The 144,179-nt window shown below is 41.2% G+C and overlaps 2 protein-coding genes across 3 annotated transcripts; both read right to left on the bottom strand.

Annotated features, from left to right (window-relative positions):
* Positions 1–33,923: 33,923 nt before the first annotated feature.
* Positions 33,924–92,229, bottom strand: TGFB2 (transforming growth factor beta 2). 2 transcript variants are annotated; one of them, XR_010997551.1, is made up of 7 exons: positions 91,651–92,229; positions 54,764–54,927; positions 40,003–40,135; positions 39,774–39,884; positions 37,878–37,940; positions 37,143–37,296; positions 33,924–35,343 (listed from the first exon to the last, which is right to left on the bottom strand). XR_010997551.1 is itself a non-coding variant. In XM_068185628.1 (7 exons), the coding sequence occupies exons 1-7, from the start codon at positions 91,991–91,993 to the stop codon at positions 35,185–35,187; spliced, it is 1,239 nt and encodes a 412-aa protein (XP_068041729.1). In that variant the 5' UTR covers positions 91,994–92,228; the 3' UTR covers positions 33,924–35,184. The 2 variants fall into 2 exon arrangements, 1 of the variants encoding a protein (XP_068041729.1); XM_068185628.1 differs by having other exon boundaries at positions 37,878–38,052; positions 91,651–92,228.
* A 13,197-nt stretch (positions 92,230–105,426) lies between these two features.
* RRP15 (ribosomal RNA processing 15 homolog) lies at positions 105,427–126,841 on the bottom strand. Its single transcript, XM_068186645.1, is given in 6 exon segments — positions 105,427–106,029; positions 119,964–120,165; positions 120,996–121,093; positions 122,904–123,178; positions 126,446–126,518; positions 126,521–126,841. Coding segments are annotated over 6 exon segments (1,122 nt in total). The 3' UTR covers positions 105,427–105,876.
* Positions 126,842–144,179: the final 17,338 nt, after the last annotated feature.

The following is a 144,179-nucleotide window of genomic DNA, read 5'->3' on the forward strand; positions in this document are numbered from 1 at the left end:
AAAAGAAAACTCTTTTGCCACTCATCCTTAAGACTTTTACATCATCCTGAGAAAAGCTGATTTGGAAAATCTCTTAGTGGTGGTAACTTTATTAGCCTGGTAGTACAAACCCATTCGAAAGCATTCAGCTAACAATGACCCAAACATGTTATTTGTCACGGCTACAACTCACTCAAATAGCTGGGCAATAAAGAGGGAAGGCAGGGAGAGTCAGGATTAGGGATGAAACGTTTTCTTGAAAGGGCTGCCTACCTCCACTGCCTCCTGGCACATTATAATAGGGAGCTGTGACCGAAGTGCTGAGTGCTGCAGCAGTGATATATTTACGTTTCACCATATAATATTAGATACATATGGTGCCCTTCACTTTGAGACTTCACCCAAATATTTCCCAAACCTTGGGCCAGGTTTTTTTTCCTCAGAGAAGATACTTCACACTAGTTTTACTGTAATTCCATGGAATAATCTCCAATTGTTCCAGGAGTAAGAGAAGAGGATTAGATCTCAGCCTGCTCCTCAAATAACTTTTCTTGATGGATTAGGGAGATACTCAAGGCTGCTTTAATGAATTATCTCAGGTACCAGAAGCAATCTAGCCAGAACAGCATGCAGTATAATACAGGCTAATATATACCTGCAAGAAGCAAATGTTATTCACTTTTCTTTAGTATTTTGTATCTAACACTGTGGAACATTTTGCAAGTCAAATTAAATGTAGCAGTCTAAGACTATAATAAACATTTTGCTCCCTTATAACCTTGAAAATGTGGTCCAGCTTTCAGCAGCTTATCTCAAGGCAGCACTGTGCAAAGCATAAAGGTAATAAAATATTCGGTTTCAGGGGGTTAAAAATTCCCTTCAAGTTCATGCCCCTATTGGTAAACAATTTTAACAAAATAAACTGAAGTGAAACTTTGAAGAATAAAAAAAAAATAATTCTGGGTTGGTTTTACTGAGTTTTGATTACTTATTTATTTGAAATTTATGTATCTGATCACTCACTGGAACACTGAATTTCAAGCTACATAAAGTATTTCCAGTGGACCGAAAAATGCACTTCTTTGTCTTATTTTTGTGTGTGATTCACACATCATCAAAATACATCATCAGTAGCACTGAGCTGCTATCGCAGAGCCGCCCAGCTCAGTACAAAGCCTCTCTCACCTCCAGCATCTCTTTGAAGCCAAAGAAAGACACAGAGGGATTTTTCGGGAGCATGGGAGGGAAATGCCTGGGACAGTAGAGGGGAGAGGTTTTGGAAGAGGAAGGTGGGGAAAAGCAGGACAGGGAGGGTGTTTCACCAGGTGGAAATGAGGAATACCCTGCTGCTTTTACTAATTCCTTAAGTCAAGTGCTGCCTACTGAACATAACAAATAAATTACAATAGACACTGCTCTATTCAATGCCCCACAAGAGTCACTGGGTCAATTCAGAAGAGAAATGAAAAAAGCCTTCTGAACCTGCAGCAAAGAAGCTAAACTCAGGAAATCTTCCCGAAATCTGTCCTTTATGGCACAACTGTAGAAATATACATTTTCTCCCTTGAGGCATTAAATTGTCCTCTGAATAGTACTGTTCACAGAAGGAAATAATCTGTTAAATGACTTGTAACAAAGCAGTATTTGGCTTATGCAGTATTCTCAAAGATATGTAGACTTTTTATTGCAGTTAGAATATTAATATATGAAATTGTAATAATGATTTATTAATTAACTCAGACTGTCATCACAATTTTCTATAGCTAGTTTAAATGGCAATCACACTGCAGTCTGTTTTGTCTCATGCTCTCCCTTTCAGTAAAATCAAGCAGAGACACTTTGTTGGCCATCTGAGATACTTTTATCTTTGCCTTCAAGGGCCCTGGGGGAATGGAAGCAGGGAAAGAATATGGAAAGAGGATTTGTACCTCATGACTTTGAGACTTTCCTTCAAGCCCTGCATTTTTCCCTTCCCTTTGCCTGTTTAATAAGACATCAAGAGAGAAAGCATGCAAGAGGGGTGGAAGAGGAGACAGAGAGAGAGAGAGGAGGGACCATTGATTTAAACATTTTCCAGTATATAAAGACACAAAACAAAATAATTATCTTTTAAGATTTTCTGAGACAGGATTAGAGATGGGTTTTTCAAACTAAAAAATGAAGAAAGTGACTCATGTTTTCATGCATTTACAGCAACAATCTCCAATCACTAATTAAAATAAAACCATGTAAGAAAGAAGTTTCAGTACACAGGTAAGCAGTGTCCCTAAACCAATACAACTGTATAGCAAAAAGTATTTGCAGAAACAGATGCTAAGTCAATTAATTCAATATCCTTTATAATACATATCATGTTTGCGAAGGCAGAAAACAAGGAGAGAGCTTATCATGTCACAGTTCATACCTAAAACATATTCTTAAAATTTTCAAAGTGTTCCTTGGAGACCTAATAGTGGTTCTTGCTCCTTAAAAGTTGCTGCAGATATATAGAGGCAATGAATGCTGGATTATCAAATAGGATCTACTGATCTATCGTGAAACAACTTTATAGTCTTCACTTGAGTCCAAGTGCTCCTTTAATTTAAGTTTTACAAGGTTTAGCAGAGAACTGAAGAATGAAGCAGGTAGATGAGAGTAGACAAGTGGGATGAGCAGGGAAAACACACATACACTCATCAGTTGCATCCAAAGGTTCCTGCCTGCAAAGAAAGCAATAGCTGGAGCTTGTTTTCAGTGCTTCATCTGACCAAGGAGCAGAAAAGTCAAATATTTGTTTTGGAAGAAGGTACCCAGTGTGTTTTTCCCCAAAACATTCGAAACTCAGCTTACTCAGGATTAAAATGAGAAACATCACAAAGCAAATGAGCTAACTGAAGGCATTCTTCAATACATCTATAGTTGTTTTGCATTAATGAAATATCCTGAAGTGTCAGGGGCTGAATGGCACTGCAGCATTCCATCTTTCCCCTTTAGGGGTTATGGTGCTCAAGATTACCTCTTTTCTATTACATGGTCTAACAAACAAAATCATAGATGGTTAAAGCATCCCACGGATTTGTACTTTGTCCATAACCTCTTCCCACATTGTAACAATTTGTTACTCAAGTGTAAATCTGATACTCTTGGCTTGAAAACAAAGTGTTAGGCAAACTACAAACATGAGCTCATTACTTTGGGCAAGGTGAAAAGGGTCCCTGATGTGATATACTCATTGTTGGCCCCCTGATATAAGTCAAAACTCTTGAGAGGAAACCAGTGTTTAACATGGTTTCTGTTTTCCTTTTTGTTGGCCTTTTTTCTATCTCTGACTCTTTCACACTTTGTTATGTGCCACTCTTTTTTAGTTTTTGGGGTTTTGTTTCTTGGGGTTTTTTTTTGGTTTTTTTTTGTTGGTTTTTTTGGTTTTTTTTTTTTTTTTGGTGAGTGTGTGTTATGATTCAGACTTCTAGCATGTATTATCAAGCAGCCATGTCTTGTTGGGAGTCTGTGGGACATTTGAGTGAGGAGGGGTTTTATTTCACCATTTCCTATACTCTACTTTTGCCTTCCCCTAGACTGAGTAGCCTTCTCTAGGAGCAAACATTTACAGATACAATTAAAACACCCAAAAAACAACAAGCAGGTAGAAGTAGGAAGAAGATGGACAGTACTGAACATCCTGGATCTGTATTGAGGCAGGCTGAGAGTGCAGGGCACTCTTAGCCCTTGTGGCTGTCAAGCGCAGCCCTGGATGTGATGGGAAGACAACCCACAGTCCTTTTGTTTTTCAGGCTTTCCCTTTGGCATGCACAAAGTCTTATATCTTCATCATGCTTGCAGTCTGTGCAGCTCCTGCTGTCTGCATGGCTCTGATCAGTTAGCACAGAGCTCACTGCCCCTGGCAGGACAGGAGGAGTTGCTGTCTCTGTCCTTTGCTGTTGCACTGCACCTTTTAAGTCAGAAATAGTGGTAACAAACTTTTTCCTAAAAAAGGATGGAAAACCTTACCAAAGCTGAAATTCTTACCTGCTGCAAGTAAAATAACATTTCCCGAAAACAAAAACATTGGTGAAACCTCTTCAAATTCTCCTCAGGTCATCTACTAGCACTCGAGGGTTTTTTTTACATATCAGACAATGCAAGGCACAGTATACTTTGAGGCACTGGAACAAGTTGCCCAGAGAAGTTGTGGATTCTCCATCCCTGGCAGGGTTCAAAGCCAGTCTGGATTAGGCATTGAGAAACTTGGTCTAGTGGAAGGTGTTGCTGTCTATGGCAGGGGGTTGGAACCAGATGATCTTGAAGGTCTCTTTCAGTCCAAAGCATTCTATGATTCATTCTCTGATTTTACATTCCACCTCCAACAATGAACAGCACAAGCTTTCTTAAATCCTCTTAAAGATAAACAAAAAGGTGCAAATTCATGTATCTGGATAAAGCTTGTGGATTCTGATCAAAATGCTATAGCAAAGAAGCCTTTATTCATGCTTTCAAGTGGCTCTCAGTTCTGGGTTTTTGTTGTTGGTATTTTTGTTGTTGTTTGTTTGATTTGTTGGGTTTTTTTAAAGCAAGCAAGCAAACAAATGAAACCTTGACAAAAGAAACTTTGATATGAATTTTGAGTTTGAATTTATTTCTTTTTTGTTTTAATTTTAACTCATCCATTTTGTTATTCCCTCTGTTACACCTTTTTGCAACCACGTCTACAAACTAAGACACCTGAGGATATTTTTTTTTCTCCTCATAATATAACTGGGAAAATAAAGTCTAAAGTCATTATTGGAATCCTGTTAAGCAGGACTACTGCCCCTGCAGATTTGTTACACACAGGTTCTTTCTTATTGGGTCCCAGGCTTATCAGATAGCAAGGACAGCCACAGCTGGCCAGCCTTAGGTAAGCCAGTTAGCAAGACATCTTTTTGACTGACCTCCAAGTTCTTCAAGCCCAGAATGAAGTCATCATTCTGGCAAACTGGGAGAGAGAGGACCCCAGTGTCAAAATCACTCAACTCTTACTGTGATTGGAAAAGTTTGAGATGAACTGAGAGTCAGCAAAGCCTCAGATGTCTTCCGTGGAGACCTCTCAGTGAGGAAGCTTGCTGAGACAGAACTACTGCACAAGACATGGCTTTTCCTAACCACTTAACTGAGAGTCAGTGAACTTGGATCAGATGCTGGCAGTGGACACCCTTGCACATTAATCATTTTCCAGCACCTTGAAGCATAAAAGCATGTCACTAATAGCACACATGCCCGATACTTAGGATATTAAAAATAGGAAACACCTGTGGTAACTCTGTGGGGCTTGGCTCCTGGATGTGAACTGCTGCAATAAAGAGCATTTGCAAGAGTATAGGGGTTCCCTTTAAAGCCTGTGGGTTCCAGAGATCTGCCACCTCTCCTCTGACTATCTGCTGCTTAAAGATCTAGAGTCCTGGGGAGGATGGAAGGGTAAGATAAAAGAGGTCGGAGGACAGGAATTTGAACTGTACAGCTCCCTCCTAAAGGACTATTTTTAAAAAATGGTCTTAGCTCTGGTAAATGAGTGTCTGAGATACAGTGCAGACTATGATGGAGTATTTAAAATCCAAGAACAGCTTCTAGAAGTGTGTGGAGACTCTGTGGCTTTGAAAGAAGGAAATGGCCAAAGAGTTCAGGCCAAAAAGAGATTTGGACAGAGGTCATTTCTGTCAGTCTCAGGTTCCAGACTGGGAATAGTTTGGACTCCTTCTAAGAACTGGGGAAACAAAGAGAGAAACAGAATTTAAATGAAGACCTAGACACAGGAAAAATACTGCAAATTATAGAAAGGAATCATCAAAGAAAGGGTCTTTTTTTTTTTTTTTTGGTGAGACCCTTATGAAAGCACATTGTTTTTCATCTGCTGTATCTGCATAGGAGCTGAGGGATGTCGCAGTGCAGCACCACACCACAAGATGGCAAGAATCAGAAGCTGACCTCAAACCAGAATTCTGAGAGAGCAATGCAATTACATTAGAACTTGAGAATCCAAACTACCAAAAATGTGATGTTCATGAAACTTGTGGTTGCTACAGAAGATGAGTGTTTCAGGTTTTTCTTTGTGGCTCTTCACACCATATCTCCCCCTTATGACACTTCATACACAGAAGTGACAAATACCCCCTGCAGTACAATGCATCCTTCTAAGCATCTCTTTTTTGTTTGAAGAAACATGAGGGAAATTGGCTTTTTGCCACTACTTATCATCTTCTTTCTTTTTACATACAATTTTCCTCTTTTTTTTTTTTTCTTGTCATACCTTTTCTAGTACTCACTTGAACTATACATTTAATAAATTCTCATCTTTTTAAACAACCTTCTCAAGTCCCTGGGCTTATTTACTTGCTCTGTCCCAACATTTTACTTTTTCCCTCCAACACCAACTGAAGGACTGGTCCTTTGGTCTTTAGGGGGATGCTGAGTCCAAGCTAAGAGCAATCACTTGTCAGATTGATATCTGAGCTATGAAAGTTCCAAGGGACATTATAAACAGCCAGAGCACCATCCACGGTTTCAGTTCAGGTCTTTGGGACAAATGTGTGCACTGCAGACACAGCAAGCCCACACAGCTTTGAGATTCTTGGTCCTGCCTCAACAGAGCGGTTGCATTGGAGCATCTCTTGCAGCTTCCTTCCAGTGGAACAGTCGGTCCTCTGATGATGAGTAGCTGTCCTGGCAGAGCCCAGACACCACAGAGGAGAGCCCAAACACCACAGAGGAGCTGCTCTCTGCCCCACAGGTTGGATTGGAGCTGAAATGGATTGAAAGGCCAATGTTAGAGAGTTTGCACAGTTGTATGCTTCTACAATAAACAAAGACAGGAGATACTCTGCAGCCATCAGGTTTTATCAGCTCCGCATTTACATGTGAAATACCGTTCTTAATGAGGTTGGACTATACAACCTCCCGAGGTGTTTTCCAGCCTCATTTATTCTATAAGTCTATGCAAATTACATTAAAATTGCATTAACAAAAACAAGGATTCCCTAGAAAGCTTTCATGCCATTCAAACTACTTGATTTCTTCTTAATAACCTCCCTGGAGAATTTCTGAAAATGCTGAGAGCGAAACTTTCCCAATCTCTGCTTCCACAGGTGACAAATTCTGGCAAAACCACCTAGGAGCAGGAACAGTCTCCTGCCCTCCCTGAGCCTGACTTTGCAAGCCTGAGCTGACGCAGAGCAGTGCGAGGCTCCTGAGAGGCGTTCCCCGCTCCCGTGGGATGCAGCGGTCCAAGGAACGCTGCCCGCGCTGCGCGTCGGGGCTGCGCGCGGGGTGTCAGGGCTGAGGTCCCCGGCCCAAAGCAAATACAACTGGTGCACTTCAAACACCTCGCCCCCTTTGTCAGCATCGAGCGACTGCAGCCTTTATTGGTGTGCCAGCCTTTTCAGGTCGCCTGAAAGTTTCAAACAGCTTCATGGCCATGGGAGTGCTAATTAAAACATTCGGCAGTTTTACTGTCTGAGCAGTGTAAATATGATGTAAAAAGAAAATTAAAGAGCATTTACACAGATGCATACTTGTTCATTGTAGCCATAAAATCTAGCTGCAGGGACCTGGCAAGAGCAGGAGTCTCATACTCTTCAAAACAAGTTATTCAGCAAAAATTAGACACTAAGCTTTAGCTTGGAAGAGTTATTCTTTGTTAGCTTCATTTTTTATTCATTCCTCCAAAGCCACACTTCCCCACGTTTTTCTTGGTTTATAATACTGGTCACTCAATTTACTGCTGAAATGGGTTAAGGGATGATTTGAAACAAAATATTTGTTTCACACTCTTGAGGTCACAGTCCACACACAAAACTTTTTTCCATTCTACTCATGCAGCAGCCACTTTTAGACAGTGAATCCCAGTCACAGAGAATAAAATCCCCTGAAACATCAGCCACAAGTTATGCCTAGGATAGGGAAGGCATTCTGGGGAATCTTATTTTCCAGCGTTGGTTGATGTTTCAGTCTGGGATTTCAAGAACCCCGACTACAGTTGTTTACACTGCAAAGAAAAGAGCTTTTTGATCAGGGGAAGCTGAGTCACTACTCCCTGTTAGTTTTATCATTTTGCAGAGAGCGAGAGCTGATGCCTGATCTTTCTCTGACCTTTTATTCAAACTTTCTTTTCTGTATTCCCAGGCTGTTATATTCTGTTTAATCACGTCTCTTTGATTTTCAGAAGAATCAGATACTTTTTTGTTTGGTGTTACATGATGTCATACACAAAAGCAGCATTAATCCCATGAGGTTACCCTCCGGTCAGAATGGTTCACTGAGAGGATGAGACTCAGTCCTAGAGCTTTTTTCTGGGTCCTGAGCTATTTCAGGACTGGGGAGAGGGAAGGAGGGGGGGAATTGGTTTTTGTTTTGTTTTGTTTTGTTTTCCCACAGACATCATAAGACAAACAGACCATGGGTCAGGTAATGTAAGCAACAGACTGCAAAACCATTGCCAAAAATTGTAACCACCCAATCATCTCTGAAGGAGAAAAATTCATTTATGTGACACATGTTAATAGTATTGAATTCAAAACACTTGCTTTGACATCCAGATGTTGTAAAGTGCCATATCCTGATTAACAAAAATATTTTCTGGTCTTTCAGATCTTCTTTCCTTATTTTGATCACAAATCAAGTTCTGGAGAAAATTTTTCCCACTACTGTCCACTGATCACGTCACTGAAGTATTTCAAAATTTTAGCTCACTTCCTATAAGGAAAAAATGGGAAGCATAACCACAAATATTTATGTTAGTGTCAGTGCTTATTATTGGAAGCTTAGTCCAGTCTGCTGCAGTGCCAGTGCAAGATCATACCATCAGATACGGCAGCCAGCTCTGCCAGGAATTCAGAACAACATCAGCACACACAATCTTTATAACCTGGAAAAGACAGAGTATCCTGAATGGGAAGCTGTGGGCAACATACAGAAATGTCCCCACTTGCAATTCTTCTGGTGTGAAAGCTTTGGAAAGGCATGGCAGTATTAGCAACAGGCATGAGCTGGATTTGGAGCACCTTGCTCATGGAAAAAATGAGAGCCCCAGATTTTAATGTTAATTCCTCTGCAGCAGGTACTACCACCAGTGTTGGTCTGCAGCATCCAGGTATCTGCTGTCTGATATTGTACCAGGACCCGGAATTTTCCTTTAAGATGGTGGGGAAGGAGAGGGGGATTTTGGGAGAAGGGATTTAGGCCACCATACTGTAAAGCCCGTTTAGCTTCCACTACTTTCTAAGGGTAGAAGGGGTAGGTGGTGAAATTACCAAGCTTATAAAATTTTATTAACTGATAAGATTGGGGATCTCTTTTTGAAGGGAAGGAGTCTACAGTGATCATGATGCCAGTGCAGAGTTCCCTTTCCATAGCAGGCAACCTGTGTTTCCCTAGCTGAGTTCTGTGTGCTCTTCCGTGGTTGTTCTTCCTTGTGAGCCTTGCATTATGCACAGCAGTGATGAGAAATAAAAGGCTGCTAGATTACTAAGTTCTTCTAATAGACAGTAGATAGTAATAATTATATATTAACGGGGAATGCCGTTGTCTAAGAGAAATAGGTTAGGGATAGAAGGCTCAGTAATGTTTCCACTAGCCTGTCCATTTTTTCTCTTTTCCTTTAAATATGTCAGCCAAGATCCCAATGTTATTTCTGTGACAAAAGATCCTCATTACTGTTTTACTGCTGTCATTGTAGTTCTACTGCTAACTGTATTTAATAAATAAGGCCTTACAACAATAATGAGCCTTACAACAATAATGGTCTATTTACTGTCTCGGGCTGCCTTATGACAAAGGCACTCAGTACACAGGAAAGCCTCCCATTTCTCCTTCCCAGGTGGGTAATCTCTATTCAGCTGGGAAAGTAAAGACCCTTCTGTCATCAAAAGTTTTTGAATCTAACAACAAAGGGAGCTAACTACCTCAAAATTATTGAAATATAAGGGCAATAACAACAACAAAGATAGACAGCATCTCAGCCTAATCAAAAAATCCAAGCCTGAGGTGTGGTCAAGAGGAAAATTCAAGCTCTCCCCAGTCCCAGAGATGAGAGCTGTAACCACAACTATATTCAAATTCCTTATTTGTTATATTATGGTACATTTTCACCTATCAATGAAGCAGCTTCATTTTCTGGAATTTTAAGGTTTATGACACATTTCAGTTTCTTCCTTTATGGGAAAGACACATTGCAAATATTGGGCAACGTCTCGCAAAGTCTTGTCCTAACCTAACACGACTGAGCAGTGTGGGAGGAGGAAGTAATGACTTCCCCCTGACCTGAGTAGCTGACATGAAGTCTGCCAAGAATCACAGCCTCTTTGCTCCAGGGAACACAGGAGCAAGTCTTCAGAGAGGAGGCAGGGAAGGGGGGGGGACAAAGAGGGGGCTCAGAAGTATGTCTCTGCCCCCTCCTGTGCTCTATGTGGCAGAAGAGAGTGGCTGCAACACTTAAAAAGAAGTAATAAATTCCTCCCCACCTTTCCCCCCCTGCCAGTAGTTTGCTTGCAAAGGGTTGGGCAATGCAGCCTTCTCGGGTTGGTACCATTTTGCAGTGCCCACAATGTGGGGTAGCATATAAAATGCAGAGTCTAGCCTATTTGGAAAAGAAAATGGGTTTCCTGTGTGGACAGAAATACAGAGCTGTAAGGATGGAATTTCACAACAGAACAAAAATAAAGCACAGTACTGTTCCAGAATTTCTCGATTCTTATTCTAAACAGCAATAAACCCACCTCCCAAACCCCAGTCCGAACAAAATATTAGCATTCTCTCCACTCTGGTTACAGCTCACATCCTTCTTAATACCTCTTGCTCTGCCATGAACTATTTGTATAAGAAAGGCTTATGTTTGAACTGGAATTGGCACAAATAATTACCCATTGGATATTCCTTTTCTGCAGAAATCTGATCTCTTTCAGTGCTTCACAAATCACAGAATCCACTGAGGACAGAAGCCTGTGTTTTCTTCTTCTCCAAAGAGAATAAAAAATCGGCAGTAACCCTGACAGCTTCCTGTAGTGTGGCTCTCACAGCTTATTCCAGATGAGCCGAACATTAAACTTGCCATAAAAATGTTATGATGGGAGGATGTATCTCCCACAGTACTCAGAAATTATGTAGTGAGTTTTACCATCATCACCCCCAGGCTGTAACCCTTCCCCAGCTCTTCTGAAAAGTGAAAACAGTAGGAACAAACTTTAAAAAAACAGACCATAACAACGACAAATAATAGAAATAATTATCACAGGCAGCAAAAACGACCTAAGCAGAACCCAGATATGGGTACCGCTTCTGTGTGTTTGGTGAACGACTCGGCCTCACCCACCGGGGCACGGGGCAGGGGCGGATTGCGGGATTCACCCGCAGCTCTGTGCTTGCCGGCAGGACGGGGCGGCGGCAGGGAGGCTGGCCCCGTGCTTCCCGCAGGAGGGAGGCTGTGTTTGAAATGTGCTTTACCCCTGACTGCCCCGCACGCTGGCGGTGCGATCGCAGTGAGTCAGCTGGCCCGGGCTCCTTTCCGCGCCAGGGGAGGTGCGCTCCGCTCCCCCTGCCCGCTCCGCTCCCTTTGCCCGCTCCGCTCCCTTTGCCCGCTCCGCTCCCCCTGCCCGCTCCGCTCCCTTTGCCCGCTCCGCTCCCTTTTTGCCCGCTCCGCTCCCTTTTTGCCCGCTCCGCTCCCTTTGCCCGCTCCGCTCCCCCTGCCCCGCTCCGCTCCCTTTTTGCCCGCTCCGCTCCCTTTTTGCCCGCTCCGCTCCCTTTGCCCGCTCCGCTCCCCCTGCCCCGCTCCGCTCCGCTCGCCCCGCAGCAGCGCGGACCGGCGGAAAAAACAGCGTTCAGAGCCTCTATTGATCGCTGGGAACATTCAGCTGCTGACATCTGTCAGGCTGCCTCTAATTTCACCAGCGATCGCCAGCAGAGGATCTGCCCCCTGCGGTTTTCTTCTCACTGAGCAGCTGCTGCTCCTTTATAGTCTATTTGGTTATGTCATCATTAGCTTTTTAAATACGGGTAAGGAACCTTAAAAATGCTTTATGCTCTCAAGAGATCTGGAATTTCTCAAAAAAAAAAAAAAAAAAGTTCTGATGTTTCTCAAGCCTCCCTCCCTTTCCCCTTCTGAAAAGGCTCAAAAATGTGGAATGTTGTGGGAAATTACTCAGAATGTAATAAAAAATGTGCATGTAAAAAAAAAAAAATCTAACTCACAGCTTCCTTGGCTGGAGTGATGTCCCAGGGCTGGATCCAGCTCAGCAATGCTCTTTGGCCTTTCCCTAGTTTTCTCTTTCCAGGACCACATCCCTCATTTAGTTTCTGCTTCCAGGACCCTCTCTCTCACCCACACACACCACATAAATATACAGACACATACAGCTCTGACATACATTTCTTTCTGTGGCATAGGATACCCCCAAAGCTTCTTTTTCCTTTTACAAAGTTCAAGCAGTCCCTGTGCAGAGCACCTCCCTTCTCTGCTCTGTAGTCTCCAGCTAGATACAAACAGTCCAAAACAGGGTTTATTTACTGGGTCTGCTTTTTTAGCCATTTGGACACTGCAACACTCATTTTTCCTCCAAGCATATCTTACAAAAAGTAACAAAAACACTTCTGGAAAGTACCTGCTGTTCAGGTTGTTTTGCATTTTACAATGTTATTTTATTACTGCTCATTTTACATACACATGCTTATAGCTCACCACAATTTTTCTGACAAAAAACAATTGAAAATAAATTTACAGAAGGTCTTGCTGAGGATTTAAAAACATTAAAATATATAAAAGGGAGTTACTTCAAAGGTTTTCAAAATAAAACCAGCCCTGAATTTTATTGTTTTGGTAACAATTTTAGCTTTCCTATCCAGAAGTCACTTCAAAAATTATGGTGTTCAGAGCTATACATACATGAGTCATTCGTCATTCCTTCCATCTCTTTTATACCCCTAAATATTTCTGCTGTTACCATTCACCAAACTTCATGATGTTTACACCTTTCCATAAAAATAGCAGAATATTTTTATAATTAATAGATCTATCAAAGGCGATAATTACTATTCATATAAATATTACAGACTTAAGCTTGCTTGGGCTGTATTGAGTGACTCACATGTGATTCAGCAGTGTAGAGATGGGCCTTCCAAAGCCAGTTAAAAGCATGAATTGAGCAGTGCTCAATTGAGTTTCATGATGACACTCAATGCTGACCATGTAATAGGAAGTTGATTAGAGTTCTTGCATGCTTAAATATAGGCTTTGGTACCTTGCTTGATCATGCCATAAATGAGTATAGCTTAGATACATAAATAGTTTAGAAAACATTATGTGCTTAAAATAACATTTTAACCTTTAAATGTTCTCGTCCATTTTCAAATTTTCCATCTCAGATGGTATTGCCATTGGAGGACACAGAGTTGAGAATGTTCTATCCCTGGGGCTGCCCAGCTGGGTCACTTCAGCTCCTGCAGTAACTTACCTCAAACCAGCCAATGTGCCTGTCCCACCATGGCACGTGGCCAGGGCTCGCTCTTGGGGAGGGAGATTTTCACACTGCTTAATTTCCACTCAGCTGTGCTCTGGGAGATTTCAGGGCTGGTAAGGAGGGATCTCTGCAAAGGTGCTTTGACCCACCATATGCTTCTGTTTTGCCATGGCTGCTGCAAAGGCCATCTTGCCATCCCATGTGGCCTGAAGCCTGGGAAAGGGAGCTCCTCAGCTGAACACAGCAGGAGAGGCAGGAGGTCTCCCAGCCTTATTAGGAGACTCTCCAAGTCTTATTTTTGATCATTTATCCAAATTTTGAAGGTACTTCTTTAGGTAACACATACTTCTGGATGCCCCCATAAGGCCTCACAAGTCTTCCATGCTGACAGGAATCCTGAAAAAGTATGGCAGTTTCTCTGTACTGAATTGTTTTCCCAGGTCAATATCCTGGCACTATCCTGTTTCCCAGGACAAGTGTTGTTCAGATAAACATCTCCCCAGTAATGCTACAGAAACAGTGACAAAGAGAAAAAACTGCAGTATGTCTCTGCTGTCCTATCTCTATTTGACATTGATATATTTGCAGAAGTATGGTGTTAGACACAAGCCCAAAGGGCTGTAGGTGTGTTACCAGATTGGAATGAATTATCTGAAGGTAAAAGGGAGCCAGCACCTGCATGGCATTGTTTTGGCAGAAACCCTCTCCTTGGCACAAGAGAGTTCTGTATAGCCCAGAGCCAAGGAAGCTTGGGGATGAGGTGGTCCAGGGTGTCACATTGTCTGTTCTGACTAAAGAATTTGAAAGAGAGGGATGCAAATGGCTCTTTCCAGTTCTCAGTTTTCGAACCACCCCTCATAAAACTTAATCAGAGTAATTGCTGCAGCAGTGAGAGGTCACCAAGGTGATTAGAAACCCTCTAGTTTTGTATCTGCTGTCAAAAAATTCCTCCAGGAGAGGGGATCTTCCCAGGACCAGAGCCATATGGGCTGTAGTGAGGGTAGAAAAAGCAAGTGAGAAATACAAGATCAGGTGTCCCAATATCAGAGGAGCAATTTCAGATCTACCCGTACATCTGAGAACAACACTTCATCCACTGGCTTCCTGATTAAAAATACCTCCATCATCTCCTAGAAAGCTGAAGTTTCCTTAAAAGTTCCAGCCGGAAGTCCTTTGCTCAGTCTTGCTCCCAGAGCATTTGTGAAGTGGGTTTTAGGCATGTAGCTCCTACTGGCTCCTAGGGACCCCTGGAAGCCAAACTCGTTGAGGCATTTCTTCTCTAAGACACAGAAGAGTTTCTTATACAGAGTAGGAGTGGGTCAAACTCTGACATCTCTGCTCCCTGTTGCAATAGTCCCTTCCAGAGTGCTGATGAGCACTCTGACATCTGGAGTATCAAACCACCAGTGCCACCTCTAGGAAGGTGTTTTTTCTGACAAATCTTTCTGAAGCTCCTTGCAGGCTGAGAATGTGCACTAGGGCCTCATCTGCACCAAAAGCAGCTGGCTGGATATGCATATTAAAAATATAGGCTATTTCTGTCCCAAAGCAATTACGATCTGAGTTGCTTACAAAACCTGTTTGTACTGATAAGCTTTTGTGTTTGTGCAGCAAAATAATTCTCCAGGAAATTGTGTCAGGTTTGACCACAGCTGACGATTTTAATTTCATTTAAATAATATTTGCAGATCAGAAAACATGAAATTAGGCAAGAGGTACCAACAGTCTGCTACAGAGAGTTCACAGAGCAGTGGCCCAAAACTATCTTGGTTTGTTGGCAAAATCTAGTATGGTTTTGCACTAATTTGGTAGTGCAAATCTAAATATGATGTTGATGGGCATTTTTCATCTGCCACAGCTTGTCATTACCATGATACACAGAAATCAAAACAACAACTCTGTATTAACGTCCAAAAATCTCAGTGCTTTCTACAAATACCAGGTACATCTCAGCTACATAAAATCCTCAAAGTCTCCCAGAGATGAGCCAGGAATGGAAGACAGCTGTACTTGCCCTTTTCAACATCCAAGTTTGGGTTTTGGAGTTCATATGAAGGAATGACAGGAAGCAATCAAAGAAAAAAGTAATTCTATAACTGATTGTACTGGAATGTCTTGGAAAAAGAAACTTGTGAATTCACTGAAAAGTTATTTTAGCACCAGTGCAAAAATTACATCCAAATTATTTTGCTTCAGCATTAATGACACTGGAGGGATAGGCAATATTAATTGCTGTTTGTGCTGTCACCTAAGAAATTAGTGATTGCACCTGCCTTTCATAAATGGCAGCACCCTGCCTGCTATGAGATTGCCTCTAAAACAAACACAGACAAAATTTACTGAGGCTGCTTGCATGTCAGAGAGAGCTGCTGCACATGGAACAGGGAATTGAACAGCGCAGGGTGGCTAATACTGCAGCATTTGAACTTTATACTGGATGGCAGACAATCTAATGGGTAATTAAGCAAAGGGCTGTTCTACTACTCAGCTTTAACGAGAACTGTATTTCCAAAGTATGGAAAAGTATTTAGATGTGATTTGCTGAAAGAATTACAAGGAATCTCAGTGCACACATAAGGACTAGGCTGAGATGGAAGAATAGCTGACCATTCCGTCTGAGTAAACTATTACATAACAGCTAAGCTATAATAAAACCCCGATTCCAAATCAAATAAGTCTCCCAGACTGCTTAAAATGAGTCACCAACAGCTTTATAAACATACAAAATACTTGACAAGGAAGTCTCTGATAATTTTTTAGTAATTATGTCTGTGAATTGTTCTCCGTTGACATCACTATTAGAAATGGTTTCCCATAAGCTTGCACTGCCTGTTAACATCTGCTCATTAATCACTGAGGCTTTGAATATTTCTTTCATTACAAGTTTATTAAAGAGTTCACACCGTTTGTTCAAAGAGATGTCTAATTAACACAAAAACAATAGCTGAAGACAATACAGTTTTGTTTTGGATGGATTTTTATGCCTTCAAAACACTCTGAACAAGACATGATTTCACAAGATGATCACAGATGAAGAAATACCTGTGCATCTTAGAAATATGCAGGGAATAGAAAATCATTTTACAATGGCCAAAAGAATACTTTCAAACCTTGTCTGTCATCTGAAGAAAACACTGAAATGTGATTTGGAAGCAAATGCAGAGCAAAGCAATATTTCTTAAGACAGTGCTGCAGGGCTGATAGAATGAACAGATAAATTTGGCCTAAATATGACCATGAAAAAGGAAGGATGTAATCAGGGCCCAAGGAAAGAAGATCATCCCCAGGAATATGATTTTTGATGAGAAAGTCTGACAGTTACAACACAGTGTTTTGGAGGCAGGAAGGTCCTAAGTTCAATAACAGCTAAAATATCACCACAAGCAGTTCTCTTGACCTCTGTGGTACCTCAGTCAGCTAAGCTGTAAGGCTGGCTTCCATGGAAATCCAGATGTTGCCTCTGAATTAAACTGTCCTGAGTAAATAAGATACCAGAAGAACTGCATATCTGAAAAATGCCTTAGCCAGAGGTTACTAAAGGATATTACTAATGACAGACAAATTAGGAACATCAGAGAATGCCATATTTGTAGATACTTCAGCCAGGATGTTTTCTATGTAACACTTTGAGAAAAATAAATAATGAGTTTTTTACATTAAAAAAAAAAAGTCACAGATTCTACTATTTAATGAAAGCTAAAATTCTTTCAGGAGGGGCAAACCTATAGTAGCAGCTCTTAGTCATTTTACTAGGTTATTAAAGTACAAATGAAATTCCATGCAGTCTATCCTGTGAAACACAAACCTAGGGGCACTGATGAGCAATGCTCATGGAAAAAAAAATTCAGATGGCCAGTAAACCCTTGTTCTGCCCTAGGTAGAGCACGAATAGATACCAAGCTGAAAATAGATCCCTAAATAAATGAAAGAAACACAAGCTGCAGGACAGCTATGAAAGCTTCCAGCAGGAAATGTTCCTAGTTGTAAGCTCTTTGTCCTGATATAGACACACTGGTTTGTGGCTCTGGTAATGGAATGGGGACAGGGGCTGCCTGCTGGTTTGCTTCCTCTGAAGAACAGTTTTAGGGGAAAGAGTGGCAGTAGAGGAGAAGAGGTGATGATGGCTGGATGCAAGGAATAACTGCTATGACAGTCACATTTTTCCACAGCTGAGCCCTCTCTTATGTCATAGCATGGCCATACATGGGACCTGCATCCTGGACCAAACCACAGAAGGAAGAAATGCAGACGATGGTGATTATAAGACCAAAGATAATGGGCTGATCACTGGGTCTTATGAATATTTTTTTCAAGTCCTCCTTCTTGTGCAATTTTTATTCTTGTTTTTATTTTCTTTTTGTATCTCTTTTCTTCAAAAAGCAGAGTACCAAGAGCTTTACCTAGGATGGGTTGCTATACTGGAATGGGATGGAGTTTGGTCTTTACACTTTTCTTTGACACAAGCAGCTTTGGTTTGAATATAGTGTCTAGAAATGAACAGGGATTTTGCCATTTTTTATTATGTGCAAAATGCTAGGAATGTTTAAAAGTAACAGTAACCAAAGTAACAGGGAATAGGAAATAGGAGAGACATTTATCCCCTTAGAAACAGCTTTATTCCCCTTGCTTTTCTACAGGAGCATAGACATTTTCTGTCTGCTTTGGCACCAGAAACAACTTTTTCAAACACCAGGAATTTTTCTGTCTTTTACAAGGGCTGCATATACTGCATGTGAGAGCAAGAAAATGGACTTCAATTTTAAAACACTTTTATCATTGCTACCAGCAGGACAAATACAACAATGTATCAAATACAACATTCTTCTGAACAAGACAGGTTGCAGAAAAAATACATGATTTCACAGCACTCCAAACTAATTTTTAAAATTTTGTTTTGCAACCAGTTCCTGCTTGGTCAATCCACTCATAAGGGCATCTGAAAAATGTGGAGTAGGTTAAGATGAATGTATGTGTCACTTGTACTCCCTTGGTTGGGAGATAAGTACAGTTCAGCATGAGAAAAGAAGCATTTTTATTGCAACAGTGATCCAGTAAAATCAGTCACAAAGGACCTGATCTAAAGTCCATTAACATCCAGTTTTTCCACTGATTTAATAGGCTTTTAGTCAGACCTACTGCCTCTTCTACAGTATCCATCTCCTCTGATCTTAGAGAAGATTAGTACAAAGCAAATGATACGCATGCTGCCATGAAGGTCATGTGCACTGATCAGCCATAGCATATGCCATAGGCAGGATTTCATGTACCTCAAGCTGACATCAGGAGCAATTTAGAGTTAGAGGAGAGTATTGAATAACAGCCTTTTAAATACAGTAATTATAAGGTCTTTGAAACAAATACTGGCGTTGTGATTTGGGGAGCCTGAGGAATTTAATCAGCCATTCTTGATCTAATTGCCAGTGTGATTTTCACTCTATCAGATGTGAGTTGTAATTGGTTTTGAAAAGTTTGACATATGATAGGCTTCTGGGCTCTCCTTACTTAAATGCTTTATTTATTTTATCAAACAACTTTCTAAGCAGAACGTGTACCCTGGTCTGAAACTCTCACCCTCTTTCCTAGGACACAGTGAAGTAGATGCTGAAATGCCTGGAAGAATAGCCCTGGAAAGATATCAGAGCTAGTAAGGTCTGAGGTTTTGATACTTACAAAGAGCCAGAAACCACTTTCTGCAAGCATCCAGTATTTTAATTTTAATGGAAAGAAAAATGAATCTTTGTCTTAAATCCCACAGTAGAAGGACAACTTCAGGAAAATGAAAGGAAATGCTTCTTCCCAGAGTGGAATTCATTGCTGCAGGAAACGCTGGAGTCAAATACTATGTCTGGATTTCTACAGGACTGCAGTGGCACTACTAATAGCAACTGTAATTTCAATTTATGAGCTCAATCCTGCACCGGTAGAGTCCTTGCAGGACCTGGGCTTAGATCTGCAGATTTGCTGAAGCAGGAACCTGTGTTCAGAATTATCTGTGCGGACAACAAAAAAGGATAAGAAAGGCTGAGCTGCCACAGGTGTTGTGGGAGGCTCCAGAAAAAAAACATTGAAATATCAATGGGTTTTGTTACCTGTCTCAGGTAAAAATACTCCTTTTTAATCTGAGGAATTTGCAAGCATAATTTCGATTCAGGGGTGATGCATCTCACAGTTGTCTCTTTCTGATAAATTCAGCATGCTGAAGGGACTTTAGAAAGAGCAGCAAGCTGGTCACATTATTTAGGGCTGCTTAGGGGGCTGAGCTTCTTCCTCTATGGCAGAAAAAGGGCAAGTGCTTTCTGTCAACAGAGTGCAGAGAGGGGAACGTAAGGAGGCTGTAAAGAAATGTGATGCAACACGACCTGGGCCTGATCCAGAGCCCAGCAGAGCTAATGGAAAGACTCATAACGAGTCCTGGATCCTGCTCCAGAGGGATTGTAACTGTGCTCTGCAGAGAGCCCAGGACCCACCTTCACTGGCTCACAGCAGGCCCTTGTCCTCATGCCAGGCAGAGGCGAATCCTGTCGAAATGTTGTTTGTTATTGTTATTGTCATTGTTGTTGTTATTATTGAAAGAAGTATTTTCACAGCAGTGAAGGTCAGCTACGAATGATGACTCACTTGAGCCGCAGATCTACACAAATAGCATGTGCTAAGATTACCATCTGGTATAACAATCTACATCACAAGACACCACATTTCCTGTTACCCAGGGTAAGTAAATTTCAAGCATGAGGGAAAATTTTAGCAAGTTTCCCCAAGTACCTTTGCAGAAAGAATAATGTGGCTTACACAGAGGGGGGAAGAGAAAGGGAAATTATGAGGTAAATGCTATTCCCCTCCCTCCTGCCCCCTCATCTCCCAAGAAGAAAAACATATTAAGTTTGCAGTTCTCATTTCTATCATATTTAAAAAGTCAAATCTATGTAATGGATACCTGTCTGGAGGGAGTCCAGCGGGATGCTGACAGCCAGGCTTTCTGGACACTGTGTGAAATGGAGGGTGTTCGTTTCACTCTCTCTCTCCATCTCTTTTTTACTATTTATTTAATGTCAGGACAGTGCTGTGTGTGCAGCCGCCTTGAAGGGCGTTGGATCTCAGCGGTGCTGATGATGCTCTCCCCCGCACCCACTGGGTCTGAGCCTGTGGTGGGAGCACAACGGGCTCGTGCCAACCTGAGACACCCCAAAAATCGAGGAAGGGTCCACTCCTTCCCCCTGGTGCAGTGTGACTGCCAGGGGTGAGCCACCCATCGGCCCCTCTCCTTGGAGATGCTAGCTGGGCAGCTCTCCAAGTGAGGCACAGATGAAAATACCAGGATGAATCAAGCTGGTGTGTTTCCATGGATGACAGTGGCCTGGCTGTGGCAGCAGCTGAGAGTCTTGTCCCAGCCAGAATGGCACTGCTGGCAAGGGGGAAAGAAGCTTTCTGTGGCAGTGCTAAGCCTACACGTGCCAGGTGCTAAGGGCCACATTCATAGCCTGGCAAAATTTCCTGGTGCCACTGAGCATGACTATTCCTCCTCTCTCTATCCAATTTGCCTTTCTCATCACCCCGGTGTGAGAAGGGGCTACTGGAAGATCAGCCCAGGGCTAAAGCCATATCCCAGGGTGGTACTTCAGCCCCACAGCCTTTGCAGGGTGCCAAACACCACATCTCCTATCTGACGTCTCTCCCTCCAGCTGTGGCATTGCATCCCTCTCCTCGAAGGTCCTGGTCACCTCCCAGGAGGTGGCTGCTGGCCAACCTGACAAGGGAGAGGGATGGCTTCTCCCCCAAAGAGGCTCACAAAACCAGTGGCCCTTGGATTTGGCAGGAGATGAAAGAAAGACCTGAGCCGGGAGGAGAAACAGATAAGTCTTTTCCAGACAAAACAGAGGTGAATAAAACAAATAAATAAATATATAAATCTGGGCAACCCACTGGATGCCAGAGGCACTACACATGAGTGAGGTGGCTGGGAATCCCCTTTGGGATGCTGGCAAGGGTTTCTTTGGCTTCAGGGAGTTCATGATGTTTTTTGGCGTGACTCAGTGCTGTTCAAAATCAGCTGCAGAAACAGGCCCCAGCAAGGATGAGGGAGATTTCATCTCCTGCATCTCCTGCTCACATTTCAGTCAAAATCCAGGCACTTGGGAGGAGGTGTCTTTATTTCTGACTGTTTGTTTGCACGCTAAGGGCTTCAGCCTGTGGTCTGGTGGAAATACCAGGAGACAGGCAGACAACAGAGCAAGAAACACAGAGATAAAGTGACCATAAGTGCCCTTTTGTCCCAGTCATGGGCACCCTTCTTGCCCTTCCTTGCTCTTCCCTGCCCTTCCCTGCCCTACTCAACACATCCTTTCTAAATTTGCCATCCAAAACTCTCCTTTCTGTGACTCACAGTTGTTTTAAGCCATCTCTGGGGTAGTGCTGATGCCTAGCCACCAGCACATCTCCAGCAGGAGAAGTTGGAGCTGCCCTGTCAAAGCCTGAGACAATAGTAATTTGGGGAGAAAATCCTTTTAAGTGGTAGAACTTGTCTTGGTTTTCTCCACAGCTTTAGCTATCTATGCCTCAGTGAAAGGGCAAAGATCAGGTCTTCCTCTTGCTCTGTGGAGGTCTAGACTTCCTGTCAATGCTGGCAAAACAACTGCTGTTGTCTGAAATAAAAAAGCAGTAAGTAAGACAAAGATCACAAATTGAAACCTGCAGAGCCTGCTTGCTCACAATTTTAATCACCAGCATAACTCTGACAAAACTGGGATGAATGTATATGATGTAAACTGGCAGACTTTTGCATATCACCTTCTGAATCTCCAAGAAAACTGCTGCCCTGTGGTGCCAAAAGGAGGGATCTTCCATTCTGCATTGGCCATGTAGTGCAAACAACCTGAAAATGCAGGGACTGTACCTCAGACCTTGCAGGACACTAGCCAGCAAACCTGAGAAGACTCAATTGTTATAGCTGGATTAGAGCATTAGAGCAGGCCATGTTTTTCTCCCTGTGATCTAAGAACCTTTAGGAGAAACTTCAGAGAGCAAAATACTCTCATGAGCTGGTAATATACATAAAGCACAGTAGTGTTCCCTGTGACATGCAGCATCCATTGAATATATGGATATATGAATATATCTGGTGCCCCATACCTACACCCACCCAAAGTCGGGCCAACACCACTTTTGCTTCTCTTTCTGTTTTGTTGAGGCATGTGCTGACTTAAATCAGACCTCCCCTGAAATCACTGGACTGAACTAATGCAGCAAATGGAGACCCAGCTGAGTGTGCATCAGGACAGCCTGAGATGTGACACAATTGTGTGTAACTTCACATCCTAGTGAAAAAAAGAGGTCTACAACCCAAATTAGATTTATAACATCTCTTTAAAGGATGATGCACTGGACATCACAGATGGGGAAAAAATGTAAATTAGGACAACTGTGGGGATGTTACATTTGCTGTGAGGCTGAAAACTGGGAGTGGGGGCTGCCTTTTTAAAGGTATTTTCTTAGTTTGTAAAATCTTTGCTTAAACTCATCTCTGAAACCTCAGCACCAAGAGTACAGATTTCATTAGTAACACTGCAAGAATAAAAATGCGACTTCAACACTTCTGAGTTATTCTTAACATATGAGCCATTTTCTGGAGAATCCAAACCTTTGATCAACTTTATGAGAAATACCTGTGACAGAAAGAAAACATTAAATGAGCCAGAGATGTCAGTTATAAGCTTTCAAACAATTTTATACCCTATATAATGCATATAAACTAATACAGTTTAAAGTGTATTTTATCATTCTATAAATGTTCTAAACTATCCCTTTTAATATTTCAACTTTTTTTGGCATTTATTTGTTTCAAAGCATGAAAGATAAACCCTTCTCAAATGTTCACAGTCTTTCATGGTATAAGGCAAAACAAATTAGGAACAAACCAGCAGAACAGCACAGAGACTGTAAATTTCAAACAAATGAAACACTTCTGCATTTTTTATTTTAATCAAAATTTGTTCAGATGGATAAGTGGCTGATGTTGATTTTGTGTTTTTTATTATTTGCTTCTTTTTTTAATATTCTCCTTTACTGACCCTTATGCTTCAGGACCTGACCCTGAATCACCAATATTAAGGAGGAACATATCTCTGACTTTAGAAAAAACATGTTCCTTTGCCAGCATCTTTCAGAGAAGATTTTAGTCATCTTTACTGATTGTTGGTGTCTGGTTTTAGGTGTCTTACAGTGCCTTGGTTTTTAAAGAATACTGAATTCCAGTCTCCTGAACTGCACAACCATTATGTGTCTTGAAGACAGACTTTCCAAATATCTTTTTGCTTTGGTAAATCTTGATCCTTAGAAGACCTTGAGTTTTGCAAAACTGTTCCATCAGAATGCTAAGAATCTCTGATTATCAGTATAATAAGGAGTGGTAAAATAATGCTACTTTAGCCATTTAAAGCTCATGTAGACCAAATTCTACTTTTTTTCCATTATCAGTACACTTTTGACTGAGAAAGAACAGGATGTTTCCCTTAAGCAACTAGGCAAATGTCCTGGACAGACAAAATGTTACAACTTCCAATTAAACTTAGGTACTCAAGCAGCAGACAGGCTAAATCCAGCTGCTTTAAAAGGATTTTCATTCCTTTGCAGTCTCTGGGCCTATCTGTAATACCTTATGCTTCCATTTTGTGAGGTTTCTTGCAAAACATATCATCCTCTGTAAGAAATCTTCAATTCCCACGGAGAATTACATTTCAAAATGATGCTCCATGCTAGTAAGCAATATTTTTCCTGGGCTTCCACATATGGCAATATTTATCTTCAAAGTTTTCCTCTTTGGCTTGTAGGCTGGTTTGCAAACCAGATGGTCTTGTGTGGCCTAATTGTAAGATGATTTGTTGTGTGATTCAGTAGCATTGTTTATTTGTACAGTGGTTTGATGGAATTTGTAAACTGCATAATATTGTTTTACTGTGTTTTCTTTTATGACAGAGCCACATCTTGCTCTGGCATTTGTGGCGGCGATTATAATTAAATGTAGTTCTCAAGATACTTTGATCTCTGTTTGCTTGCTGCATTAAACTAGTAACATAAAAACACAATATTTCTCATCTAAGCAGTTAAATAATGCTGGATTTGAAGGCTGAGTGAATGCACTAAATTTTATGTTAATTGAACGCTGGAAATCCAATGGCTATTCAGCAGTGTCAACTTCATGATTTACTTGGAGCTAATCATAGAATCACAAAATGGTTTGGTTTAGCAGGAACCTTCAAGATTTTGGAGTTCCAACCTCCCTGCCATGGGCAGGGATGCCACTCATGAGATCAGGTTGCCCTGGGCCCATCCAGCCTGGCCATGAACACCTCTAGGGACATCCCCATCTTAACCAGCCCTTTTCATTATGGGTTCTGCAGAGAAGTCTCTGTTTTTTTGAGACAAGAAGAATTTATCTGCACTTGATCATTGCATATGGTTAGTTGTATTCATGTAAATATTCCTTAGCTAGAAATATATTTAGGTTTCCAAGCCTATAAACAGATCTAAAGAGCTTTCTGGCCTTCCTGTTCTGTTTCCATCATGAAAGGTACCGTCTGTTTAGTTTCTGGAAGCAGACTTGAAGAGGGATGACTGTGACTGGGAACCCAAAAAACACTTTGGAGTATGGGCTCCAAGATTAGGAGTTTGGGATGTTTCTTACACTTTTAGGAACTCAGCTTCAAGCAAACACATTTTACTCAAAGTCACGTGTGTCTCCTAGCTATCAATGGCAAACTGATGGACAAACTTCAATGTCATACACTTTTTCAAGAGACGTCAACATAAGATTCAAGCAAATCAACACCATGAACTCATGGCATTGATACAAGAAAATCATGATACAGGCTGCAGAGTAAAGAGATAAAAGAAACAGATTTGTCCTTTAGCCTCTGGAAGCAGTTCCCTTAAAGCAAATTGAAAATTTTTGGTATGGATTAAGAATTATTTTAGTACAAAGATGCTCAGCATGTAATTTCTAGTCAGTAATTTACAACAGATTTGGAATAAATCAAAAGAAGCACAGTGTTCTAAACAAATCTAATTATTCCAGCAGGAAGTATGGGTGTAATGATGATTCACATAAGAAGTGTCTGATTAACCTTTATTTTTCATGTGGACATTTGCTACTTTCATCCCTTTATACAAACACATTCTGTGGCAGATTACCCTTGAAAAGATTTCAAAGGAATAAATAAAGATTCAGAGACAGACACAAACCACCAAACAACCCAAGTGCATGAGGAAGCTGAAACTAGACTGTGATGAAGCTACTCCCACGCAGTGCCTGGCCAGCCGAGGGATGTGTCATCATCTCTTGTAGTGCCTTGAGAGAGACACTGCTCTTGCACTTTCCTAAGCAGGTCTCTGGTAAAAAACCTTCTCCTTCTGCCTGTTTGTCTCCGGAGATGCAGGGTACAATTCTTGTTCTTTGTGGTCACTCTTTTGCTGAATGAGATTCCTTCACACTTACATTTCCTCTTAGGTCAGACAGTGGTTGGACACCAAGACGTGTCTGAACACAGTTTGTCTTCTGCATCTACCTTATTTCTAAGGGCCATTACAGCTTTATTCTCTTGTCAAGTAGCCACTGCTCAGCAGTGAATAAAGGCCTGACTGCCAGAGAGAAGTGCAGCTAAAAGCAGTTTCAAGAGGCATCTGTCATCCCTTTCCATTAGCTGGTGGAGAGTATTGGCACTGAGGTGTTTGCCCTCTTAATACAAATAGGAAGGGGCAGGGCTCTTCCCAGAAAGACTTCTCACTAGGCCACTTACACAGGTGGACCAGTTCATGCTTCAATATTTTTTTTTTCTGGGAAGAATATTGTCAAGGCTGAAAAGAGTTTAGATGATTAGCTATTTCTTTTTCCTCTTTATTTTTTTTTCCACAACAAGAACCTGAAATCCTGATGTTTTCATTCTTAAATTCCAAAGAAAAAAGATGACAATTGTTTCACTTGTGAGATGTTGTTGCTGTATGCCAGAGGCATGGGGGAAAAGCCTTTCCTCTGAAAAGAGCATATTCTCCATTGAAAAGCTACAAAGAACAAAGCTTCACTCCATGGTCTGCTTTGGTAATTCCATAGACTCAAGTAGATGTTGCTGTGTTAATTCAACACAGCTCATGGTTTCATGTTTTTTCTTTACAGCAAGGAACACTGGAAATCTGCTTTCATGTTTGAAATGAAGGCTGATATACTCATCTGACTGTGACCCCAATAAACTAGAGTACAAATGACTGAATTCTGCTCTCAAGCTGAGCTGTGCATGATTGAAAAGTGTAAGGCAAATACACTTACCTGTTACTCTCAGAAGTCAAAGATATTTCAGCAAAGCCTGATAAAACTGTGTAGACAAGTTTATCTCTGGGCTGGATTCCAATATCAAAAGGTCAAACTGAAAACTATTTGAGAGCACTATAAGCAACAAAAAAGGATAGTTTTCCCCAGGCAATAGTTATATATTACACCCATGCAATAAATACAGCACAAGAATTGATTCTAGCATTAGAGAATGTTATTTTCAATGCTGCTGGATGAGAGAAAAATGGAAGCAACACCTTGCAAAATATACTGATCTAAATGATAATAAGATCAATTTCCTTCTCCAGAATACTGCCACGTTCATCATATTTCTAGATTTCAAGTATAAGCTCAAATGTGCAATAGAAATGCCTTCTTGCAGGCTACTGTGGCAGTGTTCAAACACTTCACAAACACATATGCTTTGTGTGAAGGCTCCAGTAAAATAGCAAACTGAGCCTGACTATTCTTAGACAAATGACTTTAAAGCCTGGTTTGTCCCCTGTTGAAATAGTTGTGCTGTAGTAAAGTTGAAGTAAGAGAGCTGGGAATCAGACCAGTCAGTTCAACCCTGTTGCCTCTAAAAGTAATTTCCTGCATCCAGGAACGCAAGTTACAAACCCAAACTGTTATTGTGGAGTAACCCAGAAAAGAATCAGTCTCTGAAATTTCCTTTTTTCCTCCCTGGGGCCATAGAGCAAGACTGCTAAGAATACATCCAGTGAAGCTGTCCAGAAAGTGCAAAGTTACTTAGCAAATAGAGGGAGTGGCTTATGAATACAGAAAAAAATAAATAAACATTGCAGCCCAATGTAAATTTTAAAGAGGTCTTTAAATTTATATACACAATTTTAATCTATGCATCCACAGAAATGGATCAAATATGACTTGATTCTTTCCTTTTTCACTATGTATATTCTTGCTTGCAAGCATGTCCTGGGTTTAAACCCAGCTGGAGATGAGGCACCACAAAACTGCTCACTCAACACCCCTCACCCCCATGGAATGGGGAGAAGAATCCAAGTGACACCTGTATGTTGAGATAGGAACAGTTTAATGATAGAAAATAAAGTAAAATACAATAATAATGGCAAGTAATAATACTGGCAATAAAAGCGAAAAAACAAGTAATGCACAATACAATTGTTCACCATCTGCTGACCAATGCCAGAGCCCCTTCCTGACCCCAGACTGGCTCTTCAAGGTAACTCCCACCAGTTTACATACTGGGAGTGATGTTCTGTGGTGTGAAATATCCCTTTGGTTAGTTCAGGTCACCTGTCCCAGCTGTGATCCCTCCTAGTTTCTTTTGCTTACCTCCTCACTGGCAGAGCATGAGACAAGGCAAAAAAATTGTCCTTGCCCTAGGATAAACACGACTTAGCAAAAAGCCTGGAGCATCAGTGAGTTATCAACACCATTTGCATTCATAACCCAAAACACAGCACTTTAACAGCTACTGAGAAGAAATTTGCTGGAGCTAAAAACCAGGACAATGGGATTTTCCTCTCTGCAAGCCATGACACATATTGTTGCATATACATATTTATCTGAGGATAAATTTCCCCTGGCATGGGTGAGAGTAATGGATTCCTCCTACATTGCTCACAGTGCTTACAGTGGGAGAGGAGGTCTGATGAGTGAGAGAGTTGTTTGAATGAGTCTATGAGTATCTTGTGGAGATCAAAACAGAATATTTTTGCATTTACATGGATTGCCCACTATTGAGAGTGAATTTGAGGTCCTGCTTTGTGCACAGCCTGCAGATCATCTGGTGTGCTACAGCACTGCTTTAAGGGGTCAGGAACTAGAGAAACCTGGGGGTTTAATGCTTGAGATCTCCTCCTCAGTCCTTGGGATACTTGCTGAGATTTTGACTATTTGATAGACACCATCTGTTATCTCAAAGCAGTGGAAGAACTTTTAACACTAAAATAAGAGATAGAGGCCAGGAGAACAGCAAGGGGTGCTTAGCTACAGGAAAAGTTAATTAAGGTTTTGTTAACATCTCATTTAAATTGTCTCCTGACTGCTAATGATCTCAAAATGTATCAGTGACTTTCAGTTATTCCTAGGGAAATTCCTACCTCCCTAAAGATACCCCTTTTCTTAAAGCATGAGGAATGGCCCGTTGTTCTATGGAAGCAGTCCAAAGCAAAAAGTACAACAAAAACTAGTCCAGTTTTCCTGTGGTGTTATGCAGGGCCTATACTTAAGCTGACAAAAACCTTCTGTTGTGTTCATCTTTCCTGCTCCTCTTTCTGTGACCCAAGCTTGTGTACATCAGTTGGCTGTATCCGACACTCAGGATCTGCAGTGATTTACCTTTGGTGTTATACATCATAGCTGGGTATCTTCTGGCTTTTTTTTTTTTTTTGTGTGTGTGTATGTGTGTCTTATGGTAATAGAGGGTTTGATAGAAGAAGCAGAGGAAATAATATATTTCAGACTATCTCCAAATGCAGCTTTACCTTCCAACTGTTCAAAAAATGATCCAGACCACCTCTTTGAGAACAGGTTACACACTGCAGAGGAATGCATAACTTGCCCATGAACTGCTGCATATTTTGTCTTGTATTTACATTTTTCCAAAGGGGAAAAAAAAAAGACATTTTTTTCTGGATAAAGATATTTTCTGCTTTTGATGGATGAAATTAGTCTGCATATCCTTGGAGACTGCCAACAAGTTTACACTAGGAACTGGAATGAAGCCATCAATTCATTTCATGTGGGTTTCATCAGATGGCAAAAACCCATCTAATAGTCCCACAATGCTGGTCTTTAAACCACTGAAGAATGACGTGACCTGTAACACTCCCAGCTCTCTGGGAAACACCTTGATGCATAGGGACATCTTGACTGTTCCAACTGTCATTCCTATGAGTGGCAATTATATTTACGTGCCTTTGATCTTGGGAGAAAAAATAGAAGACTGAACTGTGAGACTTGCATCTGGCACGCTCAGATCAGCTCAAGTGCAAGAACTTCAGGCATATTGAGCTCAAAGCTTCACACACCCCAGCAACAACTTTGGTGATTAAGGCTTGGTTTCAAACCAGTTGCAGAGATTGGACCTAATGGAATTTCATAAAAGTGATTCAGGTTTGAACCCTCCTTCAGAGTCCCAGCCAATCAATTTTTGATCAAATGTGTACTCATATGTTAATGTTTTGGTTGCCTCCATCTCTAATTATCTGGATCAAACAGTATGTGAGAGCTCATGGCATACTTCATTGAACAGGAAGAAACTCTGGTCCCCTTTGCCATTTTTATCTTGTTCCTTTTCTTGTAGCAAATATTTTTGGAATAAGTTTGTGAATCATTAAATCAGGGCCTGCTTCTAGTATGTGCAAACAGTGCTGAGACCCAAAGATCAGTAATCACTGACCCTTCCTCCTGCCATCATCCTGGCTTGGCACTAAAACACCCCATTTATAGGAAATACTTGTTTCTTGGACCACCATATGGTTGAAGAAAGGTTTATACCCCAGGGGTTCTGTATTAGATTCCAGCAGGTTACTTCATTAAATGAGCATATCAAATTTGATTGGAAGTTCTCATCAGCTTTCTGTTCCATTTAATTTTATTTTTATACAGATGAAGAAATTACTGTTACACCCATACCCACTGACAAGCCAACTACATTACTTCACATCTACTTTATAACCACATATAATTACATAACCTCTTGGTTTGTTTTCTTCCAGAACTCATGGCTCCTCACAGAATCTGTTCTGTCTGAACTAAGAGGCAGATTTTGGCCTAAAAACAGTTTTCAAGACATTTACATGGCTTGGGTTTTTTCCTATATTGAATATTCCACATTTATTAACCACAATTTGATTCAAGTACAGTAAGGGTTTCACTGATACAATCTGGAGAGGCTGGGTTAACAAAATGAAGACAAGCTCGGCATCAAAATACTCTGCATAAATCTCATTATCATGACAGATCTTCCATCTTTTCAGCCCCATGCTATAAAATCTCTTTTAGCACACAGCGTTCCCTCCACTCTGTTCCTCTTTAGTTACAGGCACTATGACCACTTTCTCACCTACCATTTCCAATCAGCATTCCTTCTCAAACCTTCCTGTTCTTCACTGACTTCATGAATAGAGCAGACAGGGCTGCAAGGTATTTTCACCTCAAGGCAATGTGAGGGCTTCTTTGGGTAAGAATGAGGCTGGCAGATTACATTCATGTCAAAGCAAATAGCTGGGTAGCTAAAAATAGACAGAATAAAATTGGCATCTGGAAAAATTTGAAGGGCTACAGTTTTATGCCTGTATAAACTCATTGAAATCAATTAAGGCTGGAGCGTAACCATGGTGGAATTGCCCCTACGATTGTTTTTAATGCTCATCCCAAGTTACATTCTTAAACATATTGACAGACCACAGAGTCCATTTGTTATAATTTATCACAATAACCCTAAACAAACTGGCATAAACATGCTCTTTCATTCAAGCCAAGAAATGCTATGCACTCCTTAGATGCCAGAGAAGGCACCAGGAAGAGCAGCCCCTGGTCTTCTCATCAGTCCCAGGTCTGGAAGATTTTTTGTATATAATTCCATCAACTTTAAAAGCAATGATTCAATCCTGAAGTCCTTCCTCCCATCAGTTTTATTTATTTGACTAGAGCCTGATAAAGAAAAGCTGCAATTCCAGGCTCCTTATTTGCTTAGATAATGCAATTGCATATTGCAGAGTGCATGGCAATAGACAACAAACTAGAGAATCCAATTTTATGTCAAAAACACTTCCATGTGCCACATGGCTGCTCCTGATAAACTGGTGTAACGGAGGCAGCAGTCTACAGACCAAGACATCCACTACAGTGGCTGAGGGGAGAGCAACCCCCAGAACAGGTATGATCCACCCTCACCCTAGATGGATGTTCTTCACCTCAGCCTGCAGTGGACCACATCAAGGTCACACATGCCAAAATCCCACACCAAATTTAAACTTTGCAGGGATTTAACATTCCAGAGCTGAGGAATTGCCTGTGCCAGAAGAATACTGCCATACGAAAGCAACACCATCATATAATTGAAATAATTTATTTACCACTAGAGCACCACAAAAACAGACATACAATGTGTTAAAATACAGAGTAATCAATCACCAAAGTACAACACAGCTGTCCTTTAAGTTCCTTTTTTTTTTTTTGCCTTTAAACCATGCCAACCAGTTGTATTGATGCTAAACACATCAGAAGTGCTGTCCTACCCCACCCAGCTAAGTGCTATGATTCCCCCTCAGCCCCAGTCAGCCCCTTGGGTCTGATCTTTCCAGATGTTGAACATTTCCCACCAGTTCTCAGGGACTTTGCTCAGGCAGTGGCAATCACCTCGCCAAAATAAGGCCACTGTAGCAGAAAGTCCTTGAGCTGTTTCAGACCCATCTGAAGCTCATTTGAGGGGTATTTACATCAGACCTGAGAGATGCTAAGGACTCACATTACCCCACTCTGCAGAAGGGAATTTCACCCATGAGTTCTGCATATTGTAGAGTCAGGCCTAACACCCTTGGTAATTAAAGGGAAACACATGCCAAATGAACAACAAAAAAAAAAAACAAAAAAACAAAACAAAAAAAAAAAACCCTGTAGGAGCTTTAAAATAGAGAATTTCAAATATTATCAGTGCATTTTGAGGAACACTAGAAATTATTTTGGGGGCAATGACTTACAGAAATAGTGTTCTATGCTTAGAGAAAAACTCCAAATCCAAGTTCAAATTTTCAGCTGCATCCAGCACACAGTGAGTATAGTTGGACAACTATGCTATCTCCCATCCTACTTTTTCAAGACTGGTTCAAAAGCTGCATTCCTGTATCAGAGAACTGCAAAAATATTTTTAAGTTTTGTAAAATGTGCTCACCCTTGTCTTCTCTCCTGTCCAACAAAAATACAGTTCTCATACTGAACCTGATAAAACTAATTTTACTGTTGTTATACAGCAAAATCCAGAGTATGTATTACCCTGAGGAGTTTCACTGAGTTCAGTGCATCTTCTCACTGGAGTTAAGTCTGGCTCAAGCAAGTGTTAGCAGGACAGATTCTTCACCTGTTCACCTCAGCTCACTAAATCAGAAGTCTAACATACCTTCTCCTCCTGAGCCAGTGGGTGGGATTATGTCATCTCTGGGGCTATGTTCCCATCTAGGCAATGAGCACAGGCTCCACAGAAGTCCTGAGGAGCTGCCTCTGCAAGCCACCATGGCACCTCAGTTTTGCACCAGTATTCTGCTGAAACCAAAGAAACTGCACTTCCTGAAACTGGAACTGACAACACCAAGCTCAGAAATGTCCTCCCAACACTGCTCAGGACAATGGCAGAAAATGTCCCTCTCATCCAAGTAGAATGCTTGCACTGCAGGTTTCCAGCTTTGCTCTGCAGAAGCATTCATCACATGAAATGAAATGATTGTGCCTTTTTCAGAATTGTTTTTGTTCTTATTTAGGTTTTTTTTTTTTTTAATGAAGTATGTGATGTGGTTTTTTTTTTTCTTTTTATTCCCTCTACAATATGAAAACAACAAAACCCTAGGAACCCCCATGTTCCTTTCTCAGTTTTTCAAAAGAGGCTTTAGTGTGAACTCAGTTGAGAAAAAAATTGGTAAATTTGCAAAAATCAAGGGTCTGGTCCTGCCAATCCTTACATATACCCCAATAGCCTAAAGGGCCCTGCTGTGCCACTGCAGAAGTCAAAGGCAAACCTCTGTTACCCGCAGTAGGAGCAGGAGCAGCCCCACAGAGGAACTGCTGGACCGAGTTCCCATGTGCCAGGCAGATGCATCCGAGTGCGCTCCGCTCCTGCTGCGCGTGGGTCATCGCCACGACAGTCGCTCCCTACAGCCTCCTGCACAGTGGTGGATGTCATTCTCTGCAAGGGTTTGCCTCACCTCAGCCAGGCTGGGACATCTCTTCTCTCCACACCTCGCTCCCTGCCCATCTGTTTGAATGTCTACTACAGCCTAAAGAAAATGGGAAAATGGGAAGGCCCAGAAATCCAAACCGCATTGCGATGCAAGCGTTATGAACAGGGACAGCTGGAGGAGGAGGGGAGGAGCGGGGGGGAAGATTGCTTTAATCCATCCTTTTTTATAAAACAGAAAAACAAATGGAGTCAGGTAGCTTATGTCATAATGATGAACAATATACAAAGCACATGTATAGCAATTATTATAAAACATGTATTTGTAGTGCAAGTCAAAATATAGGGACTCTACTCATACTGGCCAGCTAGAGGGAAACACATGATTCTGAGTGATCAAAAAGAGCCCCAAATTCAAATTCAAAGTCATGAGAGCTGACAGTATTACAGAGTACAAAAATATGGTGAAAATTTACACATTACACATAAAGTACGTAATTTTTTAATAGTTTACAAATAGAGATCTACAGATATGTTTCCAATTAAGCTGGCTTTTACTACCCACCTATTGTAATACTCTAGGTATGGTTACATATACCAAAAGAACAAAAAAAATTCCCATAGCATAGCTATACAGCAACATATTAAGGTCTGAAGATTAGACCAGTACATGTTAAATATTTCACTGGTTTACTAAACTGACATTTTAAATCATTTACAGTAAAAAAAAAAAAATCTTATAGACTTGTCTTTGAGACTGAAACAGAGTGTCCTTTATTAGTAAATTATTCAGTATTTAAAACAAGGGTTTGAGACCTTACAAGAAGCCTCTTTAGGCAGCTGGCATGAAAAATAAGGTATTTTAAAGGCAGTGTTTGTCAGTAATGTAATATCTGATTTCTATTTTAATTGAACTAAACTAACCATTAGTTTTCTGATTCTTTTGAGCTCGTGTTCCTTTAGGCTTTATATGTATTTCTGGCAGCTTATTTGGTCTCCACTTCGTCCACATTGGCTGGTTTTCATTTTTCCAATGGTGATACAGAAATGTTCATTTGATAGTTTTTACACACAAATAAATAATGCACTGTTAACTCTATAACTAAGGGGAATGGGTAGAATGCCTATTGCATAACAATACAGAGAGATCAAGTAAGGCACGGGACAGATACAGCAACTCCACTTCATGGGATTTTCCTGTTTTTTTCCTTTCACATAGTAACACTAACAAATTTCTTCCAGTGTTTATTTTTTAAAAGGTTTCTCTTTTTCTTTAACTTTGCTTCTTGTCTATCTCACACTATGTGTAGGTGAAATGTAGGAAAAAGCCTTCAATGTTTTGCTTCAGATGCCAGTTTAAAAAAAAACAACAAAACAAACTTTCAAACAGTTCAGACTAGTACCGCTTTTTTTTTCTTCTTTTTTTTTTCTTTTAACACTGATGAACTCAGGTTTTTATTTTTCTTTCTTCCCTTCTCACTCTCTCTTTCATTTTTTTTTCCCTTGATTATCTTTATTTTTTATAAACACACGTCATGCTGTTTCAGGGATATCCTTTAGCTGCACTTGCAAGACTTTACAATCATGTTGGAAAGCTGTTCGATTTTGGGTGTTTTTCCAATGTAGTAGAGGATGGTGAGGGGTTCCAAATCCTGGGACACACAGCATGGAGAGGCTGAAGCTTCTGGATTTATGGTGTTATACAAGCTGAGTACCTAGAAGGAGAAACCAAAAAAGAGAGATTAAGGCAGCTACCTCTAATGAGCAAAGTGTTTTCTGTGTCACTTCCTCCCACAGCACCTGAGAGAATGCCCACTGAAAATGGTTTGAAGATACCTGGATTTTAGGGAGTTTTTATGCTTTTCCACTTCAATCTAGTGATCACAATATGCTTGAATTTCCTAACGTTTTGTCCATACAGTCTTAAGCCTCAAAGCAGGTACGTACCTGGAGTCTGCCTCTAGAGTGCTGCCCTTTGAATCAACAGGCACACCCTATTTATGAGTACAGAGGGAATGGAAAGGTTTTTATCTGTTTCTTCAGGCTGCTATTTGGTATTTACAGATTTTGGATTTACAAGTGACCAAAGAGAAGAGAGACCTCTTCAGAGTACAGGCACTTCTCTTCTTTTACCCTCTGGCTATGCTAATTAAGTCCATTAATGCCACCCTGCAAGAACCAGGACTCAAGGTGCAGTTACTCCTGCTGAGAGCCAGATGCATGGAGTTATCACCTACATCACCCTGGATTCCTATGCATGGCTCTCTGCAAGGGAAGTATGTAGGGTTAGCCACTGATGATGCACAGGTGCTCCTGAGGATGCCATTAATGCCTTAGCCAAACACCAAGTGACCTTTTCCTAGAACTTCCACACAACATTTGCAGCTTAGAGAGACAGAAGATCTGTTCAGGACAGCAACACTAACTACTTTATTAGGCAACTTCTGGCTCCTTAGGCAATTATCCAAACCACGTATTTGTGACCATGACAGTTACTCTGCCTCTTTCCTTTAAAAACAAGTCCAGTTCCAAAATGTGTACACCATTACTCCACACCAGCACGGAAACATACCTTATTTATACCTCTGCCTGCTGACATTGCTAACAGTACAATTCACAGACAGTGACAGCTACAAAGGGGTCTGTAAGCTCAGGAAGAACATGGTATCATGGTTTTACCAACCAAAAAGAACTCAAGTTGTGCCTTGGACACAGAGAGTTCTCCCTGCTGGCTGACACTGATCTGTCATTTTAAGGGAGGCTTGAAAAAGGGGAGACATCATTCTTAGTATGGACCCGAGGGTGAAATTCTTACTTTATGACAACTATGATGCAAATGTCTGCCTCTTGCATTTACTGTCTAGACATCCTTAGTGACAGCTGAGAGGAAATTAGCACTTCACAGCAGAATACTACTCATCCTAAGGCAGTTGGCTAAAATACCACATCCAATCCCTAAAAATAAAAAGTCCCATCTCAGACAACTATCATTCGGTTCTTCAATATTCCATACACAAGGTCCCTTCTTCCCATATAAATTTTCAAAGTGTAAGAAAGAATATGTCTTTTGAAATAAAAGGAGGACAGCTATCAGTATGGCAAGTCATAAAAGTAGGTGATGACCAGGTGCTACAACTCAGCCCTTCTGTTACTCTGAAAGTGCCTCCCTCAGTGTCTTTGCTGACTAAACTCATTGTGCCATCTTCCACTCACATCTATATTGAAAGGCCTTTTCCAAGCCACCTCCAAAGGCTGCATACTCACAAGAAGTATTAAATCCAACAATGTGTTCATATCAATGAACACATAAAAGAAAATAAATCTCTGGGCCAGTACATTTCTCCTGCTTCAACACTAGCTTGAGGCCATGGGTAAATCCCTCTATAGGGCCACATTTAATCATCCCTAGTTACTAAGACTAACTCTGGACAATGGTGCTGATGTCATTCCCAGAAACATAACTCAACCTGCAGTTATAAAGCAAAAGCTGAAAATTAGCATATTCATTACTTACTCTGCTGTGCTGAGTATCTGAGCTCCATAAATATGGGCAGGCTCCAGCACAGAAATTAGCATGGTATCCTTTAGGTTCATGAATCCATTTCCAGCCAAGATCCCTCTTGAAGTCAATATAAAGTGGACGCAGACAGCAATTATCCTGCACATTCCTGGGAAATAAAATACAAACACATTGGTCTGAGATGTGACACAAAGACAACACTGGGAATAAAAATAATCCAGTTGCTTGCTCCCTGAATGATCCTTTACAGGCAGGCAGGTCTGAGTCACAAAAATTCTCAACTAAATCAGATCAATAGTAGCTTATGCTGTAACTGAAATTACAGCTATTGCAGGATGCTTGGACATGGCAGGACTTGCTCATACAGACAAAGCTAATGGCTTCCCTGGAGGACTACTCAAGTGTTTTTCTCCAGGTCCTACAGAGGAGACTCTGAGTAGGTGAACAAAATGAAGGTGATAATTTAACTCTAACTATGAGACTAATACATCTGGGAATCATCCCAGATAGAACTGAGCTTCTGCTGTCTAAGGTCACAACAATCTGCCCCTGTCTCTGTGGGATTGGAGACCGCTGGGCAGAGACTTGCTGCACACAGAGCCCAGGTCTGAGAATGAGGGTCTGCATTCTGTATAAATGCCAACTATAAAGAAACATGATAAACAACTGCATGACACCTCCCAGGCTGGTAGGACTGTGTAAGAATACTGGATGTGCAGGCATAGTTACCTAAAACAATAGGCAGCATCTAGAGCACGCTTCTTCCGCCGACTGGGCTGTTGCGACTCAAGTCTGTAGGAGGGTAACAACATTAGCAGAAGATGTGGGGTCTTCCCACTGTATTTTTTCCTATTGGACTTTAAAGCTTTCACATCACCACTGGAATATGTGTAGTCATCAATACCTTCAAAAAATACATTTTGGTGATAAACATTGTGTTGCTTTTTCTTTACAAATTAAATAAACCATCTCTTAAAAAAAATCTCTCAGAAACTGGGCCATGATGGTGTCAGCTGGGCATTTTTACTGGGGAAGTGGGGGCAAATTTCAACCCAAGATGCCTAAGATACAGTTCTCATGTTAGCTATTGTATCAACCCTCCCACATTGACATCTGTTTAATGGCATTTCAGTACATTTACCAGAAACGCTTAAATGAGTAACAGAGAAGGTAATTTCAGTCACTGCATCTTGCGTATCTTAGCTTCAAACGCCCCAAGCAGTGATTCTCTTGTTACTTCAGTCAGAGCAGTACTCCCAGCTTTTAACAGTTATGTACCTTTTAAAACCTTTTAACACACTTAAAGATGCTCTAGATACTCCACCTTCATTTCCCACTCTTACTTCTATCCCATTCATTTCCTCCATCACATTCGCTCCTTTCTGATACTTGTAAATGTCCTGTCTTTCACTGCCACTTTATTTAAATCTGCTAATTTTCCCCAGAAAATCAGTTACTCTTCCTTTTATATGGGCATGGAAAAGACACTGATTAAAGTATTTCTTCTTCAAATGGCAATCTATGGCCTCACATTCTGTATTCTCTTTTAACATTACTGCCTTACTAGCTTCTAATCTGTGGCAATAGCACAGACAAGAGATTCAAGGTATTGGCCTTTCATAGGAGTCACATTATGCCTTTTGTTAAGATCCTTTAGAAAATTAACCTCCCCAACCAGATACTACCATCTAAACAGAACAAAACACACTATTCTTTTCTTAATATATGGAATTCTAGTGACCAAACACCATACTAACTATTTTTTAAATGCACACAATGGCTTTAATCATATGTACAGTACATGTATTTACTTACAGGAAAAAATTCCAATGCAGTGAAACAACGGTTAGAAAGCCTTAATGCTTGACAAGGAATATAGCCAAATACTTGGATCACAAGTGAACCAAATCATGATACAGTTCAATAAATGAGAACTTCAGGAATAGAATTTAGGTTAAAATTGGTTCTAATATAACTATAGATTCATGTGTGATGGTGGATGGTAATTGTAGTATAGTCAATTAAATATAATTTTTCTTTGTGAAACTGAAAGCTTAATGGCTTAGAAACACAAGAGAGCTTATACAACCTCGATATATTTACTTCATATCACCTTGCCTGCTGTCCATAAAAAGCACATATATTCTCACTACACATCTTTTTATTTTTTAATGCCCACTCATTCCAATCAATTCAACTAAGTCTGACTTATTGCACTAGTAGGATGGAGAGCAAAACATTTACTTTGAAAATATTCAGCTATTTTCTCATTACTATCTAATAGTGGATGGCAAACTATGCAAGAGTCTTCACTAAATCCAAAATTCTATGTATATCCTGTGAGCATGCTGCAAACTGTAACACAGACTCTTGAGGACACCAAAGCTGCATGCATGGAATGAGACAACTTTTTCATGCCTTATGATTTTAGAATTATTCAGGTGATATAGTTTTACCCTTGCAACTTTAGTACCATTTCCTACCAGCTGAGAATGACAATTCTCAAATTAGCAAGTTTTCAATCAGCTGAATGCCATTTAGGAGACAGAAATAGCTTTTTGTTTCTGCCCTCAATTAGTACATACCACAGCATTTTAAAAAGTTGGAGTTTTTTTCTTTAATTACCTGCAAATCTTGCTTCAAGCTCCTCACTTTTATTTGGGATGATGTAATTATTGGAAGGCACAAAGGTACAGCATGGACAATGTAAGCTTATCTTAAATCCAAGATTCCTGTCTGCAAAACATAAAAGTGAGTGGAGTTGGTTTTTACACGTGGAATGACTCTGAAATACTCCTAAGTTAATGGAGAAGTAGCTGGGGCAGGAGTGAAGGCAAAGAGCACTTTTTGTCACCTCTGTGATGGAGCCATTCATGTACAGCCTCAGTGACATCAAAAGACAACCATTCTCCTTCAGCTCTTGTTTTAACTACTTTGCTGTCGATATAGCGCTGTCCTGGTGATGATAATTCTTTAGATTTTAAAACCTGTAAGAAACAGCAAATAAGATTGCCTACAGGTTAATATTTACCTGGTTGTTTTTAAAATGGATCACTAACATTGGAAAATAGCATATTACAGTTGAAACCTCTATGCAGCAGATGAACATTCATGCACATTTTCAGAAAGAATCTTCTTAGGATGTGTAAGGAGAACAATATAAAAACACCCTAATGAAATCAGCTTAGGCTCCCAAGCAAAACACACCATCACATATTCCTTTGTGAGAGAAATTACACAGAAAGAACTGCCCTGAAAACTTATCCTGTAATACAAGTGCTGGTGAAGAGATCACAGTAATCATCAAAAGAAGCTATTTTACCTTCTTCAGTAATACTTACACCGGCTAGAGCATAAGATGCCAAAGTCCAGGCTGTACAATGTAGTCTGTGCACTGAAGATATTACATTGTTCTCCTATAACTAACCTATGGTACTGCCTTATTCATGCTTTTAGCCTTCCCTCTGATTTCAGGTACTAATCATACATTAAAGAGATGGCCATGCACAGATTTGTTCCAACAGGTGAGGCTGCTTCCAACCAAACTTTGATATAGGCTGTATTTGCATTTTTGTCAAATGTTTCAGCAAAGCTTCTACTGACCAAGCAACAAAAAATACCTGAACAAAAGAAACCCAGGCCCTGCATGACCAGATTTTCAAGTGTCTAAAGTCCTCCTCATTCCAGGCAAACAATTCAGTGAGTGCCTTCCCATATACAAGCATGGCCTGCTATTATTTATCCTAACTGTAGGACAAAAACAATTGGACTTCTGGCTGTTAACAGGTCTCCAGATTTCTGATTGTTACTCTGTTGATAGGTTTGTGACACAGGGAGCTGGAATGCCATGCAACATTAAGTCAACTCCAATCAAGATACCACATGATAACATCACTTTGTAACTTTTGGCATGCCAGCCATGCAACTTCATATTTTGTTTCAGGTTTTTCCTTTCTGTAAGCACCCAAGTCCATTTCCAAAGGAGTAACTGACAACATCTCATTGTTTCTTCCTATTTTCTCAGCCCAGAACAACCTGACATCTAGCAAGCACTGCTGTAATAAAATAATGGTGAAACCGCATAATATATGTAAAGAAAAATATTTCAAAAGAGGTGTGAAACTATGTCATCATGATAAAATCAGGCTTTTCATAATTAAACAGGCTTGAAAAGCCCCAATTCTGTCCAGCAAGTGGATTCAGCATGTAGAGTCTCCCTGTTTATTGCAAAGCAGTGCTGGATCTCTCATAGGCCAACACTGTGGCTCCTACAATAACATTTGTCTTATGAAAAGAACAGCAACATGACAAGCTCTTTGTCTTCTTTCTGATCAACACATTTAGCAAAAAGCCATGAGAAGATGTTGGTTCAAGTCCAGAAGATTACTAAGGGCCCTTGGTAGGCGACGCCGAGTTCCCCAGTAGAAACTAAGGGCACTCCAACAGTGAACATTGGGACTCCTTTTTATGAGGTAACCTTCAAACAAAGTGTCTGAACAACTGTTTACATAGAGTCTGGCAGCAGCAAGGGGACTACCACTGCTAAGAAGTGCCAGAGGGATGAGAGAATCAGTAATCAATGCTGGGAAAGTCCCAGAGAAGTACAAATATAACTTTGCCTTCCCTTTGGTCTTTATCAGGTCAAGTGTTTCTGAGGATGTAATGCAGCTGTCATTCTGCAAGGATGCGTTTGGGTTGGGGGGTGGGGGGTGTGAGGCAAATGGGACACAAGAACTTGGCTCATTTCTCTTCCTTTCTGCACAGTCATATCTTTCCAAAGACTCCAGAAACTGCATACCTCAGTTTTGGCAGTGATGTAAGAACTAAAAGTAAGCAATGTGCCAAAAGCAATCTCCTGATGTTAACTATAATTGGTCTTAGACATATTCTGAAGACACAGCTGTGCCTTGGCATCAAAAATAAATTTATTTATTCTAGTCTTTTTCCCAATTGCTACCAAAAGACAGAGTCAAGGCCTGTTAGTGTGTACCTGGAATAAAAGACATTTGTAAAAGTACAAGAAATCATCACTGCATGTATCCAATGGTCCAAGGAAAATCCATCCCCATTGTTGAGCCGAATGACAAGAAAATGCTTCTGAGCTGTATGCCACTGTGGGACAGGATGGATACCATGGATTAAAAGAGCTGGATATTATCCATCCTATGGTACCTACAATGTCTGAGAGTAAAGTTTCTCTCCATGTTGTTTACACAGCATGTTCAGGAAGAAAATTATAAAGAATGAGGTAAATAGTCACAAACTAAGTATGACATAATTTCCACAACTGACACCATGGGTTAAACAGGCACTGGCAGTTCTTAAGCAAAAAGCTGTTAAGTGAGAAGAGTGTTACACTAAGTGAAATTAACTTCAATCTCCTCTTGGGTTAAGTATCTTTATAGTGTTAGGGTGATGTATGATGTTAACAACCTGAGTACTTGTAAGCAAGAATGATCTTCTAGCCCCACCATTTCAATTTTCCCTTCTTCTTCTCCTACATTGTTCCAAGTGTGGAAAGCTAATGGAAGATAAAATCCTAGACTGGATCCTCAGAGTCCATTTCCTCCCACAAATTAATCTGATTAAGTTTCTTTTCCTACACTGCTTTTTATTTCCATCCACACTGAAGCAATTGCACTCTATATGGGGGTAAACAACAGGGCCTTTTTGTAGGAATGTCTCAGAAATTTTTACAGCTACAATATATTCTTCAAATGAGTCTTCCAGAAATCACTACATGAAATAAGCATTTAGGTTCTCTCTGCCATTTCCCCACTTTGGTTTACTTCTTTTTACTTTGCCCTACATTTCTGGTTTTAACCTTCCCCATCAGCAACACACCTTTTTCTTCCAATACACCCTCAAGCCTATATCCTCAATGAAAAACTTATCTTTCACCATTTCCAGTCCTTTATTCCTACTAGATCAACTAATTTAGTTTCAAAAAAGAATAAAAGCCTTTTCTGTGCCTTGCAGCTTTTGTGCTTGAAAGCTTGTCTACTTCTTCCAACCACACTGATTGGTCTTAGAAGAGATATTACCTTCACCTATAAACATTGCCTTGCCTTACCTATAAACACCACTTCACCTTCATGCTTAGCCCATCACAACCACATCAAACACTGATATCAGAACTGCTGCTGCACAGCTTGTACCTGCAGGAGCTAAACGAAAGCCTTTGTGCAAACGTTTTCAGTGCACTAAAAGTATTAAAAGAAGGCAAGGGAAAAAAAGAAAATTCACAGAAGAGAAAATCAACTGAGTTAAACTTCCCCTTTAATCCTTTCTTACTTCCTTCTGGCACCTTACCCAACCGCTCCCTCTTGAAGAGGTAGGAAGAGTTTGCTCTGACTACAAGCCATGATGTGGAAGGCAAAGGTTTTCCGGTGGGGGAATCCTGTGTATCACTCACTGCGTGCAGACACAGATCCCATCATTTGCATGAGCAGGAGACAGAGTTTCCACACAGGCAGCCCCACCTCCCCCGCTGAGGAGGGACACATCCCAACACCCACAGGTATAAGCACAGTGATGCACAATGGCTGCACACGTACAGCTGTGAGCATGCACACCTGCACACACTTCGGAGACAGCTCAAAGCCAACAAATGCGGGTTCTGGACATGAGGATGTCTGTCCAGGGATATCTGCTCTCTTGGTCTTGCTTCCACTGCCTGTTATAACAAATGATTACACGGGAACATACACATACAGTCACATGCTGTGGGGATGAGCTGAATTGGAAGAAGTGTTACCAAAAGGTGATCCACCAGACTTCTAGACCAGTATACAGACTCATTTTCATTCAGTAGCAATGACCTAAATTCTAAGAACAATTTCAGGTTTTTTCTGCCGCGTTTTTGTATGTGATTCCTCCCTTTCACAGGAAAACCACAACTAAAACACTTCTTAATCTTCTCTTGACCAGTGTCTTGCACACTGCCTTCAACCTACCTTCTATGCCCACTGCTAACCTACCTCTCATACACCTTTTTTTCAATTCTGAGGCTTCTTGAAAACACCTGGTGAAAAAATAATCTTACAAATACTTATGAGGAGTTTCTAGATATGACATATGGACAGCTACTGCCAGCAGATCAAGGTGAAACAAACACATGAATAAATGAATAATGCAGTTAATTGCAGGAAATGGCTCACGAAGAAGCCAGATGCAAACAAAGCATTGCTCCTTTTTGTACAGCTCCGTATGTTTAGGAAGCCCAGATGGGGATCTTGGTGATGACAGCACTCACATGCCACCCTCATAAGGCCTGCCAGGTTTCTGGTATTTTACAAATCCTGTTGAAATCTACTCTTCGTTCTGCTCAGTGTTCTGGGGGAGAACCTCTGCTTGGCTGGCAGGGACTTGGCTCTGCTCCTCTTCATCCATTAGAGGAGGCTGACCCATGATGTTATCTTGAAAGCATATCCTAAATCACTGTGACCAGGGCACTCAGCAGTGAAAAATTTTAGTTTTGTCACAAACTGGTTTCAGAAGAATGAGGAGTTTCCAGAAAACACTGCTTTGTAAATGACTTCTGTCACTTGCTATCCCTATTTTTCAGACTAACTGGAAAGCATTAATGGTTCCTTTTTTTTAAAAATTTAAGTATCAAGTAGCTAAAATCTTCATTCAAATACTGGAGGATGAAACTGTTTATTTATAGGCACACATATTTATACCCTCAAGAAACTATCACACAGTTCTGAGTATAAAAGGATAAGGATTATCTTAGTCTGTATTTTATAAACTGTAAAGTACACTGAGAACATGACATAATTCATGATAACAAACAAAGCAGAATGCTTGCAAAATTAGCAGAAACATGACTTCTTTAAAGAACGGGGCATATCAAAAGTTGACATGAGCAGAGCAGCAGCACTCGGCGTCAGTGCAATTAAACTGGTTCAAAAACAAACTCAGAAAAACTACTATGCCCACGACTGTTAAAACAAACATTATTTTGCTCAAAGTTTCCTTCGCCTACTCCCCCACTCATATATTTAGGCAGCTAAAGCAGGGGATAACTGAATCAACACATTAGTGTATGTATTCTAGACAATAACCACTGACAGCAGACGCCAGAACAGCCCGTCTTCGTGACTCATTACAGAGCTAAAAGGAAAAAATTTGACACAAAGATACACTGGTTCTTTCAAATAACTAGAGCCCCAGAACAGCAACTTGTTTAGCTCATTTCAGATTTGGTATTCTGCCCAATAACTCCTTCTAGTCTTCTACCGTCACCACAATCAGATGCAGAAGAATGGGAAAATTACAGTTAAGTATAATTTACAGTGGAGTAGTTTTGGCTAATAAATTCTCCACCTCCTCAGCAAGCAAACAAACAAAAAAACAAATGTGGTTCAGCACTGATGATACACAGGCTGATGCATCAATGACATACATCTGCTGCAGCCAAGAAAACTAAGAGCATTTTATAGCTGGGTTTGGGAATTATGGTCACCAACTCTTTGGAATTATTTTTGGTGACTTACAGTTTCTTGAAACAAGTTGATGAACTTTCCAAACATAGTATTAAGATCATATGGCCACTTAAAAATATCTATCCTATTTCCTGCATTGCCTTGGAACTTGAAATGGTCACTGCTATCAGCCAGTGTGGGTTCTGCATTCACTGAACAGCAGTAAATATGGCATTATCTTGTGAAAACCTGCTATTAATCTGTCTTTCCTCTCCATTCATTCTGGACTGTCTGATCTCCTCCCTCCAGATCCTGCTGCCCCCCTGATAACTTCCTTCCTTCCCTTCCCTTCCCTGTCATTTCAGACTCCTGTGATGTTCTTGTGTACTACAACATCTTGGCAGGCTCACTACTCTTTCTCTTACTTACCAGTCATTCTCCATGATTTCCATTGGTACTTCACGGCCCTTTAAAAAATAATAGAAATAACCTGACATGTGCTTGTAAGTTTAAAGCAACTAAGCCCAAACAATGAGATCCAGTGGTAAATGAGGTGCTTATGCTGGTTAACATGAGAGCAAAGATAAGTTCAACTATGCACACCATGGCTGAAAACCACCATTTAGGATGACCTTTCCTGAACCAGAAGAAACTGCAGGAGACTCCAGCCTAACTCTTCATACTGGAATGACCAGATTTCCAGGGTCTGCATACACAGCTGCTGGGAGTTTCCAAATTCTTATGTACTATTCACCCTACTGAAAGATTCACTCACTGCCTGGTTCCAGATTTCAAAGGTCTCCTCGGACAGCTCTCAGGGACTTCAGCCAGCTCTTTCTGGAACTTACAGTTAACAAATGGCCATGCTAATTATCAATCCTTTCTCATTCACTGTTTTAATCTGAGGCCTTTGATCCTATTTTGGACACAAGGAAAAGCAAATCCTTGATTCTGCTGCAAACCTCTCCAGTTTATTACTCATTATATGTGAAAACATATGGCGTAAAGTGCAAAGCTTCCATATAGTACCTTTTGCCAGATAATTGGGAATCTACTGGCTATCAAAATCTTAGCTGCTTCTAAGTGCAAGAGACCAGCTTTTTAAAAAAATCTCAGTGCGAGTTTTTAAGCTCTTCTTGTAGCCACTCCTGCAAAGGAGTAATTCAGACTCTGCCTTCAGTGCAATGGAATTAAAAGGGCTTTACAGTCCCCCTGCTTATCAATGAAGTCTTTCCATTACTTGCAATGGTCTCCGAATCAGGCTCAAACTGAGGGCAGAATCTTTAGAGACTACTATATGAGATGAAGAGTTCCTGCCAAAATACAAAGAAAGGTATGGAGTACTTGCCAAAGTTTGTAAAAAACCCATAGGTCTCTGATCCATCTGCTCAGAACTTGCCAGACACGTTCTTCATGCAAACTTGCAAATAAAAAGAACATATTGCACACATAACCCAACCGCTTTTATATCTGGATGGGCTACAGCTGCAGAAGGATTCTCTTACAGTGCTGGCTGATGCTCACTTAAAGGTAAAAGAAGGTGAAGTGTGAGGCAGGCAAAGAGATGAGCACTTAAGCAGGTCAGAAAGGAAGTCAAGTGTGTCATGGAATCACTGTGACTGACTTGTTGCATCACCCTGCAGTGAGGGGATGAGCTCTGGGAAGAGAATGGATCCCGGGAAGGGATTTCCTCTCCATTTGTTCCCCAAGCAGGGCCTTCTTCCTGATACTGAAAATACATGTGCAGTGCAAGATGGGGACAGAGCCCTGAGGCCGTCCAGACTGATTTATGTTTCAGCAGGCAGGAAGACTCTGCATTGTTTAAGCAATAAACAAGAACGGAGGGTCTGGGGTCCTTCTCCTGCAAGATTCTGAAATATTGAGGGCAATTTCCTGCCATTTGGGAGATTGTAAGATAGCTCCAAAGAAAGATTTTACATAAAATGAAGCAAAACAAAAAAATCCCGTAAACTTATCTAGCCTTTAGCTTTAACTTGCCAAAGGCACATTATGTTTTATTAAAGTATCAACAAAGAGGAGCCAAAGTCAACAGAAACAGAGTGGGCTCTCCTGTCTTCTAGCCAAACCTCCCAGATCCTGCAGGGTACTCCTGTGTTCATCTCCCCTTTAAGCACAGGTCTCCTAAGCCCTTTTCTCTTCCTTGGTCCTGTCCCTGACAGTCATATCTCATCTTCATGTGCATTTTACTACGTTTTGGCATGCAGCTTTCTTGGCTAAATGAGTATTTGGACACAGTAGTTTCTCCAATATGTTGTCTTCTTCCACAAGTCCCTCCTCTTTCTTCCTTTCCTCTTGCCTGTCTTGTTCCCTGCATCTCACAGCTCTCTTTGTAATTTTCTCCTCCCACCGCCTACAGGTTTCCACCCAAACCACTCCCATCCTCCTCCATTTTCTCCCATCACCTATTCTTCTTCAAGTAGGCTTCTCTCCAACAAAACTTCACATTGTTTCCTACACCTCCCCTGAACAGGAACACCACCTTTCCCCCTCCAACAGACTCTCTAGCACATGGCCAACCTGATGTTCCTTAGCCCAGTGACTACCACGCCAAGCTGCTTGGTTCAAACTTCCTCTTGTCCTAGCATCATGTAGGCTTGGCTACCCCAACAAATGCTAGCCCAAAGAGCAGGGACCCAAACCTAGCTGTTGTTTTCAGACCCATGGCCTGCATTCCCACGCCTCCAATAACGTACAGGCACCACAAATGGCAAAACAGCCATCTGTGGCCCGCATTTCTACACATGGCAGTGTCCAGCTGAGAAATACACCCTGGCCCTTGCCAGGAGCTGATGGAAATATTATATATTCCTTCAAGTTGTCTTCAGTAACTGCTCTATTCCTGGCAAGAGGCAGGTGCATCCGAGATGTGCTCCCAAATTACAGTGAAGATGACGCAGCCATAAATACTTCCCCCTCACACTCACAGAGTATTTGCCAAAGGTACTCTAGATATGGTCTTCAATGTACTGACAACTTTTTGTAGGGCATACAGTATTTGGAACCAGAAAAAGGGGATTCTGGAATAAGGAGAAAACATCAATTCAATTGAAATAGACTGCAAATGAACTTCCTCTGGTCCTGAGCTGTGGCTGGGGGAAAGCAAAGGAGTTTGGTAAAGTAGAATGTTATTACATCCACATCTTATACTGAGTTTGGCACTTCAGAGAACACTGTTTTTATGCCATTCAACATAACCTCATAACCCTTCAGAATGCAAGAGTCTGGTTTCAGGATAGCAATAAATAAATTGTGAGATCCAAATGCACTACTTTAGATGCGGGTCACAGCGATGGCAGTCAATTATAACCAAGTGCCCCAGGTGATATCTGTAATACAGACATCCTGCACCAGCTCAGAGCCACAAATCCTGCTTCGTGGTATTTTCTTCCGTGGCATTAGAGACAGCCCTTTCTGGCAAGAAAAGAGAGCAAGGCCCCTCTGCTCCTGATTACACGGAGATCAGCCTTAAGGATCTCTGTTGCAGTCAGTGTAAATTGCCTGAGATTTGCACCGAGGAGATTTGGCCCAAATCTATAGTAGCTCACTCTAAACGTATTCCCCAACTGAAAAACAAGACAAAACACTGTGTGAATTGAAAGTATTTGAACAACCAACTGTGGTTTAAATTTAAATCTGACTCATAATGGAGTAGTATGTTCCACAGCATCTTCCTCCTCATACCTCCAAGCAGGAAGAGAGACCCTGGAGGAAGTGGGGGTTACTACCAGCTAGAGGACAGACAGTTCTTGCTAGACCCTGAGCAAGCTCCATGGGAGCTCTGAACATGGACTGAGCCCTCCCCAAAATGGAAAGACGAAAGGTCTGCTCCTGTTTGCTTCAAATTCTTCACTGCAATCTGATGTGTCCCCCCCAGCTTTAACCTGGCACTGTTCATTTGCCCCAACCCTTGTTCTGATCCATCCTGTAGGTACATCCCTCCCATCACAGCCTCTCAGATAACCCCACCCACAGCAGCCTCAGATAACGATGACAATAAAACACAGCCCTTCTGCTGCACTTTTTGTGATGCTTTATGATGTGTTAACAAAACATGGCACTGCTTCCACAGGAAGTAATTATTACTTGTTATAGTTTGACTGCCTGTACATAATAAAAATACCTTAAACCCAATATGACAGCACTCTCTGAAAGATGTCTTTTCACCCTGTAAGGGTTTCCACTTGTTCTGATTTGCAGTGGTACCTATTTGTTTTTTGGAATGCTTATTCATAAAAGACAAGGCTTTTTTTGAAGGGTGCAGGGACTTTATTCATAAATACAGAAGCACCTTAATAAAAGAAAGATGTGATGAAGTCTTCAAAGCAGGCAAGAAAACTGATGAACAAAGACATTCCCATAACAACTGAGATTTATCTGATCAAATTCCAATAAAGCCTGCATTTGGCATAAATCTTTAAAAACATAGCAAAGGCCACTGGAGGATGCTAAAACTTGTTTATTTAATATTATTCCTCCTCCCTTCCCCAAAAGCACTTTATCCTCTTAATATTTTCTGAAGTCTTGGTGCATGCTGGGAAGTGCATTGAGCGAGCAAGGCACAGCGAGAGGACAGGAGAAGCGCACCTTGTCTAAGGTCACGCCGCTTCCTTCCTTCACTTCAGCTTCCCACTCTCCAACGTGCTGATGATCAGCAGTATAACCAGATTATGCCTCTCTTTTGGGCAGAAGAAACCACAGAAAAGGTGGTGCCTTTAAAGAATTTAATTCTCTGCAGCTTCACTTAACCAGAGCCAAGAAGAGACAGAAGCTTTCATACCAGCCTTATAAAAGTATCTTAATTTCTACTTCTGTTAGTTTTATTGTTTTCCATCTTAAGACTACTTAGTATGTGCACTGTACTTCCCATCTGTGCATGAACACACAGATGGTACTGACTAATCCTTAAATATCAAGAGAAGTTTTCTGCATGAAAACAGACATTTTCTGCACATAGGGATTACTACTTGCCCATTGGCTCTGTGGATGCATGCAGGGCACCTCCATGAGAATTAATCTCTAGGATTCACTGCCTGGAGAAATCCAGATGGCAGAAAACCTGGCAAGCAGATTCATAATCACTCACTCCCAGCATAAATATGATGGGCACTCTCGGCTCCAGCTCAGGCTCTGAGGTGGGAACAGGGTCCTGCTGCTTCTGCAGCGCCAAGGGCCAGGAACAAGGGGCCACAGCCCTGGTTCACCATGCCAAGCAGCCCCAGACTGCCTTCCTGGAGTCAGTGCAAACAAGGGCTGTAGGAAAACACAAAGTCCCCTTCTGATGTGGTTTGGAAAAGGGAGCCAAGTACAGCCTGAGGAAAGCTTAGCTGAAAAGGTGCCGTTTTGCATTTCTTCTTTCATTTTAAGGGGTAGATCTGTAAGGTCAGAGGACCACACAAAGAAAGAATCAGGCGGAGAAACAAAATATTTATATTCTGCTTGCTTCTTTTTTCAATTTACCCTTCACATCTGTCTCTAGCTGTTCCTAAAATAGTTCTTCAGAATAACGTCCCTTCTGCATCAGTGGTATATATGCTACTACTAAACTGCCACTGGACTAAATCAGAAAGCTCTTGGAGGGCAATTAGAAGATGTGCACATGTTCAGGGACTATCTCAGTGAACCACAAGAGAGCTCTGATTCTCCCCAGAAGGCTTCTGCCTTCTGCCCCTCTTCTCCTGAGAAAGACAAGGGGACAAAGGAATAACCATTCCATGGAACTGCAGGTATGAGAGGAATTTCAAAAACCCTCATCAAGAAGAACTCCACAACAAAGCAAAACACTAGGCAACCTGAAACTTGGTCGGAGGAGAAAAAAAAAAAAACCCTAATAATTAAATGTTGCTTATGCAAGATGAAAAACCACACTGTTCCTTCTGGGCACAACAGCCCTGGCAAGCTCAGCATGTATGTCACAAGACAGGAAGCAAAGCTCATGCACAGAGAAGGAGCGGCAGCTGCTCATGCCAACTCCACCGGCAATCTCCTCTGCAAGGCTCACTCTCCATACATGGCTCTTCATGCTGGAGTCAGATATCTGACTAAGTCTTCAGCCCTTACAGAAGACAGTTGCCTCTCCCACTTTCACTGAAATGAGGATCTTCATGACTCTCCCCTTTTACCTCCCATGCTTGTACCATGTTCACCACTAGACAACTCTGTCTGCATTCTCAATACATTAATACACAACCCCAAAGCTCCTCCAGCATCACTGGAGCACCAATGCCTCCTATCCATACCTCTTCACCTTCATCTATCCCCTGGACCCCCTGTCTCACAGCCAGGGCTCATGGGGGTTGGGGCGGGGGGAGAGGGTTACCTTTGGGAGGGAGGAGACACACTGCAACATTCATCTGCATAGATTTTCTTCTTTCTAATCTCTAGAATGCATATAGTAAGTTTTAGAATGCTTTCTATAGCACTGTTCTACAATACACCACAGAATCATAGAATATCTCAAGTTGGAAGGGACCCAAAAGCATCTTGGGTGCCTTGTCTCCAATTTCTCCCTGCTTTTGCTTTTCCTGCTAAACACTGCATCCTAACCTCATGTGCTGTGATGGAGATCAGTTGCAGCAACTGCAGCATCATCCAACTGCAACAACATTTAGGGACTCTCATGCTCCTGGCAGAAGAGCTCCTTCCAAGGAGCCCATGCAGGTTAGACAGAATGGGCTGTTATACCCCCATACAAGGTTTTAGGAAGAGCTGCATACAAGATTGCAAGCAACAAACATGACCAAAGGGAAATGATCCAGAGACAGCTTGCCTCTCTACAAGCAAAGGAACAAAGTAACATGCCTAAAATATGCCTGGCACAAACACACAGGGCATGCTGCCTTTGGCTTGCCTGTTACTTGGTGGAGAAAAGATCTAATCCTACAACAACCTGCACTCATTACTCACCTAACACTTCACTTAGTTTGCTCCACCCAGTCTAAAAAAGAAACTGCCTTAGTCACCGGCCATATATTTATCCAGGGACCCAAGTACCTGCCCCGGATGCAGGTGTCAGTCATTTCCATGGGCACAAGCTTGCTGGAGTCAGGCTCTTTCAAGTAAGCCCCAGCTGTTTCTCATCACAAGGCAAAATCCCAGCCAAGCAAATGCCCTTTCTTCCATACTTCTGCTGAACTCTTTGTGTCCCATGTTCCTCAAACACAGAAAGGCAATGAACTGAGCTCAGGCAACCACAGCTGTATTCTTTTCAGGTGGCTGACTAACAGCTCTCAAAAACAGAACAACAGAAAGCCCAGAGATGCTATCAATGCCTTTTAGGGTGTCTGAGCAGTGAGGTCAAGCCAGAATATACAATTGTTTCAGCGGGCTGCTGTGGCAGCATCACTGGGACTCATAGTGTATTTCTCTGGGATGGCCGTTCTATACAGGCAACACCAGTGATTCTCAATAGAGGTTCTTAGCTTTCCCTTTTAACAAATAACACATTATCTGCTCAACTTTTCTGCCATCCTGTTCTTGGAAAGGATGGCAGTCAGGTCACAGCTGCCAGTGACCACCTGTGGACCTGAACCACAGTCAAATGAGAATTAAGCTTTTCCTACATTTTAACAACATCTAAACAGAGCAATACACTTTTCCTGCTGTTGGCCTCCATGACTGGCTTGTACTGTCACTTCAGTGAGCCCATGAACCCAAGAACCCAAAGTGTCCCCTCTCTCTGCTTCAAGTTTGGCTTCCACTTGACCAGACCAGGCAGGAAATGGTGAACATTCAAAGTGAGGGAGAAGACTCAAATTTGCACCCACTGCATCCGAGCTGGACTCCAAAGTGCTGCAAGCCCAGGACAGTGCCCAAGCCCAGCTAATGCAGGCAACAAGAACAGAGTTAAAGAGGGTCTCCACACACTTTTACAAGGTGGTATTCTATCCATCAGGGTTTTCAGCAGAATGTGTCACAGGTTGCCAGAACAACCGCAAGTTTTACTCAGTATAAAACTTCTGGGAGCTGGGCCCCTTTTAGTTGCTGTGTTTCTCAGTGAAGAGAATTATTCGTTAGATGAAATATGCTCTAGATAACACAGACTCTGTGTTAAATGAGGTTAAAGGCTCCAAAGTCCTTAAAGATTAAATGACATAAATCTTGTCAACATTCAGGAGTGAGTCATGGGGCATTTTCTTACTCCACAATCCCTGAATTGTCCCCTCCCTTGCCTCAACCCCCGGACTACTATACAGAAGCCAGGTTTGAAACTCCTTAGCTTTGCAATTCAGTTTTAATTCTATTTCTACAAGGAAGTCTTAAAAAGCTTCTCCTGAACATGGGGCAGATAGAGAAATTTGACCTCTCTGTAAACTACTGTTCAGGTCAGGTGTTGGGAGACAGAGATCCTGGGAATAACCTTTTTGATGTCTTGTTTCCTCACTTTCTTTTATATGCTGTGAAACACAGAATCACAGAGTCACTAAGGCTGGAAAAGACCTCCAAGATCATGGAGTCCAGCCTTTGACCAAACACCACCATGTCAACTGGACCATGGCACTAAGTGCCATATCAAGTCATTTCCCTGATGTCCAACCCAAACCTCCCGTGCTGCAGTTCAAGACCATTTCCTCTTGTTCTGTTGCTGGTTGCACAGGAGAAGCCAATCCCAACCTGGCTACACCTTCCTTTCAGGGAGTTGTAGAGTGATAAGGTCACCCCCGAGCCTCCTTTTCTCCAGGCCAAACACCCACAGATCCCTCAGCCACTCCTCATAAGACTCCCTCTCTAAACCCTTGCCCAGCTTTGCTGCCCTTCTCTGGACAAGCTCCAGCACCTCAAAATGTCTTTCTTGCAGTGAGGGGCCCAAAACTGGACACAGTATTTGAGTTGCAACCTCACCAGGGCTGAATAGACAGGGAAAATCACTGTCCTGGTCCTGCTGGCCACACTATTGCTGATACAAACCAGGATGTCATTGGCCCTCTGGGCCACCTGGGCACACTGCTGGCTCAAAACTCTGGAGTCCTGAGGCTTAACTGCTAGAAAAAGTTAGCACATTTCAGATTTGCATGATTTCGAGTGAAGTCCTTTCTAGGGAAGGCACTGAAGTAAGAGGCTGCTTTGCAGAGAGAGGAGCCCACTGCTCGTCCCCACAGTTGGTTCTGCCTGCTGGATGGGTTTGCAGCAGCAAGGCGGGGAGCTGAGGGGTGGGAGGTGCCTCCATACCTGGTACAGCTCTATCCGCTGCTCCGAGACGCGGGCCTTGGTGTTCTGCAGGCGGAAGACCCTGAACTCAGCCTTCACCAAGTTGGAGGCATTCTTCTCCATTGCCGAGACGTCAAACCTGACGATTCGGAAGTAAAGGCTGTAATAGCTCGGCGGGATGGCGTCTGCAAGAAAGCAGTAGGATTTTATTACTTTTCTTGGTAATAACATATACTGTTCCTTCAAATGTTTTAATACAAGACAGCCTCAGACAGGGGAATACCTGAAGTGTGGTTCAGTTTCCAGTGGTCAATTTAGTACTATTAACAATTTATTAAAAATTAAAAAAATCTACCCCACATGTTTTTTATAAGACTGCCATATTAATATAGATTAAAAACTACTTTCAACTCTATTTCAGGTCATGCATTTAAACCTCCCCTCTTTCAACCTACTGGTGGAAAATCCTGAATACTTAAGAACTGAGAAAACAACATAGCAGTTGGTACATGGTAAATGCCTTCAGGCTCACAAAGAGTTCACAGGGATCTGCTAAGACAACAAATAACAGCAGGTCATCTGCTCTATATGTTTTCTGAAACCCACTTCCCCTCAGAATATGGAGCATGAATTAGCCAGCTTCAGATTTTATTCTATACCTAGTTATTAAAGGGTATTTTTGGAACAAAAAAGTCATTCTGATTATAGTGATGAGGGCTGGAAGAGAAGAGGAAGGAAAAACAAGGCGAAAAGGCAAGCAGGCAGCAAACACTATGAACAGTATTACACGAATTTTGACCCCTTGGAAGCAGTAAAAGCCATAAACGTAACACCCCTTACTATAATTTTGGTAAAAATAGGAAAAAAGCCCAGAAAATGGGCTCAAGTCTTCAACAGCAGTGTCAGACATCTCAGTTTAGGTTTTAAAACAGTGTTTCTACTTCCCAGTGGTAAACCCTGACTAAGGGTAAGCAGCAAGGCAGTTTTGCACAAATCAGGTTCAGTCATCATCTGAGGCCCTTCCACACTGTCCAGAGCAGCAGCACTAGGAGAAGTTTGCCTGCAGCACTCCTGCCTGACAGCCAAACTTGTTGGAGAGGAGACACGGGAAGATAGTGGAAGGCAACAAGCTCACACTCTCCAGAGAGGAGATGAAATTACTTTAAGGCCTGATAAAAATATCAGTTCAAATGAATGGAACAGTCTTGTCTTTTCTTACAATGTGAAAACTGAAGTGGATAAATTAAGAAAAAAAAAAAGGAAAATTGTATTTGGGGCTGGGGAGACATTTTCAGCTGAGGAAGAACAGGTGTTCTCACAGTTACACATTTAATAACCCACCTGTTGTAGCTCTTTGAGTAAGTTCTAACTGACTACTTAATAAATGTAGCTATGAGAAAATCTTTGATGATAAGAAATAATCTCAGCCTCAACTGTAGATGCATTATAAGTGAGAAATGACAAGTTCCCAAAGCACTTCAAAAAATAATCTGAAAGAGTACTTCCCAAAGCAAACCCTCTGTATGATCAAACAGGTACAACTATGAAAAGGAAACCCCAGACTTCCTTATGATTCCATTTAATTAAAAAAAAAAAAGTTCCTCAGATTTTCACATCTGCACAATAACCCCCCAGGCATCATAGTCACTATTCTTGGCTACCATGCTTATTGACAGGAAACTGCAATCTCACAGTCAGAACTCAAAGGCAAACTGATGCAAATTACTCCTACACCAAAGCTACTCCTCTCTCCCATCAGCAACACATCAGTACCAGAGTCTCTCAAAATACCAAAGGAAGGGCTTCTGAGAAACACTTAACTGTATGCCACTATGACCTTGATATATTTTGCAAATTCTTGTAAAAGCTACTTGGTTCAGAGATTACATCCTCCTTTAAGACAGAAATAGTATCTTCAGTTTATTTTTCCTGCTGTAGGAAACTCCAAGACTACTACTTGCTCTTCAGCCAAACCTAATCCTACTAGGAATATAATTTGGCATAATAATATGTATATATAAGATTGATGCTTCCAGGATGAGTTGTAAGTTGTTCTTCCCTGTCATTTGTTTGAGGCATCAACCTACCATTTTGTTAACTGTGGACAAGCCAAACTAGCAGCCATTCACTTGCCCTGGCACAGACAAACCCTGTCCATCTTGACTTTATTTTAGATTGAAAAGTCCTATTTAGCTGTCAGCTTGGTTTATATTTAGCTTCTTATTCCTAGAACTTTCTTGTGCTATATTTGTAGGCCTTCTTTCCAGTTTCTTTGTTTTAGATACTGTATATTACAAATCTCTGAATATGTATCTGAGTGGATATTCCGGAGCCATTCCTGCATTTATATTTTTTTCTCTCTTTCATATCTAAGAAAGACAGAGAATAAATACTCTTTCAGTGTGCCTGTTTTTGTGTTGGCATATGTGCATTTGTGTACACTGCAAACAAGTATTTACCTTCCACTGGAAGGCAGGCATGGGACATCCTCTATGAGTGAGCAGGAATTCTTCTCTTACAGAAGTTTCATCTCTCTTGTAAGATAGTTTTACATCTTTATATGTAAAACTTCATGTGAGAAATTTGATTTCTTTACTCTATCATTCATAACAGTATCCACAGTAAGTCAAGTGAGGAAAAAGCATTATTCATGGACAGATGAAAAAAAGAAGGAATGGCTGACTGCACAGTTGGGTTTTATGTGAAAATTAATCAACATGAAGACGGAGAAATGAGACTTGCAACTCTCTTTAAAGGAACGGCAAGAACCCCATGGAGTCTACAGGCTTTTTGATTAGCTTTTAAGTGATCTCAGATGTTGCAATTTATCTCTCTTTGTGATTCCACCTAAACCTGACAGTTTTATCAATTCAGATGCAGTTGGATACCTCTGCATTCCCCTCTGGTTTTGGCCCCAGGACTCCAGCAGACATCAGGATGACTCTGACCAAGCTAGTCTGCAATCTCAGTTACCCTGCTGCAGACTAGACTCCTGAAGTATTCTTTGAACTATTATCATTAATGAGTGGAATTAAATCAATATGTTTCCTGTAGCTAGGAAATAATAGATTTCTTTTGTTTTGGTGGGAGAGAGAATAGTAAACACAATGAAAGGTTCTATTTTTATAATTTTAAAATTACTCATTAAATCAACCCTCAAAAAACCCTGAAGACTTCCAGCTGTAATAATCACAATCATCACAGTTGAGATGAGTTACACAACACAGCTGGAGAAGGTGAAGGCAGCATCCATCCACCTCCTCCCTTTAGGCTGCTAAACACCAAGCATCACAAATTTACTCTTTTTCTTTTTGTCTTTTTTTTTTTTTTTCTGTCTTGAACAAGCTGAAACTTCATCAGCTGCTTTACATGGGACAGTGCGAACTGCCAGGTTAAAATGTACTCTGGTATGTGAGTGATTAAGTGCATAAGGACACTGTGGTTTCTGTGCTTCTTACAGACTTTGTTCAATGTCCAGCATCCTCCAGGCTTCTGTGCCAGCAGCCTGGACAGAAAGCAGCCCTGCTCTGACAAAGCACAAAAGCACCAATGGGAGGGGTGCAGGAGACCCATGCCAACCTACTCTGCAGTATTGCTCCAGGCTGGAACACTGTCAGCGGGAGAGACTGGACACACTCTCTGACCAGCCATCCAAAACAGCACACAGGCCCCCAGGAGCACCTGGGAGTAGAGCAAGGTGCAGTCAAGCACCCTGAAACTGAAAGCTGGGATAGGAAGTTTGTTCCATGCTAAAGATATTCCCCAAATCAGGAGTAACCTGCATAAAAGGATGACACTTCTGCTTTGCGCAGTTGTATTTGATGAACTGAGCCCTGCATTTCCACAGCTTTCCTCACAAGTACTGCATGTACTGACATTTTAGGAGAAACAAAACACTCTGTTTGACACAGCTCTTCTGAGAGTTGAGCTTTTGTTCTGGCGAGGAAAAAGACCTAAATTCAATTGTATCCAAATGAGGCTTTTTTTCCCCTCCGAATTTTCATTTCTGCTATTGAAACAAAAAGAAATCAATTACATGCACAGCCCAAGTTAGGAAATGTAAACAACTTTTCTTTTCTTGTTGGAAGAGGCCAGACAGGCCGCCTTCACACATACACCCACACTGGAAAGGCTGAGAGCTTCAATCTAATCCTTCCATCAAGGGCTTGTAATAAATGCTCCAAAGATTTATTTTTATTCCCTTTTGTGTTTATTAAACTTTGGAGGATTTCTTTTCCTTTTTCTTTTCTTTCTGGTGCTTTGCCCATTCTTTATTATGGCAGATACAAAACATGGAGTGCCCTTTTCTTCTCGCTCTCTTTTTTTTCTCCTCCTCATCTTTCTAACTGCAGTACATGAATGACCATGTAGTAGGCTTTGAAGCAGCACATGCAAATATTTATAAGAGTAGTTTGATTGTTATTAAATGCAGTTGTTATGCTTTCCACGCTCTGGCAAGCTGCCCTAACCTCTCTAACTATTAGGACCATTTAGGCTGTTTGGATTTCAGCTCACTGATAGCAAATTTGATGGTTTTTTTCCTAACAAAGAGTATAATGTGACATCGTTTCCCCTTCTGTGTGAGTTTCTCTCCCTGCTCAGCTTTGGGGTCCCTGCCAGGAGCTGGGTCAGGCTGCCTCCAAAGACACGCAGACACGGTAAGTGAAGCAGCATGCACTGGAAGGATGAACATCTCGTCAGCTGTGACAGCACATCTTTCCAGCAGGATCCCCTCCTTCCTGTCAGGCACACTTCAGTCACAAATCCTCTCCTCTTTTCCAGGGAAAAATCTCTCCAAGAAATTAGGAGCTTGTTTAATACATCTGGGCTCCCAAAGCCCATAATAATCACTCTGCTCACCCCTCCTGACCCTGATGTGACTGCAAAATCCTGCTGGAAACTGCCTCTCTGCAATCAAAGGGGACCAAGTAATGGAAGCCACAGGTCATATCCAGGAATTGGGACTGGCCCTCAAGGGTAAATCAGTCATACATCACCTTTCCCTTAGCTCTGGACCTCTGTCCCACTATGACATTAAGCTATGAGCGCATCCATTAGCTGATCAGTGCTCTTGGATGGAACACTCGTGCTATTCTTCCTCAGGCATCACTTCCAGGCTCTTGCAGCAAGGCTTCAAAGTCAGACAGTACAGAAGTAGTGTAAGAGACTTACTCCAATATTCTAGTTTTTATCTACAAAGTTGCCTCTGAGGTATTACCTTTCTCTGTCATCAACCACTTGCTACTGAGGAGGGACTGTGCACTGAAAGTCAGAAAAAACCCACTGGGAACAGAGTAGGTTCAGAAAGAATAATTACCTAATTACCAGATTTTGTGACATATTTTTCAGAGTTGAACCACTTGCTATTCCTCTTCTGAAACACATTTAAGATCTGTGACAATATATGAAAAGTAAACAACCCCAGGACATACCAGAATGAAAAATAGGCACAATGAGGCAAAGAGGGAATTTTAGGAGTATACATTTATGAAATTATGTGTTCCTTACTTAAAATCTGACAAGAGGCTTCTGGTCCTACTGCTACTTCCTCGTTGCTTCACAAAACCTGAATCAAAAGATGACTAGCCAAAACAATTGCCTCAACAGCAAACAGATCTGGTAGTCAGGTTTCCAGTTACCCAAATAATTCATTCCCTCAAGGTACTCCTATTGCTCTGGAGTTTAATGGATCTCTGACAACACTTTTTAATTGTCTTTTGTACTTCCAAATTCTGTAATGGTGAAAAACATCCTGCAGCTGTCCTTGGGTCAAAATGCAACTGGCATAGTAAGGATTCTGAGACATTGTAATTATCCCCTGAAGAATCACAGTATTAAGTTTAAGTTTAGGTGTAAAGTTCTCACAAAGACAAGAAGCAAAATAAACTCAAGTAATTGTTAGTGGTGTAGCAAAGCTGCTGCACAGAATTCTTGTACAAAATAAGTTTAAGTCCTGGCTTTGTGAGTCACCATAAAGATGCAAAGAAAAGGGTATCTTATTACAGTCTCCCTTAATTTCTGTCACTTCATCCCTATTAGCACACTGGAGCTGGATGTGAGTCTTACAGTGGGCAACAAACCTTGCCTAGAAAAGCTACCATTGCTTTTTTATTGTTTTAAGACTGTAGCAATTCAACACATTTTAATTTTTTTTTGTAGTTTTTCTCCCTGGGCTGGGTCAAATTGTGTTGCAAGTTTAACCTCAAGTGTGTTTAAACGCTGCAGCTGAAACTAACTGCTTTGGATGTTAATTTGGTATGCAGACCATTGTAAGAAGAGCTGTAATTTTGCTGTATCACTGAATTGTCTGATTTAAGTGAATCTTATCAGCCAAAAAACCTTCACCGAGACCCTTTTTTCCACTGGACCTTCTCTCTCTGCCACCCTTTCACAATTATTTTCAAGCTACTAGTCTTCTACACTCAGTCCTAAACAGTATTTAGCATGAAAAAATCCGTAGTACTCACACCAGCCAGAAAGAAGGAAGAGAAAATATCTATCCTGAACAATCAATGATGGTTTCTTCTCCCCTCCCTCTCTTATGGGTTCCATAAGGAAATAAAAACCAGGCCAACATCACGCATGTTTTTTTACTTCCTATAAGGTGCAACACCAAGAGTCTGGGCTACAGCAGATGCACCAATTGGAAACCTTTTGGAAAACGTTCCCAGCTATTCCATCACCCAAAAGGCAAAGGAGAGTAAAATTTAATACCAAAGAGAATGCAGGAGCATTCTGCTGTATCTGAGATGAAAAGCATCAGACAAATCTCTAGAATCCTGTGAATGACGGGGAGGCACTGCTCACACACTCCTGCTGCAAGGGGAGATTTCAGCAAAAAAACCTGTCCCCCATCACTGCTCATTGCAGGGAAGATTAGAAAATCTGAATATATTCCAGCAACGGGAGAAAAATACTTAAAAAAAATATACATAGTCCTTCCAGACAAGCTACACAATTTACTTTGGAGGAAATCAGTTGTTTGTGTGGGATGTCTAGAGCAAAAAGGTGACACCTGTGGAACACACAGGAAGACACCTGGACAGAACTAAGGACTACAGAAAGCATGTATGAGTTTGCATCTACAGATGTATGGTAAGGTAAACCAGCACAGAAATTACAAGAACTTGTAACTACTTTAGCACCACAGAGTAGTCCGGAGGCAACTACAAGACACAATCCTGGTCCTTTACAAGTCTCCTGTTCTGAGAATGTGTTTTGTTGAGTGAATTCCTCTAGAAAAATTCACTTTACTCCTGCCACTGTGAAGAAAGCAAAGGCTGCCCAGAAGACCACTTTTGCTATAAAGCAAAATTCTCTGAGTATTAACTTCTAGAAGAATCTGAACAAACACTGACCCTCTCAAATCAACTGCCTGGATCCAAACTTCTGAAGCTGGAAGAGAATCAAAAGCTTGTTAAAATCACTGAAACCACTGGCTAAGATGAAAGGGGACACTGTCTGGTCCCTTTCAGGAACACAAAACCAGAACTCCAACCCAGGCATGTTTGGTGTGACCACTCCCAAATATCCTATTTCTTAAAAAGGACCATGAAATCCCTCCTAGGAGACAGAAGCTCTGGACACAAAGTAGCACACACAGTACTGCCCCAGGCCTGGTATTTCTTTACCCTATTTGCAAAAGCTGGAGTAGATGGGAATGGATAAACCAGCACCTGACATGAGCACCTGCACAGTGCTCAACAGACACTTTCTGCCCCTGCCTTTATGGCTGCTTGAATGGGAATTTCCTGAAGAGATATTCCACCATGTGAACTCACCAGACCCTGCTCTCTCTGCCTTCCTTCAAAGCTTTCCAGGCTGTTGGCTTGTTTTCCCTTGTCCATGCTGAAACACAGGGCCTGGGTAATGCGAACAACACTGAAACATCACATGAGCGTTGTTCTCAGGTCTAAATTTTGAGCTATTTGAACAATGTTTAATTGGGGTAACTTAATTACTTGGGATTATTTTGGAGAGCAGCAAGTGCTGAGTTTTCCATTCCAGACTGTCTTTCACATATATAAACCTCCAGGCATTTTAGGAAGTCTGAAAGGTGTGACCTCAATTCTCCTCTTCTCAAAGTCCCCTTTACACATCACCTGTCAGGCAAAGCAGCCAGAGTGGGAACTGAAACACAAACCCTATTGCTATCTTTGTTTCTCAACAAAGAAGTCTTAATCTTGCAGCAGGTTAAAACATACGGGGTAAGGGTACAGCACAACCACTTGCTCTCTCACACATAAACCCCCTCTAATCTCACTGCTGTGTTTCCAACGCTGCAATTTCAATCGTGAGAGAGAAAAACACATCTTCAGATGTGTCCCTCATTCCTGCACTGGGTGCCAGCACAGCAAGCACATGACCATTCCCAGGAGAAGCTGATCCTTTACTGCAGGGAAGGTGCATGACAAGCTAACAGGAAAGCTGTTGTGTCTGTTAACAGGCATTAGAACAAGTTACAAAGATGCCAAAGCCTCTCCAAAACCTGAGTAAAGTTTTGGTCCCAGTGAAGTCACCGACCAAACATTCCCAACACTTTCAAAAGGGCCAGGAATTTACCCCTGCAACTGCAAGCACAGAGAAGATTTTCAGCACGAGGAAACTGTCTCCAGCCTCTCTGTGAATTTATCTGCCAACAAAAGGCCCTTCAGCTTTCAGCAGTTATTTTGTGAACATTCGGGGAAGAAGAACTCCTTTCAAATCCCCATCAGGATCCTTTGAATGAAATCCCAGGTTATCATGTATCACCACTGAAATCAAATATGTAAATAGATGTGTGTTGTGTTTGGAAACGTCTCAGGTATGTACTTCGCTATTCTACTTACACTGGAATGTAAGAAAAATACTCCTAGTGTCTTTCATCTCTTTCCATGAAAGGCTGCTCCTCTTTCAGCTAGGAATCATAAGGAAGAATTGCAAGTACAATTGTCTATCTCATCTTAAAAAAAAAATAATAAAAAAAGGTGGGGCAAAAAGAAAAAGCTCACCAGGGAACACAAACCTTTCTCACAGGCAGAGTAAGACTTGACTTGCTGGCACAATTCAGCTGAGGTTTTATGGCTGCAATGACCTCAGTAAGTGAAAACAGAGCAAACCAACCTTCTGCCATTCACAGGACTGACCAAGAGTCTTCCCTGTAACAAAGACCTTTTTTATCTTCCATTTCCCAAACTGCTCCCTGCTTGCATGCTACTGAAGGGGTACCTTCTGTAACAAGAGACCTCTCTGCTGGCAGGCTGAAGAGGCAGCCACGATCACAAGCCCAGCTGCACTGCTGTGTATCCCACTGCTTTATGCAGACATTGGGATGCTCACTGCAGTGCCTGAAACCCCCTGGCAGCCATCGGTGCTCCAACCTCCCCCCCAAACCCGAGTCACCTTGAATAATTTTTATCTAAGAAAAACATTTTACCTTCTCAACAGCAGATTAGGTGTAAGGTTAGATTTATGTGTGTGTGAGAAAGTCTATATATGTTTATTATTTTTTTAAATCCTTCCTCTTCCTGACACCTTTCTGATGAATTTCACTTGCACTCAGAGCTCAGCCAGCAGGATTCAAACTGACTTCATCATGTTACTACAGTGCCATTTTACTAAAAAAATGCTTTTTTCAGACATACTTTTATTGAAACCCTCAAATTCATACAAAAATTACTTCTGTTATAAATCTATCTTCCCTGTCAGTCTACGAGAGGAGCTTGGCATGCCTGCACGCAGTTCGGCACACTCTGCATCTCTCCCTCCTTCAGCTCCAGGGTTTCCACAGGCACGAGGCCAATGGCAGCAGCATCCTGCTGCCCTGGGGGACCTGCCATCCATGGTAAGGTAAGAAAGCTGCACTCTCGCAGCAGTGCCTGAGGCAAAGAAGTCAACCAGGCCACAGGGTCAGGATGCTCGCAAGAGCCATGGGACATTGGTCCTACAGGGCCGGCCCAGTCAGATGCTCCCAGAGCTGGGGACCAGGGTGGTCTTCTGGGGACACCTAAAAGCAGCTCCAGTGAGAAGAATTGTGTTTAATCCTGATCCTTGGACAGAAGCACAGGCAAATCCTGTCAGTACTAGGAACCAGGGTTTACAAGGCTAACCTCTGTAAGGAGATGGACTCAGTACTTCATGGAGAGCTGTGGTCACCCATCATCTGTCTCTGTCTGTAAAATCAGGCTGCTGCACTCTGACAGCAAACACGCTCTTCACAGGCTCTGACCTGTGCCTTTAGTGCTGGATGACTTGAGCTGCCTTTTAAGCCCGTGAATGCCATCTCCATTTTAATCTTCTGTGTAGAAGAGTTTCTAATCAGAAGCTTTGTTACGAAACCCACAGGGATGGCAGGAAATCTCTTGGATATGTCCTAAGGATTATATTGTGCCAGGGCAATGCAATTATACAAAAATCTACTTTACAAAAAATGTACTGCTGCAGAACAAAGCTGCACTGGAGAGAAAAAAACAGAACTGGAAAACATTCTGAATTATTTAAAGAACTAATAAAACTTTCCCCAAATCCAATTTTCTCCAACAGTGTCACAACAACCACAAAGCCGTCATACATGACAAACTCAGTAGTGTTGAAATCAAGGAAATGGCAGCAAAAAGACACTCTCAGGCTATTTCACAATTCAGTTTAAGCTGCTGTGTTTATGTGCCTCTCTACCTTAGCACAGAATAATCCAAGTATCACTTCTCTTGATCTCAAACCCAACGTTTTATTTCTCCTATTATACATCTGTAGGGTGATTTGATCAGCTGGAATTCAACATATGTGATATAAGTGGTAAAACCAGTTTGAATATTTAGCACAGGAACAGGGCAAGAAGCCCACCACTCTGCTTCAGATAAAGAGCACAGGCACAGGCTTCCCTCTAAATAGAATCTTCTCAGTCACCCTGTGAGCTTTTTATGCAGCCATGTGCTTAAAGGATTTCCTGCCTCTGAGCCCATAGCAGTGAGGGAGCACAGGTTGAACCCAGTCCCTGTGATGCTCCTCAGACTGAGGAGAGCCTACAGGACCAAATCCTCCATGTAGCTCACACTTGGAATGTGATTTTTGTTACAGCTTTCCCAGCCTACCCAGCCTGTGTTTTGGAAAAGCCTCTCCCGAGCAGGAGCAGGAGTAGGTAATAGCTTTCCTGCCTATGCTGTTGGTGGCCTTGCAGTTCACATTCCTGGTGAGAGAGGCGAAAATGAGCATCAAACTTCTGCAGAGACTGCTCATTCCACTCTTCTCAGGCTGGCCTGTGGACAGTCACCTCCTACTAACACTCTCCAGGACTCCCCAGCCTGGATTACATTCCAGGCTAGATAGAGTCATCCAGTCTCCCCAGATTTTTTTTGGTTTTAACATGGGAAGAGAGTACAGTTTCAACTGACAGAAGTTGGTCAAGGCAGGTCCCTTGCACAGAGATTAAATTAAACAGTGCATCCCACAGAACCCAGCAGGGCAGCAGTCTTTGCTCAGTCACAGATGACTACTGTGTACACCATAAATCAAGTTGTCCTAAGCTACTTTTCCTTTTAAGATGGACCTAGAAAGAGCAGTGTCCTTTTGTCAAAGGTCTGGAGCTCCAAGTCCTGTTACCTAAGGATGCAGGCTGCACGTAAGGCAATGTACCTTTGAAACTGTGAACTCTCCTTTTCCTCCTCCTATCTGCATATTTGTGCAGCCCCACAACCACGGTTTTTAGGTGCACATCTGTCGTTCATCACCATTGGTGGTAGCTCTTTTACTTTTGCTGCCTCATCTCTCTTGGAGCTCTCCCACCACTTCATTCCTTTAAACCACTCAGGCATTTTCCCTCTTCAATTAGTCCCTTAAAACTTTCCTTCCTCTTTAAGCTTATGATTATTCTTTCATTAGTGCATTTTGTGGTGCTCTCTAAGGAGAACAAAACAAAATAAACCTCTTTTCCCCCAAAATTACACTGTCATGTTCTGAACAACTTGTAAGAAACAAAGCCAAGGCACAGACTGATGATGAAGGTAACACCATCAGGTTTCACCCTCTTCTGGAAAAGAGAGTACATTTGAATATACAGTCATAAACCATAGGAAATTAAATAGGTCTCTGCAAATGAAAGTTGCCTGTGAAAATAGTTTCCAGGTTTATGGTTTTAATTACTACATAAATGAATGGAAAACAGGATTAAAGAATTTGCACAATTGTTACACATCATATTTGGAATCACAGCCTTTTTTTTTAAGCTACAATACCATGAAGGCACATAATCCAATAAAGTCCAACTGAACTAGATCCAATTTCTCCTTGATACTTAGTTTGGTAGACAAAAGTCTGCAGTAATTCTCCAGCAGCAATATCAGGGTGAAACATGCAACATCAGGGTGATTTTGCAAAGCTTCCTCACTTACACTCAGGCTTTGGATTTTATGATTTGCACCCATTAAAAATGTCTATGACTTCCAGTTTTTCAGCTTTGCTCATTTACTAACTCTGGATTTTATGATTTGCACCCATTAAAAATGTCTATGACTTCCAGTTTTTCAGCTTTGCTCATTTACTAACTCTGTTTCTAAACAAGATTTCAAGCACCAATTGAACCATGAACCATGATCCCCTCTACAGAGGTCCTCTGCGTTGATAAAGCCATCTGGGAATCAATAAAAGCATGCAGAGGAGCAGAAGTGTTGGAACCACTCTTGTGCCCTTTCAAGAATCCATTCATGTTTGCAAACACAAAAGCTTGGTGCTTTTCATTCACAGCTAAAGTAAGCCTTTGGTTTTTTTCCTTCCTTCTTTTTCTTGTTTTACTGCAGTGCATGTTGATTTTAGCATGAACAAACTGCCTATGAGTAATTGCTCTTTACATGTCTTCATGTAAGTCAATTATCCAGGGAGAATTTAGCATGCTGTACCAGTTCAGTCAAGCTTTTCTTCTGCAAGCCTAAAATCCCCCTAACTCCATTCTCCTTCACAGGCTTGCTCTTCATCTCCAGCTGAAATGAAATTCAGTAAATATTGCACTTGCAAGGTAACAGGTATGGAATGTGAAGCATCTAGAGCTCAGCAGAGTCTCTTCTTGGTGTCTCATATGTACCTTGTTGCCTAGTGCCAAACAGTATTTGACTGGCTTTATTCAATTCAAATAAAGATACTGAATCCCACAACTGTACAAACCTCTTAAAAACCAAAACCATAGTTAATGCCCTCTAAGAAATGCCTTCTAAGAAAGGGCATTAATAGAAGATAAGAGTGCTACATGCCTTTTTGGAGCCCCTGAAAAGAGCAGCATCTCAAAGAGACCTTTCCATCTGGAATATACATTTACATTTTTTGCTATCATCCTCCACAAATTACAGACAAGAGAAAGAAGAAAATGGCTGGTTTGTCATGCTTTATCCTACAGGATCCTTGCCTGTCACATTATGAACTGCATAACAGCAAGGACCAACATGGGCAAACTTCTGTCATTCCATAACTGAATTTACAAAATAGCACTGAGAGCCAGCTGATATTGAAGAATAAGAACAGTCACAAAGCAACAACTAAGTCCAAATCCTCTTTATAATCAAGTCGTATTGATTGGCACCAAGTTGTATAGCTTGGCAAGGATAAACTCCAAACATTTCTCACCTTCTAACCTAGGGCTGTGTCCATACAGGCTCAGTCTTGACTAATGCTAACTTCCAAGTGCTCTGTTCAGAACTGCAAGACCCCCTAAGGCTGGAAGAGCTCTTCTGAATTTAACATTTGCTTCTGCTAATTAACTGTATGGATTTGATGCTTTGTGTCAGCACAAGTTAGAAAGAGACAGCATTCCCAGCTTCTCTCCCATGGGAATGCAATGGCTGGCCAACCCAACAGGTACAAGCTCTGAATGGTGTAACTTAACTAATTTACATACAGGCTACAGGTCTGCTTGACCTTGAGGAAGAAAGTTATGCCTTGATAACCTAATCCTCAGAAGCCTTAGACCAAAATGCCTCTCAAAATTTGAAGTAGAAACAAAGTACCTCTGAATCTGAAAAGACACCAATATTCATCACAGACGTTTATACCATAATTTCCGACTAATAGCAAGGTGTGGGAAGACCATAGCTTCTAAGACCCTCTTGTTCCAGCTTGATCTTTTTTTTAATCCAATGCTGGAAATGTTCCAGATACTTATGACTAAAAATATTTTATTCCAACAGTCTACTGTTTAAGCAAACCCACCTCCTTCCAGTCTGATTTAAACTCTGGCCTCCAGTCTCTACTGGTCCAAGTACAGGAAGAGTGAGTAAACAATGGCCTTTCTGAGCCAGTGAGAGCCCCCCCTTATCACTCCTGAACGGTGATACAACTTTTAAAAAAATCTAAAAAAAAAATTTTAAATTTATTGCCAGAAAAGGAAGAAAAAAAAGGAAACAAAAAAGAAGGAAAAAAAAACCCAGATTTTTTTTTTCTGAATAATTTCAAGTTAACACAGTAAGATGTCCTAGACAGTTTTCTGAGTCTTAAAACCATCCCATTTCAAATGCTGGTTTATGTAAATCTGGAAAGTTGCCTTGTCTGGAGTAAAATCACATACAGATTGAAAAAGGATTAAGTTTTTTTTTTTTGTTACAATATATGCAGTTTTTATATTTTAACCTTCTAGTGTCTGAGATGGAAGAAAATTGGGAGAGTTGGGAATAAGGAGAATAGGCAAGGGTATGGTTCACTGCAAGGGCTGCTGCAGGTATGGACTCTCTCTTTGCATTGCACAAGGTACACGGGGCATTACAGACATGAAAATGTCATTTTATAGCGTGGCCCCTCCTTGTGACACAAGGAAATGGCAGAAGTTCATATCATAATGGGCACTCAGCTCTCGTTTGTGCTATTCATAGCTGAGTGCTCAGGTTTACAAGGCTAGACTGGCTTTCCTGTGTCCAAATAAAACAGGCAGATTGATCCAGTTGGATTTTCCAAAGGGCAAGATAAACATCTTTCCCTGAAATACTACAAATATCAATCACTCCACGTGCTGCCACCTGCCTGAGATCCATCTGCAGAGAACTGGCTTTTTGGACAGACATCACCACGAAGGAGTTCCTGATTCCTTTGTCCTTGGTGAGTTTTCTCTCACCCTGGAGGAGACACGATGATAACAGAGCTGTGGTGCGGGACAGCTGGGCACCAGAGGTACCAGATTAACAGGGGTAGGGACACACACCTCCAGCAGGTCCATGGTACCACCAAGACAACGGAACTACACCGCAGCTCAACAACAGATTGCTTATTGACTCCTATTTTAATGACAGGTTTTGCTCAATTAATTTCAACTCCATCCCTCCACCTGAAGTTTCACCTATTTTCTTTTAAATTTTGACAGTAATACCCCCGAAAATTTGCTTTACATTGGCAAGCAACTTTAGTTTCTGCTTTTTTGGGCACACATAAATGTTTGAGACAAAATTTTCTGGAGAAAGTGGCGTGCATACAAACAGACACACTTATATGCACATGAAGAAACAAAAAATATAAAAGACTATGTTTCAGACTAACAAAATGACATCCAACTAAATATTAGAAAAAGATGTTCTGACCATTTATGATTCAGAAGAATCCAAAACTAACGCAGACTCCAGACAGAGATCACATTCAGTGAAAGAGCTCCACAAATTGCATCATACAACACCATGACTGTGATAATGAATATGGATAGCAACTGCAGGGTCAGTGTCTGCATTTCTTAAGGATCAAAACAGACTAGGAATGTCTCAGCAGGTCTTGGAATAAGCTAAAGAGTGATTTGAAAACACTTTAGTCCAAAGGAGCATGAAAACCATGCAAGTTTTAAATTTTCTGCTCTACATGCATTATTAGTCATACTTCCTACTGGTGGGGCTCTGCAGGTATTCAGCTGACTTTTGCCTGCAGAAGCAGATCTCCAGAAATAAGTCTTTACTGCTCCAGACACATGACACTGACACAAATTACACATAATACTTAAGTTTAAGTATCATATTCAGAGGGAACAAGCACTGGAAAGTAGCTGTGAAACAGGGAACTGTCTGAGGAGTTTGTTGTTGAGTTGGGTGTTTTGTCTGAAGTACTGGTTGCATACCCTAGAGGCAGAGTTCTCCTCAACACTGATACAAAAGAACAGGTGACAGTGAAATATCACACCTATCTATACAAACATAGAATGCTTCAGGACTATTCTAACTTTCCTCAACTCAAGGCTGACCCTCCATCAAAAGGAAAAGCTCCACATTTCAGAGGTGAAACTTAAGAAGGAATTTGTCTTCAAAATGCTCATGAATTACATCAATAATGAGGTGACACCTTTGTCCTGGCTCTGTACTCTTGATACACAGGTACTACCAGCACCTGAAGATCACAAATAAAAATGAGAAGTGTGGCCCACCAGCTAACCACCCAATAGTCACGTCAAGCAACAAAGAACAATTTTTTGCCATTTTCAAATTTACACAACAATAGGTTATTTTACATAAACAAAAATATTACCAGAATGAACAAAATAATCATAAATATTAAAATCACTGCAAAAAAAAAAATTAAAAAATGATTCGACTGCAAGGACACGGCAAGACAAGGGTTGGTGGTGTACTGCAGATAAACAAGCTCTCAGTGCATCACTGCAGCAAAAGTAATGTGCTTTCAGATTGCAAGGAAAAGTGAGGTCTTTTACTACAGAAATTAACTGGGATCACACACATGTACAAAGTATTTCCTTTCAGCGCCACACATCTCTTTTCAATAGGATAGAGTCAAAATGGAGAGAAGTCAGAGCTAAGCAAGGAGATCCAATGACTCCAGCATGTAATGAAAGAAAACAAAGACTCAATAGTTCATTTTGGAACTAAGTTGTGAAAGTGCTAATCTAAGGATTAGGTGAATAGCACCTATGTATGATAAACCACATCTCCAGTTAATCTGTGGCATCACTTGCCTAAAGCACTGCAAATACATACTGCCTCCTTCTTCCTTGCCAGCTACCCCAAGGGTGGAGGGAAGAGCACCTGGATACAGCAAGGGAGCCACTGAGACTCGAAGCAAAAAAGAAGAGAGGAAATGAAAAAAAAGGATAAACTCATGTGCAAAGTAACATAATCCATGGCATCAAATACAGGCCACTGGAAAAAATAATGCTTGAAAATCTCTCCTAATCGAAGAGATGAAATACCACTGTCCTGGAGACCAGGGCAGGGTACTGTGCTAGCATGAAACTTGAGTAGTCCCTACCCAAAGAACAAAGGTCCAAAGAATGTAGAAAATTATTTTTCTCGTAAATATCAATTGTATGCTCTGGGATAGCAAACCGTGCCAACATTGTACACTGAGTCAGAAAGATGATACAGCCTTATTTTGATTTCTTGAAAAGAGTATGGAAAAGTTACTTCTTATTCAGTTATTTCAAAAGAGAGGCCAGAGAGAAAATGCTTAGAAGTTGTTTTCTCCATTCTTATCATAGCTTCCATTTTTTTGAAAGGCCAACAAATCCTAATTCCATCTGAAAAAAGGAATCAAAATAATAATAATGTGAGATGAGGAGAGTCACAGCTGAGCTCTATTCTTCTTAGCTGATAGCCTCCTGTAGGCACTTGAGTAAAAAGACACTACAAAATACTACTGTACGAACTATAGATACTACTCATCATTCCTCAGGTTGGTTTGGAAAACAAAAATAGGTATCATCACGACTGTTCAAATCTGACAATGACTTTAACATACAACAAGCAACACAGCTGACTGTTTACAATCTATTTCAACAGGATTCCCAAACTTTGTTTTGCTTCTCCAAGTACATGGCAGGCAACAAAGCAATTAAAAGATCAGCTGATGAACCAGGACCACAGCACAGTGCAAAAAAACCCCAGACACAGACCATGATCAGAGGCAGAGATCCATGCACAGTCTCTCTGACACACACATTCAATCCCTCTTTTTCCTACCTTTCTTATACAATCAATGCAGCTCTAGTGCACAGCCTTGCGTGCAAGGGACTCCAGACACCTGCATATTTTTCTACAGTTCCCTAACCTTCTTCCACACTACTCTTACAATTAGGAAAAGATAATTTTAAATACAGTGTCAAGCACCAGAAGATTGGAATGGAGAAATCTATGCTATCTATTAAAAAAAAAAAACCAAAACAAAACAAAACAAATAAAATAAAATAAAATAGGAGGTGAGGGGAATAAGGGGCAGTGAGAAATTAAAGACAAAACGAGAGTGGAAAAATATTCAAACAAACAATTTATTAACACCTGGAAGAAAATAAGGAGTTGAATAACTGCTCACATGGCTTTGTCAGAAGCAATTAGTCTCCAAACAACCTGAAGTGCCTTCAGGACTGGATAACAAACTTTACAACTAGAGAAGAAACCACAGATGACATTTATCTTGACTTCAGTAAGTTTGGACACTGACAAGCCTGTTAGCAAGTGAGGGAAATAGGGTCTAAACAAAAACAGACAGTAGGTAGGCTGCAGGACTGGTAAACTGCCCTGGGCCAGCATTTATCAGTGGTTCCTAGTTAAAACAGAACCTCTACCCACCTCCGTGCTGCAGAGGAATGAGATTGCTACCGAGCCATCAAACACGGATTAATGAGTTGGGCTGCTCAGCCAAAAAGAGACTACTGAGGGTGTTACATAAAAACAGCCCCCAGCTACCTAAACAGCTGCCAAAGAAAGCAGGTGGATGATCCATTTTCCATGTTCATGAGGGATAAATCCTGAGTAGCTCTGAGCTGCAGGAGGGAAGATGAATTCTTGAAAACCTTTAAACAACAAGGGCATGCACAGAACGCTCCCACTGCATCCAGAGTGAGAGGCAGGCTTCTAAACCCCTTCCTGTGGGAAAGATTTTTACAGGATACCAATTACACACATAGAGAACAGCTAACTTTAAAATTTAACAATGTTTCTTCAAAGCATTCTGTTTCCTGGGTAATGCACTTGGAAGCCTGCTGCAACTGTCCTGGAACTAACCAATAAATCAAGACAGATCCTTAAGTTAAAGAGATAAGCCTTGTGTTAGAGGAATTTATACCAGGATACTTGACATGTATAATAATGCAAGTATAATGAGTAAATTCCCTCTGGTATTAAAACCAAGTTTGTGCTTAAAGCAACACAGCAAATAATTATAACTGATATTCTATTGCCTGATTGTGAATTCCCCAAACTAGGACGCTATGTTGCATGACATTTTCCTCCACTGGTGATTCATTATCTTGAGATTCCTTGTTATATTACTTGAAAAGCTGTATTCAGTGTGAAGAGTGATGGTGAATTTTTGTAAAATTACTATGATATGCTTTTTTTCCTCCTTAGTCTCTGGCATTATTTCATGCTAAACTTTGAACTTGCTCCTTTCATTGATGAGCACTTCAAGTTTAAAGTGAAACAGTCCAATAGCTGAAGCCAAAAGTTTGACCTCCATTATAACTGCTGTAATCTTCTGGGAAAATATCCTCTTGACTCTAATTTCTCTTTTCAGACTCACCATGCTGCTGATGAGAAATAATAGTTATTGGGGCTGTAAGGCCAAGATTAATGTCTGGCCCTGAAAAAAAAAAAAACAACTCCAAACCAAAACAAAAAAATGACCAGTAGCAGTGAATGAACACACAAAGTTTCTCCATTTCTCATGTGCAATCACTTCCTAGATAAGCAATCTGGATGAGATGAACACTCTCACATGAAAAAATATTTAAGATCACATGAAAATCTCTAGTTTCAAGTATGCATGCCTTTTGCAGTGTAACTGATAATACCACAGAGCATCAATATCTGACTTGTCAGCTTAAATGGGAAGGTCTGTAGGGCTGGGAAAAGCACTGTGAGATCAGCAGTGCCTCACGCACAAGGGCCCTGATCTCTCACTGGGACTTCAGCAACTACTGTAATACAAGTATTACAGCATTCTCCACTTTGCCTCAATTGGATAGTGTTGTTAGATGGATGCAGCATGTTTCTATCAAGAAATACTTGGCTGCGCTTCTAGAGGAGTGAAATGATCCCTGTAAATATATGGACAAATTGTGGTTGGCCCTTGGCTCCACACATCAGAAAACCTCTCTGTCAGCAGCTGCAATATGGGGTGAAAGTTGGCTGATGCGCTAGAAGGACCAGAATGGAAGCAAAGAAAAGGATCTCTGTTACAGGAGCTGTGGAGAGCCCTGACTCACTAAACATGGGCAGTTACAGCCTCCCCAGCTGGACCGTTCCTACCCATAGATGTTTTACTTAGCACCTCTCAATAACACCAAAGGGAAAAAAAAAAGTAATATCCATAGTGAACTTCTTTCTCTATTTTTCACTTTTTCCGGCAGAGAAGAACAAGACTGCTTTCATGTAGATTTTTTTCCTTTGGTGGCATCAATAAAAGTTTAAAGATCCTTGTCAAAAGCAATGAAAAGGTTACAAACAACATAGAGTATCTGCCAATGCCCCTAAACCAAGAGTGCTCATGCCCACCTGCTTAGCTGTCAATACCCAAAAACACAAAAACTGCTTCATAATGCTAAAAGTAAGATGGATATTTTTGTATTTGTAACAAAATCTCTAAGGCAGAAGGGATCCCAAGCTCTCATGGGGTTTCCAAATTCCAGTCAGGGACACAAATTTTTACCAGAATGATTTTGGTGGAGCAAACGCCATTTGCACAGCACACGAGATGTATTTGCTCTTGGTGGCATTGGCTGCTTTTTGTCAAGTCAGCCATCAGCAGTTTCTGTGTCCAGCTGCAGGATCATGAATTGCAACAATCCAAAGTAGAAGTTTCTAAAGCTCACCTCACCATAACTAAACTTTCAAAAAAGCAGATAAAATAAAGCCTCAAACAAATTGTTTCTTCCACCTTTGAAAACACATGGGAACATCAGCAAAGTTTCCCCGTGATGCTGAGGTTTCGTACAGCTTAAAGATTTTGCATCACTTTTGGTGCAAGTGCAGAATCAGCCCCTCAGGTGAGGAGCTTTGTCACCACTGGTAGGTCAGTTGTGACTTCAAGCCAAGCCACGAACCTGCCATTGTTTGCTTACTTCACTTAAGGTTCATGGTAAAAGATAAACCAGTACAGATATAGAGGAATGTATCACTTAAAAAGGTGGCATGAGAATCCATGGCATCTCCAGCTATCACTGAAGTGCCCTAGGAAGAAGGCAAGCAAACAGTTACACATTTAGGCGAGTCAGACTTGGAGGCAAATAAAAGAAAGGCTTCTCCATGGGAGTAATTTTCACACTGGGACCTCTTCTGAAACATGTCTGTGATGAAACCATAAAAGGGGATAGATACTTCCAAACTTTTTCCCAGAGGCTTAAAAGAAAAGCCTTCTTGCTTGTGTATTTCTGATAAAGGCCCCAGCAATGAAGACCAAGGAATTAAGTTTAATTAGATTTTACCAGGAAACCTGCAACATTTCACTTCAGAGAATACTCCAAGAAGTTAAGCATTTGCAGTGTTGCTGACAGCAACTTGTCTGCAGGAGTCCAAAGCCAGAATGCAATGCATTCCTGCCTAATATTTCACCTCAGCAACAGGGCTGAGATACTCTGCAACACTCAGGGCCTCCAAAAGCAATCCCACAAATCCAAGTACACTAAGGAATTTGGAAGAAAAAAAAAAAAAAAAAAGGGGGGGGGGAAATCAGAAGATTCCTGCACATCCAAACCTAAATATGCTAAATAAAATAATAAAATGGAATAGGATAAACCATAGACTTATTTTTAACAGAAGAAATACATGTGAATGACTATACAAAACAGGCACTCACACCAGGTGAATAGCGACACATGGGAGCACCCATCTTTCCGTATCAGTATTTTTAATCTATTGCTGTTTATAAGAGCAAGCTACATTTTCTTCCTTTATAGCTTTTTTCCTATACAAGTGGGCTTCACTAGTAGTTAGCTATTCTAACTGGAAGATCTAACAGTGGTCAAGAAATTTCAGGACTGCCTTGCAGAGAGTAGAGGAGATGAAAGGAAGTCCCAGGGCACAGACTCCACTCCTCTGGCCCCACCTCTGCCAGGAAGCGCTCCTGTTCCCCTGGCAAGAAGCACAGCTGGCTGCCTTCTCCTGCTCGGCCAAGGGTCCAGAAAACAGCCTTTCCAAACTATTCCCTGGCTGGAGGAGGAAATGAAAGCAAGTTATATTCAAGAAAAGCAGATTGGATTGTCCAACCCTTTCACTCTGTGGAGGAAAAAAAAATTACTTACAAGAAGTAAAATAAGGAAAAGCAAAAGAAAACTACTTTTTTTTTTTTTTCATTGCAGAGAAGTCAAGATTCACAGACTAAAAGCACAGGCAACACATATTTAAATTATTAAGATAAAGACAGCAGACAACAGATGAATGCTAGAGACAGAGGGAAATGAAAGTATTAAACCACATTAAAATTGTTCAGTCTTTCCTGCTTTGTAACAGTAATTACAATTAAAATGATTTACACCATGGTGCAGTGCAAATCAAGAACAGAAAAGCACAGAGATTTTAAGCCTCTCTCAGGAAATCTCTGCAGCCACTAGCAGTGCCACTGGCTGCTTGCAAGCAGGGAACACACACCTGTCTGCCCATGCAAAGGTGCTCAGTTTTCAGCTCCTTCCTCTGCTTCTTCACTGCAGCTGACCCAGGAAGCTCCCAGGCCACTTCTGAAGATTCCTAAAATTTACTCCATAGGAAATGTGTCTGCTCACTGAGCCCAGAAACAGCTATAGAGATGGACATGGAAGGATTAGAATTTGCAGCACAGACAGGACAGAACAGTACAACAAAACCTGGAGAAACTCATCTGCAGAGCTTCATGTTCAGGTAGCCACAAATCCTGCTACCATGGAATCATGGCTAACTTAGAGAGGATTAATACAGAGTAACTGGTCACTCTCTTTGACACAGTAACTTGTAAAAAAAGTAAACAACCCAGATCGCTCCATGAAGATACATGCTAGAGTTAGCTCCAATTTAGTGCTAATGAGCATATCAACTCCTATTATTTAAGTACAGATAACCCAAATGCCAAGGTCCTTTTACTAAGTTGCAATTACTAGGATGACTTCGGATCCATTATGCCCCCTACACTATTTTTAGTACAAGAGAAATTTCTTTATAGGTTAAAGGCTTAGACCTCTGGGTGGGGAAGGAAGAACACATCCACTAACTACTTTGCACATGGAGTCACCAACTGAGTCAGTGACTTGGAGGTCTCCCATGTCTTGTGCTATTGAACACAGAAAATAAACCCAAAAATATTATTTGCCTTCCAAAATTATGGTTTCTGGCAAGAGAACTAACCTCACAGCTGGAGTGTCTGGCCCCTTGCTTCTCAGAGGGAAGAGCTGCCAATGGTACGAGCCCCAGATAACCCATCACCACCCACTCTGCAGTTTGGAGCAGTGGGTGGCACCTCTCCTCATGCTTTCACCAGCATGAAGGCCACCAAACTCTGCCAGTCTTTACACCTGGTTTCTGAGGAAATATGGTGTCTTTCTGATGAGTTGGTCTCTACAGAACCCTGATTTTAGGTTGCTGGCACTTCAACAACTAAACAACTTCAAAGAGCCAGACATAAGTAGTAATTTATTTTTAAGATGGAAGTGAGGTGCTTGACAGGCAAGATTCAAAGCTCAGGTAGAAGATACTAACTCATGTTCTGCACAAAATCAGGAAGTCCCAAAGAACTGAACATATGGGTTTAGTATTATGAAGGAGACAGTCATGCAAAGATGATACAATAATGAACTGAATCAACTGGACAGAAGTGTTTACAGAGAAAACAGGATAGGATATTGGACTGACACTTAGCTTGCTGGACAAGCTGAAATGATACACAATCAACAAAGACCACTCAGGTTAGAAAACTGTCAGTGAACCATATTGAAACCATAAGAATCCCACCCTAAGAAGATAAAATTTAAAAATACAACTATATATTAACAAAAAACCCTAAAACTAATAGCTGCTGACAACTACTATAACACCAGAAAACAAGAACTGCAGATAACAGATGAGAAAAAACAAATGGGAAGACCAGTTCCATGGCTGAGAAACTTAGATATGAGATTTACTTTAGCTTAGCAGTGATTTTCCTTAAAGCTTAAGAGTGATATTCCTCCATTTCATAAAAACTGTTGAAATAGTAGTACAGAAATATGAAATATACTTCTGTAGATATAAAAGCTAGGAAAGTATAAGTTGAACAGATTTTTTTAAATTCCAGCAGCAACTCAGAAGGTCTTAAAACAACACTGTAAAACAAGTAAGCCTGCATAACTTGCATAAGGATGTTTTAAAGAGCTGTCCAGGGAAGAATGGAAATTATTAAAACTAGCTTTCAATAAATCCTAAACACCGAAAAATGGCTTAAAGATTTGAGGCAGAAAATAAAAGCTCATACACAATCCTAAACAGGCAATCCGTAATATCGCACTTACACAGTCAGCCTTGTACTGATCCCTGAAAAAATATGTGAAGTGTGGGAATGAGAACGAGCTCAGAGGGAACTAAGGGAGTATAATCCACAGCAGCTCCAGGAAAAGAGATCCCACTGGTCTGTACCTTAGTGAGTGACACAGGTAGGTAAGACAACTGTTTTAATATAATGTACTTGGGTAGCTGCAAGACATTTAAGCTGGTGCTACATAATGGCTTCATTAGGATACAGGAACAACAGGACACAAACAGGGCCAAGCAGTAAATTAATCAAAGCTTTGCATTTTTATGAGACTTAAAATACAGTGGTAGACAGCAAACCATTATTGAGAGGAAAGCATCTACAAAGGTCTCATTTTACTGTACTCTACTACCTAATATTTTTATCCATCATCTGGAAGCACACCAAACCATTACTGATCAACTGCAGATTCAATAATGATATGGGTGTGTTAAATAATGAAGAAGATGCACCAAAAAGAGAATGACTTGAATCCTGAATTATCAACATGTACATGTTTTTCAGTGCGTTAATATAACTGTAGGACAGAGAAACTGGACCATACTTACAAAGTAGGAGACTCCATCTGATAGTCAGTACCTCTGAAAAGAACTTGGGAGAGACCCTGGTGGATAATTACCCAAGCATGAATTTTAACTTCTTCTTATAAAGCTCCTGGCAAAGTTACTGCCAAAGTTAGCTGCATGAACTGTGTAGTATTGAATTAAACAAGTTTGCAACATGCATGTAACTTGATAATGGCACTGCCGCTCCTGAAATACTGTGTCCAATACTGTTGTCCACAGTCTCGGCAGAACATGAATAAAGCTGAGGAGTTTCGGAGGGGAACCATGAGAATAACTGAAAAGGCTAAGAAGTATCTCATGGATTACTGCACACTTAACTTTAAAGAGATGTGGCTTGATCACAGTCTACAGATCTGGAAGACACCTGAAATTGGATAAAGCAGCTCATGCCAAGCTCCTGGCTGCTTATTGCAGTGTCTTCCAACAGCCACATCTGCTTACTCTTAGCCAGATCTGTTCCCCTCTCCAAAACTTCCATTTCCTGTGGGTACCTAGAGAAAGCCCACAGATCTGACAATGGGTCTTCAAAATAGCAAGTGAAGGTTTAAACCAGATTCAAATGCTAGAACTTGAAGCTCTTAAACCATGAAGATACCCATTTTTAGCCCATGTAAGTAATCACTGGAATAATTTACCAAGTGTGCTGTGAACTCCCTTTCAAAAAGGAATTAATTCAAAACTCAATGGCCTGGAATATGCAGATAGAGAGATCAGAAGACCACAATGAGGGCCTCCAGCTTTTTTAACCTGTCCATTCTATCATAACTCAAAGCTTCATAGAGCAGTATCAGTCTCATCCTTTCTAAAGTATGATATCAGCTGTTGATTAGCAATAAGTGTGAACAGACCTGGAAATATTACATCCTGAGAAGAATATCTCATCCTTGCTGAGATGAGCATCCCCTTCAGTTGTCGGGCAACATACAGGTTCAATTAGAAAGCTGCCTACAGGTCTGGCTGTCCTTAAGTTAAGGCACTTCTTATCCTGTGACATTAAAATATTGCCTTATATTAAACAAGAACCAAACCATTTGGTTTCATATCCTGAATCAAATGAAATCTCATCCCACCAGGACACAGGAAGTACCACATAGATGGTATACAAACCAAGCTTTTTCCCTTGCTTTTTTGAAAAAAAGGAAACACACAAACCCCCAGCAACCCGTGCTGGATGTTGAGTCCTTTCAGGCTTTGAGAAGTATACAGTAGTAGTACAAATATGATATAAAACAGCCATCAGGACATTTCTTACCAGCAAAGCAGATTAAAGACTGAGATGCCTCAGTCTTCATCTGAACAAAAGGCTGGGATTCTCAAAGGCCAAAGAAACCACTCCTTTAGGTGCTGCTTACAGCCCTGGACTCAATGACTGTTCTTCTTGCCTAAACAATTGCTGCACAGAATCCAGTTTCAACATCACAGGAAAGAATCTGGAGTGACTTTACTGACTCAAATGAAATGATCCAGCTCTTCATCCATGCAAAAAAATGTATCTCAGAAGTTAAATCGTTATATTGTGAGCTTAGAGACACATCAAGTGAGAGAGGCTTTATGTAAAACCACATGTACCTTCATGCTATAAGCACAGCTCCTGTTCCCAAACTTCTTGGCTTTCCAACTTGTAAACTCAGAATGTATCATGTAGCAAACTGACTATCAGAAATGGTCTTCCTGGCTCCCGCTCTATGCAGAACTGACTTTAAAGATTTTATTGATAACACAAAAACACCTTGTTGGCTTAGTCCTGACCTTTGTTTACAGTCCACTGCACAGAGATTTGCCACATTCTTAGTCAAAGTCTTTAGATTCTTCCCTGCTCTGGGCGCTGAGGTCTGATTTTGCACATGTTTCTAAGAAGCCTCTGGATGTGGAGTGATGAACTTCTAGACAAAAACTTGCTGTAGGGAGGATGATAAAGATATATTATGGCATGTTTATTTGCCAAGACCTTTGCAGTCAGATGGTCATTTATTTTAGACCGGGGAAGATGTGGAATACCTAAGAAGTACAGGACTTTAACTCATTCTTCCTTCTCTGCATTCTGCAGTTCTTGCCATATTGCCACCATATGCTGATCCCAGATGACATCTGCCAACAAATGTAGTCCATCAATAAAGCTAACTAAGGTGTTTATTTTCCAAAATGGTCTTTGTTTTTCAGGGCCTTTCGCAGAAGAATGTCTTGAGTAGAAACTCAATAAAGGGGAAAGCACCACACTACAGTAATACACCCCAATATATACTGGAGATGTGGCCACTCCCTGAAACAAAGGAATGACACTTAATACCCAACCAAAGACTTCTGCAACCAGTGGAAAGACTTCCAGCAGGCTTTGGACCAGGGCCCTTAACCTGGGGAACATACTCTCAAAAGGCAGAGAAATGGAAAGATTTGACTGTATCACATGTATAGCTGGCCCAGTGGTGGCAAGTGTGTATGAGGCAGATTCCTTTCCAGACTCCACCTCAACAAATACACTTCCAGCCAGAGAAAATTAGGTTTCCCAATAGAGTGTGGTAAATAATGGGACTGCAGCTTGGAGGAGGCAAGTTCCTTCAGACACATATTGTTGTAACTCAGACTATGGCCACCTTCATAAATATCTCTTTTTCTAGATTCTTTTGGGGCTCTTTTCTTCCCTGATTAGCAAGTGGAATGTGAAACTTCCAAATACATGGCTCCTAGCATCAGGAAAAAATGCAAGCTGGAATGGGGGAATCCAGATTCAAAGAGGGAGAGAAAGGTCAGGCCCCCAACAATCTGTTCCGAGTCCATCCAAACTGGGCCAAAGCTGCTCACTTAGCTCCCTTGCTTTGCATACTGTATATCCTGGCAGAGAGCCTCTCAGTTCCTATCACACCACCAGATCAGAACAGCAGATTGATTTTCAAGAAAGCTGGAACTTGTTCCCCCCTCACAGACCTAGAGATGTATGTCTGCTGCAATAGCCTGCCATTGTGGGCTGGATAAACACGCAACGAGCACAACAAGCGAAACCTACAGACATCTTTCAGCAAACCTCAGTGTTGAAATGTGGCTACTTCACTTCCAAAGCGTGCATCAAGAAAAATCTGAGCATAAAGCAGTGATTGGCACAAGACATACAAGCCCTTGCTCTGCCAGGGAGGCCCAGAGCCAACTGCAACAGCTAAGAAAATGGGGTTGGATCTCTTGGAGATTGGGTGAGAATGAGAACATCAATGATCTGCAGAGATCCAACACATCTCCAGACTGTTTACAATGTCCTATCATGCTGGAGAATACAATATATCATTTATGCTTCCCTGAAGGCATATATCCCTTATATCCCCTGCAGGCATTTGAAGGCAGAAATGAACTGCCAGTGGACCTGAACCTTGGCATCCATAAATCTTGCTTACTAGGCATTCTCCAGTCAGCTGGATCAATTCCTGCACCAAAGCCCCAAAGCACAAAGGCCAGGAACTATGATGCAAAGGGCAGAGCTGCCCCTCCACAGTCAGGGAGAGCAGAGATGTCTCTCAGCTTTGCTAGTCTGGGCCACCCGTGAGACCAAGCAGAGATGGAACAAGGAGCAGCAGCCCGCCCCAGGCTCTGGTGAACACCAGGCTCTGATCGGCACTTGTGCCATTGTTTCAACCCACTGCTGCATCAGAAGAGGCTAAATTTGCAGCATTGTTTTTACATGCTCTTTGGAAGATGTAAAGTTTTGCAGGTGTTCTTCCAAGTGTACATCTGGGCAGTCCAAGAGATCTTTATGACTGTTTGCCCAAAGCCCAAAAGAAGCAATTTTATACATACTGGACTATGCCCACTCAAATAAGCAAGGACTGCTCTGTCAATTTGGGGAACTGGAGATCAGCTTCAAACACAACTGTGGGCTCAGGATTAATAAGTATTATCTGGCAGAAGCCTTCATCAAATAAGTGATTGCGAGGTGCTCTCTGACCACTTCAAAAGAGTCAGTGCTTCTTACACTTATTAGTTTTTCAGCCTTGTGATTACAAAGTTCACCTACAGGGTTGGGGGATTTTGTGGATTGGTTTTTTTTCCACTCCAAGGAATGAAAACCAACATGTTCTGATTCCTATCTTTCAATCATCACTGTGGTAAAGATATATTACCGTCACTATTTCAGCTGAGCTAGCTGCTGAATTGCAAATGCTGTAAGTAAACAAAAACAAGTAAGAAAAGGAACTTCAACAGGCTTAGCTTGCCTTTTAAAATTCAAAGCAGGGGTTTAAAAGAGATGAAGCCAGGGAAAACATTGGATACTAACACCAGCCAAACAGGGAAAAATAACGAAGTTGTAAGCCTGAAAAACTGAAATGGAAAGAATGACAGATTTACTGCTGCATTTGATGCACATAACCACCGATAGACTCTCCCCAGGAAGTGTTGAAATTACCATCACTGAAATGAATCCAGAAGCTAAAAATTAAATTATCTTTCCCAGAACATTCCAATTTGGGCTTTGGCAACAACAGATGTTTTAATACTCTAAAATATATGCACGCACGTGTGTGCACGCATGCACACATGCAACGCACCCTCGAGTACAGTATCCTCTTTCACGCGAGACCTCCCTCTTAGCTTTCACAAAGTCAGACTGAACTCACGGTCATTCTGCAAAGTCTGCTTCAAAGTCTCTGCTCAAATGCACAACTGTCAGATTAAGCAATCCATAAGGAGTCTTACAGCAGCTCCAAGTTATGAATGAATGGTTATTTGTGAACTTGCCTGTCAAGACAGATGCGGTATTTGTCAGTGCAGTGTGGGTTAGATACGATGGGAAGGAGCCAAACAAGCAAAGTGAAAGGTCAGTATCACAACATTTTCCTTCCCTGCCCCTCCTCAATTTGCCTAAAACTATGCCACAGCTTTTGCTGAAGTCCAATACAGTAGTCTATTTTCATGCAACTTACCATGCTTATTTGAAAAGCAACATTCAAGCAAGAAAAGCAAAATAAAACTGTGTGCAGTGGGAGAGAAGAACAGGATGAGTTTGGTGCAAGAAAGCTACAGCAGAGGAACAAATCCAAGACTGGCAGAAAACAGCATATCTTTAGAAATGTGGTGACACTTGAATCAAGACCACCCTGTGGAAGCTGAAATACAATGCACTGTTTGCCTTGTATTAAAATGTAGTATTACAAGGATTACAGGTTAATTCATGTTGGAAGTTCAACCTCCAGCTCAAAGCAGGGTCGGCTATGAGGTCAACTTATGTTTTATAATTTATACAGTTATTTTTAATAACCTGAAGTCAGCAGCACACTATACTCGGCATTATATAACAAAAAAAGAGACTCCCTCCCTAAGGGGGATTCAGAGGGGAAAAGCTCAGCTCTCCAATGAAGAGCCTGAATATGTCAATGAGCATCCCACTTGAAATGAGAAGCATTCCTCAGTCACTGTACAAATTAAAACCAGAACAAGGGAGAGATGCACTGAAGATCCTCTCCACACTCTCCACCACAAATCTGCTGCAGGGGTGCCCGTGAGGTCCAGCATCTCCTGGAAACCAAACATGGATGCAGAGAGCCCAAACAACACCACAAGATGTATTTCAGCAGAGCCTGTCTCTTCACAGTGAGTGAGCAGTCTCTCTGCACAGCTGCCTTAACTCATCCAACAAAGCCTCCAACACAAGGAGCCAGAAGCTTTCCCAGTGGCATGAACTGCCATGTTCCCTTTGGAAAACCTGGTTGTTTTAAAGAATGCTCTTTTATGCAAAGAAGCAACTTCTTTACTGTGGACCAACTTGCATAGCACCAAAACCATATAAAAACCTATAAAGACCAGACAGGTCTAACAAAGCCAGGTCTAGCACTTCATTTCTGCAAAGCCAGTCCTGTACCATTTGAGCTAAGAGAACCACAGCAGTGAACGGCCTCATGAGTAATTCATAAATCCAAACACCACTGGTCACACTGGAAGGAGATAAAACACGACCCTTGACACTAAAGGCTTTTTCCCCCAACATTTTATTGTCTTGTTACCAACAAATCTTTCAGTTTCTCCTCTATACCTTGCAGTTGTATGTTTTGTACAGACGGGTGCCCAGCTGCAATCACTTAACACGGCACAGACAGCAAGGACAAGCACGGGGGAGATATTTTAAGAAAAAACTTTGCTCCTTCAAATTGACTACTACAGGAAGCCAACTAAGAGTGATGCTGGAGCTAGGCACTGAATATCCACAGCACAGACTGAAGGGGAAGCAAGCAACAGCCTGTGGCGTAAGGCAGAGCGCGAGTTTTCCCTAAACAAACGACCAAGCCAATCCTTTTATCTAAACAAACCAGCAGAAACATCCGTAACACATTATTACATTAAATAATACCTGGGGAGTGTATCATCCTCAAGCTAAAAACTGCCTGCTTGAAAACCTGCTGCATGTGGTTTCACAACAGGAACAAAAATGTTTGTGTGTCTTCACTCATGACTTGTTTTGTCACCATACCCTGGGGTTCCTCTCTTTATCTGTAATACAGAAGCAGTCTAGCACATCAGTGCAAAGGCAAAGGAAGCAGCTGCCCAACAGAGTCAGCCTTCTTCAGGATCACTGAAGAGTTTCTTCTTTCCCCTCTAAAACATACTGTAAAGCATTTCCTTCTCACAGGGCTCCCATGCCCCAGTGACAGATTTCAACACAGTGAGAGGGATTTGAACTGTCTGGCTTTGTTCATCCCTGCAAATGCACCATAAATTGGGCCCCAGCTCAGGAAGCTAATTAGGCATACGCAGAGCCTTAATGCTAATGAGCCTGTTCATGTGTGTGAAGCTCCGTGCATGTTTCAGGGCTGTGCTGAAGAAGCTTACGGAGAATGACAGCCAGTTCTCTCATTCATCCTTTTCCTCAGCGCTGATGCAGACAGGAATCTCAAGCTGACAGCAAAATGCTGGAAGTAGTAACTTCAAAGTAACACAGCCATCCTGATGGCCACTACAGTTCTCATGCAGAATACCAAAGAGGAGCAAGGCTAAAACCAGTATCTAATGAAGATGATGCTCTGCTTTCCTCACTCAATCACCTACTCACACTAGTCCTGCAAGTACAGCCAGCAAGAGCAGCACAAGCTCTGGCACTCCCTGCACATCTCTGGCCACGAGTAGAAGACAAGGGCACATTTCCAGAAAGGTCTCTGGGACTATAAAACATTCACACTGTCAATGGCTGGAGGGTGGGGAGCAGCTGGGGCACTGCTGCATATTCACCAAAAGGGCTTTTAAGCATGGGAACAGGCTGCCCGGGAAGTGGTTGAGTCACCATCCCTGAAGGTATTTAAAAGTATAGATGTGGCACATAGGGACAAGGCTTAGTGGTGAACTTCACAGTGATAGGTTAACACTTGTACTTAGATGACATTAAAAGTCTTTTACAGCCAAAATGATTCCACCATTCTGTCAAACCTTCCCACTCACCAAACTACAGCGAAAAGTGCCTCTTTCAAACAGACACAAGAGAGAAATTCCAGGAGGGTTATGGAAAGGACTTGGGAATATAGCCCTGTCTTGCAGTTCATCTGACCATGCAGTATTAAAGAGGAGGGTCATGGGTATTTAGCTTTTCTGTAGGCTTCATCCTCTGGAAGGAAATCAAGGACCATGTATCACTCCAGACTGGCTCTTGGACCTTCCCCCCTGCTTCCCAGCTTGGCACCCTGCTAACAGTAGAAGTGGCTGGTGATTCAGAAGCCAGGCAGGAAGCACATGTGGTGCTGCCCTTCATTAGTGCACCAGAGCATGTTATTTTATTATCCCTCTCAGTATGTAGAGGACTACTGTCTAGAAAATTACCCTGTGCCTTTCTAAAGCCATTTGAAATTTCCAGGGGTATTCCACCTATGAAGACTGCATTAAGTGTCATTCCTTAAGGAATAAGAAATTGTTCCCCCCATATCCCTCCTCGGGAAAGCTTTCACATTGCTTCAGGTGCTGTCTGTAATGCAGAGTATGCCTGGCAAACACCTCCTCCTCCAAGAGGTGCTCCAGAGCACAACATAGATGAAGCATAGCTAGAAAGTTTTAAAATAAGTTGTTCCTTCTGAGTCTATTTCCATATAATTAATAACACGGGAAAACCTGTCAGATTGGACTCTGTGTTGTGCTAAATGCAAACACAGGCGAGCTGTTAACATTCTGGTAATGATGCAGTCAGTGCTGGGAGCCGTCTGCCAGATCAGTTCTGGTACCCTGAAGACAAGTAACCCACATATGTGTAATTGCTGGTAAATTGAGTCCTTGTTGATAAAGTAGAAGCATGTCATTGTGTCCTGCCAGCTTATAACGTTGTCTTTCATGAGGCAAATATTCAGCAGAAGGATGGCCTATGTAAAGCAATATTCATGGGGCAGAGCTCCTGAGAAGACTAATCTTAACCACCAGTGCAGGATGGAACCCATGGAGGCTCCTTCACACTAAGGTAACTGAAAACTCATGAAAAACCAGGCCCAAACCCAGAAGAACTGTGTTTTCTTAGGCTAATGAGTACATATAAATCTATCTTCAAGAATGCAGAAAACTTAAAAATTTACCTGCATTGGCCTTAAGCTATCACTGCAAACCAGTTCACTGCTTGTGGTAAAAACTGCTTTCAATGAAGATGACAGAATAGGCCTTTACCTCCAAATAAAGGTGTTGCCTGTTTTTCTCAAGTATGACTGCTGTTCATTAGCATTACAATTCACAATCCTTAATTGTTTTGGCATTAAATTTCTGTTTACTCTGACTGCAATGGCAATCATCACCTAACTTAAGTATCAGGCCCTAGATATTCAACAAACAACTGGTAAGTAACAAGCTTCTAATGTGATCCAGCATTCACAGTAACCAGTTTTAAGCATTTACCCGGATAACTTTGCCTAGGCACAAAATTCCCAAGAACTCTCTGATGCTGTGCTCAGAGAACACCATATCCAACCTTCCTCTTCAAACTGCTCTGAAAAACCTGAAATTCTGACTGCCACCTGGACTTAGGAGAGATGCAGACTCATACACATGCATACTGTCCTGAGCACAAGGCATGCTTGACAAACAAAAGCTGTTTTTTTCCAAACAATTTTGTAGTATTTTTTCTTTTGCATCTGTTTCTTTTGGGTCAGGCAGTCCCTGACTCACTTAATTTCTACCTATATCTCGATATGTCCTTACCCTCAAGTGGACTCTCAAGCCAGATGCCCCCTTAATTCCTCAGTGCAAACTATCAGTAAACCTTAGCACAACTTTAGCTTGAGCCTTAAATTAACAGCATGTGAAAAGATTAATATGAATAATTTCAAAACTAATCAGATCCCTTCTTTAAATGTTGACACAGTATTATTTATATCCCATAAATACCTTCTTGACTAAAATTCAGCCCAGGAGATTGGCATCTTGCCAGTTCTATTCATATTTACTGTATTTATACAGTACAGTTGGCCAAGTATAATATTTAAGACAAAATATGCCTTAGGGTATATACAATATCTCTTATAGTTTTCCTTTTAAATCTCCTCATTGCTAAAAATATTTAGTCTGAACTTTACAAAATGCCCCACGAAGACCTATCAGCAATCTGTAGTGATATATTGCTGACTATGAGTATAATTAGAGCATATTTGTAATACTTGGGTTGTAGTCAGTTTCTGAACGTTAACAACTTGTGGTAAAAACTGAACCACTGATCTTTCCCATGCCTGCCTTCCAGCAGCTTTTGACCTCCAGTGCATTCACACTGATCTCCTTCTCCCTCCTGCCTCTCTCCAACACAGCAGACACTGCAGAGTTAAAAAAAATCCACTCTGAAATGCCTAGGAGAAAGTGCCTGTGGCTGCCAGAGCTGTGCTTTCAATTTCTTCCTTTAAAATATGGTGGAGTGATTTCTTCCTTACTGTCTTTTTTGGAAAGGTTCGCTCCATCCAGTATAACTAGAGAGCAGTGGAAAAACAGTTAACCTACTTACTCTGATGTTAGCGACAGCCCTCGCACAGTAGTGCTGGATGTGCTGTGAGCTGGCCCTCGGATCCCAAACGTCTGATGCACTCTGTTGGTAGATACCTGAAATCTCCTTCGCTCCTCCAAAGCCTCTATCGATACTTCAGACCAAATCTGGCCCCTGACAACATTTTAAAAATAGATCCTCTTCTGTCAATACCATCCAAGTCACACACCACAGATATTTTAACTTTCTGGGAAGTATGCAGCTGCATTTTGGACTATTGGTTCTTTGCAGTTTGCTGAAGGAAGGAGAGAGGACAGATGTGCCCAGGACAGATGCACTTTTCAATTCTCAGAGACTCTCTGCTCCAGGGCCAACTCCCCAAGCCAAGGCACTGCCATAGGTCTTCCTAACCTTTGCCCATAGGTGCTCCTCTGCCCTGGGTATGATCTAACAGGTCTCAAAAGAAAATGCTGACTTCTACCAAAACCACCAGCAAAATAACACAGTACATCAACGTGGAAGACAAGCATGACTTCTGTGTTCTTGCTACGGCTATGAATTATACTGAAACGCTCTGCTCATACCCATTTGGCTCCAAATACGTGGGGTTTTTTTTAAAAAAGAAAGTATTTCTTCCCCAAGGGTAATAAGGGTGGAGTGTATTTATCATGGCTATTAAGGATGGTGCCATAATTACAATAATAAAATGGCTCTGACTGCCAGGATGTCCTGTACCTGATGTTGTCATTTAAGACTAAAGGAAGAAATGGAGGCAGCTGCACGGAGCATGGGGTTCAGATACCTTGGCTGGTATCCTAGGACTATCCCATGCAAGACAGAGCAAGCCCCAAAGCTACAACTTGCTAAACTAAAAATAAATAGAGGGAAAATGCAATTAGAAACTCTAGGATAAAGTTACCAAGATGGCTGAATTATCTATTTAAGCAAGAGCTATGTACTTTTGAGAAACAGACAGCAAGTATATAGGGCATCAAGTGGTGGGGGAGGGAAGCAAGCTAAATGAAATGACTAGGGACTAGGGTTTGGTTATGCGAACGGTGAAGTTATTTTCTGCTTCTGGTATTTCACTTTCCTTGGTATGATGATGATCTAGATTCTTTTAAGGCAGTGCGGTGCTTTTTTTTTTTTTAATGCACTTAAGCTTCACTACCAAAACAAAAAGGCACGTCGTTATGATTATTAATCACTCTAAGTGGATTTGGTAAGCACAGAGCATTTATACCCTCTTTTTTTTTTTTTCTTTTTTTGTGCAAAACGTGGCATGGATCACCAGAAGGTCGTTAAAAACAGCAGAAGGCAGACGGCTGAGACAGGTTCCAAGAACCAAGGCTACCGAGAAGGGAAAAGTTTTTCTGTACCTGAAATGAAAAGTGCCCACGAACCGAAAGGGGAGGCTAGTTAAAGTGGGAAGAGGAGGGAGGACGTCTCTGTCCTCTCTGAGCACCAATGCGAAAAGCAGTCTGCGGGACAATGTTCTAAAGGGACACGGACAAGACGAGCTGGCAACTTTTTTTTTTTTTTTTTTTTTTTTTAAGACCTCCTTTTCTTTTCAGTTATGGAGAGATGGAAACCTGCCCTTTCCAGACACTCCAAGGGAAACAAGAGCAGTGGAAAGATATTGGCTCTTTCTGGAGGCTGTACACGGGGCTGCCGGGGAGCTACACCCGGTGCTGGGGAGGGAGTGGGATCCCGGGAGAGGGGATCTCTGCTCAGGTACGTGGTGGTGGCAGCAGAGGCACCCTGAGGAATCCCTGGGTCACTTCAGAGGGCTCTGGAAACCTCGCGAGTCTGGGGCAACAGGTGATCGCCCACAACATACCCACCCAGTCATATGGAGACCCCGTCACCTAAATTAAACCCTAGAAGCCTCCACCTAAGCGATGCTGAGGATGACAAGCGAGCCGAGCAAAGAAGGAAGAGTACGATGCTTGGGGGTGCTATTTAAAGGTGCTGAGCACCGCTAAGCCTCGGGGACGAAATTACGCACACATGCACAAACACAGAGGACTTACTTTCGGGGTAAAAAGGCTGCATGTCTATTTTGTAAACTTCTTTGGCATAATACTCCTCGTCGCTCCTCTCCCTCTCACAAGTGGCGGCTCTGTGGTTGGCTTTTTCCTGCAGCAGGTCCCTGGTGCTGTTGTAGATGGAGATGACCTCCGGGGGCACCTCCTCGGGCTCGGGGTACTCGTCCGGGGGGCTGGTGAGCTTCAGTTTGCTCAAGATCTGCCCCCGGATTGCCTCGATCCTCTTGCGCATAAACTGATCCATGTCGAGGGTGCTGCAGGTAGACAGACTGAGAGCCACGGTGGCCAGATCCACGGTGAGGAGCACGCTCAGGAGATAGCAGTGCATTTTAAGTGTTTAAATACAGCGCCCCCCCACACACAAAAAATAAAAAAAAAAAAAAAAAGTGACTTTAACAACGAACGACAACAAGAAAAAAAAAATCAAAAAAATAAAAAGGGGATCTGTACAAACAAAGGGGAGATCTGCAGAAAAAATGCTCTTAAAAACCAGGCTGCGAGGGCGGCTCGCAATCGGAAAACGCACGGGAGGCGCTAGTGAAAAAAACACCCGTAATAATAATAAGGGAAAAAAAAAAAGAAAAAAAAAGAAAAAAAAGAAAAAAAAAGAAAAAAAGAAAAAGCAAGTTGCTACAACTAGATACAATTCGGGGCTGGAGTGAGCCGGACAGCAAAAAAGGAGGAGGAAAAAAGCCCCCAAACAGATACAATAAACCTGCAAATCAAGTAAACGGCAGAGAGGCTGCTCTCAGAGCGCTGTAAAAGAAAAATCTGAAAGGGGGGGGGGGAGAAACGGGGAAGGAAAAAAACAACAAAAAAAAAAAGGAGGGCGAGAAGGCGCAGTGATGGGTATCACAGGGCGCTGCCGCAGCCGGCAGAGAGAGGGTGCCGGCGCGGCGCTGAGCCCCGCCGTGCGCCCGCGGCGCCCGACGGCTCCCGGCGGGCAGCGGCAACGGCACCGCCCCGCGGCCGGCGGCGCTCAGCCCCCGCGGCGGCGCGGGCGGGCACCGAGAGCCGCGCACGTGTGCGCCCGGCGGCGCCGAGCCTCGGCCCCCGCGCCCGGCCCGGACGCAGCGCAGCGGCAGCGGCAGGCGGCGGTTCCGGCCCCGCGGCGGCGCCCGGCGCCCGCGGCGAGCGGCGATCCCCCGTCCCGCAGGCTGCTGCGTGCGCCCCGCGCCGCATGCACCGACCCACCCCCGCCCGGGCCGCTGCGCGCCGCACAGCTCTTCACAGCTCCCTCCTCTTCCTCCTCCTTCCGAAACGCCAACCCTGCGCCGCAGTCAGCGAGGCAGCGCCGCCGCGCCCCGGCAGCCTCCCGCGGGTCGCAGGCGCGGAGCCGGCCGCCCGGGGCTGGCCGCAGCGCAGCGCCGCTCTCCCCGCCCGCCGGCCTCCCCCGCGGGGCTGGGGCTGGCCCCGTCCCCGGCGGCTCTAGCGCTCCGCCCGGCGCCCCCCGCCTGCCGCCCCCGGCCCCTCAGCTCTCCCTGCGCGGAGGGGACGGGTGCCAGCAGATAACATCACAGCCGCGCAGGGAGAGGGAGATTTATACGATCTCCCCGCCCCACGTGCTCGGCTCGCTGCGAAGTGACGTGGAGGGGCTGCGGGAGCGGAGGGCTCCGCGCCGCCGCCCGGCTATTTATTCCCCTCGCGCCACCGGCGAGGGACTCGCCGCAGCACGGCCGCTGCCGAGGTGCCTCAGCCCGGAGCAAGGAGAGGCGAGGCAGCCCGGAGCCGAGAAGAAAAAGCAAGTCCTGCCGGGCTTTTATTTTACTCTTTTTTAAATAAAGGCTTTAGCGCTTCTTGCACCTATTATTAAAGTAATTGGGCCAAATAGCACTCTGGCGTTAGAGGAAGAATAACACGCCTCTTGGACACCGCTCAGACGCGTTCCTGTTCAAGGTTGCGGGGCAGCTCTGCCCGCTGCTCTGCCACAGAACGCTTCTCGGCACTGCCCCTCAGTTTCACTTCCAAGTGTGTTTTGGGCAATTCTCGCTGTCCTCCGGATACCTTGGTACTCGGTACTACCAGCCAAGGAGGGAGAGACGACAGATGAGGAGGATTTGCTCCTTTGCCGAGGTCTCCTCTCCTGTCAGAAGCGTGCAAATACATCCTCATCTGCACTTGACAGAAACTCTCAAGCCCCAAATGCTCTCGCTATGCCTGTAATTCAATTTTTCCGCTGCCTCTTTTGGCCAACAAACATCACAGCCTCCATCCATACCCTACTCTGCCCCAGGGAAATCACTCCACAGTCTACTAGGCATCCCTCAACTGAACGCCATAAAGCTTTTCCTTTACAGTTCATTTATCACCCCTGTACATTAAAAAGTTGATCAAGTAGCGTTTTTCTTTGCTCTCACCCATTTTAGCTCTACATTTCCTTCTGAATTAGGTTATCACAGGTTTTACTTGCCAGAAATTTCCAATAACATCATCCTAAGTGGGGCAAGGCTGTTTTTGAAGAACCTCTCTTTTCAGAGATGAAGAAAGATGTACAAGAGGTAGTCAAAGGGCCATAGGTGTTCCCAAGAACAGCTCAGCCATTGCCAGTGGTATTACAGGTAAACACACACAGGAGAAAGGAGGTAGCATGACTGGGACCTGGAAGCACACTGAGAATCATGTAAGACACAACCAGCCAAACATCACCAAAGGCTTCCTCCAGCTGACCACACCTCAGGAATGATCTTCTTTCTGCAAAATTTTCAAACATTTTCCAAAGCTGGAGAATGCCAGTCCCCAAATTAAATGTGAGTTTTTCCTTCCCAGCGAGTAAAAGTGCTTCCTGTGAGCAGCTGTGGCTGTATGCTGGGGTGATGGAGGCACCCAGCAGCACGGAGCTGCTACACGCTGTTTGCCTTGGCAGGGCTCTGCTGCTAGGGAATCTTGTGCCAACACGGGCAGCTAAAAAACCTCAGACTGCTGTGGGTACCAGCAACGATGACGTTCTCTGAGAGATGGAGGAACTAAGAAAATACATTTTTGACAGGTATGTGTACACACACAGACTCTAAAAGTAAACTTAATTCTTTACCAGCATGTGAGTATGTACAGCCCTACATGCAACCAAGATTGCATCCTCATGATGCAAGAGTTAATAGTGCTTTCCACTTACATCCATGAATTCCTACAAGGCCAGATTAAACCTCTCTGCCACAACATCAGTCTTTTACTGCTGTACATGTCAATGTCCTGCTCCTACTGACCTCAAAAACACAGCTGCAGTGTCAGGAATGGCAACGTTTCCAAAATTACTCAAATAAACAAGCAAGCTCAACATGTAGGCTCAGCTGGTTTCACTTCTGCAGCACACCTGTACAAAACCAAGGGGATAGTTCCTCGAGCTGTTACATCTCACAGCTCCACTGCTAGCCAGCTGAGGAATCAGCTCTGTTACACGAGGTACCTCAACCGCAAATACTTCTAAAGAAAAGGGTTATTAAATTATTTCCTCCAAAAGCTACAGCTGAAACCATGAATTCCTTATACAGCAACTGCAGCCCTTTAACACTTGGCTCTGCGTGCCACTCACCTCGAGGGCTTCAGAGCCGTGACTGGGACAGTGCTGGACACCCTCCTCAAGCAGGGAACTCACCCCCATATTTCAGGATCTCTCTGCTGACACAACCTGCCAGATTAGAAAGAGTTTTGATCCTTGAAAGTTTATTATTGGTGGGGGGAGAAAACAAAAACCCAACCAACCCGAACTTTGCAGTGTCTTTCACAAACCCTGAAGCCTCAGGGATGCTGGAGGCCATCAACCCCCAGTTCAGTGTTCAGTGCCCAGCTGGCCACACTGCCCACGGAGCTGCAGGAGGTCCAAGCTCCAGAGCCCTCCTTGTAAGCTGCCAGAGATCCAGCCAGGCTGACAGCAAACCAGTCCGACTGGATTTTAAATGTTACTGAGATTCCTTCTGATTTGGCAATGATTCCTCAGTGTCTTTTAGACCATCTAGAAAAAAAAAGAAAAAAAAAAAAAAAAAAAAAAAAAAAAAAAAAAATTAAGATAAATCCTGGGTTTTTTCTCATCTGAGAAAAGCCCTTTGCTTCTCTTCTGACCCTTTTAGTGTGACATAGGATGTCAGGCTTACCCAGGTGCATGTCTCCATTTTGCCTTATGACTGCAGCAAAGCTGGATTCCCTAAAAGTTCCCATGTCACCATGGTGATGTTTTTGCCATGCAGAACTTCCTGGGCATGCATACTCCATTCCAAAAGCCCTGGCCACTTGGGCTAAATCCCCAGCAGCTGCAGAAGCCCACCACACATGCCTGAGCTGCTCCAGTTTGCTCCAGGAAGGGACACCTACCTGCTAGCCGAATCATTGAAATACACATCCACATTCATAAACATCAACTTTCCATTATATAATCTAAATGGAAAATACCTGGAACATATACATCATGACAGATCTGGTCTTAGTTCTAAAATCTCCCCCTTGCACATTTAAGGAGGCTTTTTTTGCCACAGAAATCCTGCAAACTAGACTCAAACAGGTGCCATTTTTTACCTTGCTAAAGTGAGGAACACATGGAAGAGGTTATCAAAAATTGTCAGAAATGGCAGAACCAAACTGCAGACACTCGACAATGCTGGATGAAGTTTTATGTCACAGAATTCAACTATAACATGACCTTTTACAGAGGTAATTCTACTTCTACATCCAACTGTTAATTTTCATGACTGTTATCCCAATTATGACTTTGTATTTTATCTTGCTAAGCTTTTTGGGTTTTAGTCATTCCACAATAGCTTTTATTGATGACTACTTGTTAGTTTCAAAAGCTGCTGGGATTATCAGACACCAAAGGTTAACTCAACTTACATTTATCTCTTCCCTGTGCCTCTATGAAATGGCCTTGTCCTTGTGGGGCTGCTGTCAGTGGAAGCTTTGTAACCCAAAAAGTGGGAATGGGCCCTTAGTGTGCATATGGGGAAAGAACAGAATTTATCTGTTTTGGTGCTTTTAATTCAATACAATACTGTCTTTTTTACATATTCATTTTTTTTAATAAACACTGACTGTTTATTAGAAAAACAGGGACACCTGGAAAGTTACTTCACTAAATGTAAAGGTTTCATGTTTCCTATTAAGTTAAAAATTACGTGGTCAGGATTTTACAATTTGTGGTTTCTTTTTTAGATTGTTTTGGTTATACGCAAATGCGCTGTGCAAAATACAAAGGCAATAATCTTTCTAAAACTGCTGACGACCAGGCCATTAAGTAAGGTGGCTGGTCACATTTCATAAACTAAAGAACATTGTTGGAAGAGGAATAACTTTTAAAAGTTAAGAGGTGACTTTTGTAAATTCTCACACTGATGACGAGTGTAGGATGATTGCACAATTAATTCTTTGTGGCACGCACAGAAATCTACAGCCATAACTGTGGTCATGTAGAATCTCAGTCATTCTGATGCAGGGTGCTAGGGAAACAAAACTTTTAAATTCTCCTTTTTATAAAAATACATGTATAAAGGTTCAGCTCAGAGAGCCAAGGTGGCACCTAATAAAGGTGAGGCAAAGAGGAGATGACAAATAATGGAAAATTGTAATATATACTATAATAAAACCTTAGATTTTACTGTTTATTATCCTTAGTGAAGTAGAAGTCCATACCTCTGTGCTGCACATTTCATTAGTGTGCGCTGTAACGCCTAGATGAATTTGAGCACAAACCCTGCTGACCTTACGAACACAAGCAGCCCCACTGGCCCAGGATTGCATTTCACACAACCACAGCCCATTCCTGCAGCACTCATGTTCCAGAAGATAAAGGTTATTTTATAGAACATGCTGTTTGACATCCAAGACTGCTACCCATATATACATATGTAACTACTTGTCAACTTGCAAATCAAAGGTATGCTTCTGATATATATATATATATATATTTAAAAGATAATTTATTTGTGTGAACCAGAACTTCTTTTAAATATATACAGAACAAATATAAAACAGGAATAAGAACTTTTATCTTTATATTTATTTATAGACACACATACATTTTTGTGTATTTATAAATATATGTATTCATACATAGATATATACATTTAAAAAGTTCTCGTTCCTACAAATAGATTTAATAATTTCAGTGGAAACAGTCACAAGTAGTCAACAGGATCTGATCCAAAATGCCATTCAGGTGTCATCTCTGAGAACTTATGGAATAGCATCATCTCCCACCACCAAGTAAGAACACAAAGCTGTAATGTCCACACAGCAGTATATAGTCTGTTTAAAACTGCAGCTTCATAAAGACATCCAGAATGCAATCAACCCCAAAGAAACTGTTACCAAAGACCACAAAAAAACCCCAAAAAAAAAAACAAAACAACAACACAGGAACTTTAGACAGGACCTCAAGCCAGAATTACTAAAATCTGAAGGAAAGGGGAAAAAATTCTTATGGAAAAGAGGAAAAAGGGAACAGAAAGGAAAATCACCATTAGTCTGTATTTCAGTGCTATGTTATTCTTCACATTTTACACGGCTGGGATTTTCCAACTCCTAAAAGAGCTTCTCTCCAGTAAAGTTGCACCCTGTCTCCACAGAGTACAGCGAGACATTAGGGGTCTAAGGGAAGCATCAATAGCCTAAACCCCGTATCCTAAAAACATACACATTTCCCATAAAGGCTGCACACATCACTGCTGCATCCAAAGAGGTTTATGCTTCCAACAGCTCATTTCAGCTTTGAAAAAGTTCAGATTCAAGTCTTCTTAAAAACTTTGCCAGAGAAATTTCCACATGGTTACACCTCCTAGAGTTTGATCCCCTCATGTGCTTTCCTAAAACTGCTTGTCAGCCTTGAGGATGCCACACTAATCTTCTATGTATCATTCCAGTTTTAGTCTATATGCCACTGAAGAAAAGGCCTTCCTTAATCCTAGCACCTGTGGTTTTAATCACCACAGGAAATCCTGTTTCCACTTAAGTTGGTAAGACTTAAATATCAGCAGAGGCAAATGATCAGATTCACCACCTAAAAATAAAAATAATTAAAATAAGACAGAGAAATATAAGCTCAGTGGTTTATAAACCAGAGGGCCTTGACATCTACTTATAGCAATAATGACAAAGTAAAGACAGTAGGGTAAAAGTCATCCCTTTAATCTCAAGGTTTGAACTCGTGACCTGCATCTCCTTCTCAGAATTACAGCTGTTGCCTTCTATTTCTAAACTGCATGGTGATGATTTGGGTTATACCTCATTAAGTAACACACAAATGATATCTGTAAATATTTGATTCCTAACAGAGCATCCACTGGAGTTTATTCAACAAATTAAAACCAAGTAACTCAAGTTAGAATCTGCACCCAGATTGCACTGTTGTTTCGTGATAGCAAGATTAATTGGCAGCAACTTCAAAAATGGGCCAGCCAGTAATGCCGTATTTAAGACATATTATGCAGCTAAAAAAAAAAATAGCTCTGAGTCTGGCATCCTGACTTCTTCCCAAGCTGCCTATGCAGTCTGCACAGATGAAAAGCTCTAATAAGCTAACACAGCTTCAGGAAGGTTTTTTTCCTAATGGTTTTTAAGCAACACATGTTCAAGAACATCCTAGACAGCTTACAGAAAGCAATGCATTGTTTCTTATTACTTCATGAAACAAACCAAACCCACAACCAAACCAGACCTCATGCAGTATCAAGCTTTTGTGCTGCACTCATCAGATTAGTGCAGAGGTCTTTGCCTCTCTGCCTTACTCATTTCTGAACCCATTTTCTATGCCTGGCTACTGAAATCAATGAATGCAGTATTCCTGAATGGCTGATCAAACTACATTCTCCCAGACAGATGGTTTGAGCTTGGTGACTCCATCTAGAATTAGAACAGAAAGATCTATTTCTGTATTAGTACTTTTGATCCATATATAGATTATTTTAGAGCTGGATCTTGAACAGGCCACCTCTGTGGAGTGGCAAAGATGTTCAATCTTTTCTTCTCTTGAATCAATGATCTTTTAGATGGGATTGCAATTAAAGTAACCTACTGCCCTGGTTTCAGCTGGGCTCTATGGACCAGTCTCTAAACTTCCCCATCATGGATAAAGACTGACAGCTGAAATCCTCCTCTCACAAATTCCAGTGTCATTTGGACATCCACCTTATCAACAATTAAATCAAGAGTGTAAAAATGCCTACTAATTGGCTGCAAATGTGCATCAGACCCAGTAGTGTCTCACACAAAAGACCTGAGTCCACAAGCTCATCACTGAAGTCCTATGAAATTAAAAGCAATTAATTCACCATGAGACAAGACAGTCCAGCAATGTGCTTCAGCAGCAACTGAAGTGAGTAAGAATTGTGTCTGGGAGGCACAATACTGACATAGAAAGACATATATTTCACTTCTTACTTGAATTATCTTCTTCACATAAGATGTGTTCCACTTCTTTAATTCTAGGCAATGAAAAAAAAATGTAATAAAATAACAGTCCAGCAGTTAAAAAAAAAAGGCAAAACATAGCAGATGGAGAGAACAGCAGTGGCACTGGCAATCCTGGTTTGACCTGCTGGTTGCAGTGCTACAACATCAGAAAGATGTTCAGCATCTTGCAAGGGTTGACTGATCCCTTTCTAACACAATCCACAACAAAGAGTATCAATGTATCATCCTCCCAATTTGATCAATGTTCACACTGGAAGTATATTTATACTTGGGTCTAATATATTGTTTTGGCTGAGTAATGCATCCTTAAATTGAGGATCTTGTCTGGAGGTTCTGAAAAATCTTCCTGGTTTGACCTGCTGGTTGCAGTGCTACAACATCAGAAAGATGTTCAGCATCTTGCAAGGGTTGACTGATCCCTTTCTAACACAATCCACAACAAAGAGTATCAATGTATCATCCTCCCAATTTGATCAATGTTCACACTGGAAGTATATTTATACTTGGGTCTAATATATTGTTTTGGCTGAGTAATGCATCCTTAAATTGAGGATCTTGTCTGGAGGTTCTGAAAAATCTTCAGTCTTTTTCTGTTAGTCATGAAGAGGCACTTCAGAATTTTATGAAGTCTTTTCTTAATTAAAGAGTATTTCTTTCATAAGGATGTCCCAAATTTCAGCAGGTACTGTTAAATACCTTACTCCTCTAAAAATCCACCATATACAAAACTGCACAGGTAACTGTTGTTACCTTTTGTACAAAAGGTACACACTATTGCAACAATATTGCAGTACTGTGCAATGTGAACCTCTCTGGAACCTCCTGGGGTTATAAGTGAGGATGCAGAGTAGCCTGTGGTGCAAAGACTGGCAATGTGTGTTTGATTGACCTTCTCCTCCAAGCAGCCTTGCGAGGTGTGACTGGGAAGGTGCTATGGGCAGGTATGGCAAAGGCTCAATTACCAACAGCTCAGGGGCCCAGCTCTCCAGTGACAGTTTTCATTCAGCTGCCTGACCTCAGGCACCCTTCCTGAAATGGACACAGGCCAGCTCTTGTCTCTGGACACAGGGTACCCTAAGTTAAAGGCTGCTTCACTGCCCACACAACTTGCAATTTATGGATCGCTTAAAAACCAAAGGAAATCCTCTTGCTATAAACTGTACTCAACCTGAAAGTCAATGCAAAATCCACATAATCAGGAAAGCCTGTCACTATCTTGTTGCTTGAATCAAGCAACATTTTTAAGCTTTTCTGTTCTGAACAAGATGAGAATGTCCTCCTTGATCAGGATAGAAAAGCAAAGTTCAAAGCAAGAGAGTGATTGAACAGCCATGGGCCTTAAGTCACAGTCTCCACAATTATATTCCTAATGCACTTTATAATGGGCTCATAAGCGGCTAGTTGAATCTTTAAGTACTTCAGATTTTAACATTATGGCAAACAAACCCGTTACCTTCTACTTATGATCACATACGCCTACAACACATTGACCTTAAGAACTATTAACATAACATCAGCAGGTTTGATATTTAACCATTTCTTAATTATGGCATGAAGTTTCCAATAAGAAATGTAACCAACCTAACCATTCTTGTAAGTGAACTGTTTCTATTAATTATTCAGCTACTTCTGAGAACACTATGTCTGTAAGAAATCCTAGTGGTATGAAAACCTCAATGCAAGTCTGATCCTGGTTAGCAGTTCACAATTAACATCACCACATTTACTGAAAACAGTGACGAAACACAAGGAAAATGTTGGAAAATTATGCTCCAAAAGTTCATGCACTGGCATGAGAGAATGGGCTATTGAACCAACTGTAGCATTGTGAAGAAATAATGCTTTTTATGAGTATTGCTAAAGTAACCTTCCGAAGTGCCTCTTGGAAACTGCTTGTGCTCATGAGTTCACATCCAAAAGCTTGATGAAAGTACCCCAATTAATTTAACAATTTTGTATCCAACAGGTTAAACACATGGATTTAAGCAAAAATAAGTAATTTCAAGGGACGAAGCGTTACACAAATACCAGGACCTTTCGTGTTGAAGGTACTCAGTTTGACTGGAGTTTCATTTTTAACATGTCCCTTAAGACAGAAAAGCAATTGAAAAGATGCATTTGAAAATAAATGCTTTGTCTAAGAAGGATCAGCCATTGCTAAAAGTCTGAAGAATGGTTAAGAAAAAGCCCTTATCTGCTAGATCACTTACAGAGGTGAAATGTTGAAGGTTCACATACTGCAAGGGGTTAGAAGCCCCTGCTTTAGAACAACAATAAATGAAATATACAGTCTTCCACCATCTGTTAATCAAGAACTTCTTCAGTCTCCAGTGTCTGAGGTCTTAGACTCCCGAGTTTAACATCTTATTTAGTACAAGGACCCAATCTGTGTAACATGATCCTGAGCTTCCACTACCTCAAGCCTTCTCCTGGCCCTCTCACTCCTTACCTCAGCAAGTCTTGAAGAAATCATTGAGCAATTTGCAGGGATTGGAAGTGAACAACACTGATGACTGCTCTGTGTGTATATTAACTGTGCCAGGACTCATTTCATAAGAATGAGAAGCTTGTCATTTTCAGTTGTGCAGAGTGTTTTGTGCCAGATGACTTCTGCCTTCCTCCCTGGAGACAGCTACTGAGCCAGCTCTGAACAGATGCAGCTCTACAGACCACCTTCTTCTGGAAGCATCAGATAGTCAAAAAACTTTTATGACCTCCAAACAATTAATTTATCTCTTTAAAACAAATCAGACAAAAAAGCCCTATCTTCACTAGGAAGCAGCTTCCAGCTCTTTTGTTCTGCTCAGCTTGTGAACCCAGGAGAATCTGTCTCACAACTGCAGATGTGGGAGCTCTTCCCTCCAGGTTTCAGCAGAGAAGATGCTGTGGTATAGTGGCATCAGGCACAACAAGGATATTCCATCCCCACTCCCAAAGTGTTTCCCTACTAGGAGGCTGAAGAAAAGCAGGGTCAAGACAGTTATTTTTTTCCATAGGCCAACTCATGCTTTCCTTGCTGAAAAAAGATAGCACAATTAATGTGAAGAGAAATTAGACCAGGGGACAAGAGACATGGGGAAGAGCTGACCCTGTGCCTTCTCTTATTAAACAAAACTCCTGCTTTGCGTGCAATCCATAGAATATTAAACTTTACATACTCTGGAGTTGGCTTGAAGCCTAACAAAACTGGAACCACCCCATCCTTATTGGCTTTATATAGATAGGTACAGAAATATACAAAGTTGAGATGATTCATGCTCTCTGGAATGAAGGGCAGCAGCACAGCTTTGCTTGAGCAGAGATATTCATGGGAGCAGGAAAAACAGAGCAAGCACTCTGCTGGGAAAAGCTGCTGAAGGTTGTTCTTGGTAGCTGTTGAAGAGGAAGAACATTACTGAAAAAGGGGGTGGGGCAGCCCAGAGAAGAGACTAGAAGATGCCTGGGCCAAAGAAGATCTTTTGAACTTCTAGTCAACAAAAACAGAACTTGTGAAATAAAGCAGCCTAAAATCAAAATATGTAGTTAGCAATTTTAGCAACTCTCAGAGCTTCTTGGCATATAGCATAAAAAAGGACAAGGCAAAGACAAGGTATAGTATGAAATTTAAATAACTACTCAATATACATAAAAATATAAGTACTATGCTTTTTAAAAGGCAAGAAATACTCTCCCCATATAGGCTATGCACTCTAAATGAAATGGAAGCTCAAAATACCTTTAGCAATATTGACAGATTCCACATTTTTCTTAAGCACACGAGACACTTCAGTGCTTCATTCAAAATATTACTCCAAAAATGCACAAATAAACACCCAAGTATTCTAAAATATTTGGAAAGCATTCTGAAATTTTTAATAATCACCTCATGATGTCACAGTTCCTAAGGAAAACCGAAGATCATTTTCCAGATGATTATGGAAAGAAACTACCGATATGAAACTAGAGAACAACTGTAGATTTAAGGGTGCTGATGTAATTTTTCCACAGAAAGCAGCTGAATTCTGTAGAGAGAGCAGTGTCAGGTTAGAATGTTATGCTGCTTCATGGACTCAAGCCCCATTGCAGCACGTTTCTGCACTGCACTAATGAGATGGTGACTCTCAGTGCACAGCTGTACAGATGTCAAGCCTTCAGAAGCTGGGATAACCATATGTCGAACTTCTGTGGTTTTGCCACTTGGTATTTTGGGTGTATGCCTTCATTTGTGATAATAAATATCAGGCCACAAACGAATGTCTCCTCAGATATCTAATATGTTTAACACTCAAAACAGCTTGAAAATCTAAACATTTCTGCTGTTAGCTTGGAGTTCTCCTAGAAGAATTAAGCTACAATATATACCAGATGAACAGGCTAGGGATAAGACAATGATTGCCAGTTGTTGGGATGGGTTTCTCTGCCATTTTGTACCCGTATTTTTTATCCTGCAGTACACACAAAGTTCAAACAATGCCTTTGTTAGGAAAATCTAAATCCTACTGCACATTTCCATGCTGAAGACTGAAAATTTCAAAGTTGCTCCTAATCATATCTTGCTTTTAAGCAGGTACAAAGAAAGGTTTGCCTGTAAGGCATCTGTAGAAATGGACAGAACAGTACTATGTATTTCAACTATCAATTAATGGGCCCCAAGGCTTTTTCTTCACATAGCAAATGGGGAAATGTGATAGCAAAGTTAAACAAATGACACAGCATCAGACAGTCAGTCTGGAACAGCAAAGGCAACAGAATTCAACACCAGCCTCTCATTTAGAACACCCTTATCACCACACAATTCCTTCTGTATGCATATGCTTACATAAAATATATTATTATTGTGTGTATTAGCTTCTACACCTCTGCAGCCTACAACTACTGAGGAGAAATTGCTGTAGATTAAACAAAGGCAATTGTGTTATCCTGACAGATGACTTCCAAATTTGTTACTGTTGTGGCCCACACTAAAAGGAAGGGCTCTGGTTTGACCCTTTGCACACCTGAGGAATTAGCATAAGAGCTGACTAAACCCACAGAATCAATCTTGGAGCTCCGGCTCCTCACTGAAGAAGGCCAGAACACCACAGCTGCAAATGAAGAGATACTGAACACCATTTTCTGTGGTATTTTTAGAAATGCTCTCCCTCCACAATGAAACCAATGGCAATGACTGTCCATTCCTCTCCTACCAGACTCTTAACTTATACAATCTCAGACATGCAATGGAAAAACCATATATATATATATATACACACACACACACATGTAAATACTAAACCCTATCAGTAGGGTCAAGTCTCTGCCTTTACAATTCTGTTTCCAGAGCTGTCTCCAATCAAAATAATGCTCCAAGACCAGAACTATCACATTAATGACTCTATAGGAGTCCAATAACTTTACAAGGTGACAGCATTTCTGTGTTTATTGTAAGCCATTTCTGTTGCAAATTGCAACAACTTTTCAAAGTGCAGCAGTGATTTGGAAATGCAGGCACACTAATACATCAATTGCCATGACTAATGTGTAAACTTCTAATGACCTTGGCAAAATCTATCTTTCATTGGGCAAGTGCCACTATTTTGACTGCACAAAATGTTTTGGAAATATGTTGAAAATTATACTTGTTTTGGAAAATATTTCAGGATTTCAGTATAGCAAATGGAGCTATATTAAATAAAAGTTTGACATGGAGGAGAAAACACTCCAAGGTTGTCTAAGTCTTTTTTTTTTTCTTTTTTAAAAGAGGTATCCTCCAAGTGTTGTACATTCATAGAATGCTGACTTTTTATCCAAACAAACTTAAGAAGATAAAACATTATCTTGAATGGTTTTCAGTTTCATTCAGTCACTGTCATCTTCTTGTTTCACACCACCTCCTTCTTCACTGTTGCCCTCTCCATCACTTTCCTTGTCCCAGTCCTTCATAGATGCTCCCATCATGAAGTCATCACGCAGTATATTCCACTCTGGCCCCTCTTCAGACTTCACTTCACCCTGAATGTTTGAGGGGAAGAGAAGAAAGAACAGAGGAATGAGATAAATGTGAAAGGTAGTAAAAGATGCAAGGTCTCCATGCAATCAAAATAACATCTCCTACAAGCAGCAGACTGAAGGCCAGGTCTTTGTGCAACTGGTACAGAAACATGCAGAACAACCAAAAATGACTTGATGATAAAATACAAACTTGTTTTAACCAACCAATAAAAGAAATATGGAAACAAAACGATTATTCCTCATGGATGAAACAGTCAACCCCGGGCATGGCTTCCTTTATTAAAATCTTTCTTGGCAATCAGAATGGATTCATGATATCATTTATTAACCCCCAGGTGCTGCTTCATTAGAACACTTCTTGGCACATTTCTAAAACACAAATATGGATTTAATAAAGGCTTAACCCCCCCCCAAATTTAATATTTAACATATTCGGTGATACGTGAACCAAATCCCCTTTATGTGAATTATTACCTCACTACCTGAGCTTGTCATATGGTACAAAGCTGCCTCTAAAAGAAACGAAGTTGAGCTACTCTTAGCGAGCCAACAACACCTTACTCCAAATTTCCTACCTCTTGGAAGTGTATAAACGCGAGGCCCACTGCATGGGCTGGCGAATAACAAAGAGAAGGGCCCGGAGCGCAGCTTCAGCTCCGCGCTGGAAGCAGCGCTTGGTCGCGGCTCCTGGAGGTGACAGATCACGTTTGGGCAGAGCAACAGCCCCATCCTGTGGCAACACTTTCAAACAGCAGCTGGAAGCTACGCTTGCATCCTTTCCGCAGAAAAATGCCAAAAACTGCTCAATGTACTGAGGAAGGATTTATTTCAGTGTTTATGCCGTAGCAGCAAAACATTTCTGAGGAACAGCATGGCTCAGTGTCCAGCAGGCAAGCAAAAAATTGTCCTACTAAAGTGGAAGTAGGGGCACTGAAAACAGTTGTTCAGTTCTGCAGGGTCTTTGAAAATAAAGTTAACACTGGCACCCCAGGGAGGCTTTCCCCACTCCCCTGCTCCAAAGGAGGGACCTCAGCATCCTCTGTGGACAAGATTTGCCTACTGGATGCAAAACCTGCAGTAAAGGTATGATCACCTTAGACATCTGTCCACACCTCTTCTCTGCCATGAATCTAGGAATGTGAAACCACTGCATGTTTAAGCTGAAGCCTGTGAGGATCAAGATCTGCGATAGAGCAGCATATAGAATTTGATTGCATGAGCAAAGAGAAATGAAGAATGCAAGTCCATTACTGTAAATAAAACACATCCTATCACACCATCAGAAGTTATCTGAGTGCAAAATATCTGCCAAACAAGGTATGTGTTTTTAATAGGTAATCAAAGCAGAAATGCTATGTGTGACTTCTGCAGTTCTTCATCAAACACTGCCCTCACAAAAACAGGGTAAGTCCTAACACTTTTCTTCCCAAAAGGAATTTGCCAGGACCCAGCTCAAATAAAGAGAAACTCTACAGCTGTTCCTCAAGATGTTTGCACTGGGTTTTGGTTTAGGGTTTGCTTTTGTGCCTTCACAGATGCTCTCATTAATGGCTACTCCCATCCAACAATTCCCCTTTTCCCATGGGTAGTGCCTCCTAACCACTCACCACTCTTGCAGCAGTTTACTTCAAGTCTTACACCCAATAAACCTAAAATCATCTCCGAAGGGGCAATCAATTACCTGGAATTAAAGAGCTACAGATAAAGCAGGTCCCTAGGCAGACCTTAAAATTTTCACTTGAGATTCATCTGTATTGTTATGATAGTGCAAACACAGGTAGTCTGTTCTGGGATGTAATGAGAGGGTAACTATTTTTTCCTCCTTTTTAAATGTATTGCAATTGAACATATTTGCCTTTGCAGAGTAGAGAATAGTTTAAAAAAATCACAAAAATCACCAAGTTCCTTCTTTTTTAATCCCAGATCTTTGATAAATCAATATTTGAGCAGTGAAATTCAAGAAAGTTGAATCTGAAATACTTAAAAGGAAACATCCCATATTTCTTACAAAACAATCTACATTTTTTGTTTTCAATAATAAACCCAACAGAATTCCTTTTTTTTCCAGATGTGCAGAACAGGGATTTTTTTTTTTCTTATTTTGTTTTGGTTTATAAACAGCACAGAAGGAGTAGGTTATTATCAGCAATAACAGTTGCAGGCTCAGAGTTTGAAAAGCTCAATCCTCAAATTCATCACAAGCTACTATTCAGCAACCATTAGCCCTTCTTTCTGGCTATGTCAAGTGAACAACAGGACAAAAGCAGGACTTGAACAAAAGAGGGATGCTGATCCTCTATAGCATTACCCTTTATGTAAGGCACCACAAAGGCCTGAATAGAGTTTTACAACAAGCCCAAAGGAGAAATGACAGAGGTAGCATGTTCATGCCTCAAAGATGAAGATTAAATGCTTGAAAGCAAATATTTAATCAATTTTAAGCATGCCTCCAAATGAAGAAAATGCCTTATTTAGTATCTTCATTCCTAACTCATTTGCTATTTATTTTCCCCTCAGAATAAAAACTCTTCAATCTACTGCATCATAAAACATTCCCAAAGTCTTAAGAAAATATGCAGTGAGAATATTTGTATAATTAACAGTTAGTTGAACAGTAACATCACTTCCCAACTTGCTTTATGTAAGAATGTTAATATAGTTGGGTTTTCAATGCCATAATCTAGTTTCATCTAAATAAAACAAAACTGATTTTTGGCACATGGAAAATAAACCAACTTTCAATCTACACAAATGCTTTTGAACTCCCAGTCAGCTGTTCATGTACATCTCACTGCAACACTGAAGTCCCCTTTGAACATCCCCAAATGAAAACAAAGCAGGCTATATAAACAACAGAGTGTAATGCTACATAATGTGAATCCTTCAGGTAAGGCAAGGAGTGAAAAATTCTCCTGTTGCTTTTTTTCCTCTCCTCTTTTATACATTGGAATTGGGTTTTCTTTGCCAGAAGGGTGTGGCAACCTTTTTCAAAAGGTCTGAGAGGCAGCAATTAGTAAAATACCTCAAAAGTATTGCTGTTTTACTAATTGCTGGGGATGAACTTGTTATCATCAGCTGAAATAAGGCAGACCAAAGCATGCACAGTGGTTATTCTAATGCTGATACTTGCTCTGATGGACTTAAAGTCCAGTTGAAAAGAGTTCATATAAATTAGAAAAAAAAAAAAAAAAAAAAAAAAAAAAAAAAAAAAAAAAAAAAAAAAAAAACACCACACAAAAAAAAACCAAAAACCAAAAACAAAAAACCTTGCCTACTTGCTAGGCTATCATAGCATTAGGTAAAGTCTCTCACAAGTAGGGCTCAATAGTGGGGACATTCTTCCTAAACTAATTCTGCTTTGAAGACATACTCCCTAAAATCTGCACCAGGACAAGATTAACTGAAATTCTTGGCCAAGTCCTAATAAAACCACCAAAAAGAGCTCCAAGCTAAGCTCCAACAAAGCTTAGTCCTGTCACTTAGAACAAGCAGCTGGCCTTTGCAGGTCCAGGCAGGAACTGCCTCCTGGATGCTTTTAAAGGAATTGGTCTATGAAAGCCTTGTGGTAGCAGCAGTAGCTGCTATAAGATCAAGTTAAAAATCTCCATGTTTTTGTTAATTTCTTTTCCACCACAAAAAACTGGAGCTACTAAATTTTCTCTTGGTAAATGACAAGACAGTGTATTCAACTGAGACCTGCCAAACTCAACACTGGAGCTGCAGCAGACAGCACTGACACAGAGGTGTGGGATCAATCCTCTCTGCCCCCTCTGAAGTAGGATGATACCTGCCCGAGCTTTTCAGAACCTTACACTCAAGCAGACCAAAATCCATAGTGCTTACTGGTAAGTAATGACATTAAAAGATATGCCCTGAAATCAAACAAAAGACAGCATTTCACTCCACTGTCCACCAGCCTGGGTCACTTGAGCAACTCCAGTTTCTGCATCTGCAATGCAACAAACACACCTACAGCACCATAGAGATTCCCTGAGAGTTGTGTCCAGAAGAAGATAGGAATTCCAGGGTTTTAACAAAGGAACATTTTTCAGACCTAGGGATTACAACCAGCACATTGGACCCCCACGCCTTTGCTCTGTGTATAAGATGAAATGCCAGAGCTTGCAGGGGCATCTCTCTTTACCATCACCTACAATAAATGTTTATTTGTACCTGTCAAGGAAGGAATTTCTAATGTAAATATCTCTCAAGCAACAACTTTAAGCACTGAGAAAACAATTCTAACGTGTCTAATTAATCTGAACTGCCTCCCCAGGTTCCTCTGTTTTGCTCAATACAAACATTTAAGACCTTGAGACACAGCAAAGCTTTTGTCATTATGAAGAAGTTAAAAAGTGTAACTGCCAGAACACATTCTCAAACATCTGACAATTACCTTCCCTGTCAGCCTGCATCTTGCTCTGAATGACTGCTTCTATTCTGGTTCTCATCTCCAAGCAAGTCCGTGTAAACTGAGCTCAAAAAACCCCAATCAAACAGCATAGGCATACACTGGGCTGTGTTAAATCTCAATTTAAAATAACAATAATAATAATAATAATAAAACCCCCACTTGCAGAAGAGGGGGAGGGAATGAAAAGCAAAGAACACCAGCATAATAATTTCTCCTAAGTTCATTTTCAGCAATATGCAAGCTCAGAGGCTAAGAAAATAAATTTCCTTCAGGCTGAGAAGAAATGAAAAAAACTACAGCCAAAGTATCTAAAGCAGAAGTGTAAGCAGAAAACAAAATGTAATGATTTTTAACAGGAAAATCATACTTGGGTTTGATCATTAGTGCTGCCTGCAGCTTCATCGGATTTGAATTGCAGCAAGATCTTGACTCTAAGAAAGGTTGCTATGTAAGCCTCATCCCAAATAGCCATAACCCCACAAATGTGCAAACTGAGAATACAACCTGCACTGCTATTATCTTGAACTTCTGAGTTGAATTCTCACAGCAACTCACTCTGGAAAGCATTTTCAAGCTTGCAGAACATGTGAGCCACACAACAGAAATCTATTCTGCTGCAGTATAATTCTGCACAATGATTTATTCCTTAGGGTGAGAGTCATTCAATACCCATCTGCATTCTCTCTCTGAATGAGAAATTAGAGCGACTGAACTAAACTGCCTTGGTTTACTTGAAGTGACACTACACTGTGGGTATCAACAGTGGCACAGGGGATTTACTCAGATCACAAGCTTTCTCATATACACCAGAATCTGCTCTGGCAATTCTAGTAAATGAATCTAAGAATGAAATTTTTTTACAGAGTCTTTTGAGACCTGCTGTTCCTGTTCAAACTTCTCTGAAAGTAACACACTGGAATTATTACTACAAGCACAACAAATAGTGATTTTCCTTTTGAGCACAGCCAGAAGACCACCCAGAGCTTAACGACCTGCAGGAGGAATCTCCCTATCCTCACATCCTCCTCTAGGGTTTACTACAACTGGGGATGTGTGAATGAGAAGGAATGCTTTGGGTTGGCATGCAGAGGCTTAAACATGGCCCAGCTTTGGAGGGGTCAGAACTCAATTACAGAATTTCTAAAAACAAGTATAAACGTGGGCCTAAGCAAAGAAGAACATTCAGAAGCATTGTTATTAAATGCTCAGTTGCAAAGAAGAATCTTAGAAAAAGCTTATGAGAGAACGGATTTCCTCAGGCTTGGTTCACCAGAAACCTGATAAATTATTATTTCTGTCAGGAAAAGCAAAATTATTTAAAGAATTCAAGCTTAACACAGGGCCCTTCTGCACACAGGACACTCTGGAACTCCTCAGCCTGCTCTGTACTCCAGTCATCAACAGCAGCCATCTCAGAAACCCCTGTGCTGCACAAGGAATTCCACTACATGCTGCTGCAAGACCTGTTTGGCCATACTGGCATCAAGACTCCCTTCCCATGTTTTAATAAGCATGATGTATAGCATGGGCATGCTACACCAGAAGCAAGTTGCACAGTTCCTGAACCACCAAGCTGTACCTGGAAAATACACAGATACAGCAAGAGTGCCTAGTAAAAAAAGTATGCAGTCAAGATTAAGGCCTCCACAGTGCTATCTATCCCTTGGAAGTCACATCCTCATGTATTTCAACAGTTTACTTTAGACAAACATTTTCCAGTCACAACAGATTTTCTCACGTGTCACCCATTTATGAAAGACGCTTATGCACTATCTCAGCTGGGTACCTAAAAGTTTCTGCAAGTTGTTATAAAAGCTTGCCTGCTGGCCCAGTAAGGAAACACGCAGACCTGCAACTGTTTGGATTATTTCTGATTTTTTTAACAATAAATCAGCAGCTTGTAATTTTTGGAATAATATGAATATCACTCAAATTATTTCCAACAAACAATGCTGATGCTAAAATCATCCACTGTTTTTCATTACAATTCAGCAAGAGGCATAATGGGGTGAGTCTCAAAAGGTTGTCTCAAACAATAAAGGCTACAGTAATGACCATGCCTATCCCTTCCAGCACTTGAGAAATCATCTCATAGAACAACTGATGAGAAGGAAGGGGGGCAAATAAAAAGCTTCCTCCTCCAGAGTCAGGATTTCCACTTTTGTGTCCCAGAAGAAGTGTAAGGATCCAAAAAACTTTGAGGTAGGAGGGTGAGGAATTAAAAAAACCCAAAACAGAGTCTACAAGGAACTAACCTTTATGTAATTTTATTATTAAATGTGAAATAATGATGTTTTCATGTCTGCTAAGCAGCTTGTCTGATTTCACCTCCCTATAGTCACTGCCCTTGCTTTTACTTCAATGGTTTTTGCAACTTATCCTAGAGGTCTCCAAGTCCAAATTTCTCTGATTTTATATTCCTGTAATTTCCCCTCACATTGCCATGTATGAGTGGCAAGCTCATTAAGGAACAGACCATACCCCTCAACACTCCCAGGGTGCTTTCTAAAAGCAGTTTAAACCTGATGAATGAAGACGCAAACCGCCCAGGATCCCAATCCCTTATCTTAAACTACTGGCTACCCTTTCTCTGCATTTCTGACCTTCACATCTCTGTCTGTTTCTGTATGGGCTTTCCCAACAGCTGCAGGTAGAGAAGAAATGACACAGACCATGTGCAGATCACTGTCCAAAGTTCAGCAGCAAACCAAAAAGACATCAGACCTTTCCAAGAGGCAGTTTTAGTACATTTCGTAATACTAACCAGGTTTAAAAAAGTACATCTTCTAATCTTTCAGTAAATTTCAGAAACATTCCTTAAAAACTGGCCAGGATTTCCCATAGTACTGAAAAAAAAATTTACTGAACTCATCAACCCTCTAACCATTGCAAGCTGGAAGCAGTTTGATCCACCACTCCTGAAGTCTACTGACCAAGATAAACAGATGAGTAGGTACCCACAGAGGTCATTTATAACACACACACTCTGGAAATCACAACATTTTATACCTTAATAAAACTTCAAAGTAAAGGAATCACTTTTCATGATAATTTCCAATAGCAAATGCTCAGGTGGGAGAAACAAATTTATTCAGATAGACAAGCTCCACCCAAACCTTCTTACTTCCAGAGAACATTTTCCTATAAAACTTTATGAAATGTTTAGATGTATTTTTCTCTAAGTACACCGCCCTGCCTATAAGACTTATGAACAAAGCCAAGAGTGGAGAGCTGCTTTTATAAGGCTTCCAACTTGATTTACCAGATAAAAGTCTAATAGGATTTGACTCTTTGTGCTTTGTATACTTACAGGAAGATCAAAAGAAGATGTATGCCACAAGTTTTTCAAGTGTGGTTGTTTTAGACATAGTTTTACGGAAGAAAAAAAGCCTTGCGACATCTTCTGGGAAAACAAAACACATCATAGTATCCTGTGCACTAATAAACAAATAGCAAGGCAAGTTACTCTCAAATATGACAGATGGAGCTGTCTCAGCATTGCCTGACATTTCAATCACAAGTCCCTGTTTATATTCACTTAAAAATTTGCCAAACTTCAACTGCTTCATGATGAAGGATTTTGCAATGTTTCAAATATAACCACTTCATTCCTTTTCACAGAAAGACAAACTTAAAATATTTTGTCTTCAGCTCTAAGGAAGAAAAAGACATTTTCTACAGGAACTCATAAAAACCTTGCATCATTAATTCTTTTTAAACTTAAAAATCAGTTAAGGATGTGTTTTGGAGCTGGCAACATATCTTTTGCTATCTCCATGACCATTTGCCTAGATCTGGACAAGTTATAAACATCTGCAAGATGGCCCTCCCCAAACCTCAGGTCATCACCTCAGTAGATGCAATAGGCACTTAGCATCCAAATTCTCTTAAGATATCTGTCCTCACTGATCGCACACTATGTGCATCTTAGCAGGCAGCCTTCAGCTGAACTGGGAGTGACTCATCATGACACACAGGGAACTGGCCTTTCTGTGGGAACAGCTGTCAGGGCTGCTCCTGCATTAGGCACAGGATACTTGCCTGGCCCTCAGATGGAGGGGGAAAGAACCTGTCAGGAACACAGAACAGGAAGAGGATAAAAAAAGAGGTAGATGGGAACAAAATGCAAAATCACAGCCTTTTTCCTTCCTGATTTCAGATCAAATATCTGATAAAGAGGACAGAAAGTGATATCTGAGTATAAAACCACAGGAAAAGTGGTAAGTCTAGTAAAATACTGCCCTTCACGTGACCCTATATTGTCTTATATGGAGTTGAATTTACAGTGTCAAGTTCTTGCCATCTAATCAATCAAATTTAAATACTGAAACACTGACAAATTTAAATTGACATTTAAATATTGACGAAGTCCTACATTCCCATGTTAACACAGATGTGCATTACCTGCTATGACAACAGTCAGGGAACCGAGCCTGACAACCCAATCCTGTTGATGACCCAAACTCTGTAAGTTAATACAACTTTTAAACAGATTTAAAGTAAAAATGCCACCATCCAACAACCTCTAGTACCGCACAACAACCCTTTACCTTAAAGAACATAAGTAATACAGGATATAGCAAACTGGTGTTAGGCTGCACTGCATTTATCCCTAAGGATATTCCTAAGAATACGGCGTACAATTAGTTGTCAGCAACTTTCTGGTACAAAACCAAAAAACTTCATTAAAAGCATCAGCTCCAAACATATATGGGGCGACCTTCAAGAGAATGTACATACAGTTAGGAAAAACAGATAAAAATGCAGGATCCAAAGGAATCCAAATTAAAAGTTTTTGTGCATGTGATGGGAAGACATTTATTAAAACTGGGAGAATACATCTACTCTGGCTACAGCTGAACTAAATTAATACTTGGCTGTCCCCTCAAATCTGCTGGAATACATGCATGCCTGGTTACTTCTTCAATTAGGTCTGTAAAAACAGCACACAACAGCTGTAGTAATAAACTTCTGCTACTCTGCAATGCCATTGTCACCTAATGAAGTTTCCTGTTAAGATTAAAAGAGGTGTTGATACACCTTACCAAATTTCCAGAAGTCATCTCTGCCTTCAGCCACACTTCAGAAACAATTTCCTAACACAGGCCGAAGCAACTGTTCAGACTACTGTCACTCCAAAGAGGTACATGAATAAAACCACTTTTTTTTCACCCTGCCTATTTCTACACTGCAGAAGCAGTGGAAAGAAACAGACCAAGCTGATGGTCAGTACTCATGAAGCTGCAAGGAAAAGAAGGCAGTCACTCTCAGTTTTTAAACTGATGAGACTTTTAAGCTGGAAAGCACAATTTATAACCCCATTTAGCTTAAAAAATGAAAGCCCCCATGGCACTACTTGTATCCCAGCAAGAACAGTGGTCGAAGTCAGAAGCATAGTATTCCTCCTGCCCTTGAACAACCTTCAAACTACAGCTTAAAAGAAAGTCTTTTAAACAGAAGAAAACATCTACAGTAAGTCTGACTCTAATCACTGTCCTTACAAATTACTTACCAGATACTTGGAGCATTTATAAAATATGCTTGAGGTAGAAGGAACTTTCTGGAAAAGCACTTTAAGTCCCATATGAGCAATAGCTGCTATGAAATAGAACTTATATTCTTCTCCACTCATCTTCCTTCCCATCAATAATTTATTTTAGAATAGGTATCATTTTAAGACCAACACACCAATTTTTTTTCCAAATGCCATCACAACACAGGAAGCAAATTGTACCTCTGGGTCATGTAGTCAGCCTAGCTTACAGAGAGATTACCTTGCAGAATTTGGATCATGGTTACTGACATAGACCAGAAAACCCTGCTCTTACTTTCACCACTGAAATGTTCTGCAAAGATCTGGTTTAAGAAAGCTTACAAGTTGAAGCAAAATCATGCTACAAAGTCCTAATAAAAAATGAAAGGTCAATGAGTGCAGCTTATGCTTGCCATAAAGAGTATCTGTAACTTTCATGCCAGCTGTTTATGTGTCACTAAAAAATGTTTTACCACACAGCAAAATGCTTGATAGGGACCAGCACAGATCACAAGAGAAAAGTCAAGATGCAATTATCACTGACACACAGCAAGCAACACGAATAACTCTGAATTTCCTCAGATTTTCCTTGTTTTCTTACAATTAAGATTTCAAGACCTACATTGGCCAAGACATCTGTGCAACTCTAAGAGAACAGAAACTTCACTCAACCCTGGAAGCAAGGGTACTTCCTAAGACCACCCTGCATTAAGGGCCTAAAGAAAACAAAAGGTTCCTACAAGGAATCCTTTACTGCCACTACCAACTTCTGTATTCATTCAATAGACATAAAAATTCCTTCAGCCTCCAGGCCTGAAAAAACAGCATTTCTGATATGTACCCTTTCTAAATCTATAGTTTTATAAAGTTTCTTGTAGTGTCTTACAGGAAGATATGACCAACACATCTTGAAATGAAAAGCTGGTGTGTAAGGATTGTATTGAACAAATTGAAAGCTCTCATATCTGCCAGTAAAAGATTCCTAGAAAAACCCACCCCAAAACTTTAAAAAAGCCCATCTGAACACAAACAAGTGGGATTTTAATTTTTTTTTAATGACTACATTTTTCTCCCACATTGCAAGGCTTCAGAGAAGGTGGTGAGGGGAGAAAAATTAGATGATCTTACCCAGAGGCAAGCATCATGCACAGTAACTTGGAAAAAAAACAGGAAAAAATATTACACAAGTCAGCTGGCTCAGCAAGGATTAAGAAATACTTTGATAAACAGCAAATGATATGAAAGGCAAAGCTTTTGGCTCCAGCTCAGAAAAATAATTACTCCCAGCTGGGCACACAGAACTCCAAGAAGGGCTACAATTTCACAAGAAGGGCACAAGAAAACTTACACAGCCTTACAGTCTTTCCTTCATAGTTATGTTGGTAGGTACATGCCAAGTAACATTTAGGCCAATGGCTAAAAGTAAACAAGACTATGAACAATGTTCTAGTGGGGCACAGGTTACCTGCCCTTCCCAGGAACACATGAAGCTGATGGAAATAGAGAACAAAATTTAAAAAGTGGTCATGCTACTTTGAAATCATACTGCTGCAGGTGGGCCTTTACAGAGCATTTAATTTCTTTTTTTTTCCTCACATAAATATACTTGGCTAAATAGTCAATCAATAGAGCTTTATCAGGGGTTTTTTCAACAACCCCTGACACTTGAAAGAAATTGCCAAACTTTTAAAAATACAAAGCAGATTTTGCATTCAAGAACTCCTGCAGAGCAAGAAAATGCTTTCACCCATTCTCAAAATACAGTCAAGTCCCATGTCACAGCACAAGGCTTGAGTCAAAAAAAGTTTGCTTTCACTGGTAGAACATTTTCCTGCTATTTTTCTTGCTGACTGCCTGTTTTATGTGGGTGGGGTAGTGTTTTTATTGTTCTGGACTGCCTTTTAATTGATGGCAGAGTGCCTGGATTTTGGGATTGGCATCTCTTCCATTGTTTTTGCTGAGATAAATAAATATATCTCCCCCCCACCTTTTTTAAAAATGAATACACTCTATACTCTTGACTGCTAAAAAAAACCCAACAGAACAAACAAACACAAGCTTTCAGATGGCACAAACAATCTGCTGAAACCCCGCTGCAAGGAATTTACTACCGAAAAGCCTCATCAAGGCTTCCTACCCTCTGAAACACTCTCAAAGACCAAGAAGCAGAGATATGACAGTGGAGGCCAGCAGAACTGTTCAGTGGCTAAATATTTGTGTAATTCTGAGAAAGAGAATGAAGAGCAGACTTTGGCCTCAACCTCAAGCCTCAACAACTACCAGGAGGAGAGCTTGCTAAATGAGTAAGATAAGTTCTCAAGAGAAAATAAGGCAGATTAGGAACAGCTTGAAAAGGAGTTATTGAAGAGTTTGGTTCAGTATTAAATTGAATGGAGAGTCACTGAAGCAAAGGCTGAAGAGTCACTGAAACAAGGGAGAGAGGAAGGGGGGGGTGGTCTGTCTAGGCAGACATGCAATTAAAAAACCCAACCGAAAACCCTGATCCCCACCCCAGCTTTTGTGCACAAGCAATGTGAAAGCAGCACCTACACTGATACTCAAACCCAAGACTAACCAGCATCTAAAGCATCTCCAGAGGTCTTGAATGGAAATATGCTATTACTGATGCTGCCAAAATAAAACTTTTTTTTTAGTACAGAAACATTTGCAATCTGTATTTTCGGACCTAGTAATTTAAAAATTGCCCTGCTACAATGTGACACAAGACAAAGGTCTTAGTTCTTGCTCAGATATTGATTCAATGCTGACTACAACAGTAGTTGGCACTGCCATTGTTCCAATATTCTGCTATTCCAAGGGATGAGAAACAAACAAACGAACCAGAAAAAGACAGCCACACACATACACATGCCCCCCCACCCATATAAGCAAGCTGGAATTATTTAAGGAGAAATAAAGTGTCAGCACCAAGCTAAATTGTTCTCATTATCCAAAGAATTTAAAAAATACTTTAATATTGCACTTGCATGAAAATTGTATGAGCACTCCATGCCAGGCAGTGTTTCAGCATGTTCCCCAAGTGCACACAAACAAAAAACATATGACAAAATGTTGTCTCCCAACTGATTAAAGTATTTCTTCCTGGCACAGAAAAGCACTTAGTTAACTGCAGTGTGTCTGCGCCAACTGCAGTATTCCACCCACCACCAAGCACAGAGTTCAAACCTGAACACAAATACACTAGAAAAACGTGCAGCTTCTGAAATACGAGAAAGAGTGTGTCTGAGCAACTTGTTTTCAACCCTGAGCTACTTGGTGAGCTGAAAGAACTGATGAAGAGTTGAACAAGTCCAACCACACTGTGTCTCAAACACGCTTGGAAAAAGTGGAATGTATTTCTTTCCAAAACAGCACAAGAGCAAGGAAGCCACACCAGGCCCAATGCACACAGAGAATCAAGGAAAGAAAAGTCTACATATAAGGTTTAATATGTCTGTGTTTCATTCTATTGTGGTATTCATTTTGTATGGCAAATCCTTCAGTTTCAGACACCATAATCACCCAAAGGAAGCAAGTCTGACATGACCAAACTGTGGGGACACACAAGTAGTACAGTCTAATACACTGTGTAAGATTAACAGCCTCCAGGTCTTCAACAATTTCAAGGAGCTAACTATTATTGGCTAAATTCCAAATGTCACAACCCACCATAATCTAGCAGTTTGTTCCATGCCTGGTGTAAAATACAAGGTAAAATCTAGTGTTTCATAATCTTTTTTTAAACACAGCTAAACCAAGTTTTTGCATAAAAGTCTCCATGTCTTATCAGAAGAGCTTCCAGTGTTTTGTACTTTGGTAAGTCAAAAGACAGGGAAAACAGGCTAAAAGCTACTTGTTCCCTTCCACATGTCTCAAAACACACCAGGCATTTGGGTCAGACGTTTATGAAGAGCAGGCACATTAACAGAGAGTCATTATATTGAGAAGGTACCTTGTAAGTGTTTTTTTCTCACAGATGTAGCCTACCTGTTTACTTTTAGTGGCCTTTCCAGCAGGATTCTTGGCTCCTTTAGCCCCCTCCATGTTTCTTAGAACATCGATGAAATCTCTCTTTGAAACAGAAGTCATCAGTTTAGCACGCTTCCTCTCAGAGCTCCCAGCTTTCTTCACCTCCTCTTCCATTTTCTTCTGGTGCGTCCTGACAGCATTGAATAATTGTACAACACCTCTGGGACAGGGAAAAAGACAAAAAAGCAAATCTTTTAGCTCAAGGTCCTTTTACAAAAATGATCCCCTTACTAAAGCTAATCAGTGCAGATGCCAGATGGCTTCTAACTCCCCAAAATGGTTACCTGGAACTTAATTTGGTTAATAAGTAACATTTACTACAACATAAAGTACTTACAATTTTTACTCCTCCACCATACTTATTGCTAAGAACCAGTAACAAACAAATCTACTATTCAGACTCTGAAATAAGCCTGGTAACATGGCACCGAGATCAGTTTCATCCTTGAGCATGTTTCACCCTTGGGAGGATGTTATTTGTCCTAAAATCAGTTATTAAGTTACTCAGGCAAGTTTCTTAATGGCAGTTGAAGCTGGGGGATAGGGCAGAGGAATAAGTAAGGACATACAGGCAGCACATCAAAATGTTCAACAAGTTCTGTGACACCAAGCTACACAATGTGAACAGGCAGCTGAACTTTACAGTCGTGGATCTGGTGAATCCTCTGTGGAGAAGCAAAAACACCAGAACAGTAGAAACAACTGTTCTGCATTTTTAAGGCATTAAATTAACAAAATGAGGGGATCCAGCAAAGCACTTCTGCTAAGCAAACATTGAATTCCCATCTAAATTTTTACTCTTTCATAAAGCTTCTGAAATCTTTTGTTGAACTTGATACTGTACAATGCAGACCTGTCTATAAATCTCTCGGCTCCTGCTAGTCACTTCTTAAGAGTTCAATCTGATTGGAAACAGATTACCTGCACAGGCCTTTTCCTCCTCTTTTTGATATACGTATGTTTAAGGAAAGCATTCAGAAAAACTTTTACCTTGTGGCAATTCTCTGAAGATTTCTTTCCTTCTCTCGGTCTTTGACAACATCTGGCTTCACTCGGCACATCATTTCCCATTCCCGCTTTTTATCAAGCTGCATTATAAATATTGTTATGTGAAACAACATGGACATTTGAGAATGCAGCATGATCTGATAGAGTATGTAGCAGGAGGAAAAAAAGTATCTCCAAAGTTCAGTTTGGTTGAAAGTAAAAGGAGCTCCAGTATAGGGCTGGACAAGTCTCTTGTACTGACACAACAGGGGCCACACTGAAATCTCAGAGTCATCTGCTTCCAGTAACAAAAGCCTAGGAAAAAGATGCTTTCACACTGACTGCCTTGAGCAAGGAAATTATTCAAAAACCACCTTCAAATTCAAGACTTCACAAGCTTATCACAGAGAAATTTATACATAGTAAAATCCTGGGTCCATCAAGACTGGCATGTCACATTTTGAGCCTTGGTAATTTGACTTCCCCCTACAGAACTGGTCCCAGTATGGCTTTGTGACCAAAGTGACACTCAGCAAATAGTGCAACAGGCAGAACTCTAACAAAGGAAGAGCACCAAGTGTCCACCAGACAACAAGTCATGTGTACAGTATTGCTTTTTGTCTATTTTTTTGGAGGCTCTCCATTTCAAAACCAAATTGATCCCCTTTTCCTACCAGCAGACACAAAACCATCAGCTTTGTTTCTGCTGCAATAGGAGACCACTGTATTTCATGACCTCTGCTCTAGGAGTAAGTTTTTCTTCCCCTCTGAACAATTTAACAGTGTTTTAGGCCTGGTGATGTTCCATTAAATCTGTTTTATGCAAGAAGTCTCTAATGGAATTTCAGAGTCCTTATCTTTATAATTCCAGGCAGACTACTATGAATTTTTGAGTTTATGACCATGTTTTGGCCTTTGATCAAAAGAACTGCCCTATCCTACCTTTCATCAGCAAGAAATCAATGAAAGGCAAATTGCTGTTAAATTTTTCTTAAGTAAACAAGCCACTCTGGGGACCTGTGGCCCATCTCTGTTTTGCAGTATTCTCACATATTTACTGGATGAGAGCACGTATTTAAGACAACTATAACTGTGCAGATGCTGTACTGAAGCTCTCTGTATTTAAAAGGCAAGCCATGGCTCAACTGCAGCATGTCCCAAACTGTCAGGTGAATAACCAGGTTATCCCACAGAAACAGAACTGGTACGATGAGACATTAGAACTATTAATGTATTTCTAGCCTGAAGGTAAATCAGTCAGAGCCTGGAATTAAAAGTTCTACTGAAGGCACAAACAAATGACTTACTTGCCAACATGGTTTGGTTTCTTCACATCAGTTTCAGAACCAGAAGCAATTTAGGGCACTGACATGGTAACAGAAGACTCCAATCAGGAAAATGATTGAGGGGAGCAAATAACAATGCACAACCACGCCAATGATTACTGCAATCTCAACCTAGAGGCCTTGATTTTGGAAGTCACAGCACAATTTAAATGGAAGCAGTTTTCTTCTCTTTCTCCCTCTCACTTTCTGTGGTAGAGAACAATTTCAATTTGTAATGCCAACAAAGTGAATTTCACCCCAAATTAACAACGCCAATTAGAAAATCAAACTTAAAGTAGCTGCTTTCAGCCCCGCAAAAAAGAAAACACCTTAAGCTGACAGACTGGAATGCTCCTGCTGCCAAAGTTCAGTCTGCCTGATGACCCATAAGAAGCAGTAAAGGAAAAAAACCTTACACAGCATGACCAGAAAGTAAAAAAAAAATTAAGCTACTCAAGATCACTGTGAAGGAGAGACTCCAAAACTGAGACAGCCTCAGCAGAAATTTGGGACAATGCTCTGAGACTATCTTGCATGTAGCCCATATGACAGTCACTGCACATGGAATACTGCATCTTTTTCTCACCCTCATCTTCTTTTCTTGCCTCTCCTGTTTTTTTCTCTCTCTCTCCTTCTCCAGGCTTTTATTCTTGGCCAGGATGGTAGACTTATTCTGTGGAATCTTTTTGTTGAGCACTTTTGCCATGGCGTCTGCCCATCCTGAACTTGGGCCATCTTTGGAGCTTGTTGCTTCTTCAGCCACGTTGCCAGGGGCTGCTGCTTCATCTTCATCATCACCATCCAGGGCTTCACCTCCCGAAGAGTAACTGTCTTCTGGAAGTTCTGAGCTTAACTCAGAACCTAGGGATAAAAAAAATAAAAAAGAAGCAAGAAAAAGTATCAGGAATTGCTTCTAGTAAAAATCATTCACTAGTGCCATTTGCTTTGCATGTAAATGTTATCCAAGTTCAGAAAGAGGTATTCCTGTAAATGTGCTGCTACAATTAATTCCTCAAGCAGAAACACACCATTATATTGAATTTATTAGAAACTATGCAGTGCAAGTTCTTGCTCACCTCAGTGACGATTTAAAGTGATTGAAAGAGGCTAGGCAAAAGGGAAAAGGCAGCCTTGGATATTTATTATTAGATTATTTAATATTTTTATGATTATGGACTGCTAATTGTGAGGGCAAAATGTGTCTATTTTCCAGTTTAAAAAGTGTAACTTATAAATGCCTATCCACACGAATATGAGTGCATATGTATGCACACACTCACAGAGAAACTGCAACAGTGACATCTGGTGTTTGACTGCAAACAGCCACAGGAATGAAACTGAAGCTGGGGGGCATTTCTTACATGACAGCAAAACCTGCTCAGAAAGAACACTGCCAGCAAAAATACAATTACCTAAGCATAATGAACCCAGGGGAGACTGCTCTGTCGAATACAGCATCAAGACAGTAGTCAGGTTCAAAAGAAACCAGAGGCACTGAGCTTTTCTGGGTAAGTAACTGCTCAAGTTACACAAATAAAACACCCCCGAAGTCAAACTTCATTACCCCTATGAGCCTTTCAGAATAAAAGAACTGAAGTTACAACACCAAAGTTTGGAATTAAGACAGCTGAAAACAGCCAAATTGATGGCACAACAAATACATGAAGAGTTAGTCCTCATTACTCTGTTCAGTGGGTCAAACTGCAAAAATAGAAGTCTTTAACAGTGCAGGTGATTAACTAAAATGAAATGGTCTGCTGGGTTATTTCACTTCACCATGTAATCAAGAGCAGAGCATACACAAAGTCCGGCCACCATTAACTACTATTCCAGTAATATTTGTGACACATTAAATTTTAAATTAATTATCTTATATACAACTTTCATAGCTGCAAAATCAAGTGCTGAACAGAAGGAAGCTGGTTTCCGATCCCACACAGTCCCAGATTCCTCACGTGACTCACTTTCATCCATCTATCACTCTCAAACTCCTTAAAAAGGAAAATTTAAACGTTAAATCACAGTACTACTGAGCCAAGTGCTTTACTTTGTAAGCACTGCTATTTCCCATGAAGTACCTTTATCAACCAAGCCATTAAGAGAATGAAGCCAGGAGTGCTTCACAAGATCTGCTCTCCATAAAACCATGCAGGCAGCTATTAACAATATTCCCCATTAATCAACTGTCTATTTAATTACTAAGCAACCATAAACATACACTCTGCTGCCACACTAATTCATTATTCTGCCTTCTCCATGTGCCTGTTTAAACCAGAAAAAACCTAACAAACAACATAGCAGCAAAACAGTGGCACTGACCAATTCATAACAAAACCTCTACTGCCCAGGCATGCTTAGAGGCTTGAGGAGCATTCAGTTATCCTGAAGGAAAGAAGTGAGAGTCAGTGGTTACAAAACAAACGTGGAAGAGAAATAATTACTGAATACTTGGTCCTTATCTCTATCAGTATGACTTTTACTACCACCAAGGCAGACAGAGTGCTATGTCATGCTCTACACAAAATAAATTAGGGGGGTGTTTTCCAACAGTCCTTTCTATAAACTGGAAACTTAGAAGTGGCAAATTTTCTCAACACATTCAGTAACTGCTTAAAGGTATCCTTTTCATCCTTTAATATCCTTCTAGATATTTGCATCCACATTCTGAGTTTCCAATAAAAAAATAAATTCAAACCACTGCCTGCAAAGAAGTAACTGCAGCACCACAGGACGTTTTGCATGTAGGAACACATCCTTGCTCCTACATGTAAAACAAGGCCAAATTTTCACCCCGGGCCTTGTCCATGCTAGGATGTTGCTATTTAGCTTTTAAACAAGGAATCCACCCCTGCTTGTGACTTGTTTTTACACACACAAAAGCTAACAGCTACCAAAAGTCCAAGCCTGACTCCCCCACGCTGCTTAGGACCAACTTTTGCAGTTAGCTATGAAAAACAGATCAGACTTATAAAAAGAAAATTTGCTAAAGCACGCATCATTTCCTTTACATAACATCTTCTGCCAATAAAACAGGAGAATAATACCAACAATATTTTGCTTTCAACAGTTACAGAAAAAATAACAAGGTTTCCACTACCAGCCATAATTTATTCTTTAGTACATCAGCGTATCAATCAACAGCATGAGATAAAGAGGTATTTCAAAATAATTTAAACCAGATTAACTTAATCAGAAGTAGGACCTGGGGCCCTATTCTGAATAGAAAAGGCTGATATCTGGCATAAATTTAATATAAAAAGTTCCAATTGTTTCTGTGTGTGCGTTTGTATGTTGTGAAATACACACCCACATCTCTCTACTTCACTCTTTTAAACTCGCTCAGTGATCAAGGTGTCGACACACAGTTAAAACACAGCCAACATTCAGCAATGAGCTCTGAAAGAAGCTCCCACACAACGCTTCCCTTTGGATTCAATTTTGACGCTCAAATCAAACAGAACCAATGCTGGAGCCACAGCTCCAAACGGCCACAACCCTGACTCCTCCCAGAACAAAGGAAAGAAGAAATCCAGTCACAGGATAGAATGAAGAAGGGATCACAACTGGTTAGGTACACCCTCACGACGCGCACGGAGGCGAGAACAAGTGCAGAACAGCGCGTTAAGGGTTAATCACGCGGAGCGCGGCCCAGGGGTTTCCTTCGGGGACAAGCAGATCCTGGCTCGCACAGACACGGAACTCGTGCAGCTCTGCACAGTCGCTCCTCTCGCTCTCCCAAGAAAGAGGGCAGCGAAAGCTGTTTTGGTGGGCCTAGGGAATGAAGGAGCTGCTGTTGGTACTTCCCGGGCTGAGTGGGAAAAGCCCAAGGGCCAGGGCAGGGCGGCTAGGAGCAGCCACCAGGCACCGCGGGAATGGCAGCCACGGGACACACCGCTGGGCAGCGGCCTCAGCAGGTGGCCGGGCCGGGGCCTCAGCTCCCGTTCCCCACGCCGACCGCCGCCGGCCTCGGCCCAGGGTCCGGAGCGGGGGAGATGAAGGGCCAAGGGCCCACCGGCGGGGTCGGACGGAGCAGACAGGAAAGGCCTCCAAGGTCAGAGACGGCCCACAGCGGCGGCCAGCGATGCTTCAGAAGAAGAGAGAGCCCCACCCCGTTCCCGCTGCCGTTACCGCTATCCGTGTCTGTGTCCGTGTCCGCGGCCCCGCGCCCACGTGGGCCCGCCACGGCCGCCGCCATCTTCCCCACAGTCCACCCAGTGCCGCGCTCCGGCCCGGCCCCCGCGCCGCCAAGCTGCGTTCCGGCTCCACAGGTTCCGGGCAGGGGAGGGGCGCTTCCGGGGCGGGGCCGGGGGCGAGCGGGGTCGGGGCTCCGGGCGGGCAGAAGTGGGCCCGTGGGTAGAGCACGCAGGGCTGGCCGCGACCCTCCTGCCCCCCGGGCCCTGCCTGCTCTGCCAGAGCCTTTGTTCCAGCCTTTGCAGGCGCCGCGGTGGGGTCAGCCCCAGGCAGGCCCCGATCGGAGCCTCCCGGGGCTCCCTGTGCCGGGAGAGCTGCGCTCCCCTGGAGCATGGAAAGTACCCTGGGAACCGCTCAGCGCAGCAAAGCCCAGGCTGATTGTTCGCTTCCACCCTGGGGAGCCGCTGTGCATGGACGTGGCAACGATAAAAATAAACTAATTAATGCTGTATGTATGTGCATATATATAGGAGCCCTGGCGCGAAGAGGAATTTGAAGGCTCCACCACAGTGTTGGTGTACCCAGAAAAACTTAGAGAAACCAGAGAAAACTTAGCCACGCTTTCAAACATAGCTTTAAGACCCAAAACGGGCGGGGGGCGGGGGGCTGGAAATGCTTGCAAACTCCGGTTGATGTACTGAAATCGCTTTCTCTTAGTGGTGGTATTTGCTGTTAGCACTGGCTGGTTGGAAGAGCAGACCATCCACTACCTATAGGAAAACAAAATTTCCTCTGTGTTAGGTGAGAGAAGTCTCAATAACGCTAATTTTCTGTCACTTCACAACCATTAAACAGGCGCTCAGATTTTAAGGCCAGATTGTAACACTGCCAGCTATCCAATCACTCCATTTGGTGCATCTGTAAGAAGCACATCCTGAAAACAGCACCACCTAGAATGCCAGAACTGTAAAAGAAGCAAACTCTTAGGCAACTTCTTACGTAAAAGCACTCTAAGCTAAAAAACGCACAAAAATTAGTTATCAAGAACTGTTGTTCTTGTAGTTATTAAATGTGCTGGGGGACAGAAGCTCCAGGATTCCTTGGAGCCCAAAAGTAGCATAGTAGAAATAACCACGGATATTGCAAAGTACATTTATGAATGTAGGGAATACAGGGGGAAATTGTTACATGTAGTATAGTCTTCAATATTTTTCAGGTTTTAAAATCTTACAAAGCTTGTTTAATTTCTACACCCTATATTTTTGTAAGTATTTCTTTGGTTGTTGAAGCCCTGCACAATAAGTGACCTATTGTCTTTGCACGTCTGTCATTCCACATATTTTTCCTCAATTATTTGGATTGCAGCCAAAATAGCACATTTCTCTTCCTGCCTCAGTATCAGGTCAGAAAATTAGAAGCTGGAGATAGGTCAGAAAATGGTGACAGATATTCTGACATGACTGGGGAAACTGTTTCACAAAGATTAAAAGGATTTAAGTAAATATGTCTTGGTTAAGTGCTAAGGACAAACAGGATTTGGCTTCTTGTTTCTATCGTAATCTGTGCTGCTGAGTGCAGCTCTCTGGTACAAATTTCAGTCTAACTCACTGTTACAAGCAAAGAGAAAACTTGTGCTGAAAAACTTGGGCCACTGCAGTGATTTGCAGAGTAACAAGGAAACTACAAAAACCCCCATGATGTTTAATGAAGAGGCCCAAGCATTACAGGAGATGTAATTCCTAATGTTTTTCTCTGTGGGGCTCAAATCCTACGGTGCCCACCAATAATAAGCAGTAACCATTCGGTCAAGTCTGCTGTGTGATGATAAAGACCCTTTCCATGATTCATCTCTGAATCACATTGTGTCGGAAGGGACACTGCGAGGGGTAGGTCATTAAACTGCATAGACAACAAGCTCTCTCAGCATGGCAATTACAGCCCTCATTTCCTACAATACACACCTTATTGAGCATGTCTCACTCGTGGTAGCCTATTTGTCTCAGAAGTATGTCAAAGTCTTCAGATTAAGTCCTGTAATAGGTTCCAATAAATGACGGTTCTGAATCTTCTTCCCTCAGACTGAATTAAGAAGTCACATCTCCGGGAGCACAATTCTCTCTGTGAGCATTATCCCAGAGCATTTGTCAGAAAATCTGTTGCCAAACCTCATTTCAAATGACTGTCATTGTCTCCCATCACTCTGGTCTGGATGTTTTCTGTGTTGAAATTGTGGTTTGAGGAATGCTGGAGATGTAACCAGCCTACAGAATCTTTCCAAACCAGACAAAGTAGCAGTTACATCCCAGTTTATCATTAAGAACTGTGGCTGAAGAGCAGCAGAGGCACAAGCTGCGTGTACATGTGTATAGTTAAACCTTGGCTAATTAAACAGTGCACAAAACTTTTATCTGTGTGTGCACCAGGGCCAACATCAGGAAAAAAGCCAATTCAAAAGTGTAAAAAGGACGGTGCAGGAATTTGCAATCCTAACTTTTTTTTCCCTAAGATTTTAAATATGTCCGGTGTTTTTTTTTTTTGTTTGTTTGGTTGGTTTTTGTTTGTTTGTTTTTTTGTTTTTTTTGCTCAAAGTTTAAATATCAGCAATACTGGGATAAAGCTCAGTTGAAGCAGTTACTGTGTATTCCTCATTACAGAAATAGCAGCAGCAAATTCATAGAATCATAGAATGGTTTGGTTCGGAAAGACCTTAAAAGTCATCCAGTTCCAGATCCCTGCCATGGGCAGGGACACCTTTCACCGGACCAGGTTGCTGCGAGCTCTATCCAGCCTGGCCTTGTGCACTTCCAGGGATGGGGCATCCACAACTTCTATGGGCAACCTGTGCCAGTGCCTCACCACCCTCACAGTAGAGAATGTCTTCCTAATATCTCATCTAAACCTGCCCTGTGTCAGTTTGAAGCCACTATCCCTTGTCCTATCACCACACACCCATATGAAAAGTTCCTCTCCAGCTTTCTTCTAAGCCATTTTAGGTACTGAGAGGTCTCCCCAGAGCCTTCTCTTTTCCAGGCTGAATAACCCCAGCTCTCTTGATCTGTCTTTTTAAGAGACAACAAATAAAGGCAAAACTTCCCTTTGGTTTTTCTCTGGAGTTGTACAATTCCTGTGTCCTGGTGTGTTCTAGAGTTACAGTGAATGTGTGGATCCCAGCAACAAAGTGACCAACGTCTGCCTAAGTGTGTTATCAGTTTGTCTCTAGGAAAGAAGTTTGCAGGATGTTCTTCCACACAAAGGCACAGACTCACGGGGAAATGTGCAGTGGGTTTGTATAAAGGAAAATAAGGACAGAGTAACATACCTTGTGCTTAAGCAAGGCAGTAAAAATTTGGCATTACCCTTAGTTCTTGTGGGAAAGTCTTCACAGACTTGTCTCATTCTGTGCAAAGGAACTCTTGCTAGACAGACAGGATTAGCATTCCTAAAAATGTTCAGTCAGGCCGCAGTTCTCAGCTGTGATCTTCATCCCAGAGTGGAGCCTCAATACCCTGGGTGCAGGCCACCAAAAGCCTTTAAGATAGGACTCCAGTTTTGGCTTAATTGGATGAGTGTGGAAGTAAATGTAAATAACTACTGCCTCCAGCCTTTGGATCAAGTTCTTCATGCTTAAATTTCAATAGAATAGAAATGAAAAAAATTATGTGATAATTACAAATGTAGCCTCTTGTTCTGTGTTAGAAATTCTTACTGGCATCCATGAAAATGGAGAATTGTAGCAACCCTCTTGTTCATGTGCCATTATCCTCAGCTTCTTAAGATCTGAGCCCATATTATCCCAGCTGAACACTAAGTGTTTCTGATCTTTCCAGCTGTTTTTTTCTTTTCCAGCTTTCTCCTGTGGCTACTACCACTCTCTTCCTCTTCCCTTTTTGAACAAATTGCCTTGACTCACATATATCCCCCAAATAATTGCCCTTTCTGTTCCAATGAATTCCAAGCCATTAAATAAAGTTTAAAATCTTTGCAACTTTTGTAGGTCATATTCATAACCTGATTCCTGCATTAAGAGAGATAACACCAGATAGGAGATGAGCATGATAAAACTCTTCAGTGCCCCAAGATTTAAACATGTTTGTTCTCATTTCCATTTCTTTGGTTTAGCTGATGCCATTTTTCCCCTCCACTCTGCTGGGTATTTGCAGATGAAGAGAAAAAGAGCAGTTCATGAGTAAATCACAGAATACTGTGCTGTCATATAATAACTACTGCTTTAATCTCATATTCAATAAAACTCATATAAACTGACATTTAATAAATCATAATAAAGTACTACCTGGTCATCTGCAAATGTTTTACCTCATGAAAATTTTAGTTTAGCTCCCAGCAAGGTCAGGTGGAAACTTTCTATTTCTTTCCATGTGAATTCGTTTGATCCCTGAGCCTCACAAACACAAGTGCAGTAAATCTTAATGTTTTTAGGAGGGAGACACAGAGTGGTAAATATGACATTTGCAAACCTTTATGCCTGTAGTTTTAAACATAAACATGTTTGTGGACTTAGCTGAGTGCTTGTGCAACTGTTAGCTACCTCAGCAATGAAAAACAGAAAAGACAAGACCTCTTGTGTAGATTAAAAAACCCCAAGCTCAGGATCATGGACTGAGAAATTATTCTAAAAAGAAATTATGAAATCTTGCCCACTGAACGCAATAGGTTTGCACCCTGTGTATGCATGAACTGATGCTGGATAAACTTAAATCTGTGTTTTCCAAACTTAAAGTGCTTGAATTTGAAACTATCCCTATTGTCTGACACAATCTATTCTGTGTGTGATTGTTGATTATTATATATCAGCTTTCAACCAATACTGCAGTGCCATCTGAAAAACAGCTTCCTGGTTTGACAGGTATGTAAGTTTATGTGTCATGTTGAGGAGCAATTATTATTTTCTCCCCCATCAATATAAGAAAATGAAAAATAGATAAAAGGACTTAATTTACCTAATATATACCTAAATCTTAGATTTTTCTGTGTTTCTTCTTCCCTAACACCATTCATTCATTTATTCACCCTCAATAATCATTCTTGTTCCTCATATTTCACAGGAATTGATTATGGTAATGATGCATTACCTGACATAATCAAGTTCAAAACACAAACCAACTGGAATTTTAGGAATTCATGTCAGATTTTTTTCCATTTTATCAATACCTGCATTACAGGAGTTGGTTGAAGCTGCAATGAGCAACTGAGAAAAAGAGCATATCCCCAAAAACGTGGGTTTATGTTCTGAGCAGATTTTAAATGTTTAAGGACTTGTCAAGGAGGGCAGGTGGGAGAACGAGATGGTGAATGAATATTGTAGCCAAATCTTTAAGGCTTTAGGGATGGGGTTTTTTACATTTAAATTATTTTCAGCTATGTTCATCACGGTTGATAATTTTTAAGATTTCTCAGTAATCATTCGTAAAGAGAACAAACTTGTATGTATGAGAAATCAGAAAAGCTTAGGTAAGCTCAGAAAGTTGTCTCCTGCTCCCTGGGAATCAGATGAGATTGTGGCTTGAGCCTGTCTGTAGTAGAAGAAAATCTAAATGCCTAATGGCCAAGTCGTTATTAAACCTCCAAGTGGGACAAGGGTGCCAGAAAAGTGACTTAGCTTGTATGCACTGAGGGTTATGCAGGGACACAAGTAATAAAGCAACAAAATGCAGAGAAAGATAATTCTGTAAGGTGACTAATTATGAGTCATTTCCTACTATAGAATAATCTCAGGGAAGTTTATATATATTTTTAGTTGAAAGGTTTATCTATTTGTCACCTAAATATTTGTAAATTATACTTAATTACTACCTCAAATAGTAAAATTTTCCAAATCTACTTTGTTCATTATTATAACAGTCTTCACAAAACCACTTGAAGCCTCACTGCAGTGATTTCACATTGGCCATAAAAGTCATTATAAAATAGAGATGCAGAAGGGTTAGCCAAAAACAGTATTGTAACAACAAAGCAAATCTGTACTGGGATAATTGAGGAGGATGAGATAATACCCTCATAAAATGGTGTAAGAGCCAAAGAAAAATCATGTTAAACTAGCTTAACATTTTCATGCTTTATTTTTGAACCCCTAAAACAGGAAAATTCTGGGTTTTACTTGGACTTCACCTTTGCTTCAAACTTGTTTGCACAAGATCAGTGTGTGCATGAATTCTTGCACTTCATTTAATATCATGTTTTGATACACCTCCCTTCAATACCGTCTGATGCATGTTATCCTACACCAGTCAGTAAAAAAAAAGCGCAAACATCCAAATAAAATCCAGCTTAAAAAAACTTCTAAGCCCCTCTTCAGTAAGACTTCTATATCTATGACCTTTCAGCATATAAAATCTTCCCTAGAGTTCTTAAACGGTGCTTACTAAGCCTATGTGTAATTACCTTGATGAAGCCTGAATACACGAGGTTGCAGGCACAAGAGCTGTTACTGGGGTGCCCTACTTGCATCCAATTGCTGATGAAAAACCATAATTCTCATATCAGCAAATGTTCTGTACAATGATTAAGATTTTTTTTTCCTCCTGACAACTGAAGCACTATGGGAATTGGTTTACAACTGGTCTCCTGTCATACTCTCAGATTTTCAAGTAATGTTATGCTTTTAGGAACCTGAACTTTCCTAGATATAAGGTCACAAGAACACTTTGAATGTATGGAACTAAACTTTGCATTCAGATGTATTGCTGCAAAGTACTTTATTCATAAAAATCAATTCCTCCCCCTTCTCCACTCCCTTCTTCTCATAGTGAAAATCATCTACGAATCAGTGAATTCAGTTAATACTCCTTCAGCTGAATGAGAACTTGGCCAACAATTGGAGTTAAGACTCATTTAAATGAGGGGAGATATATCAAGAGTCTTACCAGGCCTGGGGCATATTTAGAGGGACCTAAACTCTTCAGTGAGTGCGAGTTTAGACAGGTTGAATTAAAGTTAACGGAAGATGTAGCTCTGTCAAGCCAGGAGCCCATTCTGTTAAGAAACTTGCCGGAGAGATTCATCATCCAATCTGTCTTCATCAAGTTTTCCTGTGTTCTAACAGCAGTCATCCTCCCAACTGTCACTGGGATTCTTTTTCAAAGTGTTTTAGGAGTCTTTCAGCTTTAGTAAAAGACAAGTGCATTCCTGGTTCCCCAAATTCAGTAGCAGATCCCTCACTGTGTCCAGGCAAAATAGAATTACGTACCATATTTTTATTGCCAGTGCAAAACCATAATTACTAGTCATTGTTTGTTAAGTTCGTTTTCTTGCCTATACACTTCTAGGGATTTACCTTAATGATGGAATTGCTAATGGACACACCTGTTATAGAAGTACTCTTTCAGTTTTCATCTGAATGTTGACATAAACTAAACTCAAATAGCTTTGTTTTTTTACTGCAGCTCCAACAGAAATAATTATTGCAAGTGAATTCCCTGAATTTCTTTTGATGCAATGAGTTTGGATGTTTGGAATGGATCTATGGAAATTATTGAAAGAACTTGAAGTCAGAGAAATAAGCTTTACTTCTAAATTCAAAAGCAGTGAGTTCTGTAAATGTTCTTGGGTTTGCTGTGAAAGTAAGTCCTGTGGAGTAAATCAGGCTCGTGGGGCTGTTCTGCCTCCTTGCCTATGTGAACCTCCCCATGCTGGCAGGATCTTCATTTGTTCTGCAGGAATGGGGCTGCCCGGGGTGCCATGGTGGCAGCAGGAAAAACTACTTGCCTTTCTAAACAGGAGCAAAAATATTTACCTAAATCTTGGATTTGTGAAGAGCCAGAGCAGAGGATTTGTGGTGATCTTAACCAATAATTGGACAGACTGATGAGGGGTTTGGTGGGTTTTTTTGCATCATTTGGAGATGATCTGTGTTCTGTCAACCAGACTTTTGAGTTGTGAAGATTCACAACTCTAGGAAGAGCCGAAATAGGATGTGTGTGTCCATTGCTACTCAAAACCAGACCCAAGGATTTAGTACTGTTGATAGCAATAAAAGAAACATACCCATGTCTGAGAAGACAAATGTGAATCCTACATACATGTGTGAGTTTCTAATGAAGCTCTTTCTGCTTTTAGAAGAAAATGTTTCTGTTTATCTTTAATAGAAATCCATTGTGTGTAGCTATGTAATGGAATCTCTCATTTTTTATTTGCATCTGTTAGCTTTTTATTGCAAATAGGGCTCTAAATCTTGCTTTAGAAATGAGTATTGCACTATATGTCAGTGCATGTGCAAAGGAAGCCATTAATAATGTTCGTTATGAAAACCTGATCATAAGTGTTTTTAGTCCATTAGCCATTCATTTTTATTTATGTCCTCTTTCAGGAAGAATTTGAAGCCAGAATGCAAAAGATGAAGTTTGGAAAAGGAGTCACACATGAGGTCATAAAAAGCTGTCACTTTCAGGATGCTAGAAAATTCTTTTCTTTCTGCAAGGTTTTCAATAACCTTTATAAAGACAAATGAGTATTCATCATGTACTGCTTTGCCATCATTAAATTACAGTGCTTTTAGGAAACAAAACTCTGGCAAAGAAAGCCAAAGTAATCTGCTAATTTCACAAAATTAGAATATATCACACTTCCTTGAGCTGTTTAAATGTACTGCAGGTAGCAGCACTCTCAGAGACTTAGTCCCTTCCCTTCAAGGCTTAGATGACGTAACTTTATTCTTGACTATTTGTCCTGACTGCCAAAGTGTGCAGCTTTCTGATCTCTTTTAGGATAGAAAACTTTTAAAATATAATACTGGAAAATGGGTAGCCAATTTCCCATCTTCATAGACTTACTCCCCCCGACCTGCATTTTTTTATGTGTATTACTGAAAAAAAATTAGGCCCTAGCTCTAAAATGTCCGGTGATCCTATTTTCATCAGACATCCTCAGGAACAAAATTTTGCTCTCAAAAGATCCTCATAAGCTAGGTGAAAGCATAATCATATTGAAAAAATAAAATACTTTTTCTCTCTCAAATAACCATTAAATTTCTCTTGCAATTCCTTTCTTTCTAAAATACTGTGGCAATTGCATGATTTATAAATATAAACTGTAGTTTCTATTTTATCTGAAAGTGAAATCATCTTGTACCTTTGAGCTTGGAAAAAAATAAAAGAGGTTTCTTATGACTTCCTTGGAATTTAGTTACTGTCAGCTCCAGAGATTTCTCATGTATGTTTACTGTTTTAATGTGTCCCTGAAGCTATGACTTGATCCTGTTGCATTTAGAAGTTGTGTTTGGGATTTGAAATGTCAGCAGAGGAGCTGCTCTCAATGCATCACTGCTGCCATAGGTAGTGGTGGCTGTGGCAGCTACTTCCAGGGGCTGCTGCTGTTCATATTTCACCAAAGTCTCCGGAAAAGAGGCTGTGTGAGAAATAGGGCAGCGTAAAAAAAGAATGATCTCGGCTAATCTGTCTTCATCTTTGGTTAACACAGTACGAGGCAAGTTAATTGTGTATGATACAAATTATTTCATGATGTATAGGGAGAGTTTTCTTCCTATGATTTGCATTAAAATGCGGTTGTTAGCCTGATGTAATAATTTGGCATTCAGTGGTTTTCGATCGCCTAATGCTGAAAGGCTGAAGTGGCTTTTGCATGAAGAATAGGTTGCTAACTTCTGAATTAATCTCTGTAGGAGACAATATGGATGCAATGTTTTTAAAGTTTAATTTAGATTCAAATTAATGTGAAGACAAGCTCCTTGAGTCACCTAGTCTTTCTCTGTGGAATCATTTCTAATTGAATGTTAAGATCAAAGTTTAAGTTTATAAGAAAGAAAAACAAGTGCAGATAAATAGTTATTATCTGACATCCTTATGAAAATTCATGACCTGCTGCTTTATCAGAGACCTTTTAAGAATTCTAATTGTGAAGTATGCATAACTATTAAATGGCTAGAGCACTTCAGTCTCTTGATAAGAAGCGAGTTAAATAATTGTCCTGTTTAACTTGTGCTTGTTAACCTTTAAGGTCAACTAGTTTGAACATACGTTTAATGAAATCCTGGAGCCAGAATTTATGATACTGCTGCTGAATGTTAAATTGGACAATTTACATAAGCAGGACATTAACCTTCTGAGCACTAAATAGCATTTTAGCACTTAGCCGCTGGGGACAATAAGGGACATGTTCTATATATTTGTGATTAGCTTGCCTGGAAACTCTCATGATGACCAATTGGCCTACCAAGTTTAGCAGCATAATTAAATGAATGGACTCAGCCTAAGTAAATTATCAGTACTGTGTACAGTATATCATTATAGTCCTAAGGAAAAAAAAAAAGATATGAATAATTTAATATTACATTACTAATTTATCAATGCTAAGTGACTGTGAGGAGGCTCTTTGTAATTCGTTGTTTTAAATCTGATATTTGATTTACTGCTGGTGTGATTAAACTTGAACCTACTTCATTTCTTTATCAGAAATTTATGGTAAGAGTAGACTTTTTTTCTCAGGGTAATGGATGTTTTTTTCATTTTCTTCAGCTTTAATGATAGCTGCAAATACAAAGTATTACATATTGCCAAACTTGTAATTAAGCAATTTGTCAAAACAAGACGTGTGTGTCATCTTTTGGCTGGCAGATCTTGTAGCAGATAAGGGCAGCAGACCTGGAATTGTCAGTGCTCCAAGCTGCAGGAGCAGAGTGATAGCAGCAGTAGCAGCTCAGAGTGTGCTTTTCTCCCTGAGCTGAAAGATGGAGCAGGATATCCATGCTCTGCCCACCCGGCTGCTCTCTTGGGGCAACTCAAAGCCATGGATGGCAAACAAGAAATGTGGATTTTTTGGGACAGGTGCTGTACTTATTAGAACAGTTATAATTTTTTTTGGGATGATGCCTCTTCTCTGTCTTATGTTAGGTGGTGCTGCACAAACATGAATAAGGATATGTTTTGAAGGACAAGGTGGGATCTGAGCTATTTGCTCAGTTGTTTGTTGGCTGTGAGATGCCTCCAGGTGGGTGTTACCTGTGGTCATTGCTCCACTGCTGTTCAGGCCCACACCTGCAGGCCGGAGCCACCCTGGACCGCTGACTTGTGCAGGTGCTGCATCTCCAGCCCAGCCCATCACCTCTGCCCCAGATGTTACCCTTGGTCAGCAGAGATAGGAATGGGACTTGTGTTCCAGGAACTGGAGCCCAGGAGGACAGGATGGAGCTGACTGCCATTTCTGACAGTTGCCTGTACTGCCTGTGGACTAGAAAGTGCAGGATTTGCAGATATCGCTGCCTGAAGACATTGCCACCTGTAAAGTGCTTGTGTTATAGTCCTGAAAAAAGGACACAAGGACACTTGTGGCACTCTTGACTGAACAAAAGAATCAAGACAGTGATGGGCATATAGTAAATCAATAACCCATGGATGTTTCAACACAGAGAGAAAATAGCCCCAAGATCCAGCTCTGGAACTGCACAAGAAAACTGTCAGGAAGATGCCATGTAGGATGGAGCAAGGGAAGCTGTTGAGCTCTGCTCTGTGTGCCCTGTGGAGTTTACTGAGAGGGCTGGAGAGGCTGAGCAGTGCAAGCAAGCTCAGGCTATGTGCTTGTTGGTGCTGTCAGGGAAGAAGCACTCAAAATCAGATTTTCTGGCACCCCAGTGTCCTATTTCAAGTTCTGCACTGACCAGTTTCTTCCCCTGTATTGAGTACAAACTTAGTCATGCTGCTCACGTGCCAGAGGAGTGTCAATTTGACCCAGTGGTGAATCCTCTGCTGGATGTCTGTCATGTGGTTGCTTAGAGCTAATAGTGCTAAGGTTGTAGGTTTGATCCTACTATGGGCCATTCACTTAAGAGTTAGACTTGATGATTCTTGTGGATCCCTTCCAGATCAGAATATTCTGTGGTCCTCTGTACTTACACTCTGTAGGTCCTAAATCCTACATGGATTTAGATCTTTGTGCTATTCAGCTACACTCACTTCCCTAGAAGCATTTGTTGTACCTGAGAAAGTCATGAGATGTGAGGTAAGACACAACATAGTTCATAACCCATGGATGTCCCTAAACAATGCCTCATCCAGGAAGAGAAGTGGTTTAGGTTCATGCATGCTCTGAAGCTGCCTTCTGTTATCCAAAAGTAAATGAGAGTGCAGTAAGTGTTTTAACTTTCCCTTCTTTTTACGTATTTTGGCAACGCATGAGATGGACTTGAAAAAAGCTGCTTTTCATTACAGAGGATCCAGAGTAGTTTCTTAAGTCTTACTAATTCCAAGTATTTTTGCTAGAAGGGAAAAGGAAGGAAACCTCTGACCTCTAGTCTCTGAAAGAGAACCTCTCCTTACAATTGTAGTTCTGTTTCTGTATGGGGTCAGGTATTCATGCGCAGGAATGAATTTACAAGATTCCTGCCTGTTTCCCCTGGAAACCAGTTGAAATTATTCCTAAGGACACTGGTGACTAACTAGGAAGGTTTTGTGCTTAAAAAAAAAAAAGTCATTGTGTTTTCAACAAGCTGGACAATTACTTCACTTGGTATTTTGGATGCTAGGGCTCTTTAGCCTTTCCCTGGCTCACCAATACACACCAGCCTTTTCAGTCTCACTGATTACACCATAGTTAAAAATGATTAATAATAAAATAGCAGAACAGGAAAAGCACTTAAAGCCATCAATAGACTTATTAATAAGCCTGATAATATCATCCTAAGGTTTATTCAAGGTGTCATGTGGTAGCTATAGATATTTGGTAGACCTAAGAAGCAATTGAGAAGGGAATTAGGTGTTTTCAGAAGCTCGTTTGTCCAAAAAGAAAACTATGAATTGCTGATTTTTCCATATAGACAGCTAGGTAATAGTGTCCTTCAAGTAATTCTGTGATGATGAATGCACCAGGACTGTGAGCTACTCTGACACTGCAGTCATGAAAACAGTGTATTTCCCCTTTCCAAGAAATAATAAAACTCAGTGGAAAAAAGTTAACTTTTTGTGACAAAAAGGTTTCAGCTTGCTGCATAATAAACACACTTGCATCTGAGTTGAGGAAAAAAACGAAGAGATAAAGTCACGCACCAGCCCTTTTTAGCCCCAGAGACTCAGACTGTTAAAAAAGATACATTATCGGCACAGAACGCATCTGTTTTTCTACTCTAGTTTTGTGGCATCAGTGCTTTCAATCAGCTATCACTGGTATTGCAAGGTGCAAGGTTCTTCAGAAACAATTTTAAGCGAGTTCTTTTATATATGAGAATCACTTTTCCCCTCTCCTCTTCCTTCTTCTGGATATTTGTCATTTGAGACATTTCTCCATACATTTTCAAAACAGTTTTGCAAATGCAGTCAAAAGTTCTTGGCTCCCCACTACTTGCTGTGAAAGAGAGCAAAGCCCATACAAAACACCAGCACCACAGCTGGAAAGAGAGAGGGTCACAGGGGAAGGAGTGCAGAGGATTGCCTGCAGAGGAAGACAGAAGCACCTGCCAGCATCAGACCTTCAGTATTTTTATTCTTTCAGGAAGTAACTTGTGTGAGGGCATCAAAATGTGGGTTACTCTACAGTTTTAAAGTTGTCCTTAATATTGTGCCTGAGTTGTTCTGTGTACCTGCTGCTGTACAGAGCCAGGGGTGTTGGTGTGTCAGTGACAGGGAGGTGACAGGGACACTCAGCATGAGACCACAGCAGTTAAGCCACTCCCCAGGTGTTACCCGCGTAGCCCCTTTTGTTCTCATCAGTCATATTTACCAGTCTGTAATGATGAAGAGACTGGGGAGGGCTGTTCACTGGTGTTAGAACTTGGGATTTTTCATTTTGTGGTCAGGCAATAGGGTTACCTTGGTAAGGAAAAGTCTGGTTTTAATAAGGAACATATGAAAGAAGTGGTGACTTCAGGTAGTAGAGCCAGTACAGATGGAAAAAATTAAGGCTATTGTAGCCCTCAGCTGCAGACTAGCATAAATCCAAGTGGGAAAAGATGAATCTTTTAAAAGGCCCAGTGGTTATCTAGCACTTAACCTCATCAACTTTACTCATGGCAAGATTCATTTACGCCTCTTTTGTTTCTCTTCTTTTCATATTGTTCAAATTCAATATAACCAGACAGCTATGTGGTTTTGGTGTCTGATCCCCATTCAAGTGAATTCAGCCTTTGAATTTTTCTCTTTTGGTAAGCCTACAAGATCTCCTGCTGCCCCTCTGTCCTCTACCGCAGTCTTATTTTAGGATACTTTTCTTGTTTCCACTACACTGGAAAACTTGTGTTCTGGTTCAGTTGTCTTTTTTTCCCTCTCTATCAAGAAAAGTTTTAATTCTTTTGAAACAGACAGTCCCTGTTGAAGACATAAACTTACAGAACTGTGATCATTGCACCAGGTGATACCAGGGAAGAACAGAATAAAATACACACAAATACACACACACACACTCTGAATATGCAACCTGAATAAATGGAAAGGCAGACTTTTCCTTCAGTGGACCACTTCCCATCAGTCATAGTGCAATGTATTTTGCTTAAATCTTATGCTATTTGCAAGTATTTAACTTTCCTAGTTTTACAAATGCAGCAGATACATTAGTTGAGTGCATCGAGCAAGAGACTTTTCATCACATCTTTAAAATCACCTGCACTGATTTACAGCTACAGGAAGCTGCACATTTAAAATTACTGGCATTTTGTCTTTGATTTCATTTGCATTTTAGTCTCCCTAAGTCTTTCCTTAGTTTAATGATGTCATCAATTTGTTAAATACCCCCCAGCTTCTATTTAAGGCTGCTAATAGCAGTATATATGCAGAAACTGGTGCACAGGAAGTTTTGTGTCACTTGAAGCCACAGAGTTTGTCTCTGCATCCTTTACTCTTCCTTTTACATATTCTGCTTAGTAAAAGTTGTATATACTATTGCTAGTCAACAGCCCTGTGGAATGATGTATTTGAAACAAGCTTAAAAAAATTCTAGTCTTAAAAGAACCTCTAAAATGAAATAATGGATATAGCACGCTAGCAGGCTGAGGAGATTTAAATTTTCTTTCAGCCTGGCTGTAGCTGTAAGACATCTTCCCACAGAACAAATCTTATCTTTTAAGAAAAAAGAATGACATTTTTCTGGCTTGTTTTCCATACAGACATTTGTAAATATAATCCCTTCTGTTGCTTTGGTAAGTCAATCACACTAACAGGTACCAGTTATTCAGTGACTGCCTTGGGCTAAAAAGAGCAAATGACAAAAACACTTTTAGGTTGTCATGTGTTAATGCAAAATGCCCCCAGACCCCAGTGCTTATTCATCTTCATCTAGTTGACTAATGCTTTTCCCATGTTGTTACATGTTGGTAAATTAAAGAAGCCTTCCAGACAGTTCTGTCAACAGTTTACTGAAATGTACCTCATTAGTGAGGTTGAGCTGTCACATGAGTGTAATTTAATCCTATTGAATTATCACTCAAAAATGCTTGCATACCAGGCCTTTATACAGTGAGAAAGAAGGTTTTCTAGGAATACTGTCAGGCTGTAAATTGATTAGATGTGAAGCATGCAAAGGATAAACCCCGGAGTTTTTCTTTATACTTGCAGTAAGATTTGTGACAGCTCTTTCACTGCATCTTGTGTTTTAGAGACCTGCATAGAGCCAGGTACATTTCTTTTGAGCATTTGGTTTTCATATTCATAGTAAATCTGAGAGGCTGAGTGCCATGCTTAAGATGGAATAGTTTTTGTTTTTTTTTTCACTGAAACAGAAAGGAGAAGGAGAGGGGGGAAAGAAGGTTAGGAACTAGAAAGAGAAGGATGGATTTCAGTTGGTGTCATAGTAAATTATATGTGTTTAGCCCTCCTTTTAGAGAACACTGGGCATTTAAAAATCTTTGGAAACAGTTCTCTTTTTTTTGACCAATGGACATATGATTTAACACATGAAGTATACGGTCTGGCTCTGTACCTGTCTGTGTGGGGTCTTTAAAGACCCTCTGTTCTTACTGAGACTGTGGAAATGGGCCTCATCTGCACACTGAGTGTGACATGCTTGGGAAAGTGCAAACAAGCAATTGTCTGAAAAATTTATTTGTTAATATTGAACATTTCCTGGACTTAGCATTTTAATAATGCTCTTCGTATAATTGGTTTGAAAGGACTTGGGGAAGAATTTAATGAGAAACAAGGGTAAGTTCTGCCCAGTGATGGGCTGTGGCTTTCTTGGGCTTTCTTGTGGCTTTCTTGGCAATGATGGGCTTTCTTGGGCTGTGGTGGATCATAGTTCACAGGACAGCTACATTTCCTACACCCTACCTATATGCTCAAAACACTACATAAGCATATCTATAGCAGAAACTGAAAGAAAAAAATGGGCACTTCACAGAAATGGTTTTAAATGTGGTGCCACAGATAATGATTTGTCATTCACCCCAGCAATCCCTGCCAGCAAAGGAGTAGCACAATGGACAAATATGCACACAGATTCCACTCTTCATCCACTGCTGACACGGGGTGGGGTGGTGAATGGAGAGGTCTCCCAGCAGCTTGCCTTGCTGGAGAGCATCCCACAAGACTTGAGCAGGAAAGAGTGCAGGAAAGCTCCTAACTCACAATCCTCTCCCCACTGAAGGTCACCGGGGAGTCTCTGTGGAGTGTGTCCTCTGTGCTTGGGGCCAGCCCTACCCAGTTTCCTCTCCTGCTAGGTGTGCTGCCTCTACATATTTAATGAGGTTTTATGGGTTTAGGTGTTGTAAATTATATTCACTTTCTCAGACCTCTAAGACCTTCCTCCACCTTCCCTCCCTTACCTGTCAAATTTCACTGGGTATGCTTTAAATTCTGGAGAGGAGAATCCTGACTTTGCATAACATAAATGAAAGAGCTGGAAAGCATTACATTTTCATACAAATTACATGAAACCCCCGAGATTCTGCCCTTGAGGGGAGACAGCAAAGCAGCAAGTGTGCAGAGAAGCAACAGCTTTGGGGTTTGGGGTTGTGTGGGCAGGGAGTAGTGTTTCATGTACTTCACATAAGGAAGGCAAAGCTCCTGTGCTTTGCAGGTAGTAGTTTTCAGGCAGAGCTGGATTTTACTTGGTTTTGTAAAAGCAAGAATCCTTGATGTTACCCTACATAGGAGGAGCTTCACATGCCTGTGGGAAGTCTATATGTATATATATATATATATATAGAGACTATTTATATATATATATATATATATATATATAAATGCAGCAATTTCTTTTTTGGCATTCTGCACCAGTAATTTATTCCTTGGTGGAGCAAATTCTCCCTTCCACTGGACACACGGACCTTTTCTTCTGCAACAGGGACTCCTACAGGCACAGAAGTTTTAGTAAAGATGCAGTGTTACATCCTGTATATGTGGCTGGGCACAGCAGCTGAGCTCAGTCGACTCCTACTGAGAATGTGTAACCAGTATGGGAAGCTTTCCTCTTTCGAGTGACTGATGGAGGTAAAGAGATGTTAAGACTGGTCAATGGGTTTATCAGCAGAAGGTGAATCACTTCCTTGATGCTCCTGGGCCATTATTGCCACAAAGGCAGTCAACTTTGGTCTTTCATCACTCTGTATGAGACAAATATCTGATCAATTTATACCTAATAATTTAAAACACTTACAAGTGATCTATTCTTTACTATTTAGAACACTAAGCCAGGAATAAAACAAAAGGATCAGGTGTTTTCTGCACAGGTCAAAGCATATGGTGGAAGAGTATATTGCTCCATTGTCTCTGGTCATGAGGCTTTAGGTTCAGGAACAAATTGTACACATAATTCTGAGTTCATACACAGAATAGAAAAAATA

This window comes from Anomalospiza imberbis, chromosome 3 (assembly GCF_031753505.1).
Source record: "Anomalospiza imberbis isolate Cuckoo-Finch-1a 21T00152 chromosome 3, ASM3175350v1, whole genome shotgun sequence".
Lineage (NCBI taxonomy): Eukaryota > Metazoa > Chordata > Aves > Passeriformes > Viduidae > Anomalospiza > Anomalospiza imberbis.

Excerpts from the sequence above, each read along its gene's own strand:
- TGFB2 (XM_068185628.1), bottom strand. The coding sequence starts at position 91,993 with ATGCACTGCTATCTCCTGAGCGTGCTCCTCACCGTGGATCTGGCCACC. Across the intron at positions 40,136-54,763 it reads AGCGGATAGAGCTGTACCAG|GTTTTAAAATCTAAAGAATT; the intron begins GTATGGAGGCAC and ends TGTTTCTTACAG. Across the intron at positions 35,344-37,142 it reads CAGATACTCAGCACAGCAGA|GTACTCAGCTTGTATAACAC; the intron begins GTAAGTAATGAA and ends TTCTCCTTCTAG.